Genomic DNA, 144,179 nt, shown 5'->3' on the forward strand with positions numbered 1-144,179 from the left:
GTGCCCATTATTTTCTGATACAGAATATGATCTGCAAAAGTGAGAAGTCCAATATGGTCTCTTTCCACCCTAGATGAACCATGGCTCATAGAAAAAGGTAGAAACATTTTCCCACACAGCCTCAGATGAGGAAATTTTCACTTAACATTCAACTCATTGCTATCAAGCCATTCCTAAGTAATTATGAAACGTCAATAATCAAGACATAAAAATTTGTAGAGGTGGCAGAAAGTTTGCTTCTTCCTCTGTGGTTTTGATACTGTATTGATAGACATCGTACCGTAATACAATAAATATGTGTGCACGGATGCAATTACAAAGTCATTTACAGTTATGAAACATCTGTAGTAAAAATAAAAAATTAAGAAAAGGACAATTTATGTCAATATAATTTCCGCTCAAAAAAAACCTAACTATTGTGTAGCTGTGTTGTTTCAATGACAAAAAAAAGAAGAAAAAAAAAAAAAGCTGATTAAGTCAGAACCTTGTCATGCTTGTCTCAATGGAAACAAAAATTCCCACATCACGATGGTTTTACGGTTGGGTACCCGGTAGGTTTATTGTTATGGTTGTAACTGTGCGTCACTCCATCTCCTGTTGAATTACGACAATCATACGTCACACCCGCCTGGATAGCGATTGTGGAGATCATATAGAACTACTGTACATAAAAGATATTCACAAAGAAGCAAATCATGGTAGCTCAACTGAAAAAAAAAATATGTTGTACCTAAAAACTCTTTCCACACATTGTGTTACAAATACACACATACCACAACTACACATGTATTTGTACCTCAAAAGGGCTACATTTGTAAACTAGAGATTGTAATTTGTCATCACTGACAAATTAAGGTGATCCGATTTTTTTTTAATCAATGATTCGAGTCCTGATCGTAATAGGCATGACAATACAAGTTTCATCTGTGTTTAGAGACATTGGCCGTGTGAGGTTTGGATTCTCATTTAGAAAAGGGAGTCATATCTGCCATCTTTGGTACCAATTCTGTATACACTGAATAACGAAGATACAGCAACGAATACATATGACCTTTGACCCACCTTTACACTCCCAAGATGGCATCTGAGGAAAAAGTGGTTATTTTGTGAAATGATTCTTGCGACATCGTCTATATTCGTGTGCAAAATATGGCAAAGATAGGACAGGTATTCACCAAGATGCAAAATGCAAAGTCTTAGGTACAACATAAAATCTGGGAGAAATTCACCGAAGGGTAAGTGAGAGCTAGTGCTCGATAAAGAAAAGCATGTCGATTTTCACATTAAAAAAAAATCCCTCCCATAGAGATAACACGTCATAACGAAAATACAGAAAGAAGTACATATGACCTTTGACCTCACTTTGCACACCCAAGATGGCGTCTGAGCAAAAAGTGGTTATTTTGTGAAATGATCCTTGTTACATGGTCTTTGTGTGTGCAAAATATGGGAAAGATAGGACATGTATTCACCAAGATACAGGATGAAACATTTATGACCTTTGACCCTAATTTACATACCCAAGATGGTGTCTGATCAAGTAGTTGTTATTTTATGAAATAATGTACGTGACATGAACTAAACATGTGCAAAATATGGGATTGATAGCCATTGTTGTTGTTCATCTATTGCACAGAAAGTAGTAGAAAGAAAGAAAAATAAAGAAAAAAATATGTTATTTTATAGAAATTTGAAGGAGAAGCATAAAAAAATCAGAAAAAGATAAAGTTAGGAAGGGAGATTAAGAATAACTAAAGAAAAAGAAGAAAAAAAGTGTTTAAAAAAATGAAAAAAAAATATTGGCAGGGGTGAGCCTCGAACCAGGGACCTTAGGATTACGAGTCGGATGCGCTATGCAATGACCTATTTCATGCTCCATAGGCCCTGTGTATTAAGCAAAATGACGCTGCATCGAAGCCACGTGCCATTTTCAACCAAGTTTTTCGACGTGATGCCGACGACGTATGAAAAAATGAAGGGCACACTTACGATAGCCCAAAGTCTCAGCTACAACATACTAAAATCTGGGAAAAATTCACCGAAGCAAAAGTGAGCTAGTGCTCGAAAAAGAGAGTCATGTCAATTTTCACTGCCAGAAAAACTGCTCTCCCATAGAGATAACACGTAAACTGGTCAAATTCTACAAGGATACATTCAATCCATTTTTACGAGGCGATGACGTCATCCAATCAAAATGTTGTTTTTACATTAATGAAAGAATATTTCATAAGCTACAACATACTGAAATATGGGAGAAAATTGGCAGAGGATAAGTGAGATACACTCGAGTAAACTTGTAATTTGATGACGTCATTTTGAAAATTTTCTTTTTTTACTTTATTAAGAAATTTGATATCTTTTAATCATTTTGTCAGCATTGCCTACCCATGAAATGACATGTACAACTCATCAGCTTTCAATATATGTAAAGAAAATGGGGGGTCACCGTCCATCCTGACGAGTAAAATCGGATTTAAAATTGGCAGTTTTTTGGCATAGTTGCACTGTATATCGCCATTGACGCGCGCGCGGAATTTCAACTTTGACGGCCCCGTATGACGTCATATTGAGTCGGATTGACTTGAAACGTGGTATAAATATTCCTTGACATTTCAGACATGCGATCAAAGTGAAAAAACTGGAAATTTCAATTGCATATGAGCTGTGCGTGCGTATATGCGCGCGCGCGTACGCGTCCGTCCGATTTTTTCAATTTTTCAAAAAATGCTCCAAATGGTCTGAAACGTGTGCAAAAAAATTTTGAGCTCGATTGGAGCATACAAATATTTCAACGCGCGCGTACGCGCACGTTTTAAGAGAAAATATGAATTTTGAGAACATGAGTAGAATGCGCATAACTTTAAATATATGTGACGTAAATTTCATTGAAAAATTCTATTTCATTAATGAGATATGATTGAGAATGTGTTTTCATATAATGACGTCATAGTGACGTCACGGTCGACTGATCACAATGATACATTAGATTTGCCGTCTTTGGGACATGATGCATACATGATATAATTTTGAAATTGACAGGCAGCGGACTTTCTGAGCTAACCTCTGCACAACTTTTGAGGAGAAATAAAGAAGAAGAAGAAAAACAAAGAATCCGTACAGATACAGAAGGTGATCCGAGAGGATACTCGGATCACCTAAAAAGAATCCGTACAGATACAGAAGGTGATCCGAGAGGATACTCGGATCACCTAACTAGAGATTGTAATTTGTCATCACTGACAAATTAAGGTGATCCGATTTTTTTTAAATCAATGATTCGAGTCCTGATCGTAATAGGCATGACAATACAAGTTTCATCTGTGTTTAGAGACATTGGCCGTGTGAGGTTTGGATTCTCATTTAGAAAAGGGAGTCATATCTGAATCTTTGGTACCAATTCTGTATACACTGAATAACGAAGATACAGCAACGAATACATATGACCTTTGACCCACCTTTACACTCCCAAGATGGCATCTGAGGAAAAAGTGGTTATTTTGTGAAATGATTCTTGCGACATCGTCTATATTCGTGTGCAAAATATGGCAAAGATAGGACAGGTATTCACCAAGATGCAAAATGCAAAGTCTTAGGTACAACATAAAATCTGGGAGAAATTCACCGAAGGGTAAGTGAGAGCTAGTGCTCGATAAAGAAAAGCATGTCGATTTTCACATTAAAAAAAATCCCTCCCATAGAGATAACACGTCATAACGAAAATACAGAAAGAAGTACATATGACCTTTGACCTCACTTTGCACACCCAAGATGGCGTCTGAGCAAAAAGTGGTTATTTTGTGAAATGATCCTTGTTACATGGTCTTTGTGTGTGCAAAATATGGGAAAGATAAGACATGTATTCACCAAGATACAGGATGAAACATTTATGACCTTTGACCCTAATTTACATACCCAAGATGGTGTCTGATCAAGTAGTTGTTATTTTATGAAATAATGTACGTGACATGAACTAAACATGTGCAAAATATGGGATTGATAGCCATTGTTGTTGTTCATCTATTGCACAGAAAGTAGTAGAAAGAAAGAAAAATAAAGAAAAAAATATGTTATTTTATAGAAATTTGAAGGAGAAGCATAAAAAAATCAGAAAAAGATAAAGTTAGGAAGGGAGATTAAGACTAACTAAAGAAAAAGAAGAAAAAAAGTGTTTAAAAAAATGAAAAAAAAATATTGGCAGGGGTGAGCCTCGAACCAGGGACCTTAGGATTACGAGTCGGATGCGCTATGCAATGACCTATTTCATGCTCCATAGGCCCTGTGTATTAAGCAAAATGACGCTTCATCGAAGCCACGTGCCATTTTCAACCAAGTTTTTCGACGTGATGCCGACGTCGTATGAAAAAATGGAGGGCACATTACGATAGCCCAAAGTCTCAGCTACAACATACTAAAATCTGGGAAAAATTCACCGAAGCAAAAGTGAGCTAGTGCTCGAAAAAGAGAGTCATGTCAATTTTCACTGCCAGAAAAACTGCTCTCCCATAGAGATAACACGTAAACTGGTCAAATTCTACAAGGATACATTCAATCCATTTTTACGAGGCGATGACGTCATCCAATCAAAATGTTGTTTTTACATTAATGAAAGAACATTTCATAAGCTACAACATACTGAAATATGGGAGAAAATTGGCAGAGGATAAGTGAGATACGCTCGAGTAAACTTGTAATTTGATGACGTCATTTTGAAAATTTTCTTTTTTTACTTTATTAAGAAATTTGATATCTTTTAATCATTTTGTCAGCATTGCCTACCCATGAAATGACATGTCCAACTCATCAGCTTTCAATATATGTAAAGAAAATGGGGGGTCACCGTCCATCCTGACGAGTAAAATCGGATTTAAAATTGGCAGTTTTTTGGCATAGTTGCACTGTATATCGCCATTGACGCGCGCGCGGAATTTCAACTTTGACGGGCCCGTATGACGTCATATTGAGTCGGATTGACTTGAAACTTCGTAGAAATATTCCTTGACATTTCAGGCAGCCGATAAGTGTGAAAAAACGGGAAATTTCTATTGCATATGAGGTGTGCGTGCGTATATGTGCGCGCGCGTACGCGTCCGTCCAATTTTTTCAATTTTTCAAAAAATGCTCTAAATGATCTGGAACGTGTGCAAAAAAAATTTGAGCTCGATTGGAGCATGTCAACATTTTAACGTGCGCGTACGCGCACGGTTTGAGTGTAAACTGAAATGTGAGAGAATGTGTAGAATACGCTTGATTTGAACTATATGTGACGTAAATTTCATTGAAGAATTCCTTTCCATTAATGAGATATTAATGAAAATGTGTTTTCATATAATGACGTCATAGTGACGTCACGGTCCATTGATCACAATGATTTTACAAAATCTGTCGTCTTTGTGACATGATACATATATGGTATAATTTTGAAATTGATAGGCAGAGGACTTTCTGAGTTAATCTCTGCACAACTTTTGTCCAGAAATAAAGAATCAGTACAGATACAATAGGTGATCCGAAGGATACTCGGATCACCTAATAAAAGGTTTTGCAATCACATACAACACAAGGCAGGAATTCTTCATATTCTATGCACACCAACATGGACCAAAATTGAGCTTTGTGAAACCTTTATGTTCCCAAGCACTTATAAAGCTCACTGAAAATGAATTGCAAAAAGTTTATCAGCATTCAGTCATATCCTTTCAAACTTGACCTACACAATGTAGCGCTGACATTATTAAGACTAGTCGTTGGCAACCAATAATAATAATAATAAATAAATGAAATAATGAAGTCATAATTTTCTCATCCTCTGATAATGCCATTGATCAGTTGCTCACAGATGAACACAATCGAGGCATACATTTGTATCTCAAACTAAGACAAATATCCCTAGAAGTAACACGAAATTGCATGCTAATTTTCAAGATCATGTTTCACATACCAAGCAATGAATACATGTGCTCCAGTTGGATCTACAAAGACATGTAGATACTCTGATCAAAGATACACTGTAGACTGTGAAAACCTGATTTTTTTGGTTGAGGCCTAATTCCAGATTTCTAACATTTTTTGGTGAGATACTGAGAAACCTCTTAAATGAAATGTGAAAGAATGTGTAATTCCAAGAGGAATTCAATGTTTATTTGATGAAGATTGGTTAGAGAAATAGCTGAGATATGCAAAACAGCGCGAAAGGCGGGTCCCACCTTTTAATCACTTTGGTTTGTTTTTGGATGTCTCAGCCATTCCAAAACCGGTTTTCAATTGAGTTGAATTCCTCATAATAGAATGACATGCTCTGTACTACGTCATAGAAGTGGTTTCTTGGTACCTGTAGATCTCACAAAAAGTATCCTCATCTTCACCAGTACTATACAATGTACCATCCCTTTAAACTTCTAGTGAGGCCCTCTCCATTTGCACCTCCACGGGCTGGGAGGTGAAGCTTAAAAATAGCCTAGAAAATTTTGCTGAACTAAAAAAAAATATGACTCACACCTGGCAAAGGGACAAGAGAGAGAGAGAGAGAGAGAGAGAGAGAGAGAGAAAAGCCGCTGCTCTGAAGAAAAGAGATAATGTCGGCGTCCTTGATTTTAAACTCCAGGAGAGCTCAATGGTGGAGGTTTCCTGAAATAGCATGTCATCGACTGCTGGTACTGAGGATTGAAGACTATAAATAGGAAGACAACTCCAGGGGCCCATTGCATAAAACTCCAACCAGATTTTTTTCCTATTGAAATCACAAAATTCCAGATGGAAGCTTCCAACCAGAGTTTTTATGCAACGTATTTTACGTTCTTAGGTTAGCAACCTTAAAAAGTTTTATGCAACGGGACCCAGGGTGTAGGGTACGGGTACACTTCTGCCAAACATGGCGGGGCAAGGATTAAAAAAAAAAAAAAAGAAATCTTGTCATGTAAGAATATAGTTTTAGTTGGGTACGATATGTAGATTTACAAGCAGGTCCAACAACCTTTTTGAGTGAAACATATAGACTTGTCTACATTATTAGCATTTCTTGAAGATTGCACCCAAGTCTTTTGTCATTATCATCAATTATCAATTAGACAAATATTTATGACAGTGATGATCTCCAAACTACATGATCAAGAGTACTGTTTTATATGCAATATATTTTCATTCATTTTTTTTTTTTTTTAAATCCATGATTGATTCAATTGATACTTCGTGAACAACATCCAAGGGTGTTCGGAAGCACGCGACTTATATCAAGTAGCAGTGCAGTGCAGGCCTAAAGTATAAATGGTTATCAATGGTTTATCTAAATTTGCACATGATAACAATTCTAATCTTGATCTTACCACATCTATTCTCGATAAGGCCATGATCTTGTCTGATCTCGTTACTCTAGTGTAGTACAAAATGTAGTTCTGCACTGTATAGGTGACTGATGAGAGTTTTCCGAGATAAAGAGCAGGCACCCCGGTACTCCAGCAGCCGGTGAAGAAGCTTGAAGTTGAACTTGAAGTCAGTGTCGGGATTGGAAAATGGCCAGCGATTGTGTGCTTACATGCGCGGGGAGCAAGAAACCATGCAGCCGGTTCTGAAGTCAACTGACGGGTTGACCGACACGACACCTTTGCTTTAGCCACAATTCATAAACGTCCGCAAAGCTAGAAGGAAAATTATAAATTGATCGAACGATATAATGTAAAGTTTACGTTCTCAAAGTCAAAGCGCAAACACTGCGATGAAATGATGAGTGAAAGGATGGTTGTCACAATTTTGCTGAAACAGCCCGGTGCACTTTGATCAATGTTGATGAGTGGTTCCCTGCACTTTTTTCACCGAGTGCAGCCGCGCCGGGCCAGCCAGCCGAGAATTCGAGATCAGAAATTGACAGAATATTGCACGATTGTCAAAATAATCACGAGTCCTAGGTTTTTAATCTTCTAATCGGTCACTGTTTCTTGCTTGTCCCTGTGTCTAGTGAATAACATGACAGTGCCACGAGCTAACAACGTTTCCTCCCTCGCTACTTTCATTCGATCATCTACATTCACTTACTGTACAGCTATCTTGAGCCGGTGTCGCAGCTGCAACACGATGTTCTGTGTTTACGTTTTACCTCCTAATCAATCATGACGTAGTCGTTCCACGTGATGTCCTTTGTTGTCATCTAGTCTATTTCGATGCTTTATCTCCCTATCGATTATACAGAATAGATACAGCCTATCGTAAAATTGATATATTTTGTCACATAAGTACTAAATACCTATTATATATCCAAAATCAACTGTACTGCATGGGAATCTTTTTTTTTTTCAAAAAAAAAACCCTCATTATTTTGTTAGTAGACTGTTTTATTCCTTCTACTAAGACTATCACACGGAAGTTGGGATTTTTTTTTGTATTCTTTGTGGTGCAGACTCCACTGATCTCAGAGGCGCGATCAGTGCAGGAAGGTGACTCTCACTCCTCCGCAGCAGTCGGTGGGCTAAGCCACACAGAGTTCTGTGGGCTAAGCTCCTCTCAGTCTGATTCTGCTGCAAACTTTTTCATACTCGTACTAGACAGCGCGCCCTCACATGGGTTGCGAATGTTGACGGCCGCGGTCGGTAAAAACAAAAGAGGCCTGGATGCCGACCAAAGAGATTTATAAAACCATGCACACACACAAAAACGAAAGAAATGAGGGCTGAAAAGGTTCTCTTTTTTTTTAAATGGGAAACGTTAGTGTTGTTGTTTTTTTCTCGTCCACATGTGCAGTAATACAATATTGAGAAAACAGCATGCCTAAAAATTTTCATGAAAAAATGCAGTAAATCATCGACTAACAAACAAACCAGGGCCGACCACAAAACTAGAGTTCTGTGGGGCCGACGCGACGGAGCGTTTTCACAAAAAAAAAAGGGGGGGGCACTCCTCTCCCCCACTTCCGGGTTTGATGAGCTAACAAGTAAAAGAAAGAAAAAAGTCCTCAGCTCATCTCTCCCCTTCCACTTCCGGGTTTCTTCAGCTGACAAGCAAAAACAAAAACAAAAACAAAAAAAGGGTCTTCAGCTGAAAAATATAACCTTGCCGCACTCACACTTCAAGATCTATCTATTTCTTTTAAGTGCCACTTACGTACTTCCGAGTTAAAAAGTGGGGGGGGGGGGGGCAAAGTGATGACACCTTTTTATGTATTCCTTTGTATGGTGCACAAAAAGTGGGGGGGGGGGGGGGGCGAGCCCCCACGGCCACCGGCCCGGTTCCGCCGGCCATGCATGCTAACGCACAAACAAACAAACGAGCATACAGACAATAAGATTGTATTAAAAAAAGATACTGGGAAAGTACTCACCCTCTTCATTCAGGTTAACTAAAGATCTATTTATAGAACTTTCTACTCTCTAAAAAAAAAACGAGTGAAAATTTTCACTCTAAAAAGAGTGAATACAAAAAAGAGTGAATTTCGAGTGAAATTGGAGTGAATTTCGAGTGAAAATGCTAATTTTCACTCATTTTGGAGTGACGTCAGGGATCACTCGAAGATTTGGGAGTGATCCCTGACGTCACTCCAAAATGAGTGAAAATGAGCATTTTCACTCAAAATTCACTCCAATTTCACTCGAAATTCACTCTTTTTTGTATTTACTCTTTTTAGAGTGAAAATTTTCACTCGATTTTTTTTAGAGAGTAATATACTTTTTACCACATACACCTGAAATGGACTTTGAGGGTCATGAAAAAAAAAAGAATGGGGCACTGATGTCCAACTGGCTATGATAATGCTCCCTTATAAATTATTTTCTTGATATCACCTAATGTGCAGAAAAGAAGATGAAGATTGTCGAACCTTGGCAAAGTATGCATGCACATGATATTGATAAGAATTATAGGCCTATAAAATGCTTTATACAAATCGATACTCTGCCATGTCAACGCCCTCAATTTTAGAATAACTGGACACATCAATCGATTCTCTGACAAACTTTTGCTGGGGAAAGGGGGGGGGGGGGCATTGGAGGACTGGACTATCAGGTATATAGGATAGCGAACTGTTATGTGAAAGAAAATGAAAGGTATACTATAAGTCTTTATGCCTTACATCCAATTACAGGTTGCGTATAATGATAAACTCAGAAAATTGCCGTTTAAAACCAGTCATTAACGAACAATAATCAGATTATAATAAATGGTTGGAAAAAGTATTTTATTTCGAGTCATTAACATTTTTGTATCACGGATTACAGGTAGATTGTGTTCACGCTTGGATGAACAAGAGGCATTGTTTGCAAGAGTGCAAAAATAGACTTACACCAACGTATAAAAGTGAGAGAAGGAGGTCGGAGGTATCAGGATAGGACATGAAATGCATTGCGTATAACTACATTATTAGGCTATTAGGGCCTGTATACACGTGTTTTGTTTTTTCTTAGTAGGGCCTAACAACCTGACTCACCCATACATTCTAGTGACAGGAGAGCCCATCAAGTTAACTTAAGGACAACAAATACAGCAAAGGCTACTCAGGTAAACTATCATAACAAAAAAGAAATCACGTTCATTATAATTTTGTATATGACATGAAGAGTTTTATTGCAAACTCTGCTAAGCGCCATTTTCAACTTCTTAACTTCGTTGGTGTTCGGTTTATTTACAAGATCATTATCAGAGAGCAAAATGAAATCTGTCCAGTTATACATATATACCTCATAAGATGTTCTTAAAGTCGTGATTAGAAATCTCTCGGATTTTTTTTAATCATCTTCTTTGCTTTTAGTATAGCTTTAGTCGCAAAAGTACAATATCTCAACTTATAACAAGCATCCTTATGGAGATGCTCGTCATAACTATTATTGAATCTACCAAGCATGTACCGTATGAAGTCATCCCTATAAAAATCTTTGAGTCATTGACGAATCAAATCAATTCAGTCTCAACACCAATGTGGCATCATGGTTTGTAAATTAGACCTACTCTTTTTATTTCATTATGAATTTAATTCAACTTTTACTTTTCATTGTTAATGAGTTTATGGTTATGCGGCAGAGTGAAAAAAATAGTTTTTACTTCCAACTGACCCTTTTGTAAAATTCACAAAAAAGGCCTTAATGTCGTATTATAGTTGTCTAATTTTCATCGCAACTTTGATACTTGCAGAATCGATACTGATATTTAATTCTTGCAAAACATTAAAACAATTAGATGAAAAAGTTCCTCTTTTTTTCTTGAGCGGAGTTATACTGAATTCAACCCGATTTAAAGGGGTGTTGGTTGAGTTGGACTTTCAGGTTTTCCCTTGCAATGTATAGTGTTGAGATAATGAGAAGCCTCTTAAGAGCGAATATTGGTTTTGAAATAGTTGATATACAAGTGCAAAATCGAAGAGGTCCTCATAAGAGGTGGTAGGCTCTATTCATATTTTTTTCTTTTTTTAAAAAAATAGGACCGCTTTTGCTTTTGAATAGGCCTGTACTGCATGGTCTCAGTCATTTCAAAACCGATTTTCTCAAATGAACTTTAAATTCCTCTTGGAATTGTATATGCTCTTTGACATTTCATAAATGGCTTCTAATCTCACATCATAATTACATATCTCGCAAGAACTTAAAATCTGAATCCCCCATCTCAATCGAATCCATACATCCCCTTAATAAACTTCCTCCATGCAGATTGTATTTTATGTCGATTTAATGATGGCAAGATGACAATAATAATCTGGGGCTAAATTTTCCCTTCACCTCACCTTCTATCAGTATTAGGTTTTAACTTATGTGGCTTATACATGGAATAGGCCGTCGCGCATGCTCAATAGAGCGTATATCACTGCACGTGACGTCATAACCATTCATTGCCATGGAAACTGGTACTGTATAAACAACCTCACCATGCATAATAGCCCGAGCGAGTGCTGCACGTGCATATCACACGCACACCCGCTGTTTACAGCCCTGTGTGGCATCATCACTCTTCCTACCCAGATACGGGTAATCATCACGTGTCGGAAACATTATTATTTAACTGGTTGAAATGAGCATTCTTCTTTTGACGTCACTTTTTTGTCCGGCGGATTAAAAAAAACAAAAAAACAAGCCAAACAAACAAACAAACTTGAAAGTAAATTTGTGTGTTATGACATTCAGTGTAATTGCACCATTATGGCATGTGATGCAATGATAATTACCAATATTTATGAAATGGGTTAAGCGGGGTTCCCACTATCACGATGGCGCCACGATTGAATTCGTGGTCTTAATCGTGAAGCAATCGTGGTGATCTTTATCAGATCGTATTAGATTGTATCAGATATTGAGGTCAATCGTGGCAGTCGCGTTAATCGTAGAAAAAATTTGGACGGTTCAAAAATTTTCTACGATTAACACGATTAATTTTTGATCGTAAACATCGCATCAGATTGTCTTGGATCGTATCAAAACGCAGCAAATCTTATTTAATCGTTCTTCTTAATCGTGTTGATCGGGATCGACTTTTTCACTTTCCTTCTGCTTATTTTGCACATTTGCCCTTATTTTACCCTCAAATCGTATATATTTTGTATTCCGCGAGGTTTAATAAGGGAGGGGTGGCACAATGAAATATAAAATAACAACACCACTGAAACATCCACCAGAAGCAGAATGTTTAACATACCCCACAAAATAACTTTTGTGACTTTTGAAAAGTGACAATTGTCGTGGATGTAAGGTCACTCGTGCATGACTATAAAGGTCACTATCATTATTTTTCACATAAAAGTTAGTCAATAAGTGTAACAACTTATACCCCTGCGAAATAATTTTGCTCAAGACTTTTTTGTGGTTAAAAAGTGACATTATTCTATTGGAGTTACCTTTCTGTTGTGTGTATGTCGGTTTGATAAACACTGTTAGATAAAACAATAAATCAAGCCAACCAACCAAACTTCAATACCCCATGAGATAACGACATTTTGAAATAAAAATGCATAATATATGATACATACTATGCGAATATGAAATCATATATACACAAGCAATGCTATCAGTTCGGCAACTTTCTTATATTGAGTGTATATTATGTCACAAATGTACACACTAGTAGTTATGTACACGTACATGTATGATGTACTGTATGCCTGGCTGTTTTAATGTGTATGTACACAGGTGGACCAGATTAATGGAGAACATTCTATGTGGTATAGATATAGTACATACAGGCTGACCAGATCAGTGGAGAATTTTCTAGGTGGTATACAATGTAACTACACAGTACATGCATGTAAGAGGAAATACATTATAACTCACTCAATTTAGAATGATTTCACCCTTTCCAGAATTTTCTGGGAAGTGCTTACATATTTGGCTGAGTGAGGCACTGTCCCTGTAGCCCAATGTGATTGGTAGTTATTCTTGGCAATGATGTTTTGTACATAGTTTTTTAGGCAGTGAGTCATCCAGGTTTCCTGGAACTTAGACTGGCTAGTAGGTTGGAGAGAGTTATAGAATGTGCTAGAAGGGGGTGAATGGATAGTATATAAGCCAGAGAAATTCTGCAGTAGGCAGAGTACCCAACACCTCTGCTCTGAGAGTTACGTCACTTCTGGCTCTGAAGCGACTTGTTATAGTCAGTCCTGTGTTACCTGCTGACCTGTTATGTTTGTGGAGATATTTGGCTTGGGAGACATTTTTGCCTGCAGAGAATTAATGTGCCTTCATTGGACTCCATATTTTAATGTCAATGGACATTGCTACGGCAAAGCTGTGACGGGCTGGATTCATAGCTGGACAATATAAAGTGAATCATCATTCAACGCATCAACTGGACGTGGTCGTCACAACGTTTGGACTCTGCACGTTTCGCCGTGGACATATTTCGTGGATTTTACCCCGGATTTAAACCGTGGACTATCGTAACCTGCGCCTCTGGAGTTACGTCGGAGGAATCATTCATCGGTGTGTCACGGATCATTCGTCTGTGCATCGAACATCGTATTTGAACACTTTCAAAGGATTATTTAATACGTGTAAGTGATTCCACTATCGATTTATAACTGTTCCTATTGATCATTGTTGTATTGATGGGACGCCGATTACCAGTCTGTACCCACAATATCACTGTTAATAAACCGCCTGAACATCAGTTGATTGTTTCTTTTGTGCGATCATTCTCGGAGTGATTTTGGTCGTAACAATTATAATACATTATTATATTAGCATTCAAAAAGATCCCATCCTCTTTTTTTAGCTTCAATTTCATCATTATACACAATTATTTTCTTCATGTATTTCAAAGAAAGGTGAAAACATTTCTCTTGATCTTTTTTTCTTGAGAAGATTGGGCAATGATTTCATCTTGTGTATTCTTTTTTTTTTTGGGGGGGGGATTAAGGATGAGCACGTCGATTTAATAATCTTTTGATTTCTTTAGGTTATAGAGGAGGGACTATTCTGAGGTTGTGGCTGGCTAAGGTGATGCTTTCTATCTGATGATAATGTAATCGTCATTCGCAATACTGCAAAGGTCACGTTCTCATCTTCATCAACATGACAACCCTTGCCATCATCAATGGTTGTATAAATAGTAGGCCTAGAGGCATAATCACTCTGCAGAAGTTGAGGAAACAATGAAATCCATCGTCAGCCGGACTACAATATTCCCATTCGGGTCCAATCGCACCTTAAATGGGGGTCGCTTTTGATCCCGATCATGAAAGATATCGTATCTTAGAACAACCCGCATTAGTTCGCGGTATTCGTTCTGATATTCAATGTATTGGAACGTATCACAGGGCTGCCAACTCTCACTCATTGAGAGTGAGACTCACTCATTTTGGTCCCCTTACGAAAAAGTCCTGTGGTACTCCTGTGGTAATTACCACAGGACGGTACCACAGGACAGTACCACAGGAAAGTACCACAGGACAGTACCACAGGAATTGTCCTGTGGTATTTTGGGACATACCACAGGACAGTACCACAGGAATTCCTGTGGTATTTTGGGACGTACCACAGGAAAGTACCACAGGACCGGTACCACAGAACAGTACCACAGGACAGTACCACAGGAATTCATGTGGTATTTTGGGACGTACCACAGGGCAGTACCACAGGAAATCCTGTGGTATTTTGGGACGTACCACAGGGCAGTACCACAGGACTAGTACCACAGAACAGTACCACAGGAACTGTCCTGTGGTATTTTGGGAAAGTACCACAGGACAGTACCACAGGTCGATCATTACCACACAGCATTACCACAGGGCAGTACCACACAGCATTTCGAAAAAAAAATCTGGGAGAATTTTAGTCACATATCAAGGAATATTCCTGATAGGTGAGTGATGGATTTCAGTACAAACATGGCCCTAGTTAATAACCTGTCCTACTCCTAACATATAACCTCAAACGAGAGTCTAATGGCCAAGTGCCAATCTAGTCCTATAATAGATCTATATAGTCATATTCTATTCCTAGGTACCCATCGACCGTATCAGTACATATATATATGGCCGTCTATCCGTAAAGCATTAAGGCATGGTTACTAACTCGATTATACTTTATTATCAAGATATGAAATTACACTTTCATAACAATATCTATGATATTGGGAATAACATAACATAATTAGACAATCTTTCATACAGTTCAAAGTAAGTTCCATCATTAATACTTTGACTTTTTAAGTCATATATGTATTTTCTAAAATCTAGAGTGCTTTTTATGAATATTCATGAGCTATGTAAAAATTTGTACCACAGGAGTACCACAGGAGTACTACAGGAGTACCACAGGAGTACCGTACCACAGAAGTCCTTATGAAATTTTGCATGCTTTACATCAGCACTTTCACTAAATAGGTAATACTGTAGGAGTATAGGACAGGATAAGTAGTGGCAAATCAATTGCTATAATTCACAGCATAACTCATCTATCAATTAATTGAGAAATATTAATATGTGCTTTCCTGTTTGTATTTTTGTAATGAATTTCAGTAGATTCTGCCTTACAATTTTCCTGTGTGGTACTCCTGTGTGGTACTGCTGTTTGATATTCTCCTGATGTGATAGTCCTCTGGTATAAAATGTTAAGAAAAAAAAGAATATCCTGTAGCATTTTTCTGTGGTACTTACAAATTTAATTTGCTGTGTGGTACTTCTGTGTGGAATAGCACCATATTATGATTTTCCTGTGGGATTTAATTGGACAGTTCCTGTGGTACTCTCCTGTGGTATACATCGAAAATTACCACAGGAATTCCTGTCGTACTGTCCTGTGGTACGTCCCAAAATTCCACAGGAATTCCTGTCGTACTGTCCTGTGGTACGTCCCAAAATACCACAGGACAAGTCATGTGGTACTGTCCTGTGGTACTATCCTGTAGTACTCTCCTGTGGTACTGTCCTGTGGTACTGCCTGTGGTACTGTCCTGTGGTACATCCCAAAATACCACAGGACAAGTCGTGTGGTACACTCCTGTGGTACTATCCTGTAGTACTGTCCTGTGGTACTTCCCTGTGGTACTGTTCTGTGGTACGTCCCAAAATACCACAGGACAATTCCTGTGGTACTGTCCTGTGGTATGTCCCAAAATACCACAGGACAAGTCGTGTGGTACTGTCCTGTGGTACTATCCTGTGGTACTTTCCTGTGGTACTGTCCTGTGGTACGTCCCAAGTGCAGGACAAGTCGCGAGGTACTGTCCTGCGGTAATATCCTGTGGCACTGTCCTGTGGTACTGTCCTGTGGTACGTCCCAAAATACCACAGGACAATTCCTGTGGTACTGTCCTGTGGTATGTCCCAAAATACCACAGGACAAGTCATGTGGTACTGTCCTGTGGTACTATCCTGTGGTACTTTCCTGTGGTACTGCCCTGTGGTACTGTCCTGTGGTACGTCCCAAAATACCACAGGACAAGTCGTGTGGTACTGTCCTGTGGTACTGTCATGTGGTATTGCCCTGTGGTACGTCCCAAAATACCACAGGACAAGTCGTGTGGTACTGTCCTGTGGTACTGTCCTGTGGTACTATCCTGTGGTACTTTCCTGTGGTACTGCCCTGTGGTACTGTCCTGTGGTACGTCCCAAAATACCACAGGACAAGTCGTGAGGTACTGTCCTGTGGTACTATCCTGTGGTACTGTCCTGTGGTATGTCCCAAAATACCACAGGACAATTCCTGTGGTACTGTCCTGTGGTACTGTCCTGTGGTACTTTCCTGTGGAACTGCCCTGTGGTACTGTCCTGTGGTTCGTCCTAAAATACCACAGGACAATTCATGCGGTACTGTCCTGTGGTACTATCCTGTGGTACTTTCCTGTTGTACTCTCCTGTGGTACGTCCCAAAATACCACAGGACAATTCATGCGGTACTGTCCTGTGGTACTGTCGTGTGGTATACGTCCCAAAATACCACAGGACAATTTGTGTGTATACTGTCTTGTGGTACTGTCCTGTGGTACTTTCCTGTGGTAATGTTCTGTGGTACTGCCCTGTGGTACATCCCAGAGTACCACACGAACCTGTGACACAGTACCACACAGTTCCTGTGTTAACATATATTTGTGTGGTACATTGTGTGGTACCAGCCAGTACCACAGGGAGTACCACATGAGCCTGTAAAACAGTACCACACAGTTCCTGTGGTAACATTTATTTATGTGGTACATTGTGTGGTACTGACAAGTACTACAGGGAGTACCCTACAAGCCTGTGGTACAGTACCACACAGTTCCTGTGGTAACATTACAAGTGTGTGGTACATTGTGTGGTACCGACAAGTACCACAGGGAGTACCACAGGACTTTTTTGTTAGGGTCCTTTCTCACTCTAAAACTTTATTTCATTTGCATGCATTTCTATTGATCTCACTCATTTTGACTCCTAGATTATACCATTGGCCTATGGGAGTCTCACTCTCGACTAGTTTCCAATGGTGGGAGCCCTGGTATCAGAACGTAGGTGCACGCACCAAATCGGGGACCCCGATCGTATAATGATAGTGGGAGATCGGGTGCAATCACAATCCTATCGGACCGTATTTGAACGGGAGACCAGATCGTGACAGATCGTATTGCTTGAAAAAAAGACTGACCAATCGTGACCATATCGCATCCAAGCGAAGCAACACGTATTGACTCGCATAACGTCGCATCCAAACGTGAAATTTCAGACGAGTCTAACGGAACTTCCACGATCAGTTTCATACGAATGTCCAATCGTGGCGTTCGTAATAGATCGTACGATAGTGGGAACACCGCTTAAACCCGAAACAGGATATTAAAGGGATGGTACAGTATTGGTGGAGATGAGAATTGGGCTTTTAACTTTTTGCGAGATACAAAGAAAACACTTACACGTATATTATGATATAATACAGAGTACCATTTTAAGAGGAATTCAAAGTTTATTTGATGAAAATCAGGTTTGGACTGACTGAAACATCCAAAAACAAAGTAAACCAAAGTGATCGTAATAAAGTGTGGGTCCCACACTTTATCAGAATCGCTCTCTTTTGGATATATCTCAGCCATTTCAAAACCAATTTTCATCAAATAAAAGTTGAATTCCCCATAGAATTACATGCTCTTTCATATTTCATAAGAGGTTTCTCATTATCTTATATACCGAAAAATGTTATTAGCCTGAAATTAGGTCTCAACCAAAACTGTACGATCCCTTTAAAGTAGGCCTATTTTTGATTACTAAATACGCCGGAACAGGCGCGCCGGAAGCAGTTTTGGATTGGGGGGGCAAACATTGGAGGGGGCTCAAGATTAGACCATGCATATGTTACACAATATACACATACACACACACACACACACACACACACATCTATATATATATATATATATATATATATATATGTATATATATATATATTATATAATATATATATATATATATATATATATAATAAAGTGGCGTACGGTGGGTCGAAACATGGGGGGAACCATAAAGTAATTTTGACGGTCTGTATGCTTGTGCGTGTGTGTGAGAGCAATAATGGGACTACAATACATTACGGAATGTGATACATTCAACAACGCAGTCATTGAGGAACATTGTAAGTTTTCCTTACATGGATTATGGAATGACGGTGTGAAACGATCGACAAATTATATACTGTCAGCAACATAAGGTGAATGGCATAACAATAAAATGCGAGCGAGCGAAGCGAGCGAGCTTGAAAATTTTGATATTCTACAGTAATGTTCCAAAACTGGAGTTTTAATTGTAGCTATATATTTCGCTTTGGAAATAAATGGGGGCGCATCGGGCGCAACTGCTGGCAATTATTGGCAGCAACATTAGGAGAATGGCATAACGATTCAATGCGAGCGAGCGAAGCGAGCAAGCTTGAAAATTTTGACATTCTACAGTCCCAAAACTGGGGTTTGTAGCTATATCTTTCACTTTGGAAATTAATGGGGCGGCGCATCGGGCGCAACTGCTGGCAATTACTGGCAGCAACATTAGGAGAATGGCATAACGATTCAATGCGAGCGAGCAAAGCGAGCGAGCTTGAGAATGTTGACATTTTACAGTCCCAAAACTCCCGTTTGTAGCTATATCTTTCGCTTTGGAAATTAAGGGGGGGGGGGCATCGGGCGCAACTGCTGGCAATTACTGGCAACAACGTTAATAGGAGAGTGGCATAACGATAAATGCGAGCGAGCGAAGCGAGCGAGCTTGAAAATTTTGACATTTTACAGTCCAAAACTCCCGTTTGTAGCTATATCTTTCGCTTTGGAAATTAAGGGGGGCATCGGGCGCAACTGCTGGCAGCAACGTTAATAGGAAAGTGGCGTAACGATTCAATGCGAGCGAGCGAAGCGAGCGAGCTTGAAAATTTTGACATGTTACAGTCCCAAAACTCCCGTTTGTAGCTATATTTATCTTTCGCTTTGGAAATTAAGGGGTTGGGGCATCGGGCGCAACTACTGGCAATTACTGTCAGCAACATTAGGAGAATGGCATAACGATTCAATGCGAGCGAGCGAAGCGAGTGAGCTTGAAAATTTTGACATTCTAGAGTCCAACAACTGCCGTCGTAGCTATGTTTTTCGCTTTAGAAATTAAGGGGGAGGCGCACCGGGCTCAACTGCTGGTTGCGAGCGAGCGAAGCGAGCGAGCTTGAAAATTTTGACATTTTACAGTCCAAAAGCTGCCGTTTGTAGCCATATTTTTTCCCTTTTATTCATATATATATACATATTTATCTTATTTTCTTTGTTTATTCATTTATTCTTGTTATTATCATTAATATTTTTTTTTTTTTTTTTTTGGGGGGGGGCTTTTTGGGGGGGGCAAAAATGCGTTTTGCCCCCCCACTTTTTGGATTGGGGGGGCGGCCGCCCCCCCCCCCCCCCCCCCCTGCCCCCCCACTTCCGGCGCCTATGCGCCGGAAAACTTGAGAGAGAGAGAGGGAGAAAAAAAAAATATGACCGCATTTAATGACTTTCAGAACAAAGTAAGTTTGTTTGCCTATAAAGGTTGCTTTCCTTCTGTGATATAAACGCCTTAGACCCTATATGTATAGGCTATATATAGAAGAAACAAACTGACTTTCGATTTCGTATTCCTATGTACATGGTGCCAAAAAAAAAGAAAGAAAAAAAGTGGGGGCGAGCCCCTGCTTTATAGTTTCGATTTTTAAGGCTGTTGACCAGTATAGTTGGAATCGTGTCTCATGTGATAAAAATGATCCCTCCCCCCTCCCCCCTCCCCCCTCCCCCCTCCCCCTCCCCCCTCCCCCCTCCCCCCTCCCCCCTCCCCCCCTCCCCCCTCCCCCCTCCCCCCCCTCCCCCCTCCCCCCCCCCTCCCCCCCCCCCCCCCCCCCCCCCACAAACTCTCTGAACATTCCACATGAGCCATTCACCACACCGGACGATGGTGATTTTATTTTTAAACCTGTTTTATCAAGTGAAAATGGGTTTGCCATAATCTTCTATCGCCTTCCTGATGCAACCCCGGGGCGCTCCGTTTCCACGGGCTGCAGGCTGACTGTCTGTGGAGCATGCAGCGCAGGTGGTGAAATACAAACTCACGTGACTCGCAGAGCTCTAATTGACGGACAGTGTAGTACAAGTTGTACGTATCGTGCGTGTGTGTGATCTTTTCACCTAGTCCTCGTAAAAGCGGCAGATCAACAGAATCACGGCCCACGGGGTTGCTCCTGATCTCCGGCCTAGCGTGATACTTAAACCACAAAATTACATTTTTTGTGTCAAGGTACCGGAAATTTTGCATTACCACTTCACTGTATTTCGTAAACGCCGGTAAAACGCCGGTCCCCTGCCCTGCCCTGAGCCTCCGCTCCGTGAGCCTCCACCCGTCGACACTGCAGCCAGCAGCTTTCTCTCCACCAACCCACTCCGGCCAGCCCGGACAGGGAGGGATCGCTATCGGGGCGCGACGGCTCGCTAGCTGACCGGCCAGCTGCTGGATAGCTCACGTCTGTCACGGCCGATCATTCATTCCACGGCTCTTTCTGCAGCTGTGTGAGAGCTGTTTTAGCCTATAATTGAGGATATTGAGGTCATATGCTGCAGTGTGAGATGATGATGGCAATACATGCGCCACTCAGGCAACGATGGTATGTTGTATTTGATACGTTTTCCAGAAAAAAAAAACCCAAAACAAATGATAATGGCGATGCTTCGTCCCACGTATTCAAAATTGTGTCAAGTCAAAGGGGAAAACGAATGACTATGGATATGAGTTAGGCCTAGATTCTGATCAACATGTTCAGGCAGACCCTTTCTGGATCAGTCTCCCATGGGGAAAAATTATTGTTTAAAATAAGTCTGCCCTAATATTCTCAACAAGCCGGACATATGTTTAATTGTTATTTGTTTTTGTTTTATGAATATCTTCCTAATTTTTCATGTCATTGTCATTGATAATATTGATGATTGTTGTACGTGCAAATGAAATGCATAGCAAGATCGTCTCAACTTAACAACAATTCTCTCTTCATAGATAGGCATATGTGGATTGAATGTATGCAGCAATAATGCCAACTGATATCACTAGACAACATCAGTGAAAGTTTCAAAGGAAAATTGGACAACCTGTTCAAAAGTTATGAAAGTTAATGAAGTTTCTGCTCTGTCTCTACTAGCTGCTGGATTAAAAGACTACTATATGTATGTCAGCTGGTGATGTCACAATTGATGTGTAGAATGATATGAATTATAAAGAAAATACAAAGAAAATTAATTAACCTTTTCACTTTTCTGCATTTAAATAAAAGAACACTCGACTTGCCTCTTCCAGCAGAAGGCAGAGGGAATAATATTACCCTTACAGGGTGTGTACAGTTCTGGTCGAGGTGAAGATTTAGCTTTTAATGTTTTGTGAGATATTCGGAAACCACTCTATGAGATGTCAAAAAGCATGCAGTTCTAAGGGGTATCAAAAGTTTATTCGATGAAAATTGATTTTGAAATTGCTGAGATATCCAAAAACAAGGTGAAACAAAGAGATACTAATATTTAAAGTTGGGGCATGTCACCTTTTATTATTAGCACTTTTTGGGATATTGATCTCGGGCATTTGAAAACCAATTTTCACCAAATAAACGCTGAATCCTTCTTAAAATTACATGCTCTTTCATATTTCTTAAGAGGCTTTTCATTATCTCACTTAGGAATGTTCAAAACATGAATCCCTACCTCAACCAGTACTGTACAGTCCCTTTAACATGTGTCAATAACAAGTCAAGGAAGTATGCACTTTTTCAAAAAATACAGTTTTGTGAAATTCTTTCTATATTTTCCTTTAATTCTAATATCTTTCTGCGCATGTGACAGTACACACTGTAGATCCTAGTTAGTGGGCAAGTCCAAGATAAGGTCCCCTCAGAAGGCAAAATTTCATCTATGCTCAATGTTGACATGTTTGGTATCATTTTGAAGCTTATGAGTTGAAGTTTTGATTTCCATGGAGGAAAAAATGATATTATGTAAATTTATGCAAATTTCAAGGGCTTCATTTGCATAAATGTGAAACACAGCGTTACGTATGGGACATTTATAAAAATTCATATTAATTCAAAGGAAAGCAAATGATATTTGATTAATATGTGGACATAAGAAGTTCATCACATAGTTTAACTTTGTATGAAAATTTAGGGATTATGCAAATGATTATGCAAATTAGCTCGTGTCCTATCATGAGATGTCCCATACGTAACAAAATGAGGTCATTTTTTTAGGTTTTTTCTGAAATTGCTATGGTTATTTTAATGCCCTTTTGGAAAGTTCTAATTTATTGTTTAGAGAAATCAAATACCAGAGAAAAAAGAGAAAAAAAGTAAAAGAAATATTTTTTATTAGGCATTAAAATAATGTTACGTATGGGAAAAATGCGTTACGTATGGGACATCCTCATACATATTGCATGTGAATGCATGTAGCAAGCTGGGAAGGTCTCTCAGTACACAAATGGTCTATCATCCTGAAGAAAGCATCCCAACATTGTAGCTACTTTTTGAGTTATAGACACTTGAAACAATACATGAACTTGACTGAACAATTTTCAGAAAGGGGGAGGGGAAAATGGCAAAATACACAATGAAAAATGAACATTAAAGGGATGGTATAGTTTTTTGTAGAAATGGGGATTCAGTTTTCTACATTTAAAGAGATGATTGGAAACCAATTACTGAATTACTTAAGAGCATAAAATCCTAAGACTAGAGGAATTCAAAGTTTATGTGATGGAGATCCAATTTGAAATGGTTGTGATATATTTAGAAAAAAAATAAAAAGTAAAATTATTTTTTTTTTTATTGCAAGTGATACACAAATTGTCCTTATTCAGTTTTCAGTAGTAGCCACAACAAAATTCATGGGTATACAATACATACTGAGGTGTGACTCGAATCAATGACCTGACTGCTAGACAGCCATCATATATCTCCTCGATCACTGGGGTTCCACGCAGCAGGTATTGCTTATTTATTAAACTTAATATTTCTTGTGTCAAGTTGTTTTTCATTGAAACTAAATGGCAAACTGCCCTTCATCAATGGAAGTAAACACTTTATTAAACTATTCAATTTTTTCAGTAGTAACTATCCTGATAAAAATAGGGCATACATACTCAGGTTGGTCATAAAAAATATAGAATATGATTGAATGTGATTATGATGGTAAATATCTGGGGAATATTGTTCCCTTGTCAATCTGGATCAGTATTTGAGTAATTTCAACTGATTCCACCTCAATAATTATGCAAAAATTTGTTTATGGGTATTTTGCAAAATTATTTTGCAAAATACCCATAAACATGGTTCCCCACACACTAAACGAATGGGGGACAAAGGGCATGCATACCCAGGTTGGTCATGAAAATATAAAAATATGATTGAATATGATTATGATGGTGAATATTTGGGGAATATTGTTTCCTTGACAATCTGGATCGGTATTTGAGTAGTTTCAACTGATTTTACTTCAATAATTATGCAAAATACCCATAAACATGGTTCTTCACACACTAAATGAATGGGGGACAAACTGTCCCATACGTAACTGTCCCATACGTAACACGTCATGTCTGTCTTTGATTTGAACCTGTCATTAGAGCTTTTTGCCTAATGACATGAAACTTACCTGTGATAATCTTGAGTGTTGTGACTTTCATCACAGTGAGTTACAAGTTGTAGAATGATATACTTTCAGAGAGTTTTGAGGTTGAAAAAAATGTTCAAAAAAACAAAATTTTTCTGGTCCCATACGTAACGGCACATATTTTCTCTTCTAGAATATAATTGTCAAGGTCATTTTTGCCAATTTTTTACATGATTATACTTCTTCTAGATATCAATCACCATGATGAAGTTCAATATGATCAAAGGCCATTAACACTATTTTTCAGGTCATAAAAGTCTCTGAATGTCCCATACGTAACGTGCGCGTTATCTTGGACTTGCCCTAGTCTTCTCATCCAGCAGTCAGCAGTGACTGTGCTGGTACAGCTGTACTTTAAAAATCTATAACTTTTGGACTGATTGTCCGACTTCCCCCAAACTTTCACTGATATATTGTACTATTATATTGCTGCATTTACTCAATCCATATATGTGGGAAGGTGGACTTGTCTTTTAAGTCTAGATGAATGACATGAAAGAATGAAGATTTGATTTTGTTTGCTGCACTCTGATCAAATGGTATTCAAACAGAGTATACAGTGTAGGCCTGTATAAATCTAGGTTTTAATGTAGTTCAGGAATATACATTCTTTCTTTTTGTTTTTCTTTGTGTGTTAGGAACAAGTTCATTCCGACCATTTTCATGTAAAATATGTGTATTTCAGTATTTAATGAGATTTTTACAATTTATTTTACACAGAGGTTACCAGAAAAAAAGCCAATGGAAGATTTTGGGAAAATCAAACAGTGGCCGGTGCAAAATTTGCATAACAGAGAGTGGAGGTGAAAGTGTATGGACCTGGCATAGCTCTTCTTACCCTCATTTTAATCGTCTAGTACGTCTACGGCTGTCAAGATGCCATCGCAAGAGGACTACTTTTGTCGCAATTGGGTAAAGCATGCAATGGTGTAATCCTGTAACCATGACCATTGATTATTGAATGCCTTAAAATCCCTGTGGCTGGTACGATTAGCGTAGCAATAATTTTATTGTTTAGCTAACATGATCATTTTGTTTTGTTTGTTTGTTCGTGTTTTTTTTTGCCAGCAGATGTGATCTTGTCAAGATGAACCTCAGAATTTTCTTATCTATTGCGTGTAGTTGCAGTTTTATGCCATATTCAATACTGCATTTCCCACGAAATAGCAATACAATCTATGTTAATGGAAAAAGAAATGTTTGAACTCCTATCTGACATTTTCACTAATATCTGAAAGTCAGGTTCTCTTTATTTAGGCTACAGAACATGACCTACATTGTATTCTTCTACATTAAAGGGGCATAGACCCGGTAGTGTAGAGGGCGCTGTTGATGATACTGCCGATCACCGTTAGCATTGATACGAAGATTACCGAAGTTGAGCTGTCATCAAGAGTAAAGTTCGTAGGTGTTGCTAAGTAACGTTGCCTTTGTTGTCTTCTCTGCGCATCACGCAGTCTGTAGTAATGCCAGGGTGCGTGCATATGTGCTTGTTATGACATCACAGTAAGAAGTTTGCTAAAGCTGTCATCCCCCTCAGCCGAATCACGAGCCGAACTGTGATCGGACCACTGACTACAGTGGATCGGGCTTCTTCGGACTCGGGGAAGTGGGCCAAAGTGTAAGCGCTAAAGAGGAGTTGATAGCTTAGGTCTCTATAGGAAATTTGCGCCGTACGCCCGCGTACGCATTTTACGAAAACACCGTGACCATGCACTTTTAATATGATGGGATGGCCTCCTTGCTCAAACACCCAGACTGGTTTTGTGGGCACAAAATTTGTTGCTATTTTGTTAATTAACCTTGCCTCTATTTTGAAGGTATCCTTTTCAGCAGAAAAAGTGTGGATGGTGCACCAGCAAATTGTTTTTTTTCCTCCACTGTGTGATGCTACTGTCCTGAACTTATTTTTTTCATTACAGGTGGGATTTTTTCTTCTCGGCCTTTCAAACGTCTTGCCATCTGCAATGGTCAATGCTGCAGCAAATTCAATTGCAAGAAGGTAAGATAGGATTAAAAAAATATATATATTTTTTAAAGAGGATTTGAAGAGCTAGCCAGTTCAAGCCTTCATACTGTACTTAAACTGTTATATTGTGATCAAGTTAAGGAATCATTGTTTGTTTGCTTTTTTTTAGGGGGGGGAGGGGCCGGGGGATGTAACATGGACAGATACCATGTTACTTATTTTGCATACTTCTTATCTTGGCATAGGAAGAAAAGTTGCAATGCTGTAAAAGCTAGGGTTGTTTTTTGTTTGTTTGTTTGTTTGTTTTGCTTACATATACTTTCACAAATAAGGTGGAGAAGATCTCAGACATATTTTGCAAGATGTTGCTTTTGCTAATTGACACTGGGGCTCTCGTAAGTGCACAAAGATTACATAACCTAACATACAGTTGTAACCCAGTATTTTTACTTGTTACATTTTTGGCCCAATAATGGTTGATGAAATTCATAGAAAAACCCTCACAAAAATAAAAACTTTTAAGTAAGTTTTACTATACTAAATCATCATTTCTTTTGATCATATAAAAGAGAGAGAGAAAAAAAACCCCACAGATATCTTGAGACTTATAATATTTCCCCAAAGTGCAAAAGGCCATAATGAAGCCTACAGATTGCAATAGATTTACTCCATGCCCTTAATATTGTAGCCCCTTTTGAATTTTTTTTTTCTTGTTTGCTTGGTTCTTTTGTGGGAGAGAGGGGTTAGATTCCTTTCGCAAATATAGAATCAGGTGTACATTAATTACATAAATAAAGATTGGATGCACAACACATGATTAATTGATTTATCCTGTTCTTCCTCTATCTTTTCCAAAAAAAATTTATTAACAGTTTCCATAAAGGAAGGTTTGTTGCCACCGTCTATGGTGCTGCTGGATCTACGACTATTCTTGTGAAATGTAAGTACCACTGAAACTGAAAACTTCCAAGCTAACCAGTCAGTGTCTACAAGAGGAAGAGTCTAAACTGATTTTCTTGTGCTGTCTGGCATTTTATATACTACAAGCTGTATACAATGTATTGTAAATAAGGAAAGGGAGGTGGATGCAGCTGTACCACAATGTCAGATTGGATAGAAGCAGCTGAATAAAGTGTTTGTAATGTACGTGTGGATGACATCCCTCTAACTATAATTAGTTATTCTGTTTCGTTGCACAAGGAAACATCTAATAATTTTGCTAGGTGTCGTAATGGCCATTTGTCTGGTAATAATGGCTTTGTTAGTATACATTATGGCTCTGATATATGATGTTGAAAGAGTAGGTTCATTGTTTTGCTGATGAAATTCAACACCTTGTTTCAATCTATAGATGGTATACAAAGGATGTAATTAAGCATTATTACCATGAGTATACTGTATAATGTATCGCGAGTTTGTAGAATCAAATTCTCCAAAAACAGTTCCTCGGGTAAGGACAGTTCCCTTTGCACAAAATAGTTTACACAAATTTAACCAAAAATAAAAACGAAATCACATGATTTTCTTAAGATGTAGATTTACATAGTGCTGAATGCAAAATGGGAGCTCAATTGCAATGACTGATCAAAGCACAATGCATCCAATCAAATCAGCATCAACATTAAAACTCTATTTATTGTACCGATTATTCCTCTTTCTCACACATTGTTGGTGTTTTACTTTTGCTTGTCTTGTGTGTGCAAAGTGCATAGAACGTACGTGCATCATCAGATATCATAAAAGAAAGAACAATGCGCATAACTTTAATAGCCAACTTTGGCAATAAAAACTTATACAATTTTCTAACTTTTGATCTTTTCTTTTTGATATTTTTGTGCAGTGAAGTCGGCCAATTATAGCTCTTGAAAGCATCTTGCAAAGTCATCAAAGTTCATAACTGCCAAGAACCAACAAATTATTTTACAACATTATATAGCTTCCTCGATGACACATCCCATATCAGTTTCCATCCATTGCAATAATACCTCAGTAAAGCCCAAAGAAGATCTACTCTGTGTTCTTGATGCACAGAGACAGTCATGAAATTCATCAAAAGTATTGAGAAGAGCAGCCAGAATAAACTTAACCACCTGCTTTTGTATAACTGAGCAAAGAGATGCTTGTTTGTATTTTATGTAATGTATGTTATTTGCAGTTTTAAGGCCCTGACCATGGTTTCTGTTTCTGTTTCACCTCCAGTGCTAAACACATTTGTCTTGACGAGAGTTTCGTACAACATCAGATTTGGTATCAACAGTCTGGTCCTGCTATTAGGTGGGTAATAAATGCCAAAAGTTTAACTTTAAAGGGGCTTTCTTGGTTGCTGCACTTATGAATTTGATTTTTCACAGAATTGGTGATGGTAGATGCACTATGTCTAACCAAACTTCATCGTGCTTGTTCTTTAATCAAATCATGATTGAAGAGAAGCTGCATAGATTTGATGACTGTGTTCAATATTACATGATTCTATACTCTCTTGCGTGGGTGGAGTGTGTGTCGATACTTGGAGATAGATGTTTAAGATACTTTTTTTCTAAAATTCATGATTGCAATCATTTAAAAAGGTTGTACCCAGAAGAATAGTAATGTTTACATTTCTGATTGGAAATTTTATTTTTGTGTAAACTCTTTCTGTGCATAATTTGGTATTAGTAATGTGGCAATTTTGTGAGTGGGCAGACCACAACATTATTTAGAGAAAAAAAAAAACACTGAAGAAAGAAGGTATTTTCCTGAATAAGATATGGTCATAAAATAACTTGAAACAATGTAAAACTGTAAATAGGAGGCATGAATATGTCTCTTATTGAGCTAATTTGTAAAAGGCTTTCAAAAATGTTCCATTTTGACATAATCAGGCAGATTAAGTGATTTGTTTTGTATCAAATCGTTGTTGTCTCTAGAGTGCCGAGCAATGAATGAAGGAAGGAAAGAGATCACAGTGTTGCTATTAAAATCATCATCAAAAGGGCATGGTTTTTAATAGTGTATTTGAGTACAATCATTGGCAGAGTTTTTAAGTTGATGACATTATTGCCTCTTAATTTCCATGTGTGGTTGTAATCAATACACTATTGGGTTAAAACATGTGAATCATTACAATTCCAAAATTTGTGTATCTTATATGATAACTATGGTTTGCATGAAACCTCTTGCCATTTGTCTTTAAGATTTACTTAAAGCCACTCCAATATGGTATGAAATTATTGCATCTTTTAAAGGAGGATTCTTTCCATTTTTTTCCCCGCCTAAAATTGTTTCCAGGTATTGCTGGAATAGCTTTCGCCTCGTCATTCATTACAGCTATATTTGGTGTGGTAAGTTGATTCCTGACATCTTTGTAACGGTCAACTTTGTTGAATAATCAGCAAAGTGGATCAAAATAAGAAGTCTCAATTTATATTTGTAGTCTTAATTCTACTTGCAGAAGTGAAATATCGCCAGGTCGATGGGGGTTTCCTCAGTCCTGCCTTTTAATACGCAGAGCTGACTTAACAAATGGGACTTTTTAAAGCATTTGTCAGGGATTGTAGTGGGGACAGTTGTTCTTAAATTTGCATGTCGTTGTGACTTTTGCTTGAATGATAGTGCACCAGCATTTTTAAGGGATTATATGTGTCCCTGCATCGCAAAACCAGCAAAAGTCACCTGACATGGATTCTTAGTTAAGGGCAGATTCTGAAAGAGCAGATTCTAAGCTTAAAAATGATGTATAACTCAATTCTAATGGCCTTTTCCAACCGGTCTAAATATTGGAAGGAAAGCACACACTCTGGAAAAGTGTGAACTGAGAAAAAGAGGCTCTGAATTACAGGGTTTATTCAAGCACTTAATCTTTGCCAAGCCATGCTGGCTATGCTATGAATGGGACAGAAGACAGGATGTATACCACTTGAGCAACAACAATGAAGGGATTATTAGATTAAGCTGAAAGTGAGCAGGCTCTATTATGTACATTCTGTCCATGATTAATGCCAACTTTCAAGGTGGTAGCACCATCCTTTGAAAAGTTATTGGAGTTGAAAGTGAAGAGTGTGCACAGGATTTTCAAGGAATATAAAAGGAACCTGTGAAAGACATACCTGATCACACTCCTCTACAAAAAAGGTTGTAGAAAATCTACTGAAAACACACTTCCCATTCATTTTATGACTACAAACTTAAGAATAAAGTAGAAGAAGAATACCCCTTTCAGAAAATATGAAAAACTCAAGATTGACTTGGTTGACCAGTTTCACCTTTTTGGAGTCATGTATAAACCAAGGGGTGCGATTTTTTGTTGGTTTTGTGATGCATGGTCACATATATAATATTATGACACTGCAATAGGTCACCATGAGTCTCATCCTCAGAATTGTAACACTTTCCCATTGAAGCAAAACTAAACAAAAATAGTAGGTTTTTTTTTCTCTCTTTTTTGAGAAAATGAAATTGACTTTTACAATATTTTATACCAGTATTACAATGTCACTGTGAATACCCATCAAGTTAAAAAAAGAAGTTTCAACAAACTTTCTGATATCATCGATTATCTCTTTGGTAAAACAAATATTGTCAGATCTGATGTTAAGAGATGATTGTGGTAAAATCAGTGAATGTCACTTTGGAGTAATTAAATCTAACTCAGCTTACTCTTTTAATAGCCATCTCACTTAGTGTTATGGATAAGATACTGATTTTTTTTTTTAAATCATTGCTTCTATTCAGATGAATAATAGAGTAAATCAATCAAAATCTTACCATTGGAGTCTTTTTTTTTGTATTACATGCTAGTGTGTTTTGCTCTATTGTGTGTTTGAAATAAATGAGGAATCGGAATGTATGATGCCCTTGTTTTGATAATCCAATCTATTTTGTACCTGGGGTGGTATTCTGAGGTCGTAATTAAGTCTGTAATTAACTTCGTGATTAAGTCGTGAAGTTAATAGGCCCTTAATCAAGGGCAAAATCGGTATTCTGAGGACGTAATTAAGGTATGATTAAGTCCCCTGTAATTATCTTAGGTCCCTCCCATCTAATTGTTATTCCATCCAATCAGACGCGTTGTTAGAAGCCAAAATGATGATTACACGTGCAAATATGCCCTCCATGCGCGCTCCTCCACGCCCTTTGTAACTACAACCCAAGAGCTCCATGCACACACTCCGGTATTTGATTACAACCCCTCACCTACGCACGCGAAGATCTCAACCTCTTTGCTCACATAAAATGACAAAATTCCTCGAAGATCGGCTATATTTCTTTTTTTCTCTGAATTCTACGGATACCAAGATAACAACATTCAACCGCTCCTCGGTTACCGAAGACGGTAAGCATCGTTGTGGCAGAGAAAACACGATGTATTGCGTGATATCGGAGTAGTTAATGACACTCTTTGGTATCATTAAGTTTTCCATTAACTTTCATACTTAATTACACCCTCAGAATACCGATTCGTAATTAACTCTGTGATTAAGTCCTCTCAGAGGTGCACGCGCATTGATACGCGCAAACGCGTAGGTCCTTCCCGCCAAAACGCTTGTTGCTATGGTAGTTAATATACCCCCTACTTAATCATGCTCTCAGAATACCAATTCGGTAATTAAGTGCTAATCAGACACTTAATAAGCTCTCAGAATACGGCCCCAGGTAATCTGCATTGTTCAGCTGCCAGTCTTGGCCATGAATGGCAAAGCCCACAAAATCTGATTGGTCCAACTCTTTGAAAGTCCTTATCAAGTCTTGACAGCAGCATCAGAAGCACAAGTTCTATTTTTAGTCTGCCATGTCTTTGTGATGCCATAATAGGTTGTCACGTGGTATGACATCACTATGAATCACTGCTAAAAAAGTCAATCTGTAGTTTTCAATTGGTGTCATGTGATAAAGTACTGCTGATAGCCTTGTAATCAGTCTTTTGTCACTTGTTTGTTTTCTCAAGCAGTGTACTACATTTTATCCCCCAAGGTTAGTTTTTCCTATGTACAGGCATACATAGCACCAAGGGCATTACAAAGTGTAGTCAAACCTGCCTTGGAGGCCACCTGTCTATAGCATCCACCTGCTACATGTAGACTGCTAACTAAATTCCCCCAGAGAAAAAAGCCATGCTAAATATCCTGTATATGCACTGTAAGTAGGGCTGCACACTATCCCCCTTTTTTTTTTTTTTTTTTTTTCTTACTGGTCAGACCTGTCTGTTGGACCAGTAGTCTCAAGTTTTTCCTTTTTTTAGTGGTCTAATCCTGGAAAAGTTACTGGTCCTACAGTGTTTTTTTTACTGGTTAGGGACCATCAGAGTAGTGCCACTGTGCAGCCTTGCTATAACGGTCACCTGTCTATAGTGGCCACTGCTTTGTTTTGCTGTTGTTGCTGTTTTTTCCCCTTGTGGGTCATTGCTATAGACAGGTTTGACTGTATTAACATTACACACCACTTTCCAGAACAGGCATTGGAATATGCCTTGAATTTAGCGAGTGCCCTTGTATATGACTTGCCCAACGCTCACTTTCACTTGCCCAGGGCTAGTGAACAAGTGAAGTTGCAGTGCTCACTATTCTTGTGTTTTGTTTTCACTTACAGGTAGTTGTTGGAACAGGATATGCCTTCGGAGAAAAGTGAGTACCTATGTCTTCTTTTGAGAGGAAAACAAAAAGGAAGAAAATGGCAAGAATAGAAGGACTGAAGGGAATAGATAAAAAATAATGTGACTGTAAAGAATTGAAGTCATGAATTTCAAATACACAGTTAATAAGTCATTGTTGGTTTATTTTTACATGAAATAGACAGAGCTGTAGTGTGATGAATTTTAAAAGCTAATGTGCGAAGTTTAATTTTCAGCAAAGATTTCATGAAGTTTTAATGTGTTGTATCAAATAAACGAAATTCAATCAATCTCAGGAAGAGTTCATAAAATTTTCATTTTCTGTGATTAAATTTAGTTAATTACACCAAAGAATTCATGAATTTGTAATGTGTTAGATTAATTTCAGTGCATTTTCCATTAGTGTTTTAGATATATGGTGACGCTCCATCCCCCTTGCTTTGGCAAACATTACAAATTGGACACAGAGTATCCAATCCTTTAAATATGAAATAGTCTACATTGTACATCAACATGGATTGAACTATAATACAAGATACTGTAAAACACGATATATTCGTGGCACGAAATTTTCGCGAATTGGAGCCAACGACCTTTTTCCCGGCATGAAATTTTCGCGAATTGCCATTGGCATTCAATGCATATGATAATGTAGGTGAGAACTTTCGTGTGCATTTTAATTTTGCAAATCTTGACTCTCGCAAAATTTGCGATATTAAAATGCATGCAAACATCCCTCGTTTTACAGTAGTCTACATCATAAAAGCTTGTCATCAGAGATAAAACCTACAATAATTCCAATTGGGTGTACCGGGTATGTACTTTATTTTCAGAAACTTTGAAAATAAATCCAGAGCAAATGCTATGAAGTTGTAACTTGTAAGTCAGATTGCCATGAATCACGTATATTAAAAGCTTTGATCAGGCCTAATAATATGCATTATGTCATAATTGTTAATAGCAGTACAAATATGAACAGGAATCTGGTTGACTTTATCGCTAGGTAACTGTAGTAGTTCCATGCAACAAGTGTTTGATCTTATGGCTGCACGGCGAGCACTGATCTTGATAAGTCAAAAGCACTGCGTAATTGCTCAGTCTAATGCAGAGATAAGCATTGACATTATTTATTTGATTTTCCTTATCGGTCTTTGAGCTTCGCAGACTACATTTATCTTTCACGTGGCATTTGTTAAATGTGAATATCACATGGTGCACCTGATGCACATGTTGCTTTGTGATTAAAGTTCCTTGTGAAATAGAAACTGCCAGCTAATATTCACAAGCTTATCAGTGTCACTTGATGTATCTGGCGTATTATAGTTCTTTTTTGTACAAATCAGTGTGTAGTAATGACAGTTTGTAGATTGATGATAAAATAATGAAAAATGTAGCAATGTCTACTGTATTAACAAGAATGAAAGAAATGACTTTATCTTTATAAAGTTAATATTCAAAGAAATTTATTCACCTCTTTTGAGCTCTCACTTAAAATCAAGGGGTGTGACTTTTTGTTGGTTTTGTGATGCATGGTCACATATGTTCAAATGCAAACTAAAGGCTAAAAATCATCTGGAAGTATCCCCTAATAAACAGGAAGTTGATATCTTGAGGGTCTGGATGGGGATAGATGCAGAAGAACAGAAGCTGCTAGTCAAACATCAGAAGTACATTGTATCACTTCAGCAACCTTTGCTTGTGTAAACAATTACGCACTGAATCATTTGTGGTTTTACCCGTCAAAGAGCTACAGTTTAACTTCATGCTTGTATTTGAGCAGACAGATAACATTCGTTCGATGACCTCTTTGAATCCGGAAATTTTGCAATTATTTCCTTGACATTACATACATCTACAGTCAAGTCAGTTCAATGCTAACGAAAATTAAATCCCATTCATTCACACGAAATACATGTGTAGCATTTTTATTACAAGCTTATTGAAAAGTTATGTGCTGTGTTATGTTGGACATTTCAACAGGCACAGGTAAATCAGCTACCGGTACACATCTAACAGGACAATAGTAGAATTATTAAGTGGAAAAGTTAGCTGAGATACTCTGCTCACACAAAACTTTAATTTGACATACACATTTGTATGAAAAGATGTTTATGTTTCAAGGCTGTGCAAGGTTTGATTTTTCGATAAAAGACTGTTTAATATGCCACTCATAAACATATTCACAACTATATTTATTCCAAAATATTCTTACCAACTGAAAAAAAAAATGACAACATACCAGTAATATTTTGCCAGGTTGACACTATAAAGTACAATTAATGTTTTAAAGCTACGTACGATCACTGGCCCCATCATTGCACCTACAATTTGTAACCACTGCACATGCATGTGGAATGATAGCCATAACATACTCATGTACCTACCATATGTGTGTATGTATAGATTTGCAGCCTAAGCTTTACTATCATTGATACAATGAACTCGCTGATTCGGAAGCAGTATTTACAAGCATTAAACATTTACACATCATAAAGATCCATAAACAGAGGAAAATTGCACAGAGACAAATATGTACATGTGAAGAAAAAAAAATATGTAAATGCTATCAATTGTCTCAGGATTTTCTTTCAACAGAAACCACAGCCATGCTATAGGTAATTCATGCATGTACAGTAATGTTAAAGCAACATCAGAAAAATGAAAATCTTCCTAACATAAGGCCAGGGTGGTCCTTGAACTCTGTCTGTTCCACGGACTCTGGACAATGTGCACAATGGTATGGAATTTTCTGTGTCAATTAGTACTCAAAAAGTGCACAAAGGGTTAAAAGACTTCCGATTTGGATGAATTGCACATGAGCAGAAAAAGGTCATTTGTTCAATCAGGCATGTTTGTCGTTGGGTGTGTTTATCAACTCCTTTTCTCGGCAGAAACAGGTTTTCCAAACAGCTTTCAAGGAATTTTTACGAGTCGATAAACGCAAAGCTGTTTTGAAAGCCCTTTCGGAAAACTTTTTCGAAAGGGTGCGTTTATCAACTCTCCTTTTCTCGGCAGAAACAGGTTTTCCAAACAGCTTTCAAGGAATTTTTACGAGTTGATAAACGCAAAGCTGTTTTGAAAGCCCGTTCGGAAAGCTTTCGAAAGCCGCAAATTTGTGGCTTTCCAAACAGGTTTCCTAAACAGGTTTTCAGAAACCTGTTTGTAAAAGCCTTTTGAAGTTGATAAATGCAAAGCTGTTTTGAAACGGCTTTGTAGTATTGTACTGCACTTACGACCTCTTCTCCTCGAGTCGAATTGCGCAATGCAGCTTTGCAGTGACAGGCAAGTTATCGTGTTCGCGAAGAGAGTTGATAAACGCAACTATTTTGGAAGCTATTTCTAAAGGGCTTTGGAAAGGGCTTTGGAAAGCCGTTTAAACAGGGGAAAGTTGATAAACGCAGCCAAAGTCTCATGCCGCCACTCAGAAATATTTGAAGTATGTGCTAAACTGGAGCTTCCTCACAGATAGGAAGACAATTGATTCATGTGGCCTTATAACTCGTCACTCTCAAAGGAAGATATGTCTTTATGATGGTAATTGCTTTTCGCCGTCCCTTCTCAGAAAACAAGCGGCATATTAATAGTACAGGGCTTTGGAAAGGGCTTTGGAAAGGGCTGTGGAAAGGGCTGTGGAAAGCCGTTCAAACAGGGGAAAGTTGATAAACGCAGCCTCAGATTTCACTGAGATAAGCATCCCTGATGTAATGATTATTCATGTAACCCTTGTAAATGGTGCTAACTAGCACATCCACCTGACAGCAAGCCTGGTATTTAGCAGTGTTGGTAGAAAGACAGTTTGTTTATGCATTCAACACCAAAACTATGAAATAAATGTCTGCCGAAGTATCAATTGACAAAGGTCATTTGTACCAATGTGCCCACAAGCTAACTGTGAACTGGCTTATAAATACTGAACATGATTTTGAACTCTGTTGTATTCCCCACACAGTTTGGCCCTTGGATACCTTTCTCGCTTCGACAGTCGGCTGGTCAATGCCTGGTCCAGTGGTGCAGGGTGTGCTGGTCTCCTGGGGGCCATATCAGTGATCCTGTCAAGTGAGTCGGCTCTTGAACATAGAGATTTATGGGAGGAAAAAAAAAGCCAGCTCATGTGACTGCTACCTTTTCCTAAGGATTATGTACGACCACTCCACAGTGGAACTTGCTATAGTTTCAGTAGACAAATGATGCTCAAGTCTGATAGTATGCAAGAGGAATTGTTTGCATAAGGTATATAACCATGGAATTCACCATGGAATTTCACCTGATGGGTTTTAATAGACTACATACACCTGGACCGTGGTTACTTTACTGTATGCACACTAGTCCTACTGACGCAAAAAAGACATGTGCATCATCTGTTTTGTAGAACAGGGGACATTTTTTTTTTTTTGGGGGGGGGGGGGGGCAGAATTTTTATTTTCTATTTTTTGATAATGTTAACTGATGGCAAAGCCACCGGATACAGTTCCTTTTGGCTTGCCACAGACACCGACCATACCCATACATCCTGAACTTCCAGGCATCACTTAAACCCGTTGAGGACGAGTCCCGAGTATACTCGGGCAGGGGTCTATGGGAAATGCGTGTTGTAGCAAAATCACACCGTCCTCAACGGGTTGATACTGAGTGAGCAAATGCTTGCTTGCCATAGTGACATTTTGGAATATCAGTTGACTCTAGAAAATTCACAGAAAGAAATCACCAAAAAATATGCAATATATCCAGCATTTTGCCAACTACTCCAGTAATCTATACGACTGTGAATGTCTTCGGCAGTCTTTAATGTTTATCTGAAGGAGGATGACTCAGGACATGGGTGTGGATTTGAGATTTAAGAACTATGTAGTACCCTTGGAAATTCTGGGAGTCTTGCATTCATTCTTACATAATTCATTCCATTTATAATCATGTGCACCAAAGTAAAACTGTAGCACAAAAAGTAAACAAACAAAGAAGAAAAAAATTTAAAGGTATCCTCATGCAACTACGATCTTATACAGCTAGACAAGGCGATGGTTTGAATGAATCAATTATCTTGTGAAAAGTCTCAAATAAGATACTGGTAGGCCTAACATGTACGATCTGACACGAAGTCAAATGAAGGTTTCACTGGGAAGTATGAGTAAAGGTGTTTAAAGCATGCATTCCAAGTGAAATAAAAGAAAAACAACAGCTATACCATTATTTTCCAATTTATTTCAAACACATCACCCTCGTGATCGAATCTGGTAACCATCAAAAACCTGTGATAACGTGATTTTCTCATTCAGAGACCGTTGTCCAGTACTACTCATATTGTCATGTTTGTACAACTTTCAATGCATGCTATTGTGTGTAGGGAACTTGCTTTTAATACCTCAAAACTGCCATTGACATCATAAAAATTTTACGGCATGAATATAAAGTCTCATCAAGAAAAGGAAGGCAAATATTTGGGTTTCTGATATCGTCCAGTGGAAGACTGGACTTTGGAGTCATTGATGAGGTCAGAGGTCATATGTGACCCTGCGCCACAAAACCAACACAATTGGTTCCTATTTCAATGTATGGTGATCACTTTGAATTCAGTCATAGATGATTCTTTCTGTTGAGTTTATTGATCTCAGGTCTCAAATTTCCCTCTGTCCTTCCAAATACTGTTTACGCCATATATTTAACGAGTCTAAATTTTCGCGAATCAAAAATTCCAGACGATTTCGCGAGTGGTCAAATTGCGATCCTGGAGTCTTGTACCGAATGGAGAAATGTATACGCATACGTCACATTCATAGCTTGATCAGAGTCAATATCTTTGCATGTCTCTAATTTCGCGAATACATTGTAGAACCTGACTTGCGAAATTCGCGAAAATAAGAACCTTGTGAAATATTCAGTGTATAACTATACAGTACCACTACACATATGTCAAAGTGAATATAATTTTTCTGTAATGAAGCTGCTGATTGGTTATGAATGCACAATATATCATTTCAAAGAGAAATAATTTCTGCAGTGTAGTGCTTACAATGTGGTGCCATTACAAACTTCATAGTGAGGTCATTGTATCCTTCTATTACAGGTGCATCTGTATGATTTTACCCTGTAATGATACTTTTTATTGCTTTTTGATCAATAGCGGGGACCAATCGATGTGTCTCAAGTGCCTATTATCTTCTTTCATACATTGAAATAGTGTTAAAGATATTGTGGTCATTAAAGGTAGTGCAGAGCTGTCTTGCACATAAAAGAAATGAACAAAAGTGAAACCAAAGCAAATTGACAGCAACATGCAGTCTCCAGGTATGCCTTGGCTTGTACATTTGGTCACAAGACTCTGCCATAAGTACATGACTGTTTCCTCATATTTGATGGTGTTCATTGACCTTGACCTCTGACCTTCATCCTTCATCCTTTTTTAACCCTCTCTACACAAAGGAAATATTTTATGATTCAGTCCTATCCATCGCACCAGTATTTCTGTACTTTAGCCATTACTTTTGTTCATTCCTAGGGGAAGTTGCTGTGCAACATGATGTATTCACGGCATGAAATTCTCGCGAATTGGAGCCGACAGCCTTTTTTTGTGGCATGAAATTTTCGCGAATATACACAGGCGTTCAATGCATACAGTGTAGACAAGAATTTTCATGTGCATTTTAATTTCACGATTCTTTGCGCTCGCAAAATTCACAAAGTTAAAGTGCACGCGAACATTCCTCGTTTTACAGTATGGTGAGAACATTATAAACACAGCTTAATTGTGCTGACTCTTTACCTCTGAGTTAAGAATATCTAAAGTTTTGGTGCAGCCATTGCTGGATAAGAAGACAACTACAGTTTGTGGTGTTATGTATGTGAATGATATATAAATGAAATTCAAAGAGTGTCATTTGTTTTTGCGAAAGTGATATTTGTTGTAACTATATGTATTATCTAAGTTTGAGCCCTTTATAGCGGCAAGATAGGTAAAGACACACCCCAAGAATGTATGCACCAAAACGATTCAAAACCCGTTTTATGTGCAACGTTGCTATTTAAATGCCAACGTGGATGTTCGTTTTTAGCTCACCTGAGCCGAAGGCTCAAGTGAGCTATTGCGATCGCTCTTCGTCCGGTGTCCGTCGTGCGTAAACTTTTACATTTTCATCTTCTTCTTGAGAACCCCATGACCGATTTTCACCAAATTTGGCCTCGGGGGATAGGATCTCAATTTGTTCAAGTGGGCACCATACCCCACCTGGAGGCCCCCAGAGGGGCCCAAACCCCCCAAAATTAGGGAATCTTAAAAAAATCTTCTTCTCTAGAACCAAAAGTGATAGAGCCAAGTTAATACTATGAATTAGTACATTGATGACTGTAGTTTCAAGTTTGTTCATGGTGGAATCAGGGGTGCCCCCCTTGGGACCCAGGGGAGGGGGGTGGGGAGGGGTCCTAATGGGGCCCAAATTGTACATTTTCATCTTTTTCTTGAATATGCCATTATGAATTTTCACCAAAGTTGGCAGGTAGCATCCCTAGTGGGAAAGAATCTCATTCCTATCAAATGGGCACCATGCCCCAACTGGGGGGCCCCAGGGGGCCTAAATTTGGATCAAAATTGTAAATTTTCATCTTTTTCTTGAAAACCCTGTCACTAATTTTCACCAAACTTGGTGGGTAGCATCCCTAGGGGGATAGAATCTCAATTCCATCAAATGGGCACCATGCCCCACCTGGAGGGCCCCAGGGGTCCCACCCCCCCCCCCCTCCTATAAGGAATCTTTACAGATTTTCTCTAGAACTGGAAGTGATTGAGCTAGTCAGTATATTGATGACTGTTGTTTCAAGTTTGTTCGTGGGAGAATCAGGGGTGCCCTCCCCCCCCCCCCACCCCTTGGGACCCAAGGAAGCGGGATGGGATGGGGGGGGGGGGGGGGGAGTCCAAATGCGGGCCTAAATTTTCATCTTCTTGCCAAAAACAACATAATGGATTTTCACCAAACTTGTCAAGTATAAGCATCCCCATAGGGATAAGATCTCAAAGTGTTTGAATGGGCACCATGCTTTCCTTAGGTGCCCCAGTGGGTCCAAACCTAAATTAATGAATATTAAATAATATTTTTCTCTAGTGCTAATCAAAAGTGATCTATAGGGCTTTAAGTCTTTTTTCCCCAAGCTGCATAATCCAACATTCTATAAAGTACAGTGTACCTGGTAGGTATTTTTATGCCTCCGCCACGAAGTGGTGCCGGAGGCATTATGTTTTCGGGTTGTCCGTCCGTCCGTCCTTCCGTCCGTCCGTAATGAATTTTGTGGACAAGGTAACTATCAAAACCTGTTGAGATATCCTAATGAAACTTGGCATGTATGTGTATTTAATAGGGGGTGAAGTTGTGCCAACTTTTGGGTGCACATGCTCAAGGTCAAAGGTCAAAAGGTCAAGGTCAAATACATAAAATTTCACTATTTCCACCATGTCTATTGAATGCCTGAAGATATTTTCTTGAAACTTAGTGTATACGTGTATTATCCAATTGAGATTCTCTGGTGAAAGTTTGGGTCATGAGGTCAAAGGTCAAAGGTCAAAAGGTCAGGGTCAAATACATAAAATGTCACTATTTCCACCATATCTATTGAATGCCTGAAGATATTTTCTTGAAACTTATTGTACACATGTATTACCCAATTAAGATTCTCTGGTGAAAGTTTGGGTCATGAGGTCAAAGGTCAAAGGTCAAAAGGTCAAGTAAAAATATTAAAACTTCTTTTTTTTCTCCGTACCTTAGAAAATTGTTCAAGGTATCTTCATGGAACATAGTATATACATGTACTGACTGGAAGTGATTATCTAGAGAATGTAGGGTTCATGGGGTCAAAGGTCAGGGGTCAAAGTTCAAGTGCAACACTTCAAAATTTTACTATTTCCCTCATATTTATGCAATGCCAGCAGGGTTATTTTTTTTTTACACGTGGTGTATGCATGTGTAACCTGATAGAAATTCTCTGGAAAGTTTTTCTTTTTTCTTCTTTTTTCTTCTTTTTTCATCAAAGGTCAAAAGGTCAAAGATCAAGTGAAAGTGCTGAACTAACTTTTTCCTCCATATCTTGGAAGTGGCTCAAGTTATCTTGAAACTTCGTACATATTATGCATGTTCTACCTGAAAGTGATTATCTTATGAATTTTAGGGTCAAGTTCCAGATGAAAATGGTAACAATTTACTATTCAATTCAGAAATTGCACTTTTTCTCCATACCTGTACCTTGAAAATTACTCAATGCCTAAATGTATGAATGGGTCAAAGTCAAGTTAAAGTCCTTAAATCCCTAGATACATGCTCTCCTATTCATCCAATTAAACCTAGGTCAAGGAAGGTGAACATTCTACACATTTGTGACAAACTTGTCATTTCAATATTTTGCCAATTTTGTGAAAATGTAATCACACATTGTCCACATGTACTATCTAGACCTATTGGGAAAATCATGCATTATGGCGGAGGCATACCAGTCGCCAAAGCGACATTTCTAGTTACCAATGTGATGGAATATGTAAATGGACACCATGCCCCCATTCTCAAAGCTACCCCCACCATAAGTTTCCAATGTTCTCAGGTAAGAGTCTGCAAGAATGCATGGAAGGTGAACTTGCGATACTCAGGTGAGCGCGTGACCCCCGGGTCTCTTGTTTAGCAAATAAGATTATGATGAACACTACATTTTACTGTACAGCGGCATCGTGTTTTTATTGTTGTTTCCTTTTATCTTCTAGGTTGCTTCATCCCTCAGACTCTGAATGAAGAGGATAAGCTGCAGCTGATGGATTGGTGAGAATTTCTGTGTCTGTCTGTCTGTCTGTTTGTCTGTGTCTTCTTAATATGCAGGCTACTGTAAAATCAGAAGTTTTGCATGCAAGGACCTTTCGCAAATTTCACGAGGATCTGAGGCAAGATTCGCAAAAGTAAAATGCACTCGGGGGTTCTTGTCTACACAATGCATTGAATGCCAGTGGCAATTCACAATAAATTGCCTTATTCTGCCGAGCTGTTACGCTTGTTGGATGCAGAAACCATCCTGTGCTGAAGAGTGAAATATGTTTGCATACATACCCAACAAATCAATGTGTTTAGGTTGTGTTTGTGTGTGAGTGTGTTTGTCAATATGTAACATGTCTTCGAGTGTAATAAACAAGATATTATAGGAAAGAGTATTACCCTGTTTAGGTTTAGCTGAGTCACTATATAACTTCCACTGCTCTATTTGAAGACTTTGTTTGCAAAAACCGATAAGTAAATATTTGTCAAATGGAGATATTTGCGATTAAAGGTCAAGAAAAATAAAGAGAATAATAAGAAAATGTTTGCTTCTTTTGACCATAACTTCAAAAATATACCTTTTTATGTAGTGACCAATATATCATTTAAAAGGTATTGTTTTGTACTTTATGACAGAGACCGTACTTCAAAATCTTCAAGAATGGACTTATCGGCTTTTGCAAACAAACTCTTCATTTGTTCCACTAAATTTTTCCCCTTGTTCACCCAGTGAGGATGAGCTAATTTTGCCATAACACACATTTCCCAAAGACACCTGCTTGAGTATACTCGGGACTAGTCTTCAACAGGTTTACAAAAGTCAAATTGAATATAAAGTCAATTGGAACATGAAGTTAGGTTCTCCCTAAAGTTAACCCGTTGAAGACGAGTCCCAAAAATACTCAGGCACGTGTCTGTGGGAACTGCATGTCATAGCAAAATCAGTCCATCCTCAATGGGTTAAGGGAAGATGTGTCTTCATGAAAAAGAACACATTGTGGAAGACTGCCACCTGCAGAAGTTCCCAGGAGAGCTTGAAGAACTTGCTCAAGCAAGTGATGCTGCTCTGAAATGGATTCGCAGCTTTAGATATCAACCTATAACTCTATAACCAGGGGGAATCCGGGAATTCTGTAAAGATGGGGTGCATTTATAAAATTAAAGAGGGGCGCACGCACCCCTCCCCCATTGTTTTCTTTTTATTTCTTTTGTTTCAACAAAAAAATAAAGGGAGGGGACGTGCACCCGGTGCGGCCCTCCCTGGATTCACCACTGATAACCCCATTGTATTGCATCATACGACAGAAGAAGAAGATGAGAAGGAACAAGTCATCAAGGATAAATCAATTTCATCTTGTTCCCTGCACACCTCCGGTCTTTCAGGTACAGCTTCCTGGCCTGCTGTCCTTTCGTCTTCCTCTACATCATCACCTACTTCCTTGTGATTCAGATCCCGCCCGATGAGGACGAGGAGGATGAGGAGGAGACCCACGATGACAATGGCAACAACCGCTACGATATCAATGATGATGATGGTAGTGATAGTGATAGTGGTCGTAGCAGGCAAGAAAACCAGAATGAGGGGGCAGTACATACCCTGAGTGCCGGTAGAGTCCAGAACGGCCACTGCTACAGAACCACAAATGAGACAGGTGATTTTTGCCACCTTCTTCAAGAAGTAACATTTTGCACTTCATAGTACCTCACTGCCATTAGCAAAAAAAAAAAAAAAATTATATGAAAATTGATCCTTTATTGACATTATAGGCAGGGCTCGACACTAACGGTGGCCCGGTGGCCCAGGGCCACCAAAATTACACGTCAGGCCACCAAAATTTCAGAAATGAAGAATTTGGTGACCTGATCGGGCCACCAAAAATAAAAGTTAGTGTGGAGCCGTGTTATAGGTATAGATTATGTGCATTCAAATGATGTATACTTTGCCTGGTTTGATAGGAAGTCTTCAAGTTGATTCATGCTTGCGATTGAATGTTTTACATATTCATGCATAAATTGTGTTTTTACACATGTACGTACATAAAGCAAACACATGTCTGTACATATTTGTATGTGTGTATTATATGAATGTACTCAAGATGTATGTTTTGTATGTACAATAAGTATGCATGTGTTCTTCAATTCATTAATTGATTTTTATATTTTATGTATGATTATTTCTGAGTTGTACCCATTGCCGTTCGTGCAGACCTTCCCATTCATTTTTCTCATTCATATCACAATGTACTTGTCTTGTCCATCTGCAGAGCCACTACTGAACTCACATTCCAGGGAGACCGTTACCACGGTGACCAGGTCGACGATGTTGAGGGAGAGATGGCAGTGCTTCATCCTTATATGGAAGCTTGGAGTGACGGTAAGAAGGAGCTGTTGATGATGTCATCATTGGATCCTCCATTGTCATGGTGATGACAAACAAAGGGGCATTTCATCAAGCCACAAATTTGCTCTTAGCCAATCAGATTCAAGGATATCTACAGGAGCTTAAAACCATTTGTCAGAAAAAATAAGACAGAAAGTAAAGATTAAAGATTACTATTAATTGTATATGCATTTTTTTCTCTACAATATACTTGTTAAATAATAAGCTATGAATTAAAAAAAAATCTTAGGAGCGTATTCTCTGAAGATTGTGATTGTAAAGGCAATTCATTTTGTTTACATTACACTTCTTGAATGATATACAATGATTTTGATATCAATATCTTGTTCTTTGAAGACTACAGTGGTAGGGATTTTTTTTTTCCACAATACTCTGGCTTAATGATTTGCCATGTTTTTGGATTTTAAGTGTTTTTTCTCTGAAGATTGCACTTATAGGGTATCTCAGCAAAAAGCCTGGTATACTACAGTTGTATGCTCTTGGCATCTCCTTCTTGCAGCTCTGTTTGACCACCTTCGCATCGTACGTCTGCAGAGTGTCGGCTGCCAAGGCAGAGGATAAAACGAAGTATGACCAGTTCTGTCCGGAGCTCTACGCCTCGCTCCAACTCTGTTTCCAGGTGATGATGTTTGGCCCTGGAAGAAAATGTCCTGTAAAACTCTCTCACGTCACAGTGTGACAGCAACATATTTAAGTTGTTGTGCGGGATACATGTACCCAACTGGTTTATAAGCAGTTCTTAAACAGGTGGTTTCCTTCTTACTGATAACAATACATCAAGAATGATCATGGTTAGGCATTTGTGTGGACCCCTCTGAAAACCAGCCTTTGGCTGATGAGGGTGTTTCATGCCATGAGTGGAATATAAAGATTGAATTGAAAAGACCTCACTCCCAGTTTAGCTGGAGTGAAAACAAACAGCTCTCCCGTACGGTAAATGTGCTGGACTTGGAGTGTGAATTGATGTGAATGCTCTGCGTCGGTGTTCAGAATCTGGGATCTACTACGTGTATTTCTTTTAATAAGTAGTTTGTTAGGGATATTTCTTTTGGCTAAAGTAGATAATTTTGTCTGAAAAATGTGCTGATTGTGGGTTTGTTTTCACTCCAGTTGCCGCTAAATACTCTGACGTCTGACCATGAAGTAGGGTTTGTTGTCTGAAATCAAACATTCAATTTTACAATTTTTGTGATTTTGTGAAATGTGTAGTTTGGTCTCAACAGTCGAATATCTAGATTGAAATAGGCAGAATGATTGTAAGGTGTGAAGGTCAATGCGTTTATGGTCTCAATGGTGAGATATGTTGGGTTTCCTCCAAGATTGAATGCCTAGTAATATTTTTAGTGTGTGACCTTTGAACTCACAGGCCGCCCAGTTTGCCTCATTGTCTTCCGTCCAGCTGGTCAAGATCCGACGGATCGAAGTCCTGATGGTTGTCCAAGTGATGAATGCTGTTGTCTGGCTGTGTGATTCTGTGGTGAGTATCTTGTGTTACTGCCATAGGGGGTTTACCTTCTTATTTTTCTTATGAAAAAAAAAAAAAAAATTCTTTGCTGGGAAGCAGGCATTCTGTGGTCATGTGATGTCCTGAATACCGGTATGTTTTTGTACAGGTCAGCATGTTGACCATTAACCCAAGGCAAGACAAGGTGTCAGCTCATGCTGAATGCACATGCCCCCCCATGTGGCTTTCATCCATTCCTCCATACTGATACAATTCTGAGTTTGTTGTTTTTGTTTCTTTTTACTAATGGACCATAGCACTTTTGAGCCAAACACCCCAAATTTTAACTTGTTGAGGAAGAGTCCCGAGAATACTTGGCAGGTGTCTGTGGGAAATATGTTGTATAGCAAAATCGGTCCATCCTCAACAGGTTATTTTAAAGAGAATTGAACCTGTTATTTTTGTTATTTTTTTCTTTCCTCAAAGCGTTAAAATGTTAAAAATCTCTCCTAATTTTATATCCCTTGTTTCTATGATTTTATCACCTTCAGTACAAGTTCCTCCCTGTGTACATCTTGCCATCCTACATGGTATTCGTTGGCCTGATTTCGGGCGCTGTGTACGTAAACACGTTCTACATGGTCCACAATGATGCCAGGTATCCCCAAGAGCAGAGAGAGCTTCTAGCCAACATGACAGCTGTTTTCATTACTGTCGGTGAGTAGTGAGAGTCACTCTCTCCAAGCCAACCTATCTCACACTTTCCAAACTGAAAAGTACCATCTGTCACTACTTTTATACATGAGTTTAGAGGGTACCACGGTTCAAGAACTTTGCGTTTTCTATTTGAAGGATTCACCAGTCATAAACACTTACATCATGTATAAATCACAACTATATTCATTGCAAACATATTTATCAAATCCACCAAAGGACATCTGTGCAAAATTTTGCCAGGTTGATGCCTTGTGACATTATAAATCACCAGAAAAGCAGTTGATGTATAAACCCAGAGAGATATATCGTCGCTGGGGCGACAAGACCTCGTATCTACAAAATGTCAAATGTTCAGGAGAGCCAAAAAACATGGCGGCTAATGCACTATAGCGAATGGGAAAGCCTTTCCTTTGACATGCCGTGGTGGCTTCATTTTTGAGGTAAGACAGTTGGGATTTGGACAGGACATCACTCATCCAATTATTTGACCATTAATCCAAAAAAGTCATTTTTACCAAAATTGCAGATACCAGGTCTTGTCACCCCAGCCACGATATATGACCCGCTACAACAAAAGGATCCAAAAGTCTGGGGAGAACAATTTTCTGAAAATCAAATGGCAGTATTCCCTTACTCTTTTACTTTAATTTCATATATAGCACAACTCATAAAAGTACTCGGTTGCGGAGATATAGATGATTTCATCAGCGCATGTCAAGTGGTTGAGGAAATCAGAGTTTTGAGAAAAACACCTTCAAAGTTTTCCTTCCGACGATAACATGATCAAAGGGAGGCGAGACAGTTTTCACCGCTTCACAATAGAAGGCATGTTCCTAGCGACCTCCGCGATGTTCATTCAAGCTTAGCCCCAGCGGTCTACGCACGACCAATCAGTAGTTTAGGATGCTACGCACTGACCAATAAGATCACTCCCTCGTTGCTAGGGGCGGAGTCTAGCTGGGGCGCTTAACCCTATTACTTACCTGGGGGGGGGGGGGGGGGCCATAATGGCCCCCCCCCTCGACAAATTCCGCGACCATTCCGGCGCGCAAAATTTTTTGACCGTGCCGCTCGCTGACTTTTTACTTTCAAGTCTCGCGCAACTTTTGAGATCAAATTTGTCGCGCCCGGGCGTACCATTCCGAAGCTACGCCCCTTCAAAAAATTTTCGTCAACCTCAAAATTGCTCAAAAACGTGATTTTGTTTACAAAGTCAATACAAATTGTGTTTTTTCAATTAATTCATATAAAGATTCATATTTTTAATTTTAATGGCTGGAATCAATTTATTTCAGTATAATTATGCTTCAAAAAATGTGTATGACAAATTCTATTGAAAAAAACAACAAAAACAAAAGTTCGAAAAAACAAAGAAATAAATAAAAAATTGATAAAACAATAAAAAACATCAGAAATTAATTTTGATACTGAATTTTTTTTTACACACAAATTTTTGGAATGTCACTAGGAATATTTACACCAAAAATCAGCATTCCATAAGCTTTTATAAGCCAATTACAGACGAAAATGAGGTTTTTTGCATATATTTGCATAATTAATTGATTTAAAATAGAAAATGCAAATTTTTTGAAAATTTAACTTAGCAGTTTTGTAGATTACATCCGGCTTTATGTTCAAGCAAAATTTTGCGGCGATCGCGCGATCAACGGCCGAGATCTGAAGGGGGGGGGGGGGCCATAATGGCCCCCCCCCCCCCCCCCCCCCCAGGAATTCAAGTTCGCTAAATAGCCCAGGTAAGTTAAGGTTAATCCAAATCTTCAGACACGTTTCTCTTACGTTGAAAGTCGGAAAATCATGGCGCAAAAAAACGCTTTTTTCTTGCCTTTCCTTTACTCATTTAGCTTCATAATTTCGGCAGATGATAGACAAAACATAAGACTACAAAATTATGCCAAAAATAAAAATCCGATTTTATTGACCAATTTTGATGATGTGACTTCAAACTTGATTTTCTCGGCTCAGCCGTCAGCGACTTTAGGATCCTTTCGTTGAAGCGGGTCACATATTACTGATATCTTTGACTTTCAAGAAATAAATCTTTACCATGACATACCAATGATCTGTAATACAGTGAGCACCTTTACAATGATTAGGCTGGCATGGGTAACTGAACCCCATCTAAATGGAGCAACCAAAACCACACCCCAGTGTGTGTTGCCACCAACTATTTCTTTCGTCTACTCACGACGTACAGCGTATCCTGTCACCAAACATGTTTTGTTTGCATGATACATTGTGGAAGCACTACATGACAGAGCTGTGGATGGGGAGTAAGTATACAGAACCCCCCCCCCCCAACCACCACCACCCCCAAAAACAAAACAAAATAAAACAAAACACACACACACACCATGAAAATAAAAACAGAATGACTGCCTAAACTAAAATGTCATATGGACTCTTTCAGTGTGCCATCCTATTTCAGTTGCAGCAGTAAAACAAAAACAGGTGCAGATAAACCTCCAGTTAAAAGAAATTAAAAATAATCTATAAACAAAACACACACAAATATTCAGCTGCTGGTCTTTTTAGACAATTGATCTTAAGCTGCAGTGCAGATTGAATGTATGCTGTAAGAAATTTTGTACAGTTGCGCTTTAAGAATCAGTTGAGAGCCAAAAATGAGAAATTGTCTTTAGCCTTGATCTACATGTTTTGGTTTGTATTTTACAGGTGTATCACTCTGCAGTATCTTGATGACAGTACTCTACACCTCAGTACTACTTCCGTACTAAACTGAACTCCAAAGAAATTGCCATGGCAACGCCTCTTCTTGCATGTTTAGTCAGCGCCTCGCAGTGTTTTCAGAGGTACTTGCTCATCTCCGTTACCTGTTGTTCTTGGTGTGGACAGTCTGTTGTGTTGTTCATACTTGTGTTGAATCCTTTTGATGGCAACTGTGTGATCGTAATTATTGAAAGACACTCGTGCCAATTTGAATATGTGAAGTGCCCTCACAAGATGGTATGCCTCCGCGATCACCCACCAACAGGAACACAGACGTTCATTGCATTTCTTGGAATTGGTCCTCAGAGGCCCAAGTTCTGTTTTGTTTGCTTCCTTTCTGTTTCATTGTGTTTTGAGAGTGTAGCTTTTGCTCCAAGAATCTATGTTTAAAAATGGGGCTGGCTACTGATAAAGTCATAGTGATGCATTAAATGCCTTATAATACACTGTATGTCCTTGGGACTGTCTTGCCAAAGTCTAAGAATGATCTCAGAATATTGCTTGCTAATTTGCCAACACCATGCTGCAGCAGTGTATACAAACTATAGTCGGGGAAAGTATTAGGACCTACAACTAATGTCAGTCTCTTTCAAATGGAATTGCAATCTATTAAAGAAAAAAAGTAGAATTCAGAATTTGCAAGTTACATGCTATAGAGTATTGAAACGATGATGTCGCAATCTCTTGTTGTAGCTTAGTGCTGATTCCACACTAAATACCCTTTGCCCGTCTGATCACGGCTTTGGGTAATGGGCTTGAGCCCAGTATGAGCATGGTTTTAACTCTTTATGTGCCATGTTGGAAACCCCCTGTGTGTCACATTATTCTGAGACACCAACGTAGCCATGCTTTGAGAAAACATTCTGTTTTTCAAATCTTTGTAACTTCTATAGATTTCTGTTAAGCTGGACATGTAGTGAAAAAAGTTGTAGAGAAAATGCCAAGCAATGCTTTGATGTAAATTCTATGACAAATCGATAATTGTTTTTCTATCAAATGACCAGTAGCTACATTACTGTAAAGGCATGACTTTTGCACACAAAACAGTGTCAGAAACTTAGAATGAACACTGCTTGATAGTCACTCACCACATAAAATGCAGGCTATGTGTGAGACGATCGGAAGTGCGAGGAAAGCTTTCATTGTACTGCAGCATTTGGTGATTTATCGATTGGTTTGGGCGGGTTTGTGGGTTTGAGCAGAATATGGGAAGTTAGCACGCCGTCAACTGAGTCGGACGTGCGAACGTGGCACATAAAGAGTTAATAACAAATGTTGTATTCACAGATATTTGGATTGCATAATGTTGTTTAGGACTAATTTCCATGGAGATGAATGGCTATAATGTCACTATAGCAGTGTAGTATGAGCAGCTGCGAGGACGTATGAATGTCACTCTCAATTGAAAAGAATTATAGGAATAGAAGAAAATTTAGAAATTATATTGATTATCAGGGAAGAAACTTGCCATGAGAAGATGAACATTCTTTTATTCTCTCATCCCGATGCCACATTTTTACAAAATTTAGAAACTTAAAGGGGCTGTACAGTTCTGGTTGAGGTGGGGATTCATGTTTTTTACATTCCTAAGTGAGATAATGAGAAACCTTTTATGAAATATGAAAGAGCATGTAATTTTAAGAAGGATTCAACGTTTATTTGATGAAAATTGGTTTTCAAATGGCCGAGATATCCCAAAAAGTGATAATAATAAAAGACTACAGGCCACAACTTTATTAGGATCTCTTTATTTCACCTTGTTTTTGGATATCTCGGCCACTTCAAAACCGATTTTTATCAAATAAACTTTTGATACCCCTTAGAATTGCATGCTCTTTGACATCTTATAGAGTGGTTTGTGAATATCTCGCAAAATGTTAAAAGCTAAATCCTCACCTCGACCAGAACTGTACAAACCCTTTAAGCCTCACTCTGAGGCCGAAGCATTGATCTTAATAATAGAACATCTGCTGCTTTCTATACAACTCTGAAAGAATGCTGCAAATTTGTGGATCAATTTGTACATGTCATTGTTCTTGTATCCTGTGGTTCATTTGCGAAACTCTTTTTGAGAAACGACATCAAAATGTAACATATTTCCCTACGAGCTGTGTTTTACACTACCCCATGAAAATGCTTGTTTAGAATGTCATGGATGTTTACTATGCATGACAAGTGCATGTCAAATATCACAGTACTACAAATGTGTTAGTGAAAGTTGACAACCCAGAAGTGATAAATATATTGAATGACACCAAAATATTTTTTGTTTGGTTTTCTCAGGGAAATATACTTTTTCATACTTACATCAACTTAAAAGTAGTACAGCTTCAGAGTCGGTAGATTGTTGAATGCTTCGATAGAGATTGAGGTGTTGACACATCCATGTTGTTCGTGAAATTGCGATTACCTTGAGTTTCCCTGGCTCTGGTGTTATTATGGAGTTTTGTATTGCTGTGGCAGCTGAGAACTCAAATAATTTTTTTAAACGATAATTCTTTTAAAAAAATGCTTCCTTCATTTTTGGGAGGTAATTAGTATGATCTACATTCAAAGGGCCTTATTAATCGCAGCAAAATCTGACTACATCCTGATTCAAGATGGAAAAACGGTCGAAGATACAGATCATGCCTATTTTTATAGTGCATCTACACTTATAGATATGTGATGCATGATAATCGTTTGTGTACAACACACATCACGCGTATTATCCAATACTCATATTAGTGGGGTGGCTTAGTGACAAATATATTGATAATCGTGACACGCCGGACAAAAGTGTCATTTTTTCCTCAGACATTTGTATATATATGTGGATCAAAATTAGGGGGTGCTCCAAGAAATCCGCTAACAGAAAAAATGAGAAAATGCCCTTAATTTGTACATAACAATAACGTCTGAATTCAAAGACTATACACAGGGCATTCGCCAGGTTTCTGTACAATGCAATGCAATGTACACGGTTGCTAGTCTTAAAATTCAGACCCATAATATGACATATCATGTGCATGTTTACAGTAATACACCATTTTTACTGGTTTTCCTGTGGTAACATGTGGTTAGTCTGTGTTGCAGACCTGAGGGAGGTGTGTTGGAATAGTCCAGTTTTCTTAAGCACCTTTTCATTAGATAATTAGATATAATTTCTGGTAAAGGATTTTTTTAGTACTGTCTACCTCCTGTAGAGAAATGGCAAAGAGTGACATGTTACTCTGGCTCAGATACTTTAAATCTTGGGCAATGACTGAGCAAGGTGTAGGACTATGTCACAGCTCATTTTTTTCTCCCAGAACTACTACTTTACCAGTAGAAGAGCTGCATATCCCATTGAGAACTTAAGATTTTGGGTATTGCCCTACATATTTCCTAACAAATTTAACCCGTTTCCTCCAAGATTGTGTGAATTCCATAGGTTTAGCGCAGGGATTACCTGGTTCCCGTAAGCAATTTTTATAGTCTGCACTTCCCCTCTCTATATGTTTCTTATTTCTCATGGGGGGTATTCAAATGTTTAAAAAGGTTAAAAGTTTGTTTTCATAGATGAAGTTGAATTTAGACAATTTGAATATTTTTAAAAATATATTGATATTTGTAATTTCACTCATAAAGACTTAAAGCGGTTTGAATATTTTTGGTCTGATAGCTATGTATAGACATGTTATTAAAAAGTAAAAGCAATGTTTGATTGGTTCACATTATCCAAAGAGGGTGGGATGTAGTTGGCTGGTGAACAAAGTCTATGGGGAAGTTTAAAAAGTTGATAGAAATAAAACAAAATCGGCTTAGAGCAGAATCTAAATCACAATATAATATGACAAAATTCCCGACCCCAAAGGCGGTTGATTCTATGATGCTTTATGTCAAAATACATTCCACCCAAAATACATGTGATTGATAGGAGGAAAAAGTATAGTACATTAAAAACAATATCGTTCAACTAACCCCATTAGTCCAGCAGCATAATAAAATGATTGTTAAGTTTTATCGCCTTGTCAATTGAGAATGATGTTACATAATGACAATTATCAAAGTCAGCTAGATCTACTAGTATATCAAGAAACCAAAAAGAAGGGGTGGGGTGGGGTGGGGAGAGAAGAATGAAGTAAGTTATTAGTATCTGTAGTTTTGGTTTTCAGTATATTCATTTTAATTTCCTTAATTTCCGTTAGGTCATCATGAATTGGAGCATTTGTGTACTAGTAATCTGCCAGGAACAAACACAAGAAAAACTCCAAGGTCCTATATATACACTTTTGGGAGAGTGACTTGAAAAAAATGTTCAGGATATCACATTTTATGCATAATATGTGTAGGTCTAGGGGCATTTCATGAAGCATTTTGTCCGACAAGTTGTCGGACAAATTTGCTCTCTGCCAATCAGATGCAAGGATTTCTGTAGTTTGTAACAGTTTGTCAGAAAAAATATCTGACTAAACTGCTTCATGAAATGCCCCCCTGTTGTATCACAAGACATCCTAACATATACAGTTTTTGCAATCAAAGCAAACATATAAAGAGATATCAGTATTTTTCTCATCAAAGCGTAAATGCGGACGGTTTAGTCTGGAAACATGTTATCATAGAAATATTGTTCACATTTTGTGTTATTAACAATACTTAACATTGATTATACAGATTCATTTTTTTTACAGAGGTTCTTTCTATCCGTAACTCACACTTAAGAATAATTTTCAAGCACTAATTTTGGGTTTTTGCCTTTTATTATCCACAAAAAGGAGGACTCAATGCATAAAAGGTGTATGCTTTATTTTTGGAAAATGTTGAGGAGATCAGGAAAATTATATATATTGATGTAGATTTTGGACCTGAAGGAGCAGTTGAAGCATTTTTAAGAAACAATGCCTTGTGGCATCGTTCTTATCATCAAAAATTAATAATGACAAACTCAAATGAAAATTGGAGGGGGGAAGAAAAGACGAACATTATGACATGAGACAGCTTGGTAAAGATTAAACGCTAAAATAGACAATGCAGCCTCTTTTCTCAGTTCATGCTTATTCAGAGTGTGTGCTTTCTTTCCAGTACTGGTATTATTATTTAGATAGGTTAGGGGAATCCCTTTGAATTGTGTGATACATCATTTTAAAGCTTACAGCCTGCTCTTTCAGAATCTGTCCTTAAAGGACAAGTTCACCTTCATAAACATAAGGATTGAGAGAATGCAACAATATTAGTAGAACACATCAGTGAAAGTTTGAGGAAAATTGGACAATCGATGCAAAAGTTATGAATTTTTAAATTTTTTGTGTTGGAACCGCTGGATGAGGAGACTACTACAGCTTGTGAGTCATATGCGTACAACAGTATAAAGAAAATGTAAAGAAAATTCAACGTATTTTCACTTTTTTCGCATAATAAAAGAGCACTTGACTTGCCTCTTTCTAAAGGCAGGGGGAATAATATTACCCATAACATATGTCGGTAACGAGTCGGGGGAATGTGTACTTTTTTCAAAGGATGAAATTTTGTGCAATTCTCTTTATATTTTCCTTATATTGCTGTACGCATGTGACATCTAAGTTATACACACACTGCAGTAGTCTTCTCATCCAGCGGTTACTGCACAAAAACTTCAAAAATTCATAACTTTTAAACGGATTGTCCGATTTTCCTCAAACTTTCAATGATGTGTTCTACTAATATTGCTACATTCTCTCAATCCTTATGTTTATAAAGGTGAACTTGTCCTTTAAAGGACAAGTCCACCTTCACACGTGGATTCAGTGAATACAACAATATTAGTAGGACACATCACTGAAAGCTTGGAAAAAATCGTACAATCCGTTCAAAAGTTATGATTTTTTAAGGTATCTGCACAGTTGCGGCTGGATGAAAAGACTACCACAGTGTATGATGTCACATGCGCACATTCTAAGGAAAATAAAATGAGAATTTCACAAAACCATACTTTTTGAATAAAGTTCACATAGTTTCTTTGACTTGCTACTGACGTATGTCAAGGGTAATATTATTCCCCCTGCCTTCTGAAAGAGAAGTCGAGTATCCTTTTGTAAGCGAAAATAATTTATGTTGAATTTTCTTTATTCATTCTTTATATCGTTGTACACATGTGACATTACAAGGTATAGTAGTCTTCTCATCCAGCCTCGACTGCATGAGCAGAAACTTCCAAAATTCATAACTTTAGAACGGACTGTCCAATTTTCCTCAAACTCTCACTGATGTGTTCTACTACTGTTGCTGCATTCACTCAACCCACATGCTATAAAGGTGACAAATCTTTGTCTGGCGACTTTTTTGTTGATCAATTATACCAACCTTGATGGAAATCTCTTCAAATTCATAAGTTCTGAAGTCTCCTTTAAGTTTAACCAAAATCTATATATGTAGTTGCCATGGCAACATACCACTTAACACTAATGAAAAGTATTTCAAACCTCTATACATCCCGTCGATCAGTTGTACCTATTCAAATGGAATCTCTTCCAAACTGGAAAATAGCCTCCTGTTACTAACTTCAATTAAAAACCCTAGTTTTGGGTTGCCATGGCAACGCACAAATCAACAATTATATTTGACCCCTGGTTTATACTCTTGCTACCTTCTATACAACGTTCATATCAAATTTTGTGAAAATTGAATCTTCCTACCTGGAGAAATAAACAAAAACATGATTTTTAGAAAAAGTTCATTGACCTTTGACCTTTGACCTTTGGAAAAGTCACTCCAAATTCAATCAAAATATTTTACTTGTTCTCAATATTCTTCCTGCCAAGTTTTATCCAGATTGGATATTCCTGACCTGAGAAATAGCCAAAAAACCTATTTCACAAATAAAGGTCATTGACCTTTGACCTCTGACCTCCTTCCCAGCATCAATTTTCTTGGAGCACCCTATTTTTTGAGAAGGTACATCATGAAGTACCTTTGGCGAAAAAATCATGCTTTTGTCCGCCGTGTCACGATAATTTCACTAAGCCACCCCACTATATGTCCTCAGCTGTTATATCATGTACATAGACATTTGTGTAGAATTGGCTCATGTATATTTTGTAGGCTGAAACAGAATTCTTGCTTTATATTTTTTCTAAGCATATGTATATAGACGTGTATATGTTTTTTGAAAATGGCCACAATGTGTAATTTGAATAGATGACATTTATATGATAAGAGTGCATTTTTGCCTTGTACATTAAAAGAGATCTGTATTTGTAAAATCCTGGAACAAGATTGTATAACATACAGTGTAGATATATTGTGTAATATAATTATCATTACTTTGATATGAAAGGAATGGTAATATTGATGTCGTTGAATAAGTGGGATCTAATGTCTGTAAGCATGACATACAGTCAAAACATTGTCCATCTCACAGTTTCAATCTTTTAAAAAAGAAAAAAAAAATTGTAGGATTTCATTTGGCTGATACTTATACCATGGAATGATGTCACCTCTGATTTATAGTAAGAGTGGAAATTTTTGTGGGTGGGAACCAAAATAAAAACTTGCATTTTTTTTACTCTCTGTAAGCAATACTGTTGCACTATTTTGTTCCCGCAGAATTAAAACATGCAAAATTCATCTTACTTGACTGACCACAAAAAAAACTATTTGTGTGAAAACTTCCGCTTTTACAGTACGTCATAGGCTACATATTGTCGGGTGAGAATGAGAAAGGCATCAAGTTGCAATAAAAACACTTAGTGTTTGAGACAACTTAACACTTTTCTCATTCTCAACCAACGATAATGACCCACTTTTGCGCCTACTCATAATTATTGTGCACACATACATACGAGACCAAGCACACAATTAACCCAGTTCAAAATGTGCAGAGAAAATATTGTGAATATATTCCCGTGGGTTATTAATTTGCTCTTACCAAAAATAGCACAAAATATGCAAAAATTAATGTACATGTACCATAACAATATTTCTGTGTTTAAAGTAGTGGTGAAAGGAATGTTTAACATCTTCAATGTATAGATTGTGCTTTAGTAAAGTCATCCAGTGTGACTCTCGACTTCTTGAAAAGAGTCTCTATTACCTGTAGATTTACCAGAAACAAGGACATGCCAAAGATAGGACAGTACTCTAGTTCATGTATGAAGAAGTTGGTATTTGATCACACAGTCAGAAAAAAATCTGAAATGTGAACAATATTAAAGAAATGTCATCCCCTACCCCACCCCAAGGTGACTCCCATTATTATGGAGTCCTTGAGACCTGCAGTTTTCTTTGATTGTATAGAAATTTCATCATTGCCAAACAAAGAAAGTACCAACCATATACAAAGATATGTGATTTATAGTTTTGACACCTGAATGTTTACTTCCTTTTAAGAAAATCCTGTTATGATTGTGCACATTGTAATGGGCATGCGCTGTGTTTCGGTAACGTATGCAGCTGCTATTTGGCCATTGTTATTGCAATTGAGACATAGTGATTGAGCTTGCAGTGAAGTATAAACCCTTGAGAATCTTTCAGTGGAAACACGTCTCGCTTTCACAGAGTGTTTTTCACCTAATCCCGCTGCCCCTCCTGAAACCACTGGAGAAACTTAAAACAAAAACAAACAAACTCTAAAAGCATTCTGAGAGCGTAGACCTCCGCCAGGCAGCTATACTTTCCACTGATGATTTGCATTGCTCTTCCATAGAGATCAGTGATTTCTACCCACTGAAAAATCACCCAATTTCCCAATATAGAAACCTTTGTTACGTCATACGCACTTTAGTGCGTGTTTAAAAACTTCAAAAATGCGCAGCTTGAACTCCCAAATTCATTGACCCTACCTGCCGAAATATCGAAAATCCTTCATAACATCCATAAATATTTCCAGATCACTACCAAAATGTAATCATCTGTTCCTTGTGTCATTCTCAACCTTTCCTGCAAGTTTTATCCAAATCTGTGCACAAATTTTTTGAGTTATTTTGCACACGGACAAAGAAACAGTAATGAAAACATAACCTCCTCCCTTGGCGGAGGTAACAAACACAAACCAGGATCACGTTTTAATATTCTTGTTGAAGTGTTTTCCTAATGAAAAGTTCTAAAATGTGCCACTTGTTTAGGTTTGTTTTGCTTTGGATGACTGTAGATTATCACATCATGTTTTGCAACTTGATTAACAAATGTATGCCTGATTTAATCTGTGCAATAAATACATTATGATGAAAGAAATATTATCTGTTACACTGTTTAGTATTTCTATGCCATGCACAAGCATGTACAATAAAATTATACATACAGTAGAATGTTTCGTAGTGGTTTAAAGCCACTATGAAAAGCATTTTACTGTATGTATTATTTTACTGCACTTGCCTGTGCGTGGGTATAAAGTGTGTTTGTGTAGAGTGAGTATGTACTTGTATTTAACCCGAACTAGGCCGGGCTATTTAGGTAGATGATAGAGCCAGAAGTTAATTTTTCAAAAAATTATCATTTATGTTAAATTATGCTAATTTATGCACAATGATGCATAAAATCAGACAATTTGGTATAAATCACTAAATAAAGCTCAAAACAGGCACATTTTTGGTGTAAATATTCTTTTTAGTGTCCTTAGCAAATGTAAGAGAAAAAAATTGTGCCATCAGTAAAAATTTCTGAAGTATTTTATTGTTTTTTGAATTTATGTATTTCTTTGTTTTTTCGACTTTATGTTTTTCATTGTTTTTCGATGAAATTTTTCCGCGACATTGTTCTGACAAGAAACTATGTTATTAATTGATTTTAATCAATAAAACCCCCAAATAACCATGCTTTTATGAAATTTGCCTGTAAGCACTGTTTGCATTGAAATTGTACACAAATTTACGTTTTTGAGCAATTTTTGGTCCGACATGCACGTACATATTTATGCGCAACTTTGGAACCATGCACCCAGGCATTGCAAATTTGGTGTTAAAAGATGCGGGAGACTTGAAAGAAAAACGTCATGAAACGTTGCAGCGATCGCTTTTTGCGATACCGATACATCGCGTGGAATGTCGAGGGGGGGGGGGCATTTGGGGTATACATCGCTCCCACACATACACAAAAAGCACACATATGACCATGTAGTTATCGTGCAAAAATACAAATGTAAAGCATTTATTTTGTCAAATCATCACATGATATATTTTGCCACATGCAAGGAGAAGGAGAAGAATCAGACATTTATATTATTGCAAGTGAACACACAGATGCATAAACAAACCTACAAAATGACAAAAAGATTTAATACTTAAAGGGACATTCCAGACGATTTTCATAATTTCACATCATGTAGTACAGAAATCAACAACTCCATGGCATTGTATAGATTCATGGAATTTACTGTGGTCCTTGAATAGAGAAACCAATAAACTGAAAATCTTAAACAAATTACGCTGAACAGTGTTGATGACATCAGAGCCTCAATGACACATATTTCAGAAAGCTAACAGTGTAATTTCATTACAATACCACTCGCTCAGCAAGTTCACCTGTAAAGAATCTGCATGCCTTCTTTTTTTGTTCTGCTTCCTTGAGCCCCAATTCATGCATTCTTATGGTGAGACTGCCATGCCATCATCCTTGTTCATTGCAATTTGTTATAAATTTTGAAAACATTCTCATTCCTCACCCAATCACTATAAATTCTGAAACTGTTCAAATGTAAAGGTCTGAAAATCATCCAGAGGTCCCCTTTAATAACAAAAAAAAAAAAAATGAATTAAAATTTCAAACAAATATCTCAATCTCAGTCCCAAAGGAAGACTTTGAGCATTTTGTTCGTGATGTTGTTGGCAAGGTTGAGACAAGGAAATAATTACGTCTCGTGGCTGACCACCTTATCTCATTAGAAAATAACAAACTATTTTTAACGTCGTGAAGTAGCACATGCTGAATTGTGACCACAAGCCTCATTATAATGCAGTATCTGTCAAGGCACACTTTCAATCTTTGTATAACCCGTTGATGATGAACTAACTTTGCTACAACACACATTTCCCATAGACACCTACCCGAGTATACTCGGGACTCGTCTTCAACAGGTTGAGGATTTTTCAATATTTCTCTTGATATTTTCGTTTTTGTGTTTCCAGTGAATTCTACTTTGCTGCAAGTCAAGTCAATCTGATTTATATTACATGTATGTAATACAACTGTACATGTTAAATTTGACTAATGGAGTACTTTGGACACACAGTGAGATATGGAGTTTTAGAAAACAAAAGTAGGACCTAAAAGAACTTCCTTTGATATTACTTGAAGGATAGACCTGAGTATTATGTATAGAGCCTACACACTTTTCAAGCCATTGAGGATGTGCTGATTTTGCCATAAAACACATTTCCAATATATACACCTGCCCGAGTATACTCGGGACTTGTCGGTAAAAATGGTGTCGTTTTCTCACATACATTTACTATTTCAGTCTTAATTTTGGAATACATTATGTAGCAAGTCATAAATTTTTGACACATTATCACCATTCAACAGCATTACAATGACTGAAACAGGCATAAACATAAGTAATGGAGAAAATAGTATTTCATTTTCTTTTTCACTTCATTATAATTAACACTTTTCATGCACATGATTTTAATTCTAATAAAAATGCTTGCTCTACATAATTCAATTTTTTTTTTCTCCACAACGTACAAGGATATAAAACTAATTTCTTGTTCTCCATCTTTAAACAATTCAAGTTTTCTATTCAAAGGATAGAAGAATGGATAGTGAACTGAAGCTTCACAATGGAGAATTTACCAATTTTTCCACTCTTATTTTGCAAATCAAAGGAGTTACCTCAGGGTGGTCCACAACTTGAAATTTTAGCATGTTGCAAGCTCAGAATCTGAGAATATTGCAGAAATTGAATATGCGCGGAGCGCACACGATGAGTATGATACGCAATATTTTGCTGCTTATCGCTCTTTGTGCTGCTTACATTCAATGTTCTCTCTCATGTTTTGCACACAAATATCTAAAGTACCTGGTAGTTTGATGTTTCTTATGTTATGCACATGTTTTGCACATTTTTGAATACTTTTACTTTGAGGTTGTTGCAAATTCTTGAGGATGTTGCATAGCATGTTGCTGGCTTTTTAGGATGTTGCACAAGAATTTTAGCATGTTGCAGCGACATGCTAAACCCCTCGTGGACCACCCTGTACCTTTATGCTCAAGATGTAAAATGAAAAATAGATCACATTTAACCATTTCTCATTTGCTGCAAGTCCTAAATTTGGACTCCAATGGACTTACATGCTGCGTAAACACCGCTACTTGCTTGAAAAAATAAGAAGAAAGTGGAAAAAGTCTTGGATTACGCATCGCTGATAGCATACAATTGTGGTTGCTGTTTGCACACAAAATTGCTCATTGCAACATGATATGATACATTGTATATTTTCAAGACAATCACAGAGAAAGAAATGAAAATGATACAATTCAAATACAACTCAATTTACAGCACATTCTACGATATATACCCCAAAATTACTGCACTATTTGTTATTTGAGAATTAGATCAAATTCAGCCATTTTGGTATTAAACACCGTACTCAACAGTTTTTGCATCAAATTTATCATTTCTTTTTGTTACGCAGAAAGAACATCAAAGCAAATTTTATCCTTATTTCCTAAGGAAATATTAAAGAAAATAAGGAAAATTACTAAACACAGATACACACATACATTAGTACTTCAGTAAAAGGGTAACATGTCAGATTAACTTTGGCACAATACAAAAAATTATACAAAACATTATGAAACTTTGATGTCATGGTAAATTTTTTGGGTGCTATGATGAAATAAAGGGCCATAACACATTGTCCCTGAATAGTCATAATTCCAAATGTAAATGTGTAACAATTTGTTATTTTTCACAAGAACCAAAAGCAAAGTTGCTTGGATTCCAGTAAGTGATTTTTATATCGCCACTGCTTGCATTGATCATGAGAGTGTATCACATATTTACATAATTACACACAACTAATGCCATTGCAACTTACATCTTTGGCATTTCAAATGGACATTACACAATTCAAAACAGTACTAGGCCTACATTTAACCTTGCTTTCCAATATCTAAAAGTCGACCTTGCTTAAGTCAAATAATCTTCCAAGTCAAAGGTCTTTTGAAGTCCTCTTCTCTTTATATTCTATTGATTTTAATCCCTCATATGTAAGTCAAATTTTCTCTAAATCAAAACTATTTCTTCAGTCAAACCAGATTCGACTTAGGCAAATTTGACTGTACACGAAATGGAAATTCAGATTTACCTTGTATGTTCATGAAGTAATCACAAAAACTAAGAGAAAACAAGCAACAAATATCTTGGCCAGCGATATGGGGATAGAATGATTGTTGATGTCATGATTACAATGAACGAACAATAATCAGTCACTGAAATAGAGTGGTCCTACATTGACTTTCATTCATATAATCAAGAGTATGACGGTAAGCCATTCTGGGCTATCTAAGGAGTCAGAAGTTCACAAAATTGTCATCATTTTATGAAGGGAATCCAGACAGCAATTTATGTCAGGATTAAACACAGATGACTGTAATTGGCAGATATTTTATAACCAGTCTATATTTTGTGTGAATTGCGACGTCTAATAATTTTGCAGGTGGGTAAATTTGCAACTGTGGAGTACAGCAATTATCATACACCTTGCTCATGCTGCATTCATGATGGGATTACAATAAACATTTTTCATGTGTTGTTAAATTTGCAAATAGCACACAACTCACAAAATTAATGACAAACGAAAACCTCATGCAATTTATATGGTGTATACATTATTTTTACGGCAGTCATTGAAATATGACTATATTGACCCTATGAGGACGGACTGATTTTGCTGCAACACGCATTTCCCATAGACACCTGTCAGTACGAGAATACTCTGGACTCGTCCTCAACGGGTTAAAGTAAATAGTGACTCAACATTCAACAAAAAAAAGGCTATACCTGTCAGGGACAATAGAGTGATGACACTCTTTGAAGTCAGCAGGTGATTTGAGCATTTTCTAGCTGGTCAGTTTTTATGGAACCATCTTCCCATCAGTTGAGTGTCAATTGGTGTTATGGGTACCCATATTGTTTGAGAGCATCTCCCACAAACGTGTCCCACTTGGCTTGCCATAATTTGGTCGCTGCCGCCTTTTCATCAGTTGTCATTGCACTATACCTGGTGAGGATGAGAGGGGAAAAAATTGATTTATGCTGAAAGGTCAAAGTTTGAGAGGAAATGTTAACCAAAACATAAATTTAACATAGAGACAAAATCAATAGGATAACTTGTACAGTATGGCTGTACTGCCATAACCAAGAAAGTCACAAAACATTAAGATTTATATTTCTACTAAATTTCTGTTCATACAAAATTTTTGCAAAAACAAACTGCAAATTTGTAGCAAAGCACTCAAAGAGCACAGACCTCCGCCAAGCCAGCAACTCATTTTCACCCATACATGCATGTAATTTCCTAATATAGAAGCCTTTTGCTCATGTCATCAGCTTCCAGCTGTGTGGCGCCTTGCCCGAGCAGAGCACATGTTTTGGTGCACGTATGTAAACCTCTAGTATGCTCAGCTTGAACTCCCAAATTCATTGACCTTATATGCCCCCTCCCCCTCCCCCCCCCAAAAAAAAAAAAAAAAACAAGGCAATAAACAAAACAAAAACAAAATTCTTCAAAAATCCATAAAAACTCCCAGATCACTACTAAAATTCAATCACCTGTTCCTTATGTCATTATCAACTTTCCCTGCAAGTTTCCTTTGAATCTGTTAACAACTTTTCGAGTTATTCTGCAAACAGTTAAACCAATGCAGATAATCATGTATTAAACTCTTCCTTGGCAGAGGTAAAAATAAAAAGAAAAAAATATCGGTAAAATAGAGGTTGCACTGAACAAGGAGAAATAAGGAACTAACTTTATTGTGTTCATGGCAAGTTGTTTGAGTAGCGTCAATCCCGTAGTCTCACCAGCCAGACCCATAAATGCCATGTAGTAATCATGCGACAGAGGAAGGGCCCCCCAAGCAGCCGGGTCGTCGGAGCTGACGACTACCGGGTAGTTGTCCGCAATGAGGCCCGCACCGATGTGATTGCGCAGGTCATGGACCAGATGGAGAACCTGCAAAGGATTAATGTATGACAAGAAAAAGAACAAGAAAATTGATTTGACAGGAATGCAATTCTTTCCATCCTCTTCAAACTATCGTCAGTGCCAAAAATGCACACGTGCAATGTAACCTTTGGGTGCCCACGTGGTAAGCTTCTCCTCTTTTTATGTGGCACCCTGTACCTCATTGACACCAGTTTCTCCTTTAAGTCACATGAGGCAGTCAAACAAAGCTTGTTATTGTTCATAGGCTTGGGATTGTTTATCCATTTAAGAGTGTGGTTTCTTTTTTGTGTATGTGTGAAGAACATAAAAAGGAACCTTGTGTATTGTGGTATACTCTAAAGTTGCAACGTTCACATACACAAAACCTCCAAGTATTCACAGTCTGTTAGATCCAAAAGAAAGTTGTTGCTTTCTTTTTAAAGTACATTCTTTCTCTCCTTTTTCAACACAGGGCACTGTCTTTCTGTTGTTTACCTTTGGTACACTTCCAACAAATGTGTCAAAACACATTGTGTGTGTGTGTGTATGTGGTATCAATATGACAGATTTGTTTTTTGTTAATTCTTTTCCTAAGCATTGTAAGGAGGTGGTACACTGTAAATACTGGAAAACTAACACATCTCAGTTGGACTCAGTGGGCCTCATATACAACAGGATTTTTTATTGTCAGGCAGACAGGTTTAAGACCTCGCCCTTCAATGGCATGCATCACACCATTGGTTCAATTATCCGCTCCCAAAGTCAAGTCCACCTCATAAAATTCCAGTTATTTGCCTGCAAATAAGCTAGGCATGGCCGTCGGCATGTTTTCAAAAGTGGGGGGGGGGGGGGGGAGGGTGCAGTTTATATTTTGGGTGCCACTGCCAGGTTTCTGAGCTAACAAGCGGGGAAAAAAAAAAAAAAAAAAAGGCCTTCAGCGCAACTTCTGCTGCCACTTCTGAGTTTCATCAGCTAACAAGCCCCCCCCCCCCCCCCCCCCCCCCCCCAAAAAAAAAAAAAAGGGTCCTACATTGTATTTAGCACAACTTTCGATGGTCTGGTACAACACCTTCTAGTTTTTTTCTGTTGCCACATCCAGGGTAATAAAAAAAAAATGAGGGGCTCAAAATGATTACACCCTACAGTGACGGATCCAGAGGGTGCACACCAGGCGCACAGCCCCTCTTTACTTTTGTATAAAACAGAAGAAATAAAAGGAAAAAAATGGAGGGTGCATGCGCTCCCCCCCCCCCCCCAAAAAAAAAAAAAACAACAAAAACACACACATTAATTTTGCAAAGGCTCCTCCCCTTCATGGAATTCCTGGATCTGCCCCTGTCCTATGTATTCCTCTGCATTGTGCAAAAAAAAAAGGGATTATCCTTTGCCCTGAGATAACGTACCTGATTGGAGATTGGGTTGAGCTCAATAGCAATGCCCTTTGTCTTCACGGCCTCCATAACTCCTGGGTGCTTGTTTATGGCATAGCCGTGCCCAATGCGGGAAGTATTCAGGAGGATCGCATCGATCAGGTTTCTATCCACCGAGGTTCCCTCCCAGTCTGTGAGAAGACATTGCAGCATTAGGTCACTGTATATAATCCCTCTTGCACACAACACAAAACTTTTCATGGTTATAAAGAATAATGTCTGCCAACATCGTGTATGAAATCTTGTGGTAATACACCTCAGGGGTTTTAGAAAAGGACATGAAAAACTAACCCCATATCACTCAAGAATATGCTCCCCTTCTGTCCAGAAAATAACAGTTCATATTTTTTTTTTTTTTTTTTTTGGGGGGGGGGGGGGAGGGGAGGGTCCAAATAAATTGATTGGAATCTATAATATTCATTCTCTCATCATCATAAAGATGTTCTCAGTTTTATCATTCTAAAAAAAGTCTTGATCACCCACCTCCACAATATACCTGCTTACGAAAGGAGTCTGATTTTCAGGGTGCAAAAGGGACACACTTACAGTGAAGGGTTTTCCCCAAATAAACATGTGGATTGGGTGCATACAGCAATGATAGAGGAACATGTCTGAGAAATTTGAGGAAAATCAGACAATCCATTCAAAAGTCATGAATTTTGGTACTGCCATGATGGGATGAAAAGACTACAACAGTTTGTGACATCACTGCAGAATGATCTAAAGAAAACAAAGAGAATTTGACAACATTTTAGTTTTTTTTAAATGAAAAGCATACATTTCTTTGACTTGTTGCTGACATAGATATTTTAAGGTTAATATTATTCCTCTTACTCTTCTATTACATTTATGCTGGAAAAAATGAAATTATGCAGAATTCTGTGTATATTTTCTTTATGTAGCTGTTTTGTTGTGATGTCAAAAACTGTTGTAGATTTCTCATCCAGCCATGGCAGCACCAAAACTGTAAACATTAATGACTTTTGAATGGATTGTCTGATTTTCTCTCACACTTCACTATGTGTTCCACTAATATTGCTGTATTGACTCAATCCACACGAATAAATGGGGGAAACTTCCTCTTTAGGCAACGACAGCATTGAATTTTAGCCATGCACCTGTCATGTTCATAATACACTTCTAACATTGAGCAGTTAAAAAGGCTGAAAGTTTATTTTACATCCATAGTTTGAATTCTAACACCTCATTTGTCCTCAGCTAATATTTGAACAGATTTACTGCTGGTCTGTAAAATTTATGAAAATTTTAAAGTCCACCATAGCAGGAAACAAGCAGACATTCAATCTCAATTCCACAGAGCAGAGGCAAGAACCCAAATTCTTGGTTGTATACTGCTTGACAAAGGTTGAAGGCAACTAATTTTTATGGGGCACAGGTCATTTCATGAAAATACAACTGTCTATACTCTTTGACAGAAAGGGAAGGACTGATGCTCTACAATATACAGATGATACATACCGGTATATGTACCGTACCAACATATGATTCCTAATACCAAGGAAAGGTGCAATGCCACAGATTTGGTCTTAGTCAAGGTGTAATTTAACAGCACTAAAGAACACAATAAAGTCTTAAAAGACTCTGTGTGCTTTGGCAAAAGGAAATGAATAAAGAAAAACAAGTGATGCTGGCATTACAGTTTCAATTTGACTAATGCAATTTTCAAAATCATTTTCATTGGGATTTACAAGATCTCTATACTTTAAGATCTGAAAAAACAGATAAAGACAGTCCCATTTAAGAAGAGAATTTAAGTAGGGGACTTAGAAGAAGAAAGAAAATAAGAAGAAGGAAAGAAAACGACAAGGAATGAGAAGAAATAAAATATGAAAAAAAAAAGAGAAAGAGTAGTAGAAGAATAAAATGACAACAAAACCCTCAACATCAGAAGCTAGGCCACTTCATTGTACAGACTGACAGTTCTGTAGTCTTTGCTGGTTTCAGAAGCTGCTGCTGCTGCTATGCTATAGCAGCAAATCACATTCTCCTTCCTAATTGGCTCACACCCAGCTGCTACCATGGAAACCACTTTCATTGCATGCTTACTCGTTTCGCCTGCATGGAAGAAGAACGGCAGGTTGACCCCCTGCTGCGATGGATACAGGAGCTGGTCGATGTAGTCCACCAGAGGGCCTCCTAGATCTTCCTGGGCCACTAGGTCGTAGCCCGCAAAGCATTCTGGGTATTCCTTCAGCAGCTTCATGGCCATTTTCACTTGTTCTAGTATCAAGGTTTTGTTTTCTGGTACCCTGTGGGGGAATGTTACAATGTGCAGTTTTAAACAGGGTCAAATCTTCATAGGAAAATTGGTGCGTTGTTCAAAAAGAAGAATATTAGGCCTATGAAAAGAAAACACACATCAATGAGTTATCAGCACAAGAATACCTGTACTATGTAATTCCATCATCTCAACCAGTTCAATCAGCAAAATAATGTAATTACCTCTGCCAAAGGAGGAGGTTATGTTTTCATCGGTGTTGGTTTGTTTGTTTGTTTGTTTGTCTGTGTGCAAAATAACTCAAAAGAGTTGTGTGCGGAATTGGATGAAACTTGAAGGAAAGGTTGAGAATGACACAAGGAACAGATGATTAAATTTCGGTAGGGATCCAGACATTTTTTTTAATGGATTTTACGAAGGATTTTCAATATTTTGGCACGTAGGATCAATGAACTTGGGGAGTTCAAGCTCCGCATTTTTTTGGTTTTCATACGCGAACTAAAGTGCATGCAATTTTCATCAATTCAAAGCTCGGCATTTTCTCCACAACTTCTCTCACTACATGTCCAACTTAACAAAAATCTATTTAGAAGTTTTATAGATTAGAAAGCACAATGTTTTCTCAAAGCATGACTATGTTGTCGTCTCAGAATAATGTGGCACACAGGAGGTTCCACCATGGCATGTATAAAAGAGTTAGCATACTTTTATCAACAACTCACTCATGGACACACACATACAAAACCAATCTCATACCATACGCACACAAACAAAACCACTTTCAGAAAATGTCATAAGAGAACCTTAAAAGGCAGCACTACAATCATGTGACAATTCACAATTCACACTCATACCATCTCAAGAGACCCATGTTGATGAATATCCGTAGTATTACAATTTTCTAAACAATTGATCCGATCTTGCACCATGCTCAATCAATCTGTTGTCTCATGTTTACAGCTTCCTTTTCAAGCAACTTTCACTTTTGGGTTACGGGGTTTCAAATCCCTTCTTCTGGATTGAAGGAGCTTTTTCACTTTCATAATACTATCAAATGGCATGTTTGTGTGTGTGTGTGTGTGTGTGTGTGTGTGTGTGTGTGTGTGTGTGTGTGAATGTGTGCACAACAAAAATTGATTAAAGGGTCAGGCAGTACAGCTGTAGAGAGCTGCGGGAAGAGTGGATTTCTTTGGGCAATATACAAGATGATGACGTTCTACTTTGCTGTACAATTATGTTTGAGGGTTTTTTTTCTCTCTCTCTCTTTTCAATGATCAATTTTTGATGATTACAATGCCTGGAGTTGAAGTTTTAAGTTTAATATTAATTTTTAAGAAAGTACTATTTATGCAAGAAAGAAAGTAAACTCTCGGGTAGAACATTGTTGTTTTTTGCATTAAAAAAAAGAAAAGAAAAAGGTGTGATCTTTTGATTTGTAAAGTGGCATTTATAAACTGATATTAAATTTATTTGAATGTTATTATTAAATATAGATTATTGAAAAAAAATTGAGTGTATGTCTGTGTGTGCGTGGGGGGGGGGGGGGGGGGATGTGTTGTATGGGAAATTTACAAACCAAACAAACATAAACACTCACCAATCACTCTGACCCACCAAATTAAACAGTGATATGAAAATTAAACATTGTGCCTCAGGGACACTCAGTGAACTCAATAATTTTGTACAAATGCAGTGAAATCATTATCATTGTGTTTGCTGCCCTCACCTGATGGATGTAAATATGATTTTGGCTCCACTGAAGTCACTGGGGAATTCCCCTTTGAACTCTTCTATGGCTTCTTTGAACTGCTGGAAGGTATACTCAGGGGGGTGGACCGTACCATTAAGCTCTTGAAGCTGTACGAAATGAATTGTGTAGTCATCAAACATTCGACTAGTAAAATTAATGGCCCGAATGTGACATTCTTTTTTTCCCTAGTCTAATGACCTTTTAGATCTGGAGAGATTCTGAAGATAATCTTATCATTTAGCCCACCTACAATTGTACTCATGAAAGATACGTTGGAGAGTACCAAATAAGTCTTTTAACCCTAAAAGAGCCGGGGGGGCAGAATCCGCCCCCCCTCGACGTTTCGCGCTATAATTCTGTAACGCGAGAAGGCCTCATCGCGAGGCTTCTTGACTTTCTTCGTTCACGTCTCGCGCAACTTTTGAGACCAAATTTGCAACGTACGCACATACTTTTGCGAAGCCACACCCACTTTTGTAACGGAATGTCGCCCCAAAACAGGCACAATTTTGTGATTTTGTGTACATTTCCTATGGAAAATGGTGCTCTGTCAGGAAAGTAATAAAAACCTAATTATTTTTACAATTAATCACTTTCATCGATCAATTTTGTGCTAATTATGGTAGAAAAGTGGTCAGTGACAATTTCCAATGAAAAAACAAAGAAAAAAAAAGTTGAAAAACAGAGAAATACATAAGAAATTCTGAAAACAATGAAATACATAAGAATTGAAATAAGTTTTGGAAGTTTTTGTGATGTACAATTGTTGAATATGCTAAAACAGATTTACAGATCAAAAATTACACTCTCAATGCTTTTAATTAGGCTAAAATATGTTCTTGAGCTTAATTTGCATAATTAATTAATTAAATTTAGAAATTGATTGTTTCAAAAAATCTTATGACACAATCTTGTAGATTTTGACGTGGGTCTCACGCATGCAAAATTTCATTGCGATCGCACCACCAATGGCCGAGATCTCAAAGGGGGGGGGGGGGGGGGGGGGTGGGGGGGAATCCATTCCCCCCGGTCTGAGCATCTAGCCAAAAAAGCCCGGCCCCTCTAGGGTTAAGGGGGGGGGGGGATGTTGGCAGTGATGAGTAACCAAAAACACACAATGCATATATTATAACATGGCACTTTTTGTGAAGGGAGAGAATATCCATAAATCATTGAATGCATCTTTCTCTCTTGACTTTAGCACTGATCTCTCATTACGATGCAGACAACTTTTGATATTATGGTACGGCAGCATTGGATCAATTTTACCTTCTCTGTCACTGGGTTAAATTGTCAGATAGCTTGCATTTTCAGGAAACTAGGATCATAATCCATGCACACAATAATGTGTCGTGTCACACAAGAATGATGAGTGTAACAAGATGGTTCTAGGTGTAAGTTTCTTCAGTTTGTCTCCCTCTACAAATTAAATTTGTTAAGATCGCAACTGCTGATCTATAAATTAACAAACATGTCGGAAAAAAGGAACCAGTGGGACTCAAACCTGTCATCTACTGCTTTCCGGGCAGCGACACTACCACCAGGCTGTCCCTGGTTGCCGGCAGTGACACGATGAACATGGAACAAATACCCAAGTTCTGAGATTCCGACATTGTTATGTTAAGTAGTCCAAGGCGGACAAAGCATATGATAATGAAAGAAGGATATTATTCAGAGAGGGGGGGGGGGGGGGGGGACAACAAGATGTAGAGGGAGACAAACTGAAGAAACTTACACCTGAACCTTCACCCCTCTGAATAATATCCTTCTTTCAAGATGGTTCTATTCCCGCAAAGTTGGACAAGGTCTTTCCTGCAGAGGGTGTAATGCTCGCCTTACCCCATTCATGATGGTCCGGATCTCGATGTACTGGACATTGTCCTGGACCAGCCGTCCGAGTCCCTGCTTGACCATCGCTTTGAAGGAGACGGTGTTGAAGTAGAGGTCGGTCAGTGCGGTCAGTGCCCCCTGGAATCGCAGCCACGACATTGTCGTATTGGGGTAGACCTCATCAGGGTGGGGCGTACTCATGGTAAAATTTGTGTATAACCTATCATACAGAGAAAAGTGAAAATGAGGCATCTCTACCAATTATATCATATTGTATAAAGTATCATATGAGGCTCTCTTGGAAGAAGATATCATCAGAATGGTATTCTTGAGGTCTGAAACCGAGTACAAAGGCTCCTTATAGTTTATTCATGACTTCTTTGTACAAGCAATTACACATATGACAAAACGGCATACAGACACTTTTTTAAGTATATCCAGAAACACTTTTTTGTGGAACACAGACACCTACCCGCAAAAACAACCTCAACTCACAGATAGCATTTTAAACTTCTCTAAGATAACATTTTAAATCTCTCTCAGATAGCATTTCAAATCTCGAATATAACAGAGTCATTTGAGATTCAAGGTCACTTTAAACATTGCAAAAAAAAAGAAATGAGGACTAACTAACTTTCACACATCTCCCTAACAATATTCTTTGACGCTTCTAAAATGTATCAAATTTTCACCTACAGGGCATCGAAGCTCTCCGCTCCCATCTCAGTTCTGGACTGGGCGACCGAGATCCAACCTGTTCTGCAGTCCGAAGGAGGCGTTCCTGGAGGGTTCTCCGAGAACTTGAAGTGGAGGGAGGAGAAGAAGTCGGTGCGGACGCAGTAGTAGAGGTGCGGGAGGTAGGTGATGTTGCTAATTACCCACTTGGGATCAGCGATGGAGATTTCATGAATGTGGAGGATACCACCTGAAGAGAAAATTATCAAACTTACAATTTAGATGGAAAATTCATGTTGTTGTTGTTGTTTTTTTTAAGAGAAATGCAGCACCTGGCTCATACTTTCTAATTGCTATGCTTTACAGAAACCAAAAAAACAAAACAGAAATGTACATGTATGTTTAATCCCATTGTTGTTTCTCCTTCTACACTACGAACAAGATATCTGTATCTGTTCTGCACAATATGTGCAAAAATCAGCGACTCATAGATGCAGAGGAGAAGACATAAAGGGCCTGGAAGGAAAACAGAAAAGTACAAATTTGTAAAGCCAAGAGGGTGTGTGTGATTTACCTCTATGATAACACTGAAGAGTTAACTTTACAACACACTTTTATTTTAAAACGAAACAGCAGGCCTATGTGCAGACATGCTCTGTATAAAACTAAAAGCTGTCTTGGCCAAGAGGTTTAACAGACTACATGGATAAAATCACAAGCATAACTTCAACTACAATTGTAGATGCGTATGACAGTTCTACTTTCTTTTCTTTTCCAACACCATTGACATGAATAACTTGTAATGAGAATTGTGAGCACTAGCAGGAAGATCAAAATACAACATTTAAATCAATTGATTATTTTTTGTTTTGTTCTGTTTTGCTCTGAATGTCTGTTATTTTTGTTGGTCTGTTTTTTGTTGCTCTCCTAACCTCGGGGCTCTCCTTGTACACAGTTATACTGTGGGAGCTATGCGCTGGGGCTGGTCGCAGTTAGTGCAAATTGACAGGAATGTTTAGAAAGTAATTGTCAATGAATCAAGACTACCAATTCTGTCTTGTGTCACAAAGATCGTCCTGCTGAACTGAAGAGCAATCCCGCACCCAAGTGGGCTTGTAATAGATCTACCATTTAATAGGTCTGAATATGTTTGGATGGGATGTGGGGGGGGGGGGGGGGGGGACTTGGCAAGTTCAGCTCCTAAGCACATCAAGCATCAATCTACCAATGTGATGATGGTACAATATAATTACAATCCAACTCAACTCTTATCCCCTTTAGGGGAAAGGGAAGAGCTTGATTTGCAGGTGTTGCTCATTTAAAGTCAACATGGTGCAAAAGTCTTGCAGCAAATTTATGATTACAATCTGAACAAAGGATAAGTTGCTGTATACATATTTGATGGTTTGTTTAAGCTTCAATATCAGCTATAAAAGGTAAAGAAAGATATTTGAAAAAAAAAATAGTGTTACCCTTTGGCATCTGCTTGATGATATTGAAGACTGCACTTTGTTCAACAAGATATCTGCCAATGAGAAAGTTCACTGTCGGAGCAAATGTCGTGCTGAATCCACTATTGACTTCCTTTTCCTTTGCGCTCATCAGAATTTCATTCAACTTCTTTTCTTTGTCGTTCAGTGCGATGCCAGCACCGACTATCTGCTTCGTCTCGGCAGCCAGAAACGCCTTCCGTCGCTCAAGGTAGCTGTTTCTGGATTCTTGTGGTCCGGATAAGATTGATGAGCACAGGCCGAGCAGTACCCCAATCACACACAGCACAAAGGCCCAGGTCTTCATGTTGGAGGTACGGTACTCCTCAAGTTGGGCGCCAATTCCGTCAAAAGTCTGGCGGCTTCTGTGCTCAGCCGTCAACACGATGGAGCTTTTAAGAAGGAAATTACAGCATCATGTGACAAGGCACACATTGTGCAATCACATATTATCATGTACAATTAAGTGCACTCTTTGGAAGACAATGTGTTCCAAAGTACACTTTGTACGTGTAACCAAAATGCATGTCTACTTCCTCCAAATGTATTGGCCAACTTCCTGAGCTGCAACTTACACTTCAAGCACACTGCCTAGTGTTATACAGCGTGGTAAAAAAAAAAGATGCCATAAAAAATTCCCAAACAGAACGATGGGATAAAATCAATCCCAGGGATCTGATCTAGATCACAAAAGTGTAAGCCCTTGCTTGTGGGTCATATTTCTTTCCTGCTTTCAAAATCCCTGTGACACTTCATGCGCCAATGAGTCAAATGTGCACAAATATCACACATGAACCTATGGACAAGAAATGAACGTCGCACGCAGAGGGTTAATACGCCATAAGATCTTTGTTGTGGGTTTTTTTTTTTGTCTACATGTATGTTTATCTTCATTAGTTTTTAGGTTTAATAGTCAGTCTTGCAGCAAGAAAAGGAGTACCAATTGGTATACAGAACACAGATGCTTCTTTCAAATTTCATTGGTACAACCATCACGATTTGGTTTGTAAGTTCTGTCTTTCCTCACATTGACAGATATTCAAAACTATCTTGCCAGCTTGCTTGATTTACATTTAGTGTACCGGTAACAACATGAAATACTGGTACCCAATCTACTGTGATACCACATCCAAAGTTTAGCTTAAATTGGCTTTGGGAGAATACTATCTGCAATTTGTGCCCATGCATCCATGCAATTCAAGTCAAAGTCAAACAAACAGGATAATTAAAATATTAAATCCACCAATCTTGTTTTAAATCCTGATTACAGTGAAATTAAATGGAGAGATTTAGTGACTATTGGCATATATTACAACAGCAGCATACTCGGATTGTGGGATATTATATTTACAATTACAATACTTCATGAATTTCTAAAGTAAAATTATGTACCTGGTATCATGTAATTTCCGTCGCATCACCCATTATACAAGCACACACCCAGCTTTCATCAGAGACACCAATGTCAATGTACGGGAAAGTGCTAGGGCGATGTCATACATTAAAAAACAAGAGACCCGCGGGTCTAGCGCTCACCTGAGTATCGCAAGTTCACCTTTCACGCAGTCACTAATCTAAATTATTCACAGCTCTACCAAAATTTGACCAGGCATTCTCAAGTAGAAGATGAAACTGTACAATAAGGGCCCAAATTTTTTAAGATTCCTTAATTTGGGGGGGGGGGGGGGATTGGGGCCCCCTGGGGCCCTCTGGGTGGGGCATGGTGCCCATTTTTATAAATTGAGATCCTGACCCCCTAGGGATGCTACCTGCCAAGTTTGATGAAAATACATCATGAGGTTTTCAGGAAGAAGATGAAAATGTACAATTCAGGTCCCCATTTGGACCTTCCCAACCAACCCCCCCCCCCTGCCCCCAAGAGGGGCACCCCTTGATCTCCTATGAACAAACTTGAAAATACAGTCATTAATGTACTCACTCATAGTATTATCTTACCTCTATAACTTCTGATTCTAGAGAAGATTTTTAAAGATTCCTTCATTTTGGGGGTTTGGGGCCCCCCTGGGGGCCCCCTGCGTGGGGAATGGTGCCCATTTTAAGAAATTGAAATCCTAACTCCCTAGGGATGCTACCTGCCAAGTTTAGTGAAAATGGGTCATGGGGTTCTCAAGAAGAAGATAAAAATGTACAATTTAGGCCCCATTAGGATCCCTCCTCACCCCCCTCCCCTGGGTCCCAAGGGGGGCACCCCTGATTCTGCCATGAACAAACTTGAAACTACAGTTATCAATGTACAAACTCATAGTATTAACTTAGCTCTATCACTTCTGGTTCTGGAGAAGAAGATTTTTACAGATTCCTTAAGTTTGGGGCGTTTGGGCCCCCTGGGGGCCCCCTGGGTGGGGCATGGTGCCCATTTTAACAAATTGAGTTCCTAACCCCCTAGGGATGCTACCTGCCAAGTTTGGTGAAAATGGGTAATGGGGTTCTCAAGAAGAAGATGAAAATGTACAATTTAGGCCCCATTAGAACCCCTCCCCACCCCCCCTCCCCTGGGTCCCAAGGGGGGCACCCCTAATTTTGCCATGAACAAACTTGAAACTACAGTCATCAATGTACTAACTCATAGTATTAACTTAGCTCTATCACTTCTGGTTCTAGAGAAGAAGATTTTTACAGATTCCTTAATTTTGGGGGGTTTGGGCCCCCCTGGGGGCCCCCTGGGTGGGGCATGGTGCCCATTTTAACAAATTGAGTTCCTAACCCCCTAGGGATGCTACCTGCCAAGTTTGATGAAAATCGGTCTTGGGGTTTTCAAGAAGAAGATGAAAATGTAAAAAGTTTACGCACGACGCACGACGGACGACGGACGACGGACGACGGACGACGGACGACGGACGACGGACGACGCACGACGCACGACGGACGCCGGACGAAGGGCGATCGCAATAGCTCACTTGAGCCTTTGGCTCAGGTGAGCTAAAAAGAGTAAAGTTGATTGCTCTACAACAAAACATACATCATAAGCACACATAATTGTTAACCCTGGGGTGCTCCTTGTACACAGCATATTGTCCTGGGCTGTGGATACTATCAATTTGTAAACGATATTCAGAAATTTAGTACAGGGTAATTCAGTATCAATACCATCATTACTGAGTCTCTGTTTTCATACTACCAGCAACAATTAACTACTGAAGCGATCAATCATCTCCGTATGATAATAATGACGAATACAAATGTCAATAATAAGTCATTGGTTGACCGAAAGTACGGTCTGTATCTGGTCGTCGGGGATATGTTCCGCGGAGACTGCGTCTGAGCTGGCTTCACGGATCTACGGAGGAGAGTGATAACGTCAATAAAAATAAAAAGACTCCCATAGATGCCATGTTCAAAAAAAATTTATGAGTGAGATTTTCATGACTCAGCATCTCGGCATGCGCGCATGTGTGTGAGCAAGGGAGCAAAGCGACTAAGCGAGGGGAGGGTGTGGGAGGGGGGTGTCCGCCCTCCCACGATAGGGAGCTTTTTCAATTTTTAGCTCTTAATGGTGCAAGCTGGTGCATACTTAAGTGACTATTTTTTACTTATTTTGAAAGACAAAAGGGAAATATATATGCCTTCAATTGCAACTCTCACTTTAATCCTTTAAGCTATGCTCCCAATGCGTGAGAAAAATGGGTGTCATGCCTGAGATCGTGAGACAGACCCTAAATGCTTAAGTCTCACTCACAATGCGTGAGACTTGGTACCGTAGCTCTGGATTCCTCCGGACAGACGATCTTTCTGTCTAGTCATATGGTAGCTCGCCCCATGCGAGCGACACTTGTGTATAGTGACAGGGCTGTGTATAATCAATATAAAAGGTAAACACTAGCCCGACCAGACGCCATGCTTCTCCAATGACTGGGCTGTGTATAGTTAGGTAAACCAAGGAGGTTTAACAAATGGAGTAACAACAGTCTCATTCCCTTTGATCCCAGGTTTCATGCCGCCTCTCAGAAATATTTGAAGTACAGTTGAACCTCTCGTATCCGGACAAGTTGGGACCGGGGCTCATCCGGATAAGGGATTTGGCCGGATACGGGAAACTCAATGCTTTATACATGTATGTATACATACACATGTACTGATGTAGCCCATTGTAGTATGGTACCACATGTAGTAATGTGTATACTGCAACCTTTTCATTGTTACACTCAGTAACAGACCCCAAAATAGAGGTTCGTGTTTGCAAGAATGAAATCATTTTCTTTTATAAATTCTTGGGATGATTTACCTAAATTATTTACCTAATTATTAAGAAATGTATCAAGTAGATCTTGAAAATAAAAAACAGTACGAGTCGACGAAACTACGCTTCAAAATTTGATCCATCTCGAAACAATGCATGTCTATCTAGTCATATCGACGGCTGTGTATGGACCTATTATATGTGGCAATGCGATATGAGAGGACTCGAGCGCATAATCTGTCCATGTTCTTGCGATGATTTGGGGATGTTTGGGGATGTTAAAATGTCTGAAGGTAAGCAATTTGGAAGGAAATTTGATGTAATGTATGTTAATCATGTTGGAAGTAATATGTAATTCATGTGTGTTTGTGTAGGAGTTCTCAAGGAGTTGGGAATCCCCCTTTCCTCCCATAATCATTAAAAAAAAAAAATCACGGCGAGATTGCGTCCGTATAATAGAGAGATCCGGATAAAGGGAGGCCGGATAAGAGAGGTTCAACTGTATGTGCTAAACTGGAGCTGCCCCAGAGATAGGAAGACAATTGATTCATGTGTCATTGCACCATGACTAGTCACTCTCAAAGGAAGATATTTATCGATCATGTCTTTATGATGGCAGAGCTACCAAGTCTCACGCATTCTGCGTGAGACTCAAGCATTTAGGGGCCATCTCACGATCTCACGCATGGCACCCATTTTTCTCACGCATCGGGCGAAGTCTGCAACTTGGGCCTATAATAATGAGCATAGCTCAAAAGATTAAAGTGATTTGCAATTGAAGGTATTTCCCTTTTGTCTTTCAAAATAAGTAAAAAATAGTCACTTAAAGGACAAGTTCACCCTCATAAACATAAGGATTGAGAGAATGCAACAATATCAGTAGAACACATCAGTGAAAGTTTGAGGCAAATTGGACAATCGATGCAAAAGTTATGAATTTTTAAAATTTTTGTGTTGGAACCGCTGGATGAGGAGACTACTACAGCTTGTGAGTCATATGCGTACAACAGTATAAAGACAATGTAAAAGAAAATTCAACATATTTTCACTTTTTTCGCATAATAAAAGAGCACTTGACTTGCCTCTTTCTAAAGGCAGGGGGAATAATATTACCCATAACATTTGTCGGTAACGAGTCAGGGGAATGTGTACTTTTTTCAAAAGATGGAATTTAGTGAAATTCTTTTTATATTTTCCTCATATTGTTGTACGCATGTGACATCTAAGTTATTCATACACTGCAGTAGTCTTCTCATCCAGCGGTTACTGCACAAAAACTTCAAAAATTCATAACTTTTGAACGGATTGTCTGATTTTCCTCAAACTTTCAATGATGTGTTGCACTAATATTGCTACATTCTCTCAATCCTTATGTTTATGAAGGTGAACTTGTCCTCTTTAATTATGCACCTGATCGCACCATTAAGAGCTAAAAATTGAAAAACCTCCCTAGGGGGAAAAACCCCTCCCACACCCTCGCTCGCGCGCGCATTTGCATGCCGAGATGCTGAGTCATGAAAATCTCACTCATAAAAGTTTTTTGAACTTGGCATCCCTGTGATGGTAATAATACTCTTCGCCGTCCCTTCTTACGAAACAAGCGGTTATGATGTACACAGATACAGGGATGTGCGAATAAAAATTGTTCAATAATTGATGAAATAAAAATCGAAATTACTCGACTTTTACATGATTTTACACTAATCTAATATATAAATGAATAAAGAACTATACTTGAAAATTATACCACAATGACATCAGTCATCAGTTTCATTTGTCTATCGGAGTGATCGGAAAGATGATAAGTAATGATAAAATCGGCTTTGTAGTGAGAGTACAGTTTCAAATATTTTCACGACATAACGTAATACAGCTCAGGTTTTCCTTCACTTTTGCACATAATCCTGGACAGGATTTAGTTTTGTTTCATATGCTTTATCATTAAGTGAACATTCATTCTATTTGACAAGTAAACAAGCAGTTATGTTGTTAGAGTTAAAAATGAATCTTCACCGACTTCAGATTGCTTTTTAAACAGACGGCGGCATGGAACCCCGATCATCGACAAAGGCACAAGTGCACCTGTAGCTGTGGAATTCTTCTGTGCATCAATAGAAAAATGACAGCTGTTTGAATGATTACAGCCAGTTGGAACTCCATCTCTCAAACCTCCTGGGTAAACACATTCCGCCATTAAACTTACCACTTTCAACTTGTAATCCCAACTCGACAAGGTACCAGCCCGAACTGTGCACAGGCAGGGAGCGCCCCGCCGGCCCCGCGGCGCTCGGGGTTTGCCTTGCCTTGTAAACCCAGCGCCTAGCCTAAGTCCGCTGCAGTGGCTGGCTGCTAGCCGTAATCGTAAGGTAATTGGCCTTGCTACTGATTCACAGAACTACCTTAATCGTTGACACAATCAGAAACTTAAACATTGTTGAAACAACTGACTGTCCGAAGTCAGTAACGCGCAACTTTCACTCACTTCCACATTACGACGAACGTAGGAAAATCCCCCGATTGCGTAATACCCAGTACAATTCGAATGCTCACAGCCAAAAAGTTGTACAATTTGTGTGTACACGTGTACACTGTACACAAGCTAGCTGCTTCTTTACTCTTTTGCTGTACACTGGCGAAGGAGGGCGCCCTCTAAGTGATGCGTGCGCTTCGTTGTTCCATCACGTTTTCAAGCAAAATTTTTATGTACATGACTGTGTATAACCGAATCTAGAAATTTATAGATTCTCTCATCTTCCCGTGACAAACAAGACATAATGTATTTTCCCCTTTTCAATTTTCTTTTTTGTTTGTTAATACTTGTTGTTGGTTGTTGTTATGGTCACCAGTGTTGTTATCTTTGTTACCATAATTGAACCTCAATAATAAAGGAATTTCATGGGACCATGCATGGAAATGATCATAAGGTTTGATCGGATTATTGAAAGGTGTTATGCTGTTTGTAAGCTTGAGATTGTTACCATGATTGTTCTTATGCCTTTATAACAAGGTTTTGAACAATAAAGAAACTTGAAAGTTGATCTGCGTGCCACATTAGTTTTCTGTTCGTAGGTGTGTTTGTGAAATTTGTGTACATTTTACTCATTGGCACAGATCGAGAGGATTAAACTTCATTATCAAATCATGTCGCATTAAACGACTAAAAGAATGCGGCAGTCAACGCCATAGTGACCTTGCAGAATGTACTATCTGTTAAAAACATGAAAATTATTGAATTTCAAATTTTAAATTAAACGCTTTTTCATGACAAAGTGATCGGCCGCTCAATTTTTCTATTAGTTTGTTTGTCAATTATAGAAAGTTTTATCGCAAAACAAGCTAACTCCATTTTCTATTACGTTTAGATATTTGTGATTAAAGCTGCTTAAAAACAAAGAAATGATAAGAAAATACAGCATATATTTAATCATAACTTCTAGAATATTCCTTCTTGTTATGCCACAAATGAGGTATTATTGTATTTGCTCTATAAACTGATGATGGACTTACTTCGAAATGCTTAAAAATGCCGCTTTTAGCTCATTTTGCAATAAAACTCTTCACTTTACTTATTGAACAATGCAGGCCTCATGCTCTCCAGTGAAAAAAAAACATCATTATTATTATTTTTTCAATTTCAATTTTTCAATTTATTTTCATACTTCTCAATGAAGGAATGTACAGCAAATATAATAAAAAACATAGTGAATCATAATATCCGGCTTGGATGTACAGTAAATTAATGTAAGAATATAAAACATATAGTGGTCAATCATCGTACGTTTGGTTCTATGTATAACGCTAAAGAAATATGACGGAACCTACTTAAAAGCGAGCTTGTCAAGCGTAGGTCCCAAATTCTGAACAGAGTGTAAAGATGAGGAGCACGGATGCAACGTAGGACCAAAATAAAGAGAAACAAAAATGAAAGGCAAAAATACCTGGTGCACTAACAGAATCTTCTCAATACATTAATAGTGATATACAGACAACCACATTATTTAGTCCATGGGCCAGGCCAGATATTGGTACCATCTGAGGTGGCAAAACCTTTTTGGTGTCATTTTGTTTGTCGGGCATAGATATGCTTATCAAGCTATGATAGCATTTCCAAATGAGTAGCTTAGTCATAGTAAATGAATTTTTAACCAATTTGGTCTCGTTGTTATATCCCTATACTTCTGAATCAAAACTAACCGCCATATACAAAGAAGAGCACTGTCTTCTATATGTTCCATAGAGCTGTAAAATGCAGCTCTATGGTATGTTCACAGGTGTTCTGTTGTAAACGCGGTGCGCTTAGTCTTTATTCAAGGCAGCGAAGGGAATATCCAAAGGTTATGATGTCCACAGCGCTTAGTCTTTATTCTAGACGGCGAAGGGAATGTCCAAAGCGTATGATACAGTGTATATCCTTTTATCTAAAAACAACAACAACAACAAAAGCAATTCCTCGTGAATTTTACCGTATCTTTCAATTATTTATCATTTTCCGGCGAAAACGCTACGGTGAAAACGCTGATACCACGCCAATGTCGCTCTATTTCCCTCCAACAATGAAAGATAATGCAAAAACAATGTACCGGTACACTACAATACATTATAATAAATAACATTGTAAATGAACAGAGTGATTTTTGTTTAAAACTGATGTATTTGTTGATAGGGTGGTATAAAAACAGTATAAATAATCCATTTTATGAGGAACTTTAGATATGATAACGGTTCATTGGTCTAGATAAAGAACTAAGCGCACCGCGTGACAGCTGTGGACATCATAACCCTTTGGATATTCCCTTCGCTGCCTTGAATAAAGACTAAGCGCACCGCGTTTACAACAGAACACCTGTGGACATACCGAAGGCAGTGCTCTTCTTTGTAAAGCTGTTTAGTTTCGATTCAGAAGTATAGGGATATAAATATGAGACCAAATTGGTTAAAAATTCATTTATTATGACTAAGCTACTCATTTGGAAATGCTATCATAGCTTGATAAGCATATCTATGCCCGACAAACAAAATGACACCAAAAAGGTTGTGCCACCTCAGGTGGTACCAACAACCCATTTTTCGGGTCTTGGCCCATGGACTAATTCTGCAGATGTAAGAACAGTTGATTTAACAATGTTGACAATAGTGTAGTAGTATGATTTGAATAACGGTGAAAAGAGAACAACTCGACATGCGAGTACTCGGAGGAGATACGGGAAACCTAAAGAGTGAACATACAAGTACTAACATTCAAAGAAAATTTGGAATTAATTAGAATTACCAGCCAGTATAGCACTAAGGGGAATACAACAAGCCAGCTGTTCACGCGTTCCGAAGTCTTAGGGTATCAAAAGGGGTACTGGTGTGAAGGAATTTAAGAGCGCAAACAGAGAGGCTTAGCTGATTTGAATAACAACAGCCAGCACAGCAGGTAAAGGCACATAAACAAGAAAGAAGGAAATTTCAATGGACTGACGCAATGTAGGGCCTAATTATTCAATAAATTATGTCTTAATTTGTATTTGAAGGTCGTTAAAGACAAACAACCTGCGAGTTCTATGGGGAGATCGTTCCAGTACTTCGGCCCTGCATACATAATTGTTTTTTTCGCAAAAATGGTTCGGGTACGTGGTAGGTGATAATCGTCACGTTGGCGGGTGGGATAGTTATGAATAGAGTAATTTCTTTTAAACATATGCAAAAAGAATATCAGGAAGATCATTTTTGGATAATTTGTACATGAATATCCCTAAATTGAAATAAAACAGATCTGACAATTTCAAAATTTTGTTCTTATGGAAAAATTCATCTGTATGAGATAGATACCCAGTCTTATTAATTATTCTAATAGCGCGCTTTTGTAAGAGAAAGAGCGAGTCAAGCAAAGACTGGGTCGTGTTACCCCATGCCAGTATTCCGTAGTTGAGGTAAGGGGAAATCATAGTCGAGTATATAATTTGCAATATATTGGTGGGGAAGTAATCTTTCAGTTTATTTAGAATTCCTGCATTCCTAGATAAAACTTTGGTTAAAAAGTTGATGTGAGACTTCCAAGATAAATCGCTATCAATATAGTCCTAGAAACTTAACACTATCAACCTTCGTTAAATTAATGCCATTGATTTGGACATGACCAGGAATAAATTGCAAAGAGTTACTGAACAGCATATAATATGTTTTATCAACGTTTAGTGATAACTTGTTGGCATGAATCCAGGATTGAACAAGTTTCAATTCGCTGTTTAACATATGAATAAGCGTATTAGGATTACGATGTGAAAGAAATAAATTTGTGTCATCTGCAAAGCATATAAAAGAAAGAATCTCTGATGAATTTTGGAGGTCATTTATGTACAAGATGAATAGTAGCGGGCCGAGTAGGGAACCCTGGGGGACACCACATGTAATTGATTTCATTGAGGATTATCATTGTGTATATACAGCTACAATATCATTAAACGGAAACAAGACAAAATAATAGTATAAAATGCAATGGATCTACACATAAAAAGAGGTAATTCGAGGGGGGTGTGGGGAGGGAGGTAGTGGATGTGAGATAATAAGCCAGTCCGATAATAATCTGATGAAAGCGTTCATTAATAAAGGACAATGCAAGACAACTTCTATAAGTATGCAACTACTTTTCTCGACCTCAGTTCAAGGTTATATATAGACTATTCAGTCGAGAAGTAGGAATAATTGGTATTTTTAAAAAAAGACAAATTCACCTTCATATAGACATGTATGTGGATTCTGTAAATGCTATTATCAGTAAGATATAACACATCAGTGAAAGTTTTGAAGAAAATCGAACAATCCGTTCAAAATTTATGATTTTTTGAAGTTTCTGCTCAGTCCTATACTGGATGAGAAAACTATCTAAGTTATGCAGCTTGTGATGTCACATGTGTAGAACGAAAGAAAATGTAAAGAAATTGAACATATTATTTTCACTTTTCTCGCATAATAGGAGAACACTGTATGACTTGCCGTCAATGACAAGTTGAAGAAAATGTGCACATTTTTTTTCAAAAAATAAAATTTTGTGAAATTCTCTTTACATTTTTCTTATATCGTTCTATAATAGCATACGCATGTGACATCATGCATACACTGCATAGTCTTTTCATTTAGCAGTGACTGCGCAGATATACTTTAAAAATTCATGACTTTTGAACAGACTGTATAGGATGATTTTCCCCCAACGTTCACTGATGTGTTCTATATTGCTGCATTCACTCAATCCGCATGTATATGAATGGACTTGTCCTACTTCTTTATGAATACGATTTACACAATGGGTTTCGACCACATTCTTTTAATACAATAATAATGAATATTACGATTAGTGAACCTTTAGAACAGATGCAATACTCCCTCAAGTTAAACAACCTTTATGCATTCTATTTTCACAGGAGCAGAGGTTTGGAATCTAACGCAAAGTACTAGAGAGGTATATAAAAAGCTTTTTTTTTAATAAAAAAAAGCATAAAAGTTATCAAAGGTTAATGATAAAGTATGAGTATCTCATGAACTATACTATGTTGCAGTTTCTGCAGTTCTCCTTTTAACAACGCTATAACAATCAAGGCAATGTATGAGGGTATGCATCTATATGATGTCATACAAAGTTATGTTCATAAAAATCTTTGATTCATAGGGGCCCTAATTTTCATACTCGCATGCTCATGCAAAACGACAGTGTTCCCGTTATGTAAATGATTATATTTTAATGTTAATATTAAACTCAAATCAACGCAGACATGTGATGGTTCCGTTTAAACATTAATCAAGGCCTATATAGACATTATACACCTTTCGCAAAAATAATTATGAAATCGCTCAGTTCAAGATTTTTTGTTGTTGTTGTTGTTGTTGTTGTTGTGTGCATGCTTGTTTGTTTATTTTTGGGGGTGCGTGCATCCGGGAGTTCAATTATTTAAATTATTCAAGTGTTTTTCTCAGGAGTGTTTATCTAGCGAGACGAGTATCGACATGTTTCTCCCCCCCTTTTAACCCTTTATTCCACGAGTATTTATGTTGGACCCCTTGTTTTATTCATTATCGGTTGCCAAACACTCCAGCGTTGTGCTTATTAATTTAGGGGCAATCGTTCTGTATGTAAATTAAGAACGCATGTGATTGTATATTTTCTAATGACGAAAATTTATTGAAAATAGTCATCCGGATGCCCTATTCGTACAATGTTAATGAAGTTCCAGAAAATCGATGTATATCTAAAGAAAATGCTGCACAGTAAATAAATCAAGTCAAATCAAATCATATCAAATCAAATCGTATCAATTGTCCTGCTTGTTCGATTTGTTATATAACGATACTCAATCCTGCTGGGGCCATCAGCTCATGCACATTCATAATTATTATTATTTTTGTTTTTCATGAAGGCTTTGCTTGTTTGAACTTGCTTACAGAAACATTCTCTTTTAGCTATATAATTTACGACAATTCGACTTATAAGCCCATGCATTGCCAACCTCAACTCCATTAAAAATGAAAATGAACATAAAATGTTTGGAATGAGAAATGATATCATGTACTGTAGGCCTTTTATAAATACATGAGAGAGAGAGAGAGAGAGAAATCCAGAACAGGCGGCAGCGAATCATTTATTTCACATTCTGCCCGACGGCGACCTGTACCGTAGGCCTATGTGTACTCACTGTCCTCCCGGAGTCTCGTATTAGGACAACGTGCGAGACGGACATTGTACGACTAGACTGTCGGCGGCGGTCGACGCACCTGTACAAAGCCCGAATACCCTTTACGTACGTGTGTTTCGCTCCCAATGCATGCAATACACACAAGAGTAGCGGCGCGCCGCCGCACCGCACCGCACGGCACGGTACACGGCCGTACTGCAGCGATTACAGGAGTGCTAAGAGTCTAGAAGCTGGTACAGTGTAGCTTCATGCAGTCTGCATGCAATACGCAGAATCCCATAGTACGTACGTACGTACGTACGTTTGCATGCACGGGGTATACTAGTATGTGTATAAGTATAAAAATGCGACGAAGCAAGAGCACATACTTATTGGTGGAGGTCAAAAATGGGCTCGTCAAATTCAACCATTTTCGTAACTACTGAGTTTGATATACCGGCAAACCCGTCGACAAGATCTCCCATACTATCAAGTCTCAAGTAATTTGAGCTCTCTATAGAGGTTTGATCGCTCTAAATAGGGAGAGAAACCCTCGTAGTGAACATGACTGATGCGGATTGTCAGACGACTGGGTCGGGCGATGTGTCCATTGAAGATATACGTAGCTGGTGGAAAGTTCCGGCCATCGCTCATTTCTGCTCGCTCTTCCGATCAACATTCGCTTTGCCAGACTATGAAATCGAGGTAAGACCTACATGTAAATGTAACTCAAAATCTGCTGCAGGCAGTTAACAAGAGTATCGTGTTTTCATCAGGTTTGCAATGTTTAGCGTGGACAGGGTGGTGCAGAAATTGCAGGTCTGTCGAAGAAAACCGAGAGAGTGTCTGCTACACTCTTTGTACAAATTGTATGGTATACGCACGCACAAATCTGTGTGAGTGTGTGTCTGATCACTATGAAATGAATGAGTTTAATATCATCATTGACTGGACATTTGATGCGTAAAATGATGTGTACACTTACCTGGGGGTACATAGTGCATGCTAGCTGTGAGTGAGGGAATAAAAAAACTGAATTCTGAATAGAAAAAAGGTTGATATTCCTGGACTGGAACTAGTGCAGTAGTGGAAGAATACTGCTGCATTTTAATACAATCAGTGCATGACAGTCCAATGTCAATGTCAGATGAGATGTTGAATGCATTGTGCATTTGTGTAGGTAAACCTCTCCTAGAGCCAGCGGTTTTTGCTACTCTTCTATGTAAATTTATACTACTATAGAGTCTAATTTTTGACTTGACTGAAAGATCGGTCTGTACATGTATGTGGTCGTCAAGGATATGTTCCGTGGAGACTGCGTCTGGCTGCACGGATCCCTCCCTACTATACAGAGGAGAGCGATAACATCAAAAAATAAAAGACTCCTCCGGACAGACGGTTCTTTCTGTCTAATTTTTGACCTACTCTACAGCTACAAAGTACAACCAATTGGATGCATCCAACTTTACACTAAATGCGACACAATATTAAACAAGTGTGTGAGTCTGAATTCAAACAAAGCAAAGGAACTCGCACTCACAGATCACATAAAGTCTCAACCACCGATTTTGTCAAATTTCAAACACAAATTTGAGAATGTACCTCATATAGCCATATTAGTGTAGCTTATAATACACTGCACACTGAACTTTAATACCGGTACGCATTCAGTGGACATACGAATGTGGGTTTGTTTACCTCCATCATAGCATATTTTAAACTTTTTAACCAGATAGACTGAGATACATATTTAATGTACAGTGTACATTTGTACACATCCACTTATAGGCAAATTGACCATTTGAAACACAGATTTCAGTAAAGTGCACACTGAAATGTAATTGCATGTTGTTATACACCTGTACATAACTTGTCATGTTTTATGATTGACTTTAGTGACTGACATGTTTCATGTTTTTCTTTATCAGTCCCCTCCCCCCACCCCATGTTCTTCAATTATTTCAAACATCATAATAGCACGTCACAATGCATAACTACCATGTACATTGTGTGTTTACAAATGAATTGATTTAGAATTCCACTCATTAAGAGGAGAGTGGGTATTGAAGTGGAGCAACAAGAAGTAACCGAGTAAATTTGATCATTATTGAACATTATTTTTGACATTAGGAGGAGAGTGGGTATTGAAGTGGAGCAACAAGAATACATCCAGTAACCGAGTAAATTTGATCATTATTGAACATTATTTTTGACATTGTTTTACAATTGCTCATATTTGTGCAGTTGAGAGAATTTCATTCTGTTCCATTGTTTCAGACCATTTCCTGTGGTACGTGTACTGACACTCTCATAGTTACCAGTGTACATCTTGTAGTTGTCCTAGATATTGATAAGTTCTCTTTTTGTCCTTTAGATAGGAAATATAATTGATTACATTATACAATTAATGCTCTTTGTTATAGTTCTTATTTTTTTTTCATTTGATTACTAAAGTTTTTGTATTTGTTAGTGTTTGTTGTTGTTTTGTTATTGTTTTGTGATTCATTGAATAAGATCTTGTATAAATAGGGAGAGTTAGTCACATGCTTGGTTTCGTCCACCTCAGGAACTTGAAGAGGCCCTGTTCTTGGATGCTGGTCATGAATCGACTCCATTCCTACCAAATCTTTTGGTGGCATTGCTTCGAGGATGCTTCAGCAAAAAGGACATCACGTAGGTGGCATCACTGTACAAGCACAATTTGCTGCATCACAATGATATCAATTGCAAAATACATACTGTATGGAGAGAAATATACAGCCTATTTAGCCAGTATACATTGCAAGTACTTGTATTGCATATTGAGACTTGTAAGACAATTTCCTGAGGGATTAAGTTCACTTTCAGGAACCATGTAGGCAGAATGAGAAAGATGTAATATCAATTTTTGAAAGAAAAAAATAGCGATTTCCGTCCTTTGATACAATACACAATACACTTGTGTTATAGGAGACAGAGTATTCTCAAGTTGTTCATTCTAATAGTGTTCAAAATGTCAAGTTTGCATTGTATAAATACACTGGGAAATACTGCGTACAGTATTTTTCAAGTTAATAAATCAGTGAGATTTCCACAGCATTCACTAGTTCACCTGAATTACACAGTGAGATCCTGACAGTCAGAATACCCCAAGGCAGATTTGGTGTTTAACTTTAGGTAGACAGATATTATATGATTGTTTCTTGTTCACTCAAGTCGGCTTGAATCATGTGAGAAGAATACATACATACAGAAGACAGTGTACTTTAATAGCAACAGAAAACAAGCAGAACTAGGCCAGGGCCCCCCCCCCCCCCCCCCGATGTTTCGCACGATGTATCGCTATCGCCGCGACGTTTCATGACTTTTTTCTTTTGAGTCTCCCGCATCTTTTGACACCAACTTTGCGATGCCCAGGCGCGCGGTTCCGAAGTTTTGCATATATGCACGTGCATGTCAGACCAAAAGTTGCTTAAAATGTGAATTTGTGTACAATTTCAATGCAAACTGTGTTTACAGGCAAATTTCATAAAAGCATGATTATTTTTGGGTTTTATTGATTAAAATCAATTAGTAACATATTTTTTTGTTCGGAACAATGTCGCTGACAAATTTCATCGAAAAAACAATGAAAAACAAAGTCGAAAAAACAGAAATACATAAGAAATTCAAAAAACAATATGATACTTTGGAAATTTTTTCTGATTGCGCAATTTTTTTCTCTTACACAATACATTTGCTAGGGACACTAAAAAGAATATTTACACAAAAAATGTGCCTGTTTTGAGCTTTATTTAGTGATTTATACCAAATTGTCTGATTTCATGCATCATTATGCGTAAATTAGCATAATTTAGTGTAAATGATAATTTTTGAAAAAATTAACTTCATGGTACTTTAGATTACATCATAGGCAATGTGTGTGCCAATTTTCGTCGTGATCGCGCGGTTGACAGCCGAGATCTGGAGGGGGGCCTGGGAGGCCCCCCTGGCTCTATCATCTAAAAGTGTACCTAAATAGCCCGGCCTAGTTAGGGTTAAGATAAAATCACGGAATACCTGTATAACACAGGCTATTTCTACAAAGACAATAAGTGTTATGATTACAAATGTAAACTGTTGTGAGTTACAACAACATACTGTTCCAAAAGAATGGGGATACTGTTGTTTATTACTTTCTTGAATGTTTAAAGTGGCCATCATTTGAGAAAGTCTCCTCAGATACAATGTATGTTTTTCTTTTTTTCATGATGCAGACTGTCAACGTACGACCAATATCTGCGAGAATTCATGAAGCAGCACTGGGAGATGGTGGAGGGGCGTGTCAACCCCCTCAATCTAGAGGACGCCACCTTCAAGGGCCTACCCACCCTGACCAAGGTGGAGATTCTGCATTCCCTGTGTGACTTCCGACTTGATGCTGTCGACGTGTCTGTTCTTAAGGCAAGGTTTTTCTTTGAGAAGTTTCTTCTGTCTCCATAGACTTCACTTGGCCAAGAGATGACATTTACTGTATATTCTTTGATGGTTAGGAGACAAAGGCCCTGTTTTAAAAACTATGGTAACTTTAAAATGAATGGTACAGTGTATTGTACTGTGCAATCAGTGGTACCCTTCAGTGATTTCTCAGCTGTGATTTGCTGTGGAAGAGTTTTCCTGTGAGACTGTACATACATTGTAGCTACCATTGCTTGCAGCTTTACCATGAATTGTTTAGTTACCATAGTTTGGTGCAACAGGGCCGTGTCAAAATGGTCTCAATGGAAATGGAGATTTCTTTGATGGATGCAAATGAAGAACTTCATAATGATATTGTTTTTTGTCTCTAAAAGTTTATCTAGGGTTTCACAGGATGTCTGTAAAATGCAATGTAAGAGAATATACCTATTCACATCATTTGGACAAGATGCCTTACAGAGAGAGAGCGAGTGGTTGATCTGAAGAGTGAGCTGACATTATTTGTGTCTGTCACAATTTTACTGCAAACTATTACATGCAATGCAGACCTCCCAACCATTCTGAATTTTGAGGAAATAATCTGAATTTTGACCATTGCCAGCTCTTGTTTCAGTAGGAGTTTCCTATTTTTCTTGAGAATTTTACTACACACTCCTAAAGGAATTGTTATATTTTTCCTACTTTTTAAACAAATCATCACTGTTTTTTTCCACTTAGAAATGTACAGTAGGGAGGTCTGCACAATGCTTGAAGAGTTTGACAAATTATTCAGTTGTGGTTTATGGGCTGGGCTTGGTAATTTATTGATAAACTTTAAGTATCATGAAAGGCAGATTAGTCAGAAATATGATAGAATATGAGAACCAACTGAGTATTTTTGTTGCTGCTGAGATGACAGGGCTAGACATTTATGTACAATATTTGTATGCATACCTGATATGTGAATCAACATGTTTCTCCAAGTACGGGGTTGGATCTAGAAATTCTGTAAAGAGGGGGCGCCTTTACAAAATTGAAGGGGGGCGCATGCACCCCCCATTTTTGTCGAGCCCACCGGAGGTGAGGGGAGACTAAAGGATCGCCTGCGGCGTCTGTCCGTCCGTCCGTCCGTAACGCTATAAAAACTTGAATAACTCTGTACTCTGGGCTTCAATTTGAATCAAACTTAGAGGGAAGAGTGGTCATACAAATTTTTACCTTTTATAAAGTATGAAGGTCACCTCAAGGTTAAAGGTCACAAGCAGGGGTCAATGAACTTTTAGGGCCCAATGTTAAGTTTTTAGGGTGTGTTTCGATTATGGGCCATAACTTTTGATCCATAAGTGTATTTGTGACCAAACTTGGATGGTAGATGTACCTTGGGGAGTTGATGGTCACCACAAGGTCGAAGGTCACAGGCAGGGGTCAATGAACTTTTAGGGCCCAATGTTAAAGGACAAGTTCACCTTCATAAACATAAGGATTGAGAAAATGCAACAATATTAGTAGAACACATCAGTGAAAGTTTGAGGAAAATTGGACAATCGATGCAAAAGTTATGAATTTTTAAAATTTTGTGTTGGAACCGCTGGATGAGGAGACTACTACAGCTTGTGAGTCATATGCGTACAACAGTATAAAGAAAATGTAAAAGAAAATTCAACATATTTCCACTTTTTTCGCATAATAAAAGAGCACTTGACTTGCCTCTTTCTAAAGGCAGGGGGAATAATATTACCCATAACATTTGTCGGTAACGAGTCAGGGGAATGTGTACTTTTTTCAAAAGATGGAATTTTGTGAAATTCTCTTTATATTTTCTTTATATTGTTGTATGCATGTGACATCTAAGTTATTCATACACTGCAGTAGTCTTCTCATCCTGCGGGTACTGCACAAAAACTTCAAAAATTCATAACTTTTGAACGGATACTCTGATTTTCCTCAAACTTTCATTGATGTGTTCTACTAATATTGCTACATTATCTCAATCCTTATGTTAATGAAGGTGAACTTGTCCTTTAACTTTTTAGGGCGCGTTTCGATTATGGGTCATAACTTTTGATCCATAAGTCCGTTTGTGACTAAACTTGGGTGGTAGATGTCCCTTGGGGAGTTGATGGTCACTACAAGGGCAAAGGTCACAGGCAGGGGTCAATGAACTTTTAGGGCCCAATGTTAAGTTTTTAGGGTGCGTTTCGATTATGGGTCATAACTTTTGATTCGTAAGTCTATTTGTGACCAAACTTGGATGGTAGATGTACCTTGGGGAGTTAATGGTCACCACAAGGTCAAAGGTCACAGACCAGGGTCAATGAACTTTTAGGGCCCAATGTTAACTTTTATGGGCACGTTTCGATTATGGGTCATAACTTTTGATCCATAAGTCCATTTGTGACTAAACTTAGGTGGTAGATGTCCCTCGGGGAGTTGATGGTCACCACAAGGTCAAAGGTCACAGACAGGGGTCAATGAATTTTTAGGGCCCAATGTTAAGTTTTTTGGGCGCGTTTTGATTATGGGTCATAACTTTTGATCCGTAAGTCTATTTGTGACCAAACTTAGGTGGTAGATGTACCTTGGGGAGTTGATGGTCACCACAAGGACAAAGGTCACAGGCAGGGGTCAATGAACTTTTAGGGCCCAATGTACTGTGCATTTAATCATGACTCCTAACTTTTGATCCATAGCTCCATTCGTGAACAAAAAAAAAAAGGGTGTTGTACGATTGTGGGACGAGACACATTACGGCACTTGCCTTGTTTCTTCTTTTGTTTAAAAAAAAAAAAGATAAAGGGGGGGGGGCACACCTGGTGCACTCCCCCTGGATCTGCCACTAAAGTATGCTTTTGAGGAAGGCTAAATACTATCCTAATGCGTTTAGCATTGCAGCTCATCTTGACTAAAATTCTTTGTGATTCTTTTGTGATTATCAGGAGTATAGTGGAGATCAGCTGAGGGTAGAGCCTCTGGGTACAGACCAAAAAGGGGCCAAGTACTGGTACTTCTACAGCACCAGGCTGTACAAGGAAGACCCTGCCCCCACAATGGAACAGCGGGAAGCAGCCAGAAAGAAAAAGTGAGTCCCAAAGTAGCATGTACTGTTGTTGCTTTGTTCCAGTGTTCCACATCTTACAAGTTTGTTTTTTCGTGGAACACTGTTTTCCATTGTTATGATTATTTACTATTTTTGTTGCCATGACAAAGTGCATTGTTTCTTTTTTTATGACATCATTCGTGCATATACTGTACTTTATATTGTATTAAAAAAAACAACAACAACCTGCCCTCATCAGACAAATGAAAGAGAAATTGACCATTTGTACAGCTTTGAATCATGTTCTCTTTTTCTTTTTTTGATGATGGAAATAAATAAACTATTGAATATTGAATTGAATTGAAGAGTCCAGGCGTATATAGTCTGACTCTCTAAAGGACATGGGCTTTTATCTTTTTTATGATATCAAGTTACAATGTGTCTCTCGGTTTTTACTTGAATTGTAGCAGTGTATGCTCTACTATAGGGTAGACTGTCGAGACAGTTTCAAATGAAAATTCATTTCATTTTTGTTGTCCATAAATTTATTGATAACTTAATTTCTTGAAGTAGTCAGTATGTATTGTGCAAGTATGATTTGACTTTTAATGTTTGTTGCTGTGTTTTGATGTGTAGAGAAAAGGAGAAGAAAAAGAAGAAGAAAGAGAAGGAAGTGGCCAAGAAAAAGCGTCTGCGGGAGACAGTGAAAGCCAGGAAGGCTCTTGAGAAGCGGCTTTCCAAGAAAGGACTAAAGAAAGCCAAGAAGCCGCTGCTTGTTAAAAGTGATGGGTAAGAATGGTTACTGTGCATTGTGTTATGGTGACACATGTGTTGGGTCTCCACTGTGGGAAGGCACAAGTTTCTTAATTGCACTGAAATGACATAGATGTAATTCCTGTCCCAAATCAGTTATGATCAACCCAACATTGAAGACAGTGGACTCCCCTTTAAAGGAAGTCCTTGGGACCGGCAGTTTTCTTTCATTATATAGAAATTTCGTTATAACCGAACAAATAAGCAATGAAAATACATTAAGTGGATGATGTTGCGGCCTGAATTTTAACTATGTTGTAACCGGAATTTCATTATAACTGTGTTCGTTATAACGGGAGTACACTGTATAACAGAAAGCAAAGGCACACCATTTTTGCTCATCCAGGATTTGTTTTCATTTCACACTGACAGATATGATTTGGTAAACTCATATGCCTTGTCTTGCAAGACAGCTACTCAAGTAAGATTTCATGTCAGATAATTGTGTTTACACTTTTTTTTTTTGGGGGGGGGGTGGGGTGGGGTGGGGACTGCAGGAAGAGAAATAATGTGGAACCCTATAGTAATTCCTCCAGCCAATTCGAAATGGTAGATGTTTCCAGGGTTATTAAGATGCGGCCAAAATATAAGTAAATAACCACAAAAGGAAATTTGGGTGTCTTCCTGGACTATAGTAACACACGACACAAACCATCATCCATGCCTCCCCACATATACACACACACACACACACACACACATTACAGAAGGAAAGAAATATCCTTGTTTTTTACCTTTGTGTGAAGTAACTATGAAAAGAAAAGATAATGTGTGCCCACTTCTAATGCAAATGTTTTGCATCTTCACAAAAGCGATGTACGTAATGTTGGGAAAATGATTTGTTGGTTTTTGGCAGATCTGAATTCATCGGATACCAAACTTTAAATTGAGATATAATTTACCCTATTTCCTTCCGTGGAAGATATCTTGAAAAAGAATTAGAAATGAGAAATCTGTAAAGGTTATATTGCCAAACATTTTTCTTCCTTTTATGTTCTGCAGCTTTATATGGGTGATGTGATGATGCACCACAAATAAGTTTTGAAATAATCACCCTAATGTGAAGGCAGAGTATTGCATTCTATTCAAAATTACACAGGTCTGTATGGATGGAAATATAAGTATACAATTTGTCAAAGTCATGATTGAATCTAGTTCCCAAACCTTCAACAGAGAGACAAAAGTGTTCATCATTCTTCTTTCTGAAACAGAAAAAAAAAGAAACTCATCTCAGTAGTGTTTGTGAGAGCCATGACTAAAATGCTGCTTTGTCTGTGACATTATGAATTTGAAGTTCTTGTTTTGGTTTTTAAAGATTTGTTTATCAAATGCGACCACAATATTTTCAAATTAGATATTCCATCGTGCATAGCAAACTAATTTCACCAACTTGATCTGGATAATGAGCATTTCTCTTCCAATTTGATTACAGTGATACCTGCAGTGATGACAACATTCCTTTGACACACCTGCGGAAGAAGAAGCAATTCGAAAGCGAGAAAGAGAAGACGACTAAAGAGGAGAAGCCCCCAGCAGGTAGACTGAAGGGGAAAAGAAAATTGGAAGAGGTCGTGGCAGAAAAGGAGCCGGAAATTGAGGAGGTCAACGAAAATGGGAAACGCACCAAGAAGATGCCGGCAAAGAAAAATGCCAAAAAAGTGAAGAAGGAGGAGATCAAGAAGGAGGAATCGGGAAGTGATGCAGACTCCGAGAGCGAGGAAGACAGCAGCAATTCAGGTAACAAGGCGAAAAAGAAGGAAAAGAAGAAGCGAAAGGTGGCCAAGAGAGAAGACATGGGGACAGAGACGGAGTGTGACGAAGAAGATGTCAAAACAAAGAAAGGAGTGATTTTGAAGGCGAAAGTTCGATTGAAAAAAGAGCCGTTGTTGAGCAGTGCTGATAGTCAGAATGATGGGGAAACTAAGAAGGGAAAAAAGACAAAAGGAAAAATTGGGAAGGGTGATGCGACGAAGAAGGTGAAGGAGGAGACAGCTACTAGTGCTGATAGTGAGATGGAGATGGGAAAAGGTAAAAGAGCAAGAGGGAAAGGAAAATCAGACAAGGGAAAGCAAGGAAAGGAAGCCAATCTGAAAGCGGAGCACAGCCAGGAAGAGACAGAGTCGGAGAAGACAAAAGGCCAAAGAGTCAAGAAGGGTAAGGGCAAGAAAGCCACTGTTACCAACACGGAGAGCGAAGGGGAAGTGGCCAAAGATAAAGCTAAGGATGGGAAGAATGGCAAGCGGAAACTGAAGAAGGAATCTTCATTTGAGCACCAGAGTGGAAGTGAGATGGATTCCAGCAGGAATAAGAAGGGGCAGAAGAAGAAAGTTAAAAAGGAAAATATGTCACAAGATGAAGATAAGGAGGGTGTGGCATCCAATGCAAAATCCACCAGGAAGAAGGACACCGTAAAGAAGTCGGAAAGCGGTGACGAGCAGGAAGGGAAGCCAAGGAAGAGAAGAATAAAGAGAAGAGAGATCAAAAGTAAAGAGATCATTACTGAAACTGAGAGTGATACTGCTGACGAAACACTGCCCAGAGGGAAGGTTGACCCTCTGCAAGAGAAAGGGAAAGAGACCACAAGGGAAGAGAAGGCAACTGCTTCGGGTCCAGTCACAAGAAGGAGTACTCCCCAAAAGCTCAAGAAACAGGCATCAGTGGAAAGTCAAAGTGACAGGGACATGGAGGGAAAGGGTCCCAAAGGTAAGAGAAAAGAAAGCAAGAAAGCAAAGGGTAAGAATGCAAGGGGAACAAACTCCCAGACAGAAGAGGAAGGGGAGATCAACAAAACGAAGGCAGGCTCTAAGAAGGCAAAGACAAGTGCGAAGGCTGTGAAGCCAAAACCCTCCAAGAAATCAGCCAAAGCCTCCTCACAGGAGAGCCAAGAAGAGCCAGAGGCATCCCAGGATGAGGACGCTGGTGTATCCAAGACTGCCAAGGGGTCAGGCAAGGCCAGGCAGACCTCCAAGGCCAAAACTGCAGCCAAGAAGGACAGCAAGGCCTGCAGGAACTCCAGCAGGAGCCCCGCAAAGGCTTCCAAAGAGGGTGCTGATGCCTCTGTCCAGAGCTCCCAAGAGGAGCCCTCGTCAAAGACAGCCGCCAAGGGACGCAAAGCTCCTGCAAAGAAGGGAGCCACGCCCAAGGCAGCCCCCAGGAAGTCGTCCAAGATGTCCTTGCAGGAGAGCGACGGGGAGGAGAAGGAAGCCTTGCGAGAGCTGCAGGCACTGCTGCTCCTGGAGAAGATGCTGTCCGTCGAGTCCGACGACAGCTCCAGCTCGAGTGATGAAGAAGAGCCGGAGTCATGTCGCTGGCACCTTGTCTGCCACACCGAGGAGGACTGGCACCGCCTGGCGGAATCCTTCAAGAAATCCAGGAACAGGCGTGAGAGGGAGCTCTACCTGGTGCTGACAGAGGACTTCCTTGATGACATCCACAACATTTTTGCTGCAAAGGTGAGTTGACCACTTGTGTGCTGATTTCATGATAAAAACAATTTATGTACAGTCAACCTTGCTGAAGTCGACCTCGCATAATTTGAATAATCTCCTAAGTCGAAATTCTTTTCACGTCCTTTTCTCTTTATATTGTATTGATTTCAATCCCTGACAAGTCAAATTTTCTCAAGTCGAAGTTATTTCTTCAGCCCAAGTAGATTCAATTTTAATAGGCAAAGTTGACATGTTTGGTATAATAAACCTGCAGGAGATTTTCTTAATGCTGATGATGGTGATAATTATGTTAGTGATATAGATGATACAGATGCTATTGCTGCCGCAGATACTGATGGAAATGATAAGAACTATTATCATAACAATGATAGTAATTATAGTAATGATTCTTGAATTATGATACTCATATTAATGACTGTAATGATAATGGAGTAATGATGAAAAGTGTAATAGTAGTATTATAGTGCTAGCGATAACGTGTTGTCTTCGCGATCATAATGTCAAATTCAGGAGCGAGCCTTGCGGCGCAAACTGCAGGAGATGGTGCCAAGGAGAACGTCTGGAAGAATTGCTGACCTCAAGGTTAAACAGGAGGAAGAGGTAAGTTGAGAGGCTGAAAACTCATGGAATTGTCATTTCCTACCAAAGTGCGGAAGTCCCCTGTATCGAGCGATTTGCAATGTCCATTACTCTTGATATTTGGAGAGCATGATTGAGGTATCTGAGTGTCTGAACTATTCCTTTGTCTCAAAACCCAACACAAGGTAGAACTGAGGTTTTTCTGCAAGGATGTTTTTACATTTTTCTTTTATTTCATGCTGTATATTTTCATCTCTTTGAGGTGGAAGGTATAACTTTTAAGCTGAAACATTTGCGAAGAGTTGGGCTCAATACATCTGTAGTATCAGAAGACTAAAATGCAAATCTTAGGGGTGTAGGCAACGATTGGAATACGAGTTGAATACACATTGACCATAATGCTGTCATAACTCTTGGTACCTACGATCAATTGTAGGTATCTGCTAGTGTGAAACAATGTAAGACCTTGTAATTCCCAATTCACAAAAGCCATCTCTTTTTGCCCCAGACTGCAACAACTGTGTGAAGTTTTTACCGAATTTGTTCCCAAATTTCTTGCCCTTTGAGTGAGACCCATAAAGTCATCAAAAAAAAAAAGAAAAAAAAATCGACACTATGAATGGACTTCAGTCCAGTGTAAGCCGAGGACCATGTTTCAGAAGTTTGCAAAAGAGTCGTGTACAGTTGTAATGAAATGTGCATATTCTTCCGCCAGGCAAGGTTGAAAGTACTAGCCCAGTGTGAGGAGGCGGCCAAAGCAGAAGCTGCTGAGGCTTCACGGAAGATCTCCCTCCGGAGGAGAAACCGTAGGCAGGGCGAATACGCTGAAAACGAAGATGAGGAGGATATAGAGGAAGATGACGAGGATGACGACGATGAGGAGGAGGTGGCTGAGAATGGAGAGGATGAAGAAAAAGATGGCGAAGAGGAGGAGGAGGACGAGGAGGAAGAAGAGGACGAGGAGAAAGTTAAGAGCAAGGAAAAGGCAGCTGCAGAGAAATATGATCAGCAGAAGAGAGGTCAGTCACTTTTTCTACTCTTGTGATGTAAAACAAAAAAACAAAACAAAACAACAAAATGTAAGAGAGAGAAAAAAAACAAACAAACTTAGCTTTGATGAACTGTACCCTTGGAATATGCATGGTTGTCTCATGCTGTATTTGTATTATGTATTCAATCTGACACCCTTTTGTTTCTGTATACGGAATTACTTCTCAATTTGGTTAGTATTCAACTGTAGTTCTCTCCGTTATCCTCCTGTGATCAGGAAGGTTTTTGTTTGTTTGCTTTGTTATATTTTTACGTTATTTACAATGTATATTTAAATTTGTCAAATGCATCACTTTCCAAGAAGGATGCTCTCTTTAAGATACGCATACTTCTTTTCTCTTGCATAAGCCAAGTTGTCCTTTTATACCCTATTCAGTGATTAAGGTTGACAGTTTATGAGTTCTGTTAAACTGTACTCCTATAGACATGTTAAATGTTATACTGTGAATATTTTAGCAGCTGCAGTCATTTATTTATTGCCAAAGAAAGTTTCTGTGGACTGTCACCAACTCATTCTGCTTTGTGATTAATAAACCAACCCAGAAAAATTGAAGTCCTCACATTTTTTTTAAAAATTTGATAACATAGTTTCATTTGTTGACTTTGCGGAAATTAGCCAAATCTACAATTGTAGATTGCTTCTGTGGTCTGGTATTATTAAAGTTATAGGTTTCCTAGGCTTATTGATATCTTAATTTACAAAAAAAAGAAAGCTTTGAAGAGTAACAACGAGTTAACAAATTTCAGAATTTCTGGGTGAGGTAATACTGTATTACTGGTAGAATTAAGTTCACCAGCAATTCATAGGCAAGAGATGGCTGAAATTGAGTGTTATGATAAACTAATGGCCATTTTTGAGGCGACTGACCATTTTCTTTTTCTTCTTTTACAGTACTGCTAGCTCGTGTTTGAAAAACAAAAGCTCAAAAGAAATGATTTTTCTCTCTCTCTGATGAAATAGCAGAGCGCTCCATGCGGGCCCGGCTGCGTGCCAAGAATGCCTCTCCCGAGCTTTCGGACGACCCCAACTCCAGCAGTTCAGTGCCCTACGACCTGGGCATTGGGCGTACAACGAGGAGCAGCCGAAGTCAGGTGCAAGCTGAGCAGGAGAAGGAGAAGCTGAGAAGCAGCTTTGCTAAGGGTGAGAGGAGTCATCCTGGTGGGATGTTTCACAAAGAATTTAAGTCGATAATAAGTTAAAGGGATGGTACAGTATTGATGAAGAGGAGAATTGGGCTTTTAACTTTTTGCGAGATACCAAGAAAACACTTATGAAATAGTACAGAGCATGATAACAGTTTGAAGTGGATTCTGGAAACATTAGCGAAACCAAAACGAGAAACCAACTATCTACCATAATTTTGAGTCCATTTCAACTTTTAAGTTCGACGTAAATTCTTTATGAACACCCCCCCCCCCCCCCCCACCCCCCAGTGATGTAGTGCAGTCGTTGGAACTGTCATGAGCTGGAGGCGGGTAGGGGGAGGGAAGATAAAAACAAAATAAATTATGCAGACTGGCCAACTTTTTCTGAACTTGGAAGGAAGAATCTCATTTTTGATCATTCCCAGCTCTTATTCAGTAGGAGTTTCCTATTTTTGTTTTGTTTTGTTTTGTTTGTTTGTTTGTTTGTTTGTTTGTTTTTTTTTTTTTGGGGGGGGAGATAATTTACTACACGCTGCGATGGGAACTGCTCTTTCTTTCCTACTTTTGAGCCAAATAATCTCTATTTTTCAGTCAGAAAGGATGGGAGGTATGAATCATGCATAAACAACAACATAGGGCACCTGCTGCCCCTTAACCAGGTAGACCTGGTTTTCATAATGAGAAATGCTCTTAACCCTTTGAGGACGAGTCCCGAGTATACTCGGGCAGGTGTCTATGGGAAATGCGTTTTGTAGCAAAATCAAACCGTCCTCAATGGGTTAAAGGAGACCTCCAGATGATTTTCAGATTTTTACATTTGGACAACTGTAAATTAGTTATACTGAGGACAGAGTTTCAGAATTTGTGATAATTGGGATGAAGAATAAGAATATTTTCTAAATTTAGAACAAATTGCAATGAACAAGGATGATGACATGGCAGAGTCACCATAAGAATGAATGAGTTGGGGCTCAAGGAAGCAGAACAAAAGAAGAAGGCATGCATAGATTATACCCAGGTGAACTCGCAAGCAAGCGGTATCTACTGCTGCATTTCTGAAATATGTGAACCTCCTATGTCATCATCCTTGTTCAGTGTAATTTGTTTAAGGTTTCTCAAAGTATTGTTTCTCTGCTCAAGAAACACAATAAATTCCACAAATCTATACATGGAGTTGTCGATTTATGTACTACACGATGTGAAATTAAGAAAATCGTCTGGAATGTCCCTTTAACCAATAATGGAAAACTCACCTGCATCGTAGAGTTTGGGCCATTGTTCATGAGACATTTACATCACATTTGATTGTTTATTTGTTTGCTTATTTTGTTCCTATTTCTGCAGTGTTGGAGACGACCAAGAGCCACCACGAGGCATGGCCTTTTATCGAGCCAGTGCAGGAATCCTACGCCCCAAACTACTACAGCATCATCAAGGCTCCCATGGACATTGCCACCATGGACCTTAAGGTGGAGGAGAAGATGTACCACTCTGTTAATGAGGTGAGTTCTCTACTCAGTAGAAGTGTCACTGCTGAATGGATAGGAGTACTCGTCCCTGAATCCTTTGAAGAGCATGGGTTCAAGCCCCATGAAGCACGACAAGTTTGCAATTTAGCAAGACACCTTGTTCACATTGTTGCTCTCCATCCAGGAGTACATATAGACAAAAAATGAGCAGCCAGTAGGATGATAATGTTTATGTTGGTTGATCAGCATGTGCACGTCAGTATAAAATGGCGACTGGCTAAAATGCTTCCCGGGGAGTGGAGAGTGAGCACTGTCCATGCTAGTTGAAAATAATGTGTCCAGTGATCAGGGTATTAATAGTCTGTAAAGTGCATTGATTGAGTAGTGAATAATATGTGCAAAGAAATCATTAACAATTTTACAGTCAGTGACTCAAATGGGTAATTGTGAGTATTGCCCATTCTTCATCTATAGCCCATTTCATTTGACATTTTTCAGCAGTAACCTCTTATTATTGTGTGTTACCAAACCGAGTGCCTTCAAAAGCGATTGATCCTTGTTTTTGAATACTTCATTTCCAAATTCCACTCTTTTCCCTGCAATAAATTCAGTTAGTCTGTAAAGTGACCATATCAGCTTGGGTAAAGTGGGCCTTTGCTTTACAGAAGTATCATGCACTTTTCATTGTATTTACTATAAAGTATCTGTCTTGAGATATTGTAAAATGCAGTGGGTGTATGGTGCTGTAGCATATCTAATCATTTCTTCATGTGGTGATTTACAGTTTCAGTGGTGACTCCAGATTTTCCACTATGTTTTATCATATCTTTCAGTTTGTGAGTGACATGGACTTAATTTTCCAGAACTGTGTTCAGTACAACGGACGTAAAAGCGGTAAGTTGACATCTACACAAACCTGTGTGATTGCTGTGCATTGTACCTTGTTTTAACCCATTCCTTTTGGGAACCTGGCATACCAGGTTCTGGTAGTGTCACTGTGCATAGCAGTCAAGGCTTAGCTCACTGGATTTTGCCACTTGCTAACCCCATTCAGAAGCCCTTACAGTGAATAAAAAATATATTTTATGACCCTAGTGTAAACTGTTACTCATATAAATCTCGATCAATATGTTGCACGGCTTGATGGCACTTGCAGTTGAAGGTTCTTGAAGAATTGCGAAAGAAATGGCTTAATCCTTTGTGCTAGAAAGCTTTTGAAGCATCACAATCTAAAGCCTCCTGCATGCTGCATGATATGAGAGTGAGGCCAAGACTTGATACTTTATTCACCTGAACTACTTGTTACAGGCAGAACCTCAAATCATAATGGAAGTAAGAACTGATGTAAGGCAACCGTGAGCAAAATGAAAAAAAAAAAGGGGAGAAAAAAAAGAAAAAGAGAATTTTGGGGTATGACCTTTGACATTATGAAAGAGCTCTCAAGTCTCAATGATTCTGCAGGAAACTCCCTAATGCCATCAACTTTGATATTGTTTTACGAGACTATAAAGCCTTAGTGATTCGCAAACTATTTTTGCCCTTTGACATGCATGTAACACTTTAGTATCTCCCTTATTCCTCTTCTCAGGGTGCCTGCTCTTCTTGTTTGAGTACAGAGGCCAGAGCAAGTTCATTCTGCCAATGTTAAAAAAAAGTAATTTCGTAGCTTTTTATGTCCTGAAAATACATGTATGTCCCCAATACTGTTACAACAACACTGCAGTCTCAATGACAATGTTATCAATGTTGTTTTGAGACCTTTGCCTCTGAAGTTTTATCTTGTATATGCTCGGTGTGACTTGAATATTGTATGTTATAGTTTGTAGCATAGTATCTGTACAGTCTGAATGAATTATGGTTGTTCCCATGTTTTCAGAAATAGATATATCATAGCAGTGAATACATCTTCTACTAGAAGAGAAAAAGATTATGATCGATAAAATCTGCAATAAATCAGTTGTGTTGATTGTTCTTTTAAGCATGTGCATCTGCTGTAATTGTGTATTGTTAATGTTGTAGGAGAAATTACAGGCTATGGATGAAGTTTAGCATGGTATTGTAGTGTATTACTTAATATTGATAGCACTGAATAAGTAGATTCCAGAAAAGACCAGACTTAAGAACCAGTACTGAAAAATGAAAACTTTTTGATCCAATGGCAAAGGAAGTTCACCCTTTGGTGATGCTTTTGAAATTGCACTTGGTGTACTATGTAGATGGCTTCAGGTGAGTTGTTCACACTTGCAAATGCTGATCCATGTTTTGCCATTTGACTCAGATGTGCCTGCCTTTTATATCTTGGTCTGGACAGAATACACAATGATGGCAAGAAAGGTCGAAGCATGCTTTCGCCGAGCACTGAAGAAGCAGTTCCCTAATTTTCGTAAGAAGAACGCAAACTGCCGCGGCCCGCCCGTGTCAAAGCCTGTCTTCACGGACTCACAGGATGAAGAAGAAACGGATTCGCAGAGTTCTCATGATGGCAGGATGCGTAAGAAGGTCAAGGAGGATGAAGACGACACCTCAGCAAACAAGGAACATCCGTCATCAAGTCCAAGCCCCTGTGCAAGTCCAGCATCGTATCACTCTGAAGATTATGTCGATATCAAAAGGTGCAAGAGAGGTACTAAGGGTTCCTCAAAGTGGAAACCAGACATCAAGGATGAAAATGATGGTGATGATGAGGGGGGAAATGATAGCGATGAGGATACCGACGTGGACATGCTTGGTGTGAAAGACATTCTCGCGAAAGGCAAGGGAGTTTCTTCATCGAGAGAGAAACTGCGTGCCAGTGATGAAGATGACGAGGGAAGCATCAGTAAAAAGAATAGCAGTGTACCTGGAGCAGTTGCAGGGGAGTCAGCAAGTGATGCAATAGCTGGGTCTCTCTGTAGCTCAGCTGGAACAGGCACAGTATCCACAGGGCCGGTGGAAAAGACCTTCATTGGTGAACCCAGGGGAGGACAGGGCTACATGCCAACCTCCAGTGCCAGGTACATGGAGAACATAGACAAGCCGAGAGCACATGTACCTCCCATGGTGGGCACACCTCTAAGACAAAGTACTGTTGGACACTTAAACAATCAGACCAAGTCATTGCAAGATAGAGAGACTGCTGGGGACAGGAGCAGAACTCATGGTACAGCGGGCAATGAGGAGAGAAAAGCACAATTCTCTCCTCATCCTAAGGCAACAAATGCTAGTTCAGCACCAGTGCAAGATGTCTCTGGACAACATTCGGACAGAGGTTTGGATAAAAGTGTATTTGCCGACAAACACTTGACCCAAACTGGTGTTCACCACGGTGTCGCGCAGGGTCCAGAACCTTTAGCTGTGCAGCCAGTGGCTGAAAGGAATACTGCTGTACAATCAAATACTAACCAGGGATCGTACCAAGGGATGATAGATCTCAATGCACGTCGGCCCCCTCCCCTCCAGTCCCAGTGGTACAGTCCACCAAATGAACAAAGCAATAAGCCCAACAGTGCAACACAGGCTGTTCCACCCTTAAAGGCGGGGGTGCCACAAGTGGCACAGGAAGTGCAAGGACCACTAACTCAGGGAAGCTCGCTGCAACCACAGGTGACTGGTAACGTAGATCAAAGAACTCATGAAAACATTCCAATGCATTCATCAAGTGGCTATTCGTCAAATCAGCATCAAATGCATCCTCACAGTCAGGTTCTGCCTGGCAATCATTCCCAAAGCCATTCTCATCACTATCCCCCGTTACATGGTACTGGAGTGCCAACCCATTCAATAGGAGCCAGCTCCCCTTGGGGTGTCCCTCCAAGAGATGTTGAACAGCAGCAACCCGCAAAGCTCTGGCACCCTCTAGCTGTGGACTCGCCTTCAGGAGGCAGCCATGGCCAACCAAATATTGGCGAGAAAGTTCAGAGTCCTCCACAGATTCCTCATGTTACACAGAGCAGTAACCAACCCAGCACTGTACCCTCCTCAGCTGGTCAGCAAGAAGCTCCCATTTCAGGATCCTTGCAGCGGTTGGCGTCTCAAGGGAGTCCCAATGCTCACCATGGTAGCAGTACTACAGCCACAGAGCTCCTCCGGAGTATGGCCTCGCCAACAAGGAGTGTTGGGGATCCTCTCAGACCAAGTTCAGATGCCACTGCGTCCAACATCCAGCCAAAGCCTTTGACGGATAGTAACTCACGACCAGGAAGTTCTTTCCGTATTCCCTCGCACAGTCCTATGCCTAGTGCCATTCCTTCAGGCTATGCAGGTTATAGCGGTTTGTCTACGCAGCATGTCCCTACTCCAGGATTGCCAAGTCACTTTGGTGGTCCCAACTCCTCTGGTATGGAAAATCCCACTTACCAAGGTTACAGTGGGCAGGTGCTACCTGGTAGGAAAGACATTCCCTATGATCCCATGAGGGCTGGTCACACGTCGCCCTTCCCTACCACTGTCAACCCCAAGGGGGACATCTTCAACTCCACAGGTCGCCTGACACCAGGGAGCAGCATCCACCCGCTGTCCTCGCACCGCTCCTCAGCCTTCAACCAGCCACAACCGTCACTGTACGCCAGCCAGCTCCACCACCCAATTCCAGCCAGCCAGACCTTGCCCTCCTCGTACCCGGGCCTGAGCAACCCCTCCCACCTGCGCACCCTTCTGCAGGGCCGACAGGGCCCCATCCCAGACCCCATGGGCAGAATGGGGCAGTCTGACATGGGTATGCTTGGTAGGAACCCATACCTCGAGCAGTCTGCCTATGGATCAGCCATAGCACCGGGCATGGACCCAAGATACACCCCATCTATGTATCCCCAGCAGTACAACCCTTCCCTCTCACAGCAACCTGCAGCCACCAGCATGCCTTACCAGGTGAGCTCCACTTGTTCCAAAGACAACATCTTCATTTTAGTCTGTATGTCACGGCGCATGTGCAGTGCCCTTTCCTACAGGTATTTTCAATTTCCACCCATCTTTGTTTTCGGTGGCAAATGGGTAACCACACACTCCTATACACACCAAATGACCCCTGTGCAAAGTTACAGTTTTGTACAGAGGGTTGAAAATAGAGCAGAATCTGAACCTTAACTTAAGAATTAATCTTGAATTTAATGAATCTGATTTATTTCTCGCTTCTAACGTTTTTTCCCATTTCCCTGATTCTTGCAGGTCGGTAGTGGCAATTCCTACTTCCCTAGCCAGTCACCTCATCCCCAGGGTTACCACTCTCTCAACCCCAGTCATGTACCAGGCTTCAGGCGATGAGGCTGCCACACTGTCAAGAGAAGGGATCACCAGTCTTGCCCCTAGTACAGGTGCTGTACCCTAGGAAACGAGTTTTGTGAAGTTTCGTGACAACTCACCAATGAAAGTCTTCTCAGGCGATATGTGAAAGAAATCATTCTAATTTGTCCTTTTTAGGGTCAGTTGTTGTAGTCCTATAAGAGCAGTCATTTTCCATGTTTCAGACTTTGTACAAGTGCATGTAACCTTTCATCAATTTACTGTAAATCAACATATTGAAGTTGCAGTAACAGAGCGAAGTACCTTTGACACAAACGCACCAGCCAAGATAGGCCATGTTTTACACATTTTATGAGACTTGCAAGAATGACCGAGCATTTTCTACTCAATGTCTCCAGCAGAATTGTACTTTTCATGGCAGAATTAAAGCTGTCGTGAAGTAAGCTTCCTTACTTGATAGAATCATGTTGACAGTGAGATATGTTCGTTATTTATGCATGCAAATTCTTCATGTAGAGCGTTTAACTCGCAACTCTTCACTTTCTATACTCTCATATTCATTCATAAATTGAATGCAATAATACAATTGAATTGGCAATATATATTTTTTCAATGAATTAATTGTAATAGTGCTATTAAATGAAACACATATTTGGCCCATGAAATACCTACCTATGCAGATATTGATAACTACCCTTATTTATTAATTCATTGTTTTGTTTTTTTTTGCTCTTGAATTTACTAATATGAGAAATGAACATTCATTCATCATTTATCAGTGTTCCATTTTTTTTTTTTGTGTGTGTGTGTTTTCCTACTCTGCAAGTGTGCATAGCATGATCACACTTTTTCCTCTCTGGTTGAAATTATATACACTTTTAAATTTTTGGTTTATGCTCTGTTTAGTCATCAAGACCTTTCATAGATTGATGTCTGTGAATAGTTTGGTTGCAAGTATTCATTTTAAAAGCTTACTTTGTTTGTGTGTAGTCAGGCATAGAAAGTCCCATGAATTTTTTTATCATAAAACTGTGCAAAATCAACACAGATCTGTAGATACCAGAAGAGATAAACACCTTGCTTTCTTTCATAATCTTTGTGTATATGATCCTACATGAGGAAATATGGTCCTACCGGAATGATTTTCCTGAACTTTTGGTTTTATCACCTATCCTCCTGCATATTTTGGTGGACTGGAAGGATTTATGAAAAATCAATGAATTCTCAGAAAAGCAGTTTCCTTCAGCATCCTTTGTCTTGGACAGACAAGCATTTTATCAGAATCTGAAATGTTTGAGGGAAGTGTCAAGTACGCAGTAGCTTTCAATTTGAAACTGTATCCATTTGATACGATGAATTTTTCATGTATTTTTCGTGAAATTTGTATACTACATCATGTACAATTTACCATGCATGATTTTTAGTTCTTGTAATTTATTGGTGTAATTTATTGAAGTTTTTATAAAAAAAGAGTGATGTTAGCAACAACGCAAAAAAAAAAAAGGTAGAAGAGTGACTTCTGTGAAGTGATGGAGATGTGTTCACAGAAAAAGATATTGGAAATTTGAAATGAAGTACAATGTATGCCTGTGATATTCCTGTGTAGGCAATAAGTTTTCTTCAATCTTGATGGTCTGTTGGTTAGTAATACAATGTATTTAGTAAAAAAGAAAAACCTTATCCTTCATTTTCTACCAGAAGTTTTTTTTTTTAAAAATCATATCTTGTGTCAGTGTAGGTCCTACATGCTATATGGTTTCAAAAAATGCCTGAAAAATTAGTGTTGCCTTCTAATATTTAAAGCAACATCGGAACATAAACAAGAGAGGTTGTAAAATCCACATGCTTCCTGTATCATTGTGTATTCGAGAGGGCTGATATGATAGATAGAATACTCTTCCATTTGTGCTGGTTTGTGTACAATGCTTAGTTCCAGGGATGCAAGTCTTGGATACATGTATAGACGTGGGAAAAGTGTCTCTCTTCCAATGTTTGGCTGATACGAAAGCTTAATTTAGGTGAGAAAAATCAACTCCACCAAAATTTTTTTTTTTTTTGATAATTCGTGATTCTTAACAATGGACAAACAAAATAAACTAGTATAGTTCACACTGATTACTAAAATTCCAACAGGTGAACAGTCAATCATGCTTGAGGTGCAGTCTGCAAAGTTCAGCAGGCCACCGACATGGATTGTACTGTACTGTGTATGCCATATATTTAGCGAGTCAAAATTTTCGCAAATTGGGACTTCCCAACAGTTTTGCGAGTGGTTAAATTCGCGATCATGGAGTAACGTACAGGGGGGCATTTCATGAAGGAACTTGTCGCATAAAATGTCCGACAAGTCAATTATATCCGACAAGTTCAGGGATATCAGCCAATCAGACTAAAGAATTTCTCAAAACTTGTTGGATATAATTGACTTGTCAGATATTTTATCCAACAAGTTCCTTCATGAAATGCCCCCCTGAACAGAGAAATGTATGCGTGTGCGTCACGTTATATCGGGATCACACTCATTATTTTTGTGTGTCTTTAATTTTGCAAACAGCATCTGACTCACGAAATTTGCGAAAATAAAAACCTCGCGAAATATTTGTCGTATACAGTATTACTGTTGCTAGCAAAAGTGAGCGTGGCACTACACTGTGTGCTAGTGAAATTGAGTGTGGCCAGTCCTTCAGAGGCAGGTGCACATGTATGTCAAGGTAGCGTAATACAACTGTGTAGGCATTATGAGGCCACGGCCCCAATTTATCAAGAGATATAGTCAATTGTAAATTCCCCTACCACACATTCTGCCATAGATTATGATAGAGATCAAGTATTTAATCAGTTGTAACTCTTCTAATACAGGGCCCGTGACCCTGTTGCATGAAAGTTGTGATCAAGCTGAGGTCAGACAATCAAACGTTAGCCTCTGAATACTCAGTTCTGATTGACTGATGGCCTATTCCGTTACGAAATCAGTCATTTCGTCGACGAAATGACTGATTTCGTAACGAAAAACGGCATGTAACACTTGGCGCTCCTTACACATTGTCCATGGTTTAAACCATGGTTCCAATTGTACCACCTTTGTGAATTCAGGCCGTAGAGCCCAGCTGTTGATCTCTACCACCACTCAATTCTAAATGACAAAAGAAAAACAGAAGAAAGAATAACCTCTTGCTAATTGAACACCAAAGCATCATGCATCCAAGACCAGAATATGACTGGTCATATATATGTGCACATGAATGAAAGATCTTTGTTACTTGTTCAAGGACTCTGGGATTATTGCAGTCTTGCTGATGTAGAATAGGTGCCTCCCAGGAAACATTATGCAAATAGATACATTATGCAAGGTACAAGGCTGCCTTCATGCAGAAACATTTGGAAGAGAAGATTCCCCAAAACATCAGCCGTTAATCACCCAATAGCTTATCCCTGTGTGGACTTATCTCATTCTTGCCCCGAAACCCAATAGAAAGACTTCATTGCATGTAGAAAAGAAAAAAAAAGAGGAAACAAAGATTTTGTAAACTGGAGCTTACATTGCTAAGTGTCCACATTGTATTGCTCCTGCCTATTCCTCTTGAAGTAAAAAAAAAAAAGGAACAAGGTTTTGTCATATAAGGACCATCGCAGTAGTATGTTATTAGCCCCCCAAATTGATTTGCTCTTCTTTTTTTTTAAAGAATTGAAGGAGCCATGCATGTACAATGTATGTACAGAACGGAGTGGATTGAGTGCTCATGTTTGATAGTAGAGCTGTTCAGTAGTTATGATATTCTAGTCTTTCATTGTACATGTACATAGCAGGGCGACAATCGATGGATGAGTACCAATGTTATCATTTATGTCTCTAATAGTTCACCAAAGACTTGATTTGGGAGTTTTTGTCATCTGGTATTGAACATGGCATCCTATGTTCAAGTATTAAGTACTTCTACATGTTACAATGCAGGAGAGTTACACTGTGATACATCTGTTCGAAACTCCATTTTGTCTTCAAAATGGCAGAGTCAAACAAATGGAACACAGTGCATATTTAAATGTTTCATCAAAATTGGACAAAAATATTAGAAAGTCATGAAGTGTTGGTGGATGTGATTTCTGTTGATTTCTGATAATTCTTCTCTGACTTGGAAAGTGTGAAAAAAAAAGAAAGAGATTGCAGATGGTATGATGCAAAAGTCTACCATTTGGAGTAGACAACTGCCAAGTCCAGTCAGCCGTCTATGTGTAATGACTGTTGCCTCACATAGTCTATATAAATAAGTTAGGTACAACGTACATGTAGATTTTACTATTATGTTTTCCCCCTTCATCATTATGAAAAAAAATATATATAATATACATAATTTTTATCATCATTACTACTTTCATCTTCATGGCTGGAGTTACAATGTATTGCATGCCAGTTTTGAATTCTAAACGCTCACTTTTCTAGTCTCATGTGCTGAAGTATGCCCTGGCTTTTCAGTTCCTAGACGTGTAAATCTGGTTTGGAGGCATAATCATGTGACCTTAGATGATTTTGTTCAGCTTGTGTAGATTTAGGATAAGAAGGATGCTTGTAATAACTCTGTGATCCTGGCACCAACAACCTGTCATTGCCTATAACTGTGTTAGGATAATCAACAATCTTCTCGTTCTGGGGTAGGCAGAGAATGTGTGTGGTGAAATTGTCAGAGATGGAATTTGAATATTGTCATTTTATTTTTTAATGCCTCATTTCTATTTCAGCGCTTTGTTCATCATTTGACCATGATAAGCCATGAGGGATAGCTAGTCATTAGTTTGTTTTTTGTTAAAAATGCACATGTGTACATGTGTGTGTGTGTGTGTGTGTGTGTGTGTGTGTGTGTGTGTTTGTTCGTTACTGTGTACATGGCCGGTATATATGTTTTTTTGTGTTAACTCTGCCAAACTTCTTTACTGGTGTTTTGATGTGTTCTTTGGCAGACATATTTGTTAGTTCTTGAACAGGTCAGTGGTTTGGCACCCATCCTCACACACACACACATTGCTACTTGGGTGGCAAAACCTGTTATCTAAAAAAATGTCAAATATTCAGGAGAACGAAAAAATATGGCAGCCAAAGCACTATAACAAATAGGATCAGCTGCCCTTTCAGATTCGTTATGGGGTTAAGCCAGCCAGGATTTTGACAGGGCATCACTTAAATTACCTGATAATTACTCCTTGAAAAACTCATTTTCACCTAAATTTGAGGTACAAGGTCTTGTCACCCTAGCAGCAATAGGCAAAGTGTTCTTTTTATACAATTCCCGACGCAGTAGAACATTATTTGTTGCTCCAAGGCTCCAACATGACGGCAGAAACACTAAATGGAAGAAAGAACTATGAAAGATCAACTGAGCAATGAAATTCTTGCAACAAGTCCCTGGATTTGAGGTTGTCTTAAAAGTGTAAGCTTGTGAATCATGTAGACGTACAAATATTTTGTTTGTAATCAGATTTTTTTTTTCACTAATGCACTGTCTTTATCTTGGATGGGAAGTACTGTATATTATAATGTGTACTATCAGAGTTGCCTACAACGTGGAGTATTTTTGAGGTGTAGCATTAGGTGTGTGTCTCATACAATGCATGCATGGTTGCAGCACGGAAGATACTGATAGTCAGATGTCAAAGTCAGTGTTTGATGGATTGTAACAAGTCCTGCAAATCTCAGGGCCAAGGTTGCAAAGAGTACATAATAGCTTGTGACACTCCGCTCATGGGAACAAGATTTGACGAGTCAACGTTGCCATGGGAATGAGTAGTACGCTGTACCTTTTCTGAGGGTGTTTCACAAAGAGTTAAAGTTGATCTTAAAAGTTAAAAATGATATGGTATGCAACTGGTTTTCATGTTCAGTTTTACCAGCCTTTCAGAATCCACTTTAAATTGTTATCGGAATTCACAGAAAAATTCCTTTGTCACTAAGTCTGTTTGGTACATCAGTTGCTACTTGAAAAAGTCTTCAGAATGCTCATTTTCATTAATTTACGACCTGGTAGGAAGGTTAAAAAACATTAAAGGAACACACAGCACACCATAATTTAAAATTGATCTTAACAGGGACTCAAACCCCAAGCACCTTCTGATCTGGAGATTCTCCCGCCTGAAACCCCTAGAAAACGGAAGATTCCAAGTTGATATGCGCGAAGCGCGAAGTTCCTTGCGGCCGGGGTCCAGCTCTAGGTTTCTAGATGCTCTCTCGTGCTATCTAGGTCTTATTTTTCAACATACTACGGCAATAAGTAAGAGATCCTTTCCAGCGGGAGACACGGAGCCAGGCGGGAGGAATTAAATCTCAAACGGGAGAACGGGAGATTTTGCAAAAATGAGCTTTCGGCGGGAGATCTCCCGTCGAAAACGGGAGAGTTGGAGTCTCTGTCTTAACTTTTAAGATCGGCTTAAACTGTGTGTGAAACACTCCCAGAATGTCAATGAACGAAGGGCAGTGTGGTAACATTGCACTGGCTCAATTTTAGAAATGATAAAATTTTGATTCACTGCACTCTTTAATAACGTTCAAGTGCATGAAATGACACGGCAGCAGACAAATGTGAGTACATTGTGTTATCAGCATCTATTGATTACCATGCTAACTGACATTTTTACTAATGTCTATTCTAACATTTTTTTTTTTAATGTACATGTATACTAAATCCAGTCACTCTGAGAAATTCTTCTTTTTTTGTCTTGAAGCATATTTACTCAATATCAAAGATTTGGTAGATTGCAGAAATTACCATGCTGCTCAGATTTTTTACTCTGGAAACATAATTAAATACACGTAGTGTCTTTTAGAAGCAATATGAATGTTTGTTTTTACTACACTTGGAGGCATAGGGATGTTTATGCCTCCGCAACGAAGTGGCCGGAGGCATTATGTTTTCGGGTCGTCCGTCCGTCCGTCCGTCCGTCCGTCCGTCCGTCCGTACGTCCGTCCGTCCCGTTTTGTTTTTGTCGATATCTCAAGAACCGTGTGGTGGTTTTACATCAAACTTGGTATGAGGGTATATCCTTGGGGGATAATACTTTGTGTGGATTTTAGGGTCACAGGGTCAAAGGTCAAAGGTCACAGGTTATTTTGTGAAAAAAATTGAAATTTCATGTTTTTCTCCATATCTCGCAAATGGTTCAAGGTATCTTCATGAAACTTAGTATATATGCTTGTACCGATGGGCAGTGATTATCTAGGGAAGTTGGGGGTCATGGGTCAAAGGTCAGGGGGTCAAAGGTCAAGGTCAACTCCTCAAAATATCACTACTTTCCTTAAAATGCAGTATGCCTGAAGGTTTTTTTTTTTTTAAAACTTGATGTATGGCATGTATTACCCAATATATATTTTTGGGGAAGTTTCTTGCCAAAAGGTCAAAGGTCAAAAGGTCAAAGGTCAAGTGAAAGTGCTAAATTGCACTTTTTCCTCCATATCTCGAAAGTAACTCAAGGTATCATCATGAAACTTACATATTTATGCATGTTCAACCTAACAGTGATTCTCTTTGGAACTGTGAGGTCAAAGGTCAAAGGCCAGGTTTAGATAATGTCATTTAATATTTTGCCAATTGTGTGAAACTGTCATCACACATTGTCAAGACATTGTACTATAGACCTATTAGGAGAACCATGCATTATGGCGGAGGCATATCAGTAGCCGAAGCGATATATCTAGTTTTATAGAGCAGCGAATTTGAACAGGGCCAAGAGATACAAGTTCGTCCATTTCCGTTATCAAGCGATGCGTTAATCATGACTGTCGTAATCTTTTGTCGTTGCCGATTTGCTCCAATGATCTGCAGACGTTGACAATTACAGTGTTTCCATACAGCCATGAAGAAGCTTGCTCGGTGCAGGGAAGCGTTTAGATGCTATGGAAAGGCAACATTTCGTCATCCATGCAAACATAATTAGGTTCTAGCGCTTTGAAGTCATGCTCGTCGCCGTTCCAGCTCTCAGACAAAATCTGGAGATGAAGAAAAGGTTTCACATTTCATTAAATTGAAGCTGCGTTTCGCATAAAAAGAAGAAAATGGAAGGATTTTTTTTTCAGAACAGTTTGGGAAAAAATTCAAAATTCTGCATAATCTTTATGTGTTTCTGTTTACTTTAAAAATTTCATAACTTTTGAACGGATTATCCGATTTTCCTCAAATTTTCACTGATGTGTTCTACTAACTAATATTGCTGCATTCACTCCGTACACACTGTATTTTGGTAAACATTTCCTTGAGCTTATAACTTGTAGGCGAAGTCGAGCATGATTCCAAAGGAGAACAGTACAGGCGACTCCCGTTATAGCATATTCCTCGGGACCGGCAGTTTTCTTTCGCTTTAGCGAGATCTTGCTATGGCCGAACAGTGAAGTATAATAATGATATAAGGATATATAATACATGTAGATCTGATGATTTGCAACCTGAATTTTAACTTCGTTGTCAGGACATGTTTCGTTGTAATCATGTTCGTTACGACAAGAGTGCACTGTAGTTCTTTCTCATCTGTAACACCTTCTTGTTCGATGCCACAGTCTGGTACCTATTGTATGTGTAAATGGAATGTTTAACCACTGCCACCGCGCAGTGATCTTTTTCAGGCATTGTCTCAAGCAGTTTCAATGCCTTGTAGGGTAAAATTTTGTGTAATCTCTGTATGTATTTGCTTTTTTTTTAAAGCTTTTCTCTCGAGAGGTCGAGCCCAGACAATCAGAATACCGACATAGTGTATTGTGGACATACACAAGTGATTTGTGAACACTCCATCACTGTGTGGCAATAGTTTGAGCGATGAGCATTTTATCTTCCACTTTTGGGGAGCAATAGTCGAACAATCTTCCATGTTTTGTCATTGGTTCTGCTGGGCCACGAAGTATACAGAGAGTTTGCGAGTTTCAATCATATCATTTATAATTCGAGGGCTTACCATGTTTTCACCAACCCATAATAAATTCAAATCCATTCGAGACTGAGTCTGGATTATACAGCAGTTATACCACAACCATATTGGCACATTATTTCCATAGTTATGTATCCCAACCAAGTGATCTAATTTTAAGCAGTTATTTCTGTACCATCAGGTTTATACTGTACGTTTCAGTTGAATGTGTTGAACAGGTCACTTTAAACTTGGAACTGATTTGGAACTGGAACTGATTGAACTGACTGTAGGTAGCTTGGCGTATTGTGGATAGGACTCCTGGCTTTTAATCGGAGGACCAGAGTTCGAATCCCGTCCTTTGCTTACGTCCTTGGACCAGATCTTTTTACCCATGTCCCTCTCGACCTATAGGTATGGGTACTTGGCAAAGCTAGGGTAATGGTAATTGCAGGGTCCTGTGGTACAACAGTGTCCACCGAAGATGCTACCCTGGATGAAGAAGACCATGTTATTATTGTATTTTTTGAGTATGGAAGTAATACTAGTACTGGCCGAGAGAATTATGTCTTAAGATTTATTATCCCGTAAGTTTACATGAGAGCAGTTTGCCCTTAATTATGTCATGCTGTGCCAAAATATCTACACTTCTCTGCTCGGATTTTTTTGCGGGTTTTTTTTTTGTATGTGAATCATGCAAAGCCGAGACCGATGGTAACTAGTGATACATATTATTGTTAGAAACATTTTTCTCAGGTTGACCGACGAGGTTTCACTCTGCAACAGTTTGATTTTCTTGTGTAAAATGTCCATTGGGAGATGACCCCTTTCCCTTTCTTTGGAATGTATACGTAACCCCTCCCCCCCCCGTTTTTTTTTTTTTTTTTCTATTCAAGATCAACCAGTGCCGTATACAGGTGTGTATCTTTATATACGGCACTGGAATCAACCTTCGTAACTTGCCATTTGTGAAATATACAATGATTGTCATGTTTTTAAACGTAAAGGTTTGCATCATCATGGAACAAATGGTATTTTGATAATGGGACGTTAGGATGTGATCAGACGTACTGTGAGTGTTTTGTATTGTAACAGTCAGTGTAGAAGGATTTTAGAAGAATAATCATGTATGCAGAAGTCTACCATGAGAAACCTCCCAGTTTTAAATGTGTACAGTAATCATTTTTAGCTATTTAAACAGATGATGATGTTTAATACAATGTGATTGATTGCCATAGGAATTTGATGTCATGGTTCTGTAGTAAACAGACTGTTTCATAACAGAAACTCATAAATCTTGTCTCCTTGTTTCATTTGGATGTTGACTTTGTTGTCTGTTTTTGTCTGTGTGTGTGTTTTTTTTTTCTCGCTTTGTTGCTTTTTAAAAAGTCATGATCACTAGCTACAGTGTACAATGTATATAATTATGATTGGATGTGTTTGCGTATGTTTCGATATGTGTCGAATATCAACCTTGTTGTTGTGCATCATGGTTGTATCGACTGTATGGCAAATAGTGTTTTTGCACCTGAAACTTCAGTGAAGTATACTACAGGGAAAAACAGAAAGTTGTGAGGCCTTGCGTGTAAAATACAATGTACTGGATCATGCTGTATACAATGTATTCTCCGTTAGTATCGGTCTAGGACACTTTGTAAGAAGTTAGAGTAGTATGAAGTAAGAAGCTCTTCAGCTTCTCTCAACATGACACAAGCTGGAGATCAAAGTCTTAATCCATCTTACACAGTCACATAGACACAGGGTGCGTTTATCAACTCCTTTTCTCGGCAGAAACGGGTTTTCCAAACAGCTTTCAAGGGATTTTTACGAGTTGATAAACGCAAAGCTGTTTTGAAAGCCCTTTCGGAAAGCCTTTTCGAAAGGGTGCGTTTATCAACTCTCCTTTTCTCGGCAGAAACAAGTTTTCCAAACAGCTTTCAAGGAATTTTTACGAGTTGATAAACGCAAAGCTGTTTTGAAAGCCCTTTCGGAAAGCCCTTTCGAAAGCCGCAAATTTGTGGCTTTCCAAACAGGTTTCCTAAACAGGTTTTCAGAAACCTGTTTGTAAAAGCCTTTTGAAGTTTATAAACGCAAATCTGTTTTGAAACGACTTTGTAGTATTGTACTGCAGTTACGAACAATGCACGCCTTATATGACCTCTTCTCCTCGGGTCGAATTGCGTAATGCAGCTGTGCAGTGACAGGCCAGTTATCGTGTTCGCGAAGAGTTGATAAACGCAACTATCGTGTATTTTGGAAGCCGTTTCTAAAGGGCTTTGGAAACGGCTATCGAAAGGGCTTTGGAAACGGCTTTTGAAAGCCGTTTAAACAGGGGAAAGTTGATAAACGCAGCCAAAGTCTCATGCCACCACTCGGAAATATTTGAAGTACATTGCATGTGCTAAACTGGAGCTGCCTCACAGATAGGAAGACAATTGATTCATGTGGCATTGCATCATGACTCGTCACTCTCAAAGGAAGATAATATGTCTTTATGATGGTTATTGCTTTTCGCCGTCCCTTCTTAGAAAACAAGCGGCACATTAATAGTACAGGGCTTTGGAAAGGGCTTTGGAAAGGGCTTAGGAAAGGGCTTTCGAAAGCCGTTTAAACAGGGGAAAGTTGATAAACGCAGCCACAGACACAAGCACGTATTATGTACATATACGTTTTATACACGTACTTAAAAACATGTACATATCTCCAGTCAAGCCTATCTATAGCGGTCCCCCAAGGGTAAAGAAAAATGGCTGTTGCAGACCGGTGGCCACTATAGACAGGGTTTGTAGGGCCGACATGTAGCATGCATGGCTTTTCGGGGGGGGGGGGGGGGTGGATGGGAGGGAGGACTGGTCATTATGGCCTACGTTTTCATCGATGCACTGTTGCATCACCAATTTAATGTGAGCAACCCATGTTGTGGTTTAACGCACGTGAGCGAAGGCGACCCAGCGACTGACTCGCTTTGCTGAATGCACACAGCCATATCTCTTTGTCCAGAGTGTAATGGCGTCAGGAGAAATGACGCTCCCAAGGTATTTGAACGGTCAACAACCTTCAATTGAACGTCTGAACTTCAATTGGAGATGTTTAAAGAGGTTGTTATGGTTCCTAGTGAAGCTTGAGGAAGGATTCTGTCTTATCAAAGCTGATTTCCAGACCAGATTTCGATCGGAGGCACCATTTGGCTTCTGTGGGCAAGGTGTCTTCAGTCCGGATATTGAAAAAAGACACTGTGAAATGCCTATACAAAATGATGCAAAAATCCGGATCAGCTGACAACCTTGGATGTTTCTACATTTACTCAAATATCGGATAAATGAGTCATGAAACAGCTCATTTTACGAACAAAGTAACAAAGCTATGTATACTCAATCAGTCCACACTCATTTAGGTACTCAATACTGTTGACGGCAGTCATGACAAAATAACAATCAAATTACAAGGCTGCATTCTATAAGAGCCTTCATATGCACATCTAAACACACTTCACGATCATGACAATACAGACTGTAATGGTACGTTGAATTTAAAGATTATTCAAAGATAAAGCTACATATAAGACAGAAATGGTTGTCGTCTGTCTCATTTCCCTCCAGTAATAAAAAAAGACGTAGATATGAGAACAAACATGGTGCATATTTGTAGAAAAAATGGTATTCTATAGATGAAGTGAGGAACATGTATATAGGGTAACGTTCATAAAAACGTACGGATAAATCAAATTAAAGCAGGAGGAAACGGAAGAAACACACCTAACAAAAACAAGCACATCAGTTCTATCAAAATCAAGTAAACAGCATGTATTCCACGTAGATACATAATTACTAGTACACATGTTGAAATGAAATAACAATAAAAACAAATACGACAAAAGCAAAGGCAATTCACTGCAGAGGTCCAGGTCCAAAATAGTGGAGGTGGGGGTGGACTAGTCGGGGGGGGGGGGGGGGATTGTAGAACCAAGATCATGAAAGCAAGCAGGGACATCTATGTGGCCTACGTTACCACGTAGAAGATCAAAGGGAAAATGTCTACCAGTACATGGCACATGTCATGCAGAGGATGGTGAAGGGGTCGTTCATGGTCATTGAGTGCAAGGACATCATACGGTGGCGCTGGAGGTGGGAGACTCCTCGGGGCAGAGTCGTAATCAGCGACCAGGCCACGATCATCGTTGACCAGGAGATTGACAGCCAGTGATGTGGGGCGATCGTGTGGAAGCTCACCATCAACGATCAGCAAACCACAAGGAGGAACAGGGTGGTGATCAGTAACTAGTGTATCTTCACGGAATGGATGACAATTGTCGGTGATAGGAAGTCTGCAATTGTCTAGCAGGAGACTCTTGTTTGTGAGGGTATGATCACCTGTGTAGTATGGCTATAACCAGATTACCTGAGAGCACATGATCTTTGTCGAGCACACTGAATCATCACGCGTACGTCTGTTAGAAGGAATGCTGATGCCACTTTCTTGGTTGTGCAGGACGGTGTCCTCTACAGACTGGCAACGGTCTTCAGCATCTAGGGATCGATCAACAGTGGGGACATCATCGATGATCAGGTTCCCATCGTTAGAAACGATGGGGTCAGTATTGAGGATGTCTGGACTATTGCCAAAACCATGCGGATGACACGTACACACTTGGGGATCGATGATCAGCGGGTCGTCATTGACTGTATGGGGGTCGTTCTGGGATGAAGGATGACTGTCTGTGGAAGATACTATCAGGATCTACATGGATGTTGTAACCAACCATTGAGGTGCTATGGATGTTGACGCTGCGCTTGCTAAGCGGCAAACCAACATCGCCTTGGGAATTCTCACCGTCATCGATCAGGAGATCACAGGCAACTGGAATATCATCCAGGGAGGTTGGCGCATGCGCATATTCTGCGGTTCGTAGGCAGAGCTATCGCTAGACTCTACCACGTTCAAAGAACAGAATGAATCACCTTCGATTTTCTGCGAGCGTGCACAGATAACTGACCGAATTTGACCAGCAGAGAAGCACTTGGTGCTACGATCAGAAGATGTCTCATACAGTACATTTGGATGCTCACTGAAGTCCCCCAAATGACTGGCAACTAACTCAAGCCTATGGCTGTTATCTGACTCAGAGCTATGCTGATTTCAGACAAGCTCAAATTCTCATTATTCGACGTACCTCTCACCACCGACACCAGGACTGGGACAATGAACACGATCGCTAAGTTCTAAGGGGGCCACTTACATCAACAGACGGTGTATCTGTATTCAGAACACTCCTACCATACTTGAAAGTGGAGCCATCACGGAATGCAATGAGCCATCTTGCTGGTCGGACAAGAATGTCATTCAACTCCATGAATGTCATACCGGCCACAATGTCAAAACCAAGATCTCTCACAACTACACCTTCAAATTGTAGCTGGAGTCCATTGCAAGATAAACTGAACTCTGTGAGGCCTAAAACACTGCATCCTAGTTCTTCTTCAAGCTGTTCACTGTATTCATCCACGAACACATCACAATCAAGCTCAACAACTACCGACTCCCTCATCTAAGTGAACTATGATCCACTTCTCAGACTCACATGAACCACAAGATTATCTTTCTCTCCGAGAAAATAAGGAGCGGAGTCGTGATTGGCAGTCTTATTTTTACACTGTGTACTACGGGGATTCCGAGCTGGAAACAACCCTTGCGAGGATGGGGTCGATTCGTGCCACTTCGTCGGCACTGGGGGCGCGGACTTGGACCCGTTAATAGGACTGCACCTTTTCTCTGGCTCATACGGCATAGTGAATACACGGGAGTAACTAAAGCATAACCTCCAAACTTAGGATAGATTTAATAACTGTCGTTATCACAACAAATTACAGTTGAACTCTGGGCCTCTATCTATACAGAGCGAGATTTCCTCAATTTCGGCATTACGCGAGCTTATATTTGCTGGCTGGTAGATTCGATGGATTCGAGGAATTGACTGAAAACGCAAATATTAAGAACTTCTGGCGGTGTGTCCGGTCCATAAGGAAATATATATAATGTGGGTATTCTGACTTTGAAAGTTGACGATCAACTTCTCACCAATAACCAGGACAAAGCTTGTGCTCTGTCAGATCAGTTCGAGAGTGTATTCAATCGTCAGAGCCAAAGCTCCAATCAAATCATGTCCGGAAATCCTTTTCCTGAGATGCCGCCCATATCATTACAGTCATCGACATTCAAGGAGTAAGAAAACTACTGCTGAACATCGACACTTCGAAAGCTGTTGGACCTGATGTGAGAACCCAAACCAAGCCTTGAAGTTAGCAGCAGATGAAATTGCTCCTGTACTACAACATCAATATATCATTTAAAAGGTATTATTTTGTACTTTATGACAGAGACCGTACTTCAAAATCTTCAAAAATGGACTTATCGGTTTTTGCGAACAAATTCTTCATATCACTGACTCGAATCTCATGATCCACTTAACTAAGTGGGAGATAATTATTATCTGATAAGCACCATACTTTTCGCAAGGCAAGATCCTGCGAGACCCAGCTCATTTCGACAACTCACGACTTCACACAGAACATAGACTCTGGCCTGACAACTGACGTCGCTATACCGGATTTCTCCAAAGCCTTTGATGTTATGCCACATCATAGTCTTCTCACTAAACTGGACTTTTAAGGGATTCGTTCAAAAACCAAACAATGGCTATCGTCCTTTCTCACAATGAGACATCAAATGGTTCTTGTAAATGGTGTAAGCTCCGACTGGGTTCCTGTTCTTAGTGGAACTCCACAGGCACCGTTCTCGGACCACATCTCCTCTTACTTCACGTATAAATGACATCGGAAAAGAAGTCAAGAGCACCACCCGATTTTTGCTGACGATTGCTTAATCTATCACATCATGATCACATCACCTTAAGACGAGAAGCATTTATAAACAGACCTTAGCAAGAGGCAAAAACACTCTGTCCCCCGGATAAGACATAAAATGGAGGTCCCGTGTATGAGAGAGTAACAATTAACTCATGCACGTAAAAGATGCCGTTTCATTCATTCATCGCAAAGAGCAGGGTGTTTAACCTGGCGAAGTGGTCGCACCTCATCCTACTGGACCCCATGGAAGACCAGCTTAACGTAGCTGAATATGGGCTGTCCAGCCATCTTCTCAGATGGAAATGAACAAACAAACAAACAAAAAACAAACAAACAAACAAACAAACAATGCAAATCACCAGAGGCAGAAACCCGACCAGGACGTTTTATCAGATGATGGGGATTAACCTTTAAGAAGTTTCTCTCTGCAGATACTGAGGTATCATCCTGCAAAACGACATGAGATGGAACAAACAAGTTGAAAATTCCAGAAGTAAGACCATGAAAGTTCTTAACTTTCTGAAGAGAAGCTTTTCTCACTTCTCAACTAAGCCAAAGGAGAAGTTGTACTCTGTGCTAGTCAAGCCTCACCTTATAACTATATGCTTCAGAACTTCAGCCTAGGAGCCTTTACACAAAATAGATACGAATATCAACAACCTTGAGAGGGTTCAAAACACAGCAGCTAGGTTTATCACCAACACCTGTGGGCAAGACTCGAGTGTAACGGCTCTAAAGGACTCACGGGGCGGGATTCCTCTCCAAAAAGAAAGGTAGATTCCCCTAATTACCTGTTTAGACAGGATGATCCACGACCAAATGGACATTATTATAGGGAATACATCTCTATCGAGGAAAACCGGATCAGACGGGGACATACCCACCAGTTTTGTATCGAACATGTCCAGACAAACGCCCATGCATACTCATTTTCCCAAGAACTGTAAAAGAATGGAATTGCCTTCCCTCTTCAGTTGTTTACCCAACCGTCTTTTAGGAAATTTTAAAACAGAATCAGAACGGACCACAAAATTAGTATTTCTTTAGCTGCTGCAATCACCATCTAACTGGAGATCCGGTGGAAAAAATGAAATCAGTACAACAACTAACTGACTGTCAGATTGTAGGCCAACTGATTTCACTGTTTCTTTTGGCTCTCTATAGTTGCAGATCCTAGAGCAGCCAGTGATTCATCCAGGAGAGTTCGGCAAAGCTCTCTCACAAATGGCGCATTCAGCTTTGCTCCAGTGTTGAATGATAGTTTCTTGTGGTGTAGCGTATGGACTGAGGATGGCTCTGACCATTCGATGAACTGTCCAACACTCTGCTCCATATACCCCTCATAAGTTTACTTGTCCTTAGTGATCCAGACATTCCGAACATCACATCACATCTATTGCGGTATAAGATTTTGAGATAAAACTAATGAGTTATATAGAACTTGGAGTTTTGTTTTTTTTGTTTTTCAAAAAGAGCCCTTTTAATCTTTTAATTCTTTTATGATGTTCTGGCGATCTCTGTGCATTACACATTATGTTCGTTCCATCAGCTTAGACTTGAATCAATGGTAAGCACAAGAAACTTGTGCAGTATTTTTCTCTTTTTTTTTTTCTTTAAGGAACTGTCCATCAGTGGATATATCAAAAATTTCTGGACGTTTGCATCTGTTCTAATGTAAATATAAATTGTTTTATAAATATCAAGTGATGATTTATTAAAATTTGATGCGAATAAAGAATACTTGATCATCAGCAAAAAGTGAAGACATTAAGGTTTGTCTAAGATTTTCTATTATTAATGTAAATAATGAACAATAATGGGCCTAAAACAAGGCCTTGTGGTACACCATGTTTAATGCCTGTCCTTTTTTTTTCCTTCATAATTTTGTGTATCATGTCATGGTCAATGTGTCAAATGCTTTTGTACCCCGAGTACATGCTCTCTTTTTTTTAAAAGGTCCTCAATCATAATTATCATACAAACTTATAATTGCGCAATCAGTTGAGTGGCAGTATGTTGGTAATTCTTACATTTTGCTGCATTGTTCAGGATGACGTGTTGCTATTTCGCTTTCCCCTATTTGTTTAAGTACGTGTTTCTGTCATTACTGGCGTGTTGGTACTTTGTGATTTGTTTGCGGAGGTTTTCAGCTCAATATAACAGTGATGATATTCGCATTGAAATGTTTGTCAAAGGACGAAATTATTTGATTATCGCGATGGCACTTCAAATTTAACATTTGAGAGAACTATTGACTTCACGAAAAACCAGAATTGAGGACTTTATATCAAAAGCATTTTCCTTTAATTCGATCGATCTTCACATGTGTGTCATGCCCTTGGATTGATGATTACTTAAAACAGTAAGTATTATCACAACATTTTCACATAGCATGACCAATGTAATATTTCAATAAATCAATAGTTACTGAATCAACCGTAAGACCCCGATTTTATGCATTTCAAAGCATTGATTCAAGAAAGTAAAGAATGCTCGCACAAAATAATTTCTGATTGATTTCAAATGGATCACAATGAATGTAAATGCAACCACTGTAATCAAAAACACTTTAGAACCGAATTGAGAGTCCAATCTTCGCCGGAGTAAATGTTGGCGGAAAAGTCAGTGTTGAGCAAAATGTCGTATCTTCAGAGCGAATTTCGGCAGAAGACAATGTCCGCGGAGCAGTTGTTGATGAAGCAATACTTGTCAGTGGAGCAAATGCTGGCGGAACATTTGTCGTAGAGAACTTGTCGCCATTATCAGAGCAATAATGATTGAAATAAGAGAGTTGAGATACATTTCATAGAAAAGGGAGACAGGAGGATTTTTAAAGATTAGGGTCACTCAGGGTTCTGTGCAGCAGAGTCAATGAAAACATATTCACTTTCACAGTGAAAGCACGGTGATATCTGTCATGCCTTTTCGGAAACACAGTCCAGTAAAACTACTCATAACCTCGATTTCAGGTTTGAGAAACTTAAAAAGAAATGAGTCGGGCAACCCAACTAACATAAATTATTTTATTCCGTTACAGAAATTCCTAGTCTGCGACTTTTTGTGGGTTTTGCGCTTGGCGGTTGCATTTATACTTGTTACTAAACCAAATAATAATGTTTTGGAATAAGCAGTCCATCTATGACTTTTTAAAATACAAAGTATATATATACGCATGCTGCATCTAAAAATTGGTTTTTGTTTTAACCCCGGTCAAGTATGACAAGATACTGTTGGCACGTGGTTGGAGTTTAATATCTCTTCTGAAGACTTGACGAAAATAAATATTATAGAAAGAAAGAAAAAGATCTTAAGCTTTTTTCAAGTATTGTAGTGTTTCTAAAACAACTTTTTTTAAAGGTTATTGATGTGAATTTTCCAGGATAAATCTTCATCAGTATAAATGCAAAGATGCTAAACTCTGGAAACGTCTTGCAGCAAATTGGTGTTTTTCTTAGCATTATCAAGAAGAGTAAATAATTTGTAATTTTCCTTTATCTTAGGAAATGTTTTTCGCAATATTTGCTTATTCCACTATTTGGAATGTGATATAAAACGTTGAATTATGGAGGCAATTATTAATGAATAACAAGTTGGGGTAAAACAATATCAGAAAGAACTCTTCAGTTAATTATTGAACATTGTTTTATACATTAAGATATTCCCAACATGATGAGATAATTTTGTTAGTGTGAATCACCTCTGGATGAATTTCAGTTTGCTAATAATTATACTGTATGAACAAGCATATAGGGATCCATTTGTAAATTTGAACTACATAATTGAGAGTCATATGCACAGCAAAATGAGTGAGAGGATTTGGGATGAACCATAGGGCAGTCGTGAACACCCAAAATGACTAAAAGTGGACCTACAAGAGAAAAGACAGGTGGTACTCTATTTGATTTGATATAGGTTTTCTCGGTCAATTTCGTACTTTTGTCATTCAAGTTGCTATTCCGAGCATTCAGTTTCACGCATTCCACGCTAGCAGCACTGGATCAGCAATCAAATGCAATATCCGGTCATTCGAATTCACTATCGGAGCATTCAAATTCAAGAGAGGAGCACGCATTTCAGCAATGAGCATTCAAATTCATCTCAAGCATGTCAAGCTGGCGACAGAATCTCGTCGGTCATTGAACATTGAAATTCGTGAATAAGCAACCAAGTTCCAAATAACTGCATTCGATTAAAAAAGAAGTCTCGAATTTAGTTAGTTTGGGGCCGTGTATACATCTTTTTCATTCAGTTTTGAATATATTTGGATTTATGATAAAGATAATTTATTTTGCAATATAGGTCCACCTGTTTATTTTAAAATTTGAACTCGGGCTTCACGAGAAGGAATATACAGGTACATTAGGCACTAACTGTGGCCCACAGTTGAGCATAATAGGGAAGGTTGATTGACACCCTCGGTATAAACAAAACAATTTCGACTACATTGCAACTGATAACATAAACATTGCATACATTATTGCATGTGTATGAAATTCAGGCCATCAATACTTTGTGCAATTAATCTAACGTGGAAAATGGAGTTATAGACTTTTTTTGAGAAAGAAGAAAAGGCATACACTGAGTCATGAAGGCTTGCATATAGTGTAATTATGACTGTTTTACACTGATATGTGTTAATGTATTCTTTCTTTTTCATTTCAATAAATTGATTTTAAACTGTAAGGTCCAATCAGCAGTGCATCCAAACAACACAACGATAATCTAATCATATTCCTTAATGATGCTGCACGCTGACAACGTCTCAACACTAACCACAAAATGATGATGTATCAATAAAAGACAAACTGACACACAACGATCTCACAGAGTCCCGCAAAAGTATACCAATAAGATAGCAATAAACAACAAACAAGACGTATACAATGTTCATATCATCAGTTTCAATGTAGTCGATTTTTTTTCCCGAAGGTGTCAAGATCAACCTTCCCTATTATGCTCGTCTGTAGGCCTATACAGTACCTAATGTACCTGTATATTCCTTCTTGAGAAGCCCGAGTTCAAAGTTTAGAAATCAATGAACAGGTGGACCTATACATGTACTGCAAAATAAATAATCTTCATCATAAATCCCAACATATAGGTTTTCCCATTCATTTTCAAACTTTTTTCATTCAACTTCACAAATTTTTACTTCAATTTCGTCGCGGGATGTCGGGAATAGGCCAATCTTACTTTCAAATTCGTCTGTCTCACTCGCAGCACTCAAAACTGCAGGATCGATTTCGTCTTTTGTCAATCATTTTCGTTAAATTTTCATTCATATTCGTCCCATGTCTCTATACGGTGTGATTTACCAGTCATTCATGTATTTGTTTTTTTTTTCTGTAACCGTTCACATTTTACAGTCAGAAGTTAACATACATACAAATGTCCCCCCCCCCCCCACACACACACACAAAGAACCACAGATACAGACACACCCACAAGCAATCCGAATACACACTGATACAAACAGACGTACCGTCTCGCAAACGAAAACACTGACAAACGATTTCTAGGCAAACATGATTAAGGACAAAATTTAAGTATAGAATTGTAGCGTGTTTAATGTTAAAGAATGGATAACATAATTATGTTTGCTGCTTCCCAGGGTTTTTTGTTTGTTTGGTAGATACTTTATTTTCTGCAAATCAATATATACATATATTGAATAATCGTGAACATGGGAAACATACAAAGTATATTTGAAACAGAGTCGTTTGACTTGCATAAACAACGATATAAAAGGAAGTTAATGATATTACAGTATGCATGTCTATGCAGCTGGGATTACAATAACAATATTGTATTTAAGAAGTGATAATGCAGAGGGCCGCCATTGTAAGCATTGCTTGAAAAGATGGCCGGCCCGAGGAAAAGGTAGGTAGGTAAATTGGTAAACAATACAAATTCTGCTGCGAAGATAGCAGGGGAAAATAAACTCTGATGTGTGATGGTGGTGAATGTGCGTGCGAGTGCTTGAGAGTGCACAGGGGCAGATAGGCTGGGATTTGGAATGATAAAATTGGTTTGCTGGAAGAGGGAATGACTTACGATGTTGCTACAAAATTTAAAGTTTGCTTCATGCATTATGATGCGAAAACCTGAACATTTCGAGTTAAAGTTCAAAATGTGACACTGACATACTGTCCTAGGGTATGAATTTTGACTGTCGTTTATCCTTCAATCAATTTTGGTTGGCAGTCATGTTTTTCGTGTGTATTGTCTAAGCAAATGGTTAGGGAATAATGTGTAACGATGCAATTTACCAGAGAAAGTAGAAATATGTCGGCTTAAAGTTGGTTCACCATCAAAATAAAGATAAAAGATTTGCGTTCCACGTGCTTCTCGGGACGAAATTGAATAATAAATCCTTGAAATTGAATGACAAAAGTGCGAAAATGGATGGGAAATCCTGTATTAAACCAAACTGTTTTCTTTGCGATTTGGATATAAATGGCTTCTTGTCCCAATGATTACATATAACAAGAGAAGTGTGTGCATGTGTTTTTCTTTTCATTGATCGTGTCGAGACATGGATGTACTGTTGTTTTTGCATGTGCATTATAGATGCATGTCAAATTTCACTGATGGTATATTATGGGGAAAAAATGAAAACTTTGAATTTAATATGAATGTGTGTCAAAATATCTAAACAGAGAAAGATTGAGTTGGCGAGCGAGGACAAAAAGGTTGGGATAATCTGGAGAAGCAAAGTGCTGGGGGGGGGGGGCAGGAAAGGGCGAGAAGGAAGGGAGGGGAGGGGGAGGGGAGGGGGAGGGGGTGGGGAGAGATATGCTCTTACTAAGTCACACCGCAACACAAATGTTGCACATCCGGCGAGTCGCTGGCGTGTAATCCGCACTGTTGCGACAGGCTTGTGCAGCGTGCACGCATACTATACCTTGCCCATGACTTGTGCGTGAGGGTTCATTCACAGCTCTGCGAAGGCATATTGCTGTACCTACATTGTGTCTGGTAGTACATGTATCTTCCTTACACTTTCTGTTCCTATTCAGTCGATTCCCGCTCATTTCAGCATCGACAGAACAACTTGGTTAATATGTTTACATGTCCCTGAGTGTTTTTAGTGTGTGATAAACTGCAAAAGGTTGCAATGGTTTAGGTATAATTAAACACCCTCTTTGGACAATGCTTGAGCTCAGCGGATGCCGCAAAGGCGTTATTTGGCCAAGCAAAGTCAAGTAAAGTCGATCGGACAGTACGCTCACTGAAGCGGAGCAGAATTTGTCGGAATTAAGTCAAAGTCTGAGTCATCATGTTGACGTCGTCGACGAAGACCCCTCGATTGCTAGTCTTCTTCATCGTCCTCACCGTCTCTGTAGTGGCCTACTTCATCGTCAACACAGCCATTACGTCTCCCAGCATGCGGCAACTACACCGTAAGTACCCAAGTACTTCCTGGGTCTGTGTTCACTGAACGCGCAAGCCTGGAAAGGATCTTGTTGAGCAGTATGTTAAGTGAGTCAGAAAAAGTCACGGCCTTTGAGAAATTTGTTGTAATCGCGAAAACGAATCTATATAATTTTATGAACAGGCACAGTACATGAAACCATGTCCTGCAGTTGACAAGAGTTGCCATAATACATTAGTGTATATACATTTTGTCATATGCGGCTGTCCGCGATTTATCTTTCTCTAACACGCCAATATACTCTTAAAATATCTATGTTGTAGGAGTGCTTTATTTATAGACATGGCAAGTTTAGTAGGCCTATATGAATGTACGCTTACCTTGTTCGTGTCTTCTTTGTCACATATCTCACTGAATATTCACATAAGCGTGACACATGAACTGAACATGCAAACATTATTGCATCTAAACAAACAACATCTGCGGCAATCTTCAAAGATAATATACACTGTATACAGCAAAGTTAAAAGATATAGCAATAGCCGGTGCATGCAACTTTCAAAGTTTTGCTCTGTGTAGAAACGCATATGGGAAGGGGTGTTCAAGCTGTAAGAAATCACACAAATCGACACACACACACACACACACACACACACTCTCTCTCTCTCTCTCTCTCTCTCTCCCTATGCTATGTGAAGCAATTTTGATATTTCATGCATACAGTAGCTTGCATTGCGTATATAGGTCCTTCACGCCCCAGGGGAAGAGAAAAACATCTTTATAGATAAAAAAGAGAAAGAAATGATAACCTTAACACTTAACACTCGTACAACCACATAAGCAAATACATCCGAATGCCAGTAGATGCTTTACAAAACTTAGAGATCTCGTTGCAAAGCAATTGCTAAATGCTGATTTTCTTCTAAAAAGTGGCGCCTTTGTCTTTCCATTGATTCTAATTGATGACACCATACCAAACCAAAACAAAAGTAACAAAAATGTAATGCCAATAAAGCAGCAAAAAAAAAAAATAAATAAACTGACAGGGAAAAGTATATGTCACCTTATTGTTCTTAAACACTACTAGATTTTGTAAATAATATTTGAATAATCTACTTTATATTCATGAGTATATTATCATAGTACATATTATATTCTCAAAAATAAATGACATACGACATGTGCAGCACATCAAATGAGTAACGATTACTGCAGTATATATAGTACAAATTGTGCACACTGTGTATGCGCTCACGATGCTACTATACGTCGACAGTACTTGGAATGTGTAAGACGATACACACTGTGTATTGCCTGGTATAGGATGTCAACAATGGATGTGCGTTAACTATACTAAGTGCTTTCTGAGTAAACTATAAGCGCTGTAAGTACATTGTACTAGCAAGGAAGACATGTCAAGGAAAATCCGCCCAAGTATTCTGTATACTAGTAATATAGAGTGTCATTGGCAAATCGTGATCGTGGCATTAGGGTGCAGCGTGGAAAGTTATTATTCCAAAGGTCCCGTAGCTCTGCTCAGCTGTTATTGTTATTCTAAGGTTCTCCGTGTCATTATACTATCTCCATGCATTCTTTTCACATGCATTTATTTCTATATTCCTCGACGTATGAGCATGACACTATAAGATGAACACATTGAAATTTGGAACATAATTATACTGGTTGTGATAAACACACGACACTCTTACACAAGACGATTACCCACCCGTATAGCGATTACAGTAAGCAAATATACAACCAAAAGAGACAGATGATTATATCAGTCTGACGTTGAATATGGTGACATATAGTACCCACCCGTAGCGATTATAGTAATCAAATATACAACCAAAAGAGATAGATGATAATATATCAGTCTGACGTTGAATATGGTGACATAATGTTGGGAGAACAAGGAGTGTGTGTGTGATTCAGTAAGCTGAGTCGTGTGGGGGATCGTATAGTTTTGGTTGAGACCTAATTTCAGGTATCTAACATTTTTTGGTGAGATAATGAGAAACCTCTTATGAAATATGATAGAGCATGTAAATCCATGAGAAATTCAACGTTTATTTGATGAAAATTGGTTTTGAAATGGCTGAGATATCCAAAACAGAGCGAATCTAAAAAAGTGTGGGACCCACATTTTATTACGATCACTTTGTTTTCCTTTGTTTTTGGATGTTTCAGCCATTCCAAACCCGATTTTCATCATTGAAATAAACTTTGAATTCTTCTTAAAATGGTATGTTCTGTACTATTTCATAAGTGTTTTCTTGGTATCTTGCAAAAACTCAAAAGCCCAATTTTTATCTCCACCAATACTGTATATCCCTTTAACCTTACTGGGAGAAAGCTGTATACGGAAAGCCAATTGGCCCAGATGAAGCGTGAATACATAGGTGTCAGCTCTTGGCTCTGAGTAGTCTGGCTGACGATAGATTAAGTCCTGTTACAGTGGTATAATGGTATAGATTATGAACTCCGAAGAAAAGCGGCGTTGCACAAATGTATTCCGTGAAATAAATTGTTTATTATTGACGAAGCTCGGTGCTTTCCGGCTCGTCAAAATGAAATAAAAATCAAGTAGTACAAAAAATGAACAATTCAAAGGGTTACATAAACGAACAGTATTGCTGCAAAAATTACTATCCTACCAAATCACATTGTGGCAGACATACACACAATCATGGAGTTTAAATGGTTAAATAGCACCTGGAAAAGGGGGGGGGGGGTGTGCGGATCGAGCCACCGAGTCCTTCAGTTCACTCGCGTGAAGTTCACAAAGTTGGGGTGTCCAAGGGTCTTACACGCGGGAGAGCGGACGACGGGCAGGTGCGTCACCCTGGAGGACGAGGACGGTGAGTGGGTCCGAAGGCGGGGCTCCGAGACCTGACCAGTGACGAGCGACGCCGACAGATGCCGAATAATGACGAGTGTTTGGCGAGTGGCGTGATGCCGAGTGCCGGGGATGCTGCGTGCTGAATAGCAGCTCGGGATTGATGAGTGCAGGATGTCGCGTTATTCTAGCGATGCGGGCTGGACGTTTGTCGTGAGCTTTGTCGTGAGCTTTGTCGTGAGCTTTGTCGTGAGCTTTGTCGTGAGCTTTGTCATAAGCCCAGCTCATCCCTGAAATAATTAAAATATCGGGTTAAGCAGATAAGGGGTAATTCTATCATTCATACCTTTAGACTTCCCTCTGCCATGTGTCTGCCACTTGTCTGCCACATTCATTTTAACATCAAAAGGTTTATGCCTGTATATATAATTATAATCAATTCAATTACATACTTAACTATTACAACAAATCATCATATCAATTATACATATCATAGCTTCTAAACATTGCAGCTTCATAGGCCAACATATAATTACTCTGTTGAAGCAATGATTTTCTCACATTTTCTCACATTCAAACTGCCTCTTACTATTATTATTCTTACTCCGAAATAATACATATATGCACCCCGCAGGACGGTGATTATCATACCTCTCAAAACATTAATTGCGTATAAACAAAATTAATGGTGGTAGCTCACCATAATGCATTCCTTTTGCCTCACTATAACTTGAAACAAAACCTTATCAGTAATTGGGATGCAATAAGCAACGCACATCCTTCTCATATTACAACAGTTATCTTCTTTACATTATAAATATCTTTCTTCTTGGAATTCATTTTCTATACCAAATATATGTGAAAATTAATTACACTTCTGCTTTCTGGATATTACAATTCTTCAGACTTTCCAGAAGCAAAAAAAAAAAAAAAAAACTTTTACTTAAATAATGCAGGCAGTTAACATTTTCCTCCACTTTGAGTTGGAGATACAAAAATACTTAACAAAATGCAATAAATATAACTACTTACAGTTCATGAAAGGGGTGAGTCGAGCTGGGGAAGTTGGGGGCTTCTCCTGGCCTGTGCTGCCAAAAGTTGCGCTGAAATGGGCTCCTCCTGGCCTGTGCTGCCAGAAGTCACGCTACCTGCAAATCTGTGGTTTTGCCAGCCATGCTAAAACCACCTTGCAAATTATAGGGCGTGCCTCAGCCTCAGTGCCTTCCCAATTCCTTATAGCTACCCACACATAGGAGCCTGGGTTGCAGCTCCTCAGCTCTTGATCCTTCTGCAAGGAGCTCTTGGTATCATCTGTCTACTCTCACACACTCTCTCTCATAACTGGGCACTCTCATACTCACTTGCATACACAAACACAAAAGATTTTGCATCCTACCCATATTAAACCCACCTGTCTGAACTATGCTAAAACCCTGGGCTATGTGTTATTGACCCGCTGGTCAGACTGGTACCTTATCCCATTCCTTATAATAATCCCTAGCTAATGTGTTCAAAATAAAGCTAAGATGTGAGCATGCATGATCCTAATGCAAATGAGAGAAGAAGGGGGGGGGGGGTAAACTGGTCGCATTGTGACATAATCGTCCTTTGATACTAAGAGAAAAGAGAGGATTTCTCCTGTAGCCTGATCAATGTAAAGCTATGTTCACACCGACGCCGAATGTCGCGCTTTAAATCGGCAATCAATTCGGCGTCATTTTTATTTACTTTTCAAAAAATCTCACGATCTCCTCAGATATGATATGCTCTGACAAGCTCTGATACGCTCTGATACGAAGTTCGTTCCCGCTTTGGGCGACAAATTATTTCCCGAATCGCTACGGCTTCTCACGCTTTGATGCCGATTGATCAGGATTTGTTACGCTTTAAATCACGCTTTGATATGCTTTAATACTCTTTGGCAAGCTTTGATGCGGTAATCACGCTTTAATTAACGCTCTGATACGATTATCAAGCTCTCTTGTGCATTGATAGGCTCTGTTAAGCTCTGTTACGCAATGGAAAATTTCGAGATCCCGATTGCATCCCGCCTCTGATCCAGAGCATATATAAAGATGCAGCACATACACGAAATCATTGCATCTTTGGCAGAAGAACAAGATATGGAAGTTCAAGATATACCAGAGTATGAACCATCTTATGAAGCAGATATGACCTTTGTCTCCCTGCTCTATAACTACATCCTAGTCCTTGAGGCGGAGGAGAGAGAGAAAGAACAGCGAAGACAAGAGGAGGTTGAACTGCCTGCAGGAGGGAGAAGACCATTCATCAGGAGCTGCTGGACCAGGCCATGGCTCACCGAAGAAAGAAGACAGCAGGACGGCCAGTACACTGTCTCCTGGACACAATATAACCGAGATTAGAGGACACTGTTGCCTTCAGAAACTTCACCAGAGTGACCCCTGAGGTGTTCGATGAGATCCTGGAGAGAGTGGCAATAGTCATCTAGAAGCAAGAGACTAACTACAGGCACCCTTTGTCAGCTGGCCTCAAACTGGCAATCACCTTGAGACATCTGGCCAATGTGGGGACAACTACAGATCATTGGCATATGGTTTCAGATGTGGTATCTCAACCATATCAAAGATGATTCCAGAAGTGTGCAGGGCCATTGTAGAGGCGTATAAAGATGAGGTCTTCAACATACCTACCACCCCTGAAGCATGGAGCACCCTTGCCCAGCAGTTTGAACAGAGATGGAATGTCCCCCATGCAATTGGTGCCTTGGATGGAAAGCACATAGCCATTAAAAAGCCAGCAAACACAGGCAGTCTCTACCACAACTACAAGGGGTTCTTCTCCATACCACTGCTGGCATTGGTAGATGCAGAGTACAAGTTCATCTGGATTGAGCTGGAAGGTAAAGGACACCTGTCTGACTCCCAGATATTCACAGACTCTGAGCTCTTCGAAAGCCTAGAAGATGGGTCCATAGGGCTGCCCCCCCCCTCCACCATGCCTTCTCCCTGGAGAAAATCAGCCTGATATTCCCTACTTCATCCTGGTTGACGATGCTTTTGCCCTGAAGAGCTACATGATGAAGCCATACAGTAGAAGAGGGATGACAGATGAACAGAGTATCTGCAACTACAGGATTTCAAGGGGGAGAAGAGTGGTGGAGAATGCCTTTGGCATCTTGGCCAACAGGTTCCGGTGCCTGTTGGGAACACTGGAACAGAAGGTAGATAACGTCAGAGATTTGGTGGAGACTGCTGTGGTGCTCCACAACCTGCTGAGGAAGAGGGTGGCGCTGACAGCCAGTGAGGTGGACCACGAAGATGAAGAGCACAACTTCGTTATACCAGGGGCCTGGAGAGATGGACCTCACTGGGAAGATGTTCCGCAACCACCTGCAAGGGGGAACCTCGCCACTGTGGATGCCAGACATCAGAGAGATCATCTCAGAGAATACTTCGTCTCTCCAGCAGTGGGTGCTGTTGACTGGCAACAAAGAATGGCTAGGGTGTATTTCCTGATTGAGTTAAGAAAGGAGTGGCTCAGATATCGTCAGAAGCAGATGATGAAGATAAAAACTTGTGTGTCTGGAAGTAAGAACATTCTCCCATATGCACACTTTCTTTATTTTTAATATAAGTTTGATATAATTTTTGTATTATGTGTACTTGTGAAGATGTTATTATTATTATTATTGATGTTATTGTTGTTGTTATGTATTTCATCTGCTGGTAAATAATGTAAATACAGACTTTATTGATTATTTCCCCATGAAAAATCAGATAATACTACTATTGTAAATCAGGAGTGAAAATTTAAAGAAATCAAGTTGTAGAATATGAAATTTAGATGTGTGCGATAAAAGATCTTTAAAACGCAATTTTTTGTAAATTGATTATTACAAATTATTATTACAAATTGATTTTCTTACTAATTAAAAAGATTAGTAAGAAAATCAATTTTAAATGTGACATAAATAACCCTTATTGTAACAAAGAAAATAAAACAGGAAATAAAATATAAAACATAGAATTAAAAAATGAAATGTAATAAAAAAATAAATAGAAAAAAACTTTGTGAAAAGCTCAGAATATTAAGTTTTCCACAGAGTTTTCTATTTATATTTTTGTTCTATTGCCTTTTCTATTTTATTATCTTTTATACAGGGTGTCCCTGTTAAGCTTTCCTACGCTTTGAGCAAAACTTTGATAAGCTTTGTGACGCTTTGATAAGCTTTAATACGCTCTCCCCGCTTTACGCAATTCGTGACAGTTTAAATTTTTTTGGCGCTCTCGCCGAATGTCTCGAATTGCGCAAAGCTTTCTCACGCTCTATTGCGGTCTTTACGCTTTGATTAAGCTTTAATACGCTTTGTCGCTGCTTTGCTAGCCGATTTAATTCGCCATCAATTCGGCGTCGGTGTGAACTTGGTATGAACGCTACTGCATGGAACAACGTCATTATTCCACAGAGATGGCGCTTTTATAAAGCTGTCTAATAATGGGGTATTTTCTTTTTTAAATTTGTTTTTTTGGGCCTGATGTTACCTTCATAATTTGAGGAGAGGTGGCCCTAGATTACCAAATTGTAAACCATAATCAAAATAACTTATACACTGTATGCATATACAAAATAACAAAATTCATTTCTTACAACAAACTGATTAAATACGAATTAACACAATTCTTAAATCTGTCCATATTTGGAGCTAGGGGAAATAATAGTGGGAAGTGAGTTCCACAGTCGAGTCGTCCTTGGTATGTAAGAAGACTGATGGAGATACGTGTTCGACTTTGGCACAGTAACTCTGTAGGGGTGAGCAGTTGCAGAAGAGCGTGTCAATCGAACACTGCTACAACATAAGCAGTTTTCCACTCTGAAAGCATGGATTTGCTGTTCAAGGATATTTGGAAGAGCTTTGAAAGAACAGGTGCAAGCTCTGGCGCACAGTTCTTAAGTACCGTGGCTGAGATGCCATCTGGGCCAGTAGCCTTGGATGTGTCGAGATTACGGAGTTTCTTGAGAACAACCTTAGGCCAGAATCTGATGGTAGAGATGGTTTCATCAGTTTTTAAGGTCAGATTGGGAGGGACTTTGCCCTTGTTGTCAAGATGAGCATTTGCAGCGAAGGTGTTGTTCAGGAGCTCGGCTTTGTCTGCAGCCTCATTGAAGATCTGTCCATTGCCACTTTTCAATGGAGGAACAGCAGATGTTTTGTTGCTTTCAGTTACAGATTTCACCAGTTTCCACCATTGTTTACTGTTGGCATACTTGAGTTCCTGCTCCAGGTGGCGCGAGAGCTGAATACGAGCTCTGCGTATGATGCGCTGGCATTCAGATTTGGATTTCATGTATAAGATCCATAGTTCACTTGTGCAGGTTTTTTTTTTGCCACTGTTTGTATGCTCTTTGTTTGGTTTTGACAGCATCATGACATCTACCATTGAACCATGGTTTATCCGAGTACTTGTGTTTGGTAGTTCTGAATGGTATGAAAAGGCCCATGGCATCACCAATGTTGTCTTTCACACTGTTCCAGGCAGCATCAGCACTATGTGCCTTTGAAAGGGAGGACCAGTCAGCTTCTGATAGAAAAGAGCGCATACCGTCCCAGTCAGCTTTGTCGTACTGCCAGATTTTGCGCTTGGCAGGTTTGCTTGTAATTGGAAGTCTGTAGTTAGCTACGTCCATAACCACACAGTGGTCAGAGGAGCCAAGGGGGGCATCAACTGATACCACATGGTTGTCAGGGGAAGTAGTTAAGAAGAGGTCCAGTTTGGAGCAGCTTCCATCCTTTCCAATTCTGGTGGGGTCATCTACAAGTTGATGGAGATTGTTGAGTGTAGCAAAGTCGAATGCAGATTCCCCGTAGGCATCCGTCTTTGTGTTTCCCAGCCACTCTTCGTGGTGGGCATTGAGGTCACCCAGAACAATAATTTCAGATCTAGGGTGGAGCTCTTGGATAGTGTCGATGTGGTCTGAGATGACATCATAGATGCTATCGTCAGCAGAGGGTGGTCTATACACACAGAAAATGAATATCATGCGGCCAGGTAGATTAATCTTCTGGCAGATTAATTCATGGTACAGACTTTCATATTGAGGCATTCTTGTGGCAGCGAAGGCATCACTGTAGTACACCATAATTCCACCCCAACTAGAGTTGTCTGGTCGGTCGCGTCTGAGAAAGGAGTAGCCAGGCACAGTGAATAAATCACCATCGATCTTGCTATTCAAGAAGGTTTCTGATACACAAAAGATATGAGGTCGGGATCTAAGGAGAGAAAGCTCCAAAGATTCCCAGTTTGAGAGAAGACCACGTATATTTGTGAAGCCTACAATAAATCTATTCTGGTGCGGACCTGGGTTTGGATGGATATCTCCACAGACGAGTGATATAATCATGAGAGATAACACAAATAAGCTAACAATTCCATAATCTTGGTCATTCGTTCCTGGACCAATATTCATCATCATATAATCAATCCGTTTCGAGGCTTTATCATTTGGTAACGTGACAATAAGAAGTAGATGGAATGGGCAGTCAACCCAGACCAAATATAACCAGGGGCCGGAGCCACTTGCTCCTGGGACTGAAACAGGGTTTCCCCCTTCACAGTCCGTACGGATGGGATGCAAGCTAGGGTTGTCATCCCCGTAGGGAGCCTGGCCGGCTAGAAGCCTGTAAGGCTAGAAGCCTCCCCTCTATTACGGAATAATCGTGAGATACGGTGAAGCGTGGAAACATGCTTGCATTACCAATCGGTTTTGTGGGCCTGTAATCCTTGGCCTCTCCTAAAGCAGGGAGGTGTGAAGAGACCTCCCTGCCTAAAGTGCTTGTTTGGATCACAACGTCTACATGATCAGCCAAAATGTAAGGGCACGATGACGGACCTAAATAAGTAACATGGGATAATCATTTGATTTTGATTGATTGATTAATTTATTTATTACTATTATTATTCTCATTATTATTAGTGGTGGTAGTAGTAGTAGACGTAGTAATAGTAGCATTTGTTGTTGTTTTTTTCTTCCAGAAAGCATTCCAGAAAGCAAAGCGCAATTCCATCGAAGGGTTGCATTTAAAGACATTTATGTTTGTATTTTTTCATTTGGTTCGAAATATAAATTTTGAAGTTTGGTTAAAGGGTTCGTATAGTTTTGGTTGAGACCTAATTTCTCTTTTCTAACATTTTTTTTTTCGGTGAGATTATTAAAATAAAGTGTTAGGAAATATGAAAGAATATGTAATTCCAATAGGAATTCAACGTCTATTTGATCAAAACTGGTTTTGAAATAGCCGAGATATCCCAACAGAGCACTATACCTGATAAAAGGTGGGACCAACAATCAATCAGAACAAAATATGCGATAATCTTGGGGGGGGGGGGGGGGTGGGAGGGAATTGAGGGGGTCAAATAACTCCGGAAAGCAAACAGCGCCTGGAAGTTGTCGTGTGAACGTAACGTTCAAGGTTAGGAAACGTCGAGGTTAGAGCTTGTAGTTAGGGCCAGTGAAGACGCACTCGTAGTTAGCTAACCTCGAGGTTAGCTCGATGTTAAGAGCCACGAGAAATCTTATGGTTAGCGCTTTAACCACGAACCGCAGGGGGTCCCCACTCGTAGTTAAGCACCGTGTGGACACAAAAATCAACGCATTCAAAGGGGCAGGAATTTAACCTTGAGGTTTCGTAACCTCGAGGTTAAGATTCGTCGTGTGGACACACGTCGAAGTTTGGGGGCAAGAGCTTAACCTCAAGGTTTCCTAACCTCGAGGTTAGGGCTTGTAGTCTGAACATGTAAATCAAACCAAAGTCCTACCACATACCGACAAACCATTAGAAAACGTGCAATAGTGTCTTCCTTCACAATACATTTTAAAATAGATAAAATAGATGGGGGGTGTTAAACACTTGTAGAAATGTAGGGACGCCTAATATGTAAGTGACTATGTAAGACACTTTGAAATGTATAAGCATAGGGTCCATGGTATAAGTATCCCAGACTTATCAGGGATTTATTGGATTTACATTCAAACACTTAGAAAATGTGTATTCTGGACAAAATGGTCTGTTAGATTAAGACTTTACATAGTTTTAAGAAATATCCTCGCCTAATCATATTGCTCAAACAAGTTCTTTTTTGTTAAAATGTTAAGTGTGTGTAAGAGACCTTCACCATGAAGTATATGAAAAAGGGTAAGATTAGGCCTATCATCGTTGATTATCATTTTCATACCTGCTAACGAGGAATAGAATAAACTTGCAAAAGATGCTGACATTTGACCCTGAAAAAAACATCATGACGATAACGAAAAATGACCCGTTGCGGAAGGTACCAGAAATAATGTCTTCCAAAATACATTTCAAGTAACGCAATGAGGTGAAGAAAAAAAAAAGTTTATGACAGTAACGTTTCGTTCAGAATGATTCGTTCAAAATGATTTCTTCTCATTCATGACGTCATTCGTGTTAGATATATCACGTTAACGAAGAAACAGTTACGCTATGTTCGGGACATTTCCCCCTTGCAGCGTTCATTTTCTCTGTAAAACGCAATATAAACAGTATTTGATTAACCTTTATGGTCTCACTTCACATCTAGTTAACAAACTGCAACCTGTCATCCAGGCAGATAAGAATAGTCGACAAATATATAAAATTTGACGACATTATATTGGCAGATTCATAATAAAAAAAAAGACGAAACATATTGTTGGTAGTTTTCCCAATTCGAGTGTCTTTTTTTCCCTGTCAGTTTTTCATTTGATTCTGCTGAAATTAGACTTATGGTTATGCATAGCCCAAGTGTGCGGCATCCATCACTGGTCATTATTAATGCTCAAAATAAAGAAAAAATTCCCAATATTCGAATAAGGTTATTGTGGGCTCCTATCTACACGTCGTGTAGGCCTCGAGCTGTTACATGCATGCATCCATAACTAATAACACGACGCATAACACAGATGACTACTTGAGTAACTTGCACAGCAGTTGCAAAAGTGATAGTATAATTGGTAAGAATAATGCTGAAAATACTTATTAATAATAGTGATAAAAACTTTACTTATTTGACCTCCTTGCATGAGAGGGTCTGTCTCTTTCTGCTCCTTACGCGAGATCCTTCCCCAGTTTGGTCTTCCTTGGGCTTGATAGTCAGGCTCTTTCAGGGGAACATCCAAGTCATTTTTCGATTTGATCTCCCCAGCGGGCTGGAGGACGTCCTGGTGGACTTTTTATGATGCAGTTTATGCTGCTTTACTTTATGACGTATATAAGCTTACCTGGGGCTATCTTCCATGAAGATGGTCCCTTCATTTCCACTGTATCTTTTTGTTTTCTCTCTCTAAAACTTTATTTGAAGCGATCCCTCTCACAATGTACCCTTCAATTTAACATTGCTTCATATGTTCCTCTTCTGTTTCCTTCAAGATACCCCATAGTGTTCATTGACGCAAAGGGACAATCATAAAATTCGTGAGTTCTTTTGTTCTGCAGACAGAAACTGAACTGAACTGAACCATTCGTTT

At 39.0% G+C, this 144,179-nt stretch overlaps 5 protein-coding genes across 6 annotated transcripts; 3 read left to right on the forward strand and 2 right to left on the reverse strand.

The window, feature by feature from the left end:
• Positions 1–21,312: 21,312 nt before the first annotated feature.
• LOC139733389 (battenin-like) lies at positions 21,313–50,227 on the forward strand. The gene is made up of 15 exons (XM_071644219.1): positions 21,313–21,524; positions 25,288–25,479; positions 26,490–26,569; positions 27,409–27,476; positions 28,736–28,810; positions 29,804–29,856; positions 33,101–33,135; positions 37,072–37,178; positions 42,853–42,907; positions 44,279–44,547; positions 45,160–45,269; positions 45,796–45,915; positions 46,663–46,773; positions 47,292–47,457; positions 50,152–50,227. Exons 2-15 carry the CDS (start codon positions 25,444–25,446, stop codon positions 50,211–50,213), a joined length of 1,347 nt encoding a protein of 448 aa, XP_071500320.1. The 5' UTR covers positions 21,313–21,524; positions 25,288–25,443; the 3' UTR covers positions 50,214–50,227.
• Positions 50,228–60,255: 10,028 nt separating this feature from the next.
• On the reverse strand, positions 60,256–75,095 carry LOC139733405 (adenosine deaminase 2-like). The gene is made up of 8 exons (XM_071644231.1): positions 74,682–75,095; positions 73,231–73,459; positions 72,544–72,754; positions 70,681–70,811; positions 68,783–68,985; positions 66,689–66,846; positions 65,110–65,312; positions 60,256–64,361 (listed from the first exon to the last, which is right to left on the reverse strand). Exons 1-8 carry the CDS (start codon positions 75,004–75,006, stop codon positions 64,256–64,258), a joined length of 1,566 nt encoding a protein of 521 aa, XP_071500332.1. The 5' UTR covers positions 75,007–75,095; the 3' UTR covers positions 60,256–64,255.
• A 12,664-nt stretch (positions 75,096–87,759) lies between these two features.
• Positions 87,760–109,385, forward strand: LOC139733406 (uncharacterized). Of its 2 annotated transcripts, none has more exons than XM_071644232.1 (13): positions 87,760–88,250; positions 90,112–90,218; positions 91,781–91,967; positions 94,898–95,040; positions 95,635–95,787; positions 97,244–99,263; positions 99,771–99,860; positions 100,555–100,858; positions 101,851–102,030; positions 103,380–103,537; positions 104,338–104,398; positions 105,816–108,349; positions 108,647–109,385. In XM_071644232.1, the coding sequence occupies exons 1-13, from the start codon at positions 88,110–88,112 to the stop codon at positions 108,740–108,742; spliced, it is 6,174 nt and encodes a 2,057-aa protein (XP_071500333.1). In that variant the 5' UTR covers positions 87,760–88,109; the 3' UTR covers positions 108,743–109,385. The 2 variants fall into 2 exon arrangements, with proteins under 2 accessions (XP_071500333.1, XP_071500334.1); XM_071644233.1 differs by having other exon boundaries at positions 101,854–102,030.
• Positions 109,386–137,282: 27,897 nt separating this feature from the next.
• On the forward strand, positions 137,283–138,831 carry LOC139733400 (putative nuclease HARBI1). Its single transcript, XM_071644228.1, has 3 exons — positions 137,283–137,556; positions 137,669–138,244; positions 138,818–138,831. The coding sequence occupies exons 1-3, from the start codon at positions 137,283–137,285 to the stop codon at positions 138,829–138,831; spliced, it is 864 nt and encodes a 287-aa protein (XP_071500329.1).
• A 658-nt stretch (positions 138,832–139,489) lies between these two features.
• LOC139733401 (uncharacterized) lies at positions 139,490–140,795 on the reverse strand. The gene is made up of 2 exons (XM_071644229.1): positions 140,181–140,795; positions 139,490–139,978 (listed from the first exon to the last, which is right to left on the reverse strand). The coding sequence occupies exons 1-2, from the start codon at positions 140,793–140,795 to the stop codon at positions 139,490–139,492; spliced, it is 1,104 nt and encodes a 367-aa protein (XP_071500330.1).
• Positions 140,796–144,179: the final 3,384 nt, after the last annotated feature.

The sequence above is a fragment of the Diadema antillarum genome, unplaced genomic scaffold (assembly GCF_040938485.1).
Source record: "Diadema antillarum isolate AM-2024a unplaced genomic scaffold, OU_Dant_1.0 seq00000474_RagTag, whole genome shotgun sequence".
Taxonomy (NCBI): domain Eukaryota; kingdom Metazoa; phylum Echinodermata; class Echinoidea; order Diadematoida; family Diadematidae; genus Diadema; species Diadema antillarum.

Bases quoted from the DNA above. Each gene is read 5' to 3' on its own strand.
- LOC139733401 (XM_071644229.1), bottom strand. From the start codon at position 140,795: ATGGTGTACTACAGTGATGCCTTCGCTGCCACAAGAATGCCTCAATAT. The intron at 139,979-140,180 runs GTGAAAGACAAC...TCTGAATGCCAG, and splicing joins CTGATGCTGCCTGGAACAGT to CGCATCATACGCAGAGCTCG.
- LOC139733406 (XM_071644232.1), top strand. From the start codon at position 88,110: ATGACTGATGCGGATTGTCAGACGACTGGGTCGGGCGATGTGTCCATT. The intron at 99,861-100,554 runs GTAAGTTGAGAG...TTCTTCCGCCAG, and splicing joins AGGTTAAACAGGAGGAAGAG to GCAAGGTTGAAAGTACTAGC. The intron at 102,031-103,379 runs GTGAGAGGAGTC...CTATTTCTGCAG, and splicing joins GAGAAGCAGCTTTGCTAAGG to TGTTGGAGACGACCAAGAGC.
- LOC139733400 (XM_071644228.1), top strand. From the start codon at position 137,283: ATGATTCCAGAAGTGTGCAGGGCCATTGTAGAGGCGTATAAAGATGAG. The intron at 137,557-137,668 runs GTAAAGGACACC...TTCTCCCTGGAG, and splicing joins CATCTGGATTGAGCTGGAAG to AAAATCAGCCTGATATTCCC.
- LOC139733405 (XM_071644231.1), bottom strand. From the start codon at position 75,006: ATGAAGACCTGGGCCTTTGTGCTGTGTGTGATTGGGGTACTGCTCGGC. The intron at 72,755-73,230 runs GTAGGTGAAAAT...TCTGTATGATAG, and splicing joins GCGGAGAGCTTCGATGCCCT to GTTATACACAAATTTTACCA. The intron at 66,847-68,782 runs GTAAGCATGCAA...GTCTTCTCACAG, and splicing joins CTTCCATGCAGGCGAAACGA to ACTGGGAGGGAACCTCGGTG.
- LOC139733389 (XM_071644219.1), top strand. From the start codon at position 25,444: ATGCCATCGCAAGAGGACTACTTTTGTCGCAATTGG. The intron at 27,477-28,735 runs GTAAGTACCACT...TTTCACCTCCAG, and splicing joins TACGACTATTCTTGTGAAAT to TGCTAAACACATTTGTCTTG. The intron at 37,179-42,852 runs GTGAGTCGGCTC...TTTATCTTCTAG, and splicing joins CATATCAGTGATCCTGTCAA to GTTGCTTCATCCCTCAGACT.